Source organism: Peromyscus eremicus, chromosome 2 (genome assembly GCF_949786415.1).
Source record: "Peromyscus eremicus chromosome 2, PerEre_H2_v1, whole genome shotgun sequence".
Taxonomy (NCBI): Eukaryota; Metazoa; Chordata; class Mammalia; order Rodentia; family Cricetidae; genus Peromyscus; species Peromyscus eremicus.
Window position 1 is genome coordinate 29,599,371 of NC_081417.1, and position 144,179 is coordinate 29,743,549.

The window sequence follows — 144,179 nt, forward strand, 5'->3', positions numbered from 1 at the left end:
AGGTTTGATTTTAGTTTTTAATTAAAATTTTTAATGTATGTCCAGAGATTCGCAAGCATGCAATACTGGGTTGCTGCTTCTGAATGATGGTTAGGAAGTTACTGATGCATGCATCACCCTTTGCCTTCCCATTGCAGAAGTGAAGAACAGTCAGTTGCCTCTAACTTGCTGCTACAATGGACATCTTTGTGCATGTCCCCTTATGAACCTGGGCTCGAGTTCCTCTTGGATGCATCCCTGGGATAGATTACCAGGTCATCTTTATTTCCACTAATTATGGCCAGATGGTTCTCGGTCAGTGTACACTATTCTCAGCAGCATGTGGAGGATCCACCTCCCTACATCTCATTAATAGCTGCCTTACCTCTAATTTGTATCCATTTTTTTAATTGATGGGCTGATTGATTCTTTATATACATATTCAGATTTGACTTTCAATACTATCTTCTTTGACTTGTGTAGTTTAGATATTTAAGTTTAGCTAATTTATATTATTTAAAATATTTTTTCCAATTTGTTCATTCTGCCTTTGATGATTCATTGAAAAGAATTCTTTTAACGAGACTTCTGTCAAATCCATCAACCTGAGTAGTCTTCTCTGTGCACAGGAGGTACATTTCAAGATCTCACTGGATGCCTGAAAGCACAAGTAATACAAAACCCAAGAATTCTATGCTTTTTCCTTACACATCTCTACCCATGATCAATTTATTTTATAATTAGTAACTATATGAGAGAACAATAAAGGTAACAATAGATCAATTATTGCAATATACTCTAATGAAATTACCGTAGTCTTTACTCCTATTCTGTTATTAAGTAAGAATGAGAATTGTTTAAACATAAACACTTCAATGCCATGACACTATGTCTCATAATGATGATGGCCACTGAATGACTAACTGATGCATGCCACTCCAGGGTGGTGTGCGCTCAACAGAGGGGTGGTTGACACCCTGGTCAGGACAGAGATAGGCAGTATTAGATTTCATTATTCAACCAGGAAAGCATAAAATTTCAAAATTCATAAAAATGTATATTTCATTTCTATAGTATTCCACTTAATATTCCAGGCCTCAGTTGACTACAGATAATAAAATGGGGAGGGAATCATGAATAAAAGAGACTATTGTATATTTTCTTCGTGATTTTTGCATTTTAATTTATATTTAATTTTATATTGACCTACAGGCTAAGAGAAAGTTTTCCTATACATTTTTCTATTAGTGTTAGAATTATCACCTTTACTAACCCATTTGGCTTTTGCTCCATCAGGAGGCCTTTGTGTATGATGTGGACTAGAAATGTAATTGTAGCTACCTCATTATTAGAAATCAGTGTTTCTAAAATTTTCCCTAAAAAAAGGAAATAAACTCAGACAAAGATTATTTAACAAGGAGCTTTGTTCTCAGTATCAGAAGTACTCAGAGAGAATGGATATCTTTCTTGGTGAAATAAAAAAATAGGATAAATGAAGTAAATAAGATGGAAGTAGTTAATGAAATTTAAGTGGTAAGTATTTTTTCAATTTGATACTCATATGGGAAAGGATTCATGGAAGTTTTAGCAAACCTTCTCTTGTTTTATTTCTTTTCTTTTCTTCTCTTCTTCTGTGATAGTTTGAATATAATTGGCCCCCATAAGCTCAGAGGGAGTGGTACTGTTAGGAGGTGTGGCTTTGTCAGGGTAGGTATGGCCTTGTTGGAGGAAATATGTCCCTGTGGAGGTGGGCTTTGAGGTCTCTTTTGCTCAAACTTTCCTATGTATGACTTTCAGTCAACTTCCTGTTGCCTTCTGATCAAGATGCAGCCAGCACCATGTCTACCTGCCTGCTGCCATGCTCCCCATCATGATGATAAAAGACTGAACCTCAGAAACTGTAAGTCTGGGTATTTTTACTATTGCCAAAAAAGGAAAACTCTCTTAATTTAAACTATTTAAATGAACAGACATTTCTTCATTTTTAAAAATCGTATGACTCTTTTGTAAAAAGGACAATCTTTAAATAATACAGTTTCAGTATCTGCCTTTTAATAGAAATAGATATGTGAAAATTCACCCTCAAAGCATATGATAATTACTAATATAATTGATTAGTTGGCTTTGTTTAGAATTAAAATACATAAAAGTGGAAACCCAATGCTTTATATGCAAATAAAATTATATGCCATTAAGTATGTATACAGATGTAAACATCTGAAGCATACTGTTGTTGAAAACTTGTTTACCACATTTTACCTTGACAATACACTGTTCTGCTTATTTATTTCTGACTTAGAAGTATACTGAAAGTAAGAATTTGGCACATTGCTTGCCTGTAATCATATGAATCAATTGTTTGCTGTTTCTAAGAGACCTGAGATTTCTTGAGCCTATGTACATTTGTGTTTCTTAGCAGCTAATGGACAAACAAAGCAGAAATAAGAATCTTATCTACCTATGTGCTTTCGACACATAATTTGTATAGTGACATGAGAACTCTAGATAGTAAATATTGTCACTTATAGCAATTTAATTTACCTAAAACTTATTTAATATCAATTTTAAAAAAATTAGAATATTTTGAAAACTATAGTGGCTATTATTCAATTTTCAAAAATTACTTGAAATTTCTTTGACAGTTAAGAAGTTATTAACCCTTATTGCCTCTCTTATTATGAGCATCAATTACTTTTAATAGCCAAGGTTATTATTGCTTCTAATGCCCCTTACTCAAAGTTGTTCCCTCAATGTTGACTAATTGCTAAGGGCCGTGGGAGCATACATCAGGTGACAACTAGTATTTAACAGGTTGACCCGCCAGACGAATAACTCCCTGATAGGAAGCCCCACTTGGCAAGGCTGTGGGCTCACTGACTGTCAATAATTGGTGGCTTCTGTCTGTAATTTTTCTACTGTGCCACTACATTTCTTTCCTAAAAAGAACACTGTGAGATTTCTTCCACAGCCCATTGGTAGTATGTTTTACATCTTTTGGGCACACATATAATTGTGGATGGTCATGAAGATGATTTCTGCTTAAGCTATATAATTCAGATGAATAGAAATAATACTAGAGTCTTTTTCATAACTGACACAGGAAAGTAACAGTATTCTCAGTTACTAAGACAGCTTTTCACATGTTTAGCTAGACCTCAAAACAAGCTAGCTGCCCCTGCAGAGAATACTCAAGGACAAGTTCTCAAGTGTCTGTTAAACCAAAGTCAGGCTGACAACATTAAGGCATAACTTTCCTGCAGCAGTTGGCTTTCTGCACATATTCCCAATGATACAAGGCTTAAGGTTCAGCCAACTGCTACATGCACTGCCAAGTATTACTAACTGGCTGGTCAATGTGACCTCCATAGCCTGAGAAATGAGAATGGGTCAGGCCTTGAAAATGTAACATCTAATTGTCCAGAGTTTAGCTGTTGAGGAGTGAGTGTGAGTGAGTATGTGTGTGAGGTGTCTGTGTGTGTGCAGAGAGAGCTGGGGAGAAGATGAGTAGCTATGTAGAAGAGAGAGCTTGTATAGCTATATAAAAAAGAGGTGTAGGGGAGAGATGTGTACACAGAGGAGAGTGAGTGAGTAAAGACTGAGTGAGTAAAGACTGAGTGAATGATCTAGTAGTGTGTGAAGGAATGTAGCAGAGTAGAGAGAAGAAATATGTATAGAAGAGAAATGTGGAGCTATATACAAATGTAACTGTATATAGAAATATATGGCTATGCAGGAGAGAGATGTATGTATGTAAAGGGAGATATATAGCTGTATGTAAAGAATGTAGCTATGTGGAGATAGGTTTTTTTCAGAAAGAGATTTCTTAAGTTGAAGTAAAAGAGAAAATTATTGTTAGAAAGTGTGTGTTTCCTTATTTTTCCCCTCAGATAGAAAAGTCTAGCCCTCACCACCTTCATTGAATTGTTTGCATACCCTGGGCTGCTGGAGGCTGGCCCTCCAGTTAGCCATAACTAATGATCAATAGCTGCTTTCTTTCTAAAGAACCATCTTCCTCATAAATGGTATAGCCAAACTGAAAGGGTATTGCCCCCCCCCACATCAAAGTGGAAGTCACTGAACAATGGCTGATTGACTAGCTAGCTAGACTCAGGTATATTAAACACCATCTTCAAGAAAGACTACATCTGCAAATATTTTCTTCTGCCCTATAGACTGAACTTATCCTTATCACTTAGAAGGAACCTTTTATTAATAATAACTTTCACAAGACTCCTCCCTACTTCTAGTGACTATGACCAAACACACACACACACACACACACACACACACACACACACACACACACAGTATTTAGGATGGTGCAATGACCGCCATTGGATTGTCCTTGTTTGTTTGACATCTTGCTGTCTTAAAAATCACCGAGGCTATCCTTTACTCACTGTTCTCCTGCCTCAGTTTTCTGAGTGCTAGGATTGGAGATGTGTTGCCTAATGATGTTATCACATGCTACTCTGACCTATGAGCAGCTGTAATCTTGGCATTAGACTCTAAAATTTGCCCTAATGTGTGTTGATGTCTTGCATTAAAACTCTTTGCTCCTAGATCTTTCAAGGGATTGATTGTGACTACATAGCCTATCAACTATCCACTCAATCATTATTAATAGTAACTCTCTACATTCTCTTAGGTCCACTATGGACTTGGGATGATTAGTTTAAGATTTCAGCTAATGACAGTAAATATTTGCTAAAATGTTAAGTAAATGTGAATAAATAGCATAGTTTTCCAAACAGTTTTTTAAGTAAGTTGATTTTACTTAACACATAGTGGCTAAGGTATATATAACATCATGTATGCCATTCCCATGTAATTCCACACAATTCTTATAACCTATTTTTAGGTACTATGTCCCATTCTGTGTTAAAGAGACTGAGGTTTGTTAAGACTAAGGAATTTTTTTTTTGAAGACAAAGAAAATGTTAAGCTTTTACTACAAAAATGTTTTCTCATTTGAAATCCTAAAATTTTTTGCCTTTTATTGAAAATAGATTTTTTCTTACATAATATACCCTGTTTATAGTTTGCCCTTCTTCTGCTTCTTCCACTTCCTCTCCACCTCCCCTCCCGTTCAGATCCATTCTCTTCCTAGATTTCATTAAAAAAAATAAGCTTCTGTGGGATAATAATAAAATATAATAAGACAAAGTAAAAACTATCACACTGGAGTTGAACAAGAACACCCAGCTTCCAAATAAATGCATATCAGAAATTTCATAATAAAGATAATAGTACTGCATCACATATTATGAGATTGGTAGGTAAACTTAATTACACCTCACAATATAGGGCTGGAAGGAGGAGTGTTCAAAACAAAAATAATTTCCTAAAATAACTCCTAGTTTTCTAAAATAAAACTGGTTAGAACTTTAAGCCTGTAGCTTTGTTTTTTATTCATCTGTTTTTTCATGAAAGCATTTCATTTTCTTAACAAAAGGTCAACAGATAAACTGGGTGTTAAAGGTATAAACAGGGATGGGGGCAAGTGAACCAAGGAAAAGTGGTGGTTAAAAGATTGGTTAAACAAAACTAAGGATGTATTTTTTTTTAAAAAATCCTTATAGATCAAGTCAATAAAATCAGCCAGTATCCCAGCAGGCAGTACCGATTGGACTCTGTGTGTTAACAGTAAAACAAAACACATCAAGAAAGAGTGAAGACATGCAGGTGGGAGGGTAATGTGGAGGTTGTCCTGGGATGTAGAAAGGGGGTGTGGCGATGGTAGATATGATCAATGTGTATATATCTATATCTAGCTATATAGATAAGAATTATCAAAAATAAATACTTGAGAAGTCATGATTAAAAGATACAGATTAAAACTGCTATAATCTAAATCTTTCCTCTGAGTACTTATTCAATAAACTTTTCCTTATCGGTTTGGCAAGATATAATTGTTAGTTCAAGGCTCTACTCCTCCCCCTAAAACAGGGACATAAATAGTCTCTCATTCTTTCCAGATTGGTCATTAAATTCCTAGCTGAGGCTTGTTGATTCTGGCTGCAGAAGTGTTTTTAAGTAGAGTTCAAATAGTATAGCGTTAACATTTTCTATTTTCAGATTGCAAAACAGTAAGCATACTTGGATTTAGGCTTGGGTATGTAGAATACACACATGGAGTCTTAATATTAGGAACTTCAAGAACTTTTTATTTATATTTCTATTTATTTATATTTCTAAAATATCCTACTCCTTCTACCATAGCAAGAAATTTAAAGTGAATTAAATTTTGCTTTCAAATTAAAAAGATTGATCATATACAAGTGGACATGAGAAGCCAAATTGGAAAGCAACATGCTATACTTCTGTTAGAGCATGTGCTTGTTCTCTTTACACAGCATGAAGCTGTTCAGAACCACTTTATGCTTCTTTGGAAACAACAACAGAAAGAAATAACAAAATTACTTTCACTTTCCAGTTGAGTAATGACCTCTATGCCGAATAATTGTATGAAGGCTGCTGGGAAATTGCAGGACTGCCATAGCTTACACAATACAGATGTGAGCTTTCTGAAGTCGGTCTGCCTTAGGGTGCTTATTGAAACTGACCACTCAGATCTTGGGGAAACTTTTCCACTTTGTAGATTTTGTCGTCTCTCTCTGAACTCCCAAACACAGTTCTTGCAAAGCATCATCTTTACATATGGTACTTTGTCTTCTTCCCATGTTCCACAGCGTTCTCTATGTGGCACCCCAAACCTTTTTGCATGTATCAGAAATTTGTGAACACTTATTCTGAAGACATCACAATAAAATAGACAGAGTACCATATTCTATCACGCTATTGTTCCTTGCATGTGTTTATAATCATAAGGTCTCCCTGACTTGCTCCAGTAATGAAACATAACTCTCTTCCTCCCTTCCCCAGTCTGCTCTCTCCTCTTCTTTCTTTCTCCCCTTCTTCCTACTTCTCTGTTCCTCCTGCCTGCTCTCTTCTTTCTCCTCTTCCTTCTTTACCTTTCCTCCTTTGTCCAAACTCTGTCAGTTGTCACTCTTGAGGACAGAAGCCATGCCTTTATGTTTGCTCATTAGATCCAGCACAGCAGCAGATCCTCAACATTGGTTTACAATCATTTCAATATTATTTATGATTGCATAAATATTTATTGAAATGTCTTGAAAGGAGATAATTTGAGTAATGGATGGGGGATAGTTCAAAAGCCAGGAACTCATAGTACGCAGAAGCAACTGACCTACCTGTGACAAAACATTAGGTGTACTTCGAAGGTGATCTCTACTTTTCAACTTGTGCCATCAAAATGCCATGCCTGTGGGCTGGAAAGAGGCCTCCGTGGTTAGAAACAATTGTTCATGAAGTACTTCTGCAAAAGACTGAGGTTTGGGTCCCAGCATCCACAATTGATGGCTCACAATCGCCTGTGCGTTCAGTTCCAGAGAATCCAACACCCTCCCTCTTCTGGCCTCCACAGGCACTTGCATGCATGGTTGACAAACAGACACACAGACACAGACACACACAGACACACACAGACACAGACACACACACACACACACACACACACACACACACGATGTTGTGCTCTCTTGGTAATAACAACTGGACACTTGTTAAGTAGAAGCTCTGTGCTAGTTGTGTTGCATGACAGATGGCACACAGTATCACAGCTAATCTACTTGAGAGATTGGGATAATGCATTCTCCCCTTTTGAGGGTGGAGATAATTGTGTTCCCGGAGGTAAGTTTTTACCAGGTCACACGATTTTCATTTGACACAGCCAAGATTCCAAATTCAGTATATTAACTAGAAGTACATTATGTCTGAAATATAAAGAATTGACTTGTTTAGATGCAAAAGTCTGTGTGGTAGGCCAAAGACTGGGAGAACTGATAAGTTAGTAAGTGTTTTTGTTTATTTGTTTGTTTAAACTACTCTTTCTCTTGTCATTGACATAAACTCTCTGTGAGTTCAAGGTCACACTGGAAACAGCCAGGCATGGTGGCACCCACCTTTGATCCCAGGACTTGAGATCTCTTGTCTTTGCTTGAGAAAGACACATGCCTTTCATCCCAGGAAGTAATATGACAGGACATAGAAAGGTATATAAGGCGTGAGGAAAAAGGAATTTGCTCTCTTGAGGCTGAGGACCAGGAACTAGAGGCTTTTTAGCAGCAGTTCAGCTGAGATCCATTCCAGTGAGGACTCAGAGGTTTTCAGTCTGAGGAAACAAGATCAGCTGAGGAGATGGTGATGTGAGGTTGGCTGTGGCTTGTTCTGTCTCTCAGATCATTCAGACTTCACCCAATATCTGGCACCGGGTTATTTATTAATAAGACCTTTTAAAATTCGTGTTACATCCAGGTTTTTGTACTTTATCAATTTTATATCAGCAGTGCTTCTGGGAAAAACTCCACCCTACAGAGAGCAGATTAGAAAAAGTTTAGCTTCCATACTGAAGAGTTAATTCTGTATAATAAATTTTATCCAAAAATATATATCCTATTGGTTCTGTTTTTTGGAGAAAACAATTCATAATTTACATTTGAACTTTACTCAGATTTTGAAAGTACTAAAAATGCTTCATGAAATATGAAGCAAAATGAAAGATTTGGGAATATTTCTGCAATTTGTTTGTGTTTAATTCAATTTTATAAAAATGGAAATCTTTAAGAAATCAGATGGTTATCATACATTATGTATATGCTACAAGAGGGGAAATGGAAATGATGCTTGGTTGCCCCCTAGTGGTTTCTCATTAAGAATTAACTAGGAGAAATTTCAGTTACAAGAAAGAAAATTTACATGGAAACTTTCTTTTATTAAAATGATTGAAGTTGTTGGTGATATATAATTACATTTCAGTCTTCATCATATTCCAAGGTGTAAGTAAACCATTGTATAAGCAGAAAATAGAAAGAATTTTCTTTCTTTCTTTTTTTTTTTTTTTTTTTGGTTTTTCGAGACAGGGTTTCTCTGTGTAGCTTTGCGCCTTTCCTGGAACTCACTTTGTAGACCAGGCTGGCCTTGAACTCACAGAGATCCGCCTGCCTCTGCCTCCCGAGTGCTGGGATTAAAGGCGTGCGCCACCACTGCCCGGTGAAAGAATTTTCTTTAAAGTTAATTTACTTTAAAAGGTAATAAACTTTAAAAGAGAATTTGTTAAAAGTTAATTTACTTTTCCTTTCTATAAAGCAAATGCAATGCCACAGTAAAGCGTGTAACAGTTTGACTCTGGCTTTATGACCGTTGAAAGATGATCATTAGATTTTTTCCTATTTAAAAAATAATACATTTAGTAATAGTCTCTTTTCATCCTAATACTATAATCAGTATTGATAGTGTATTTTCTGAATTTGTGTCTTGTGATTTTTTTAATGAACAAATTACTCTATAATTTTATCCATGTATATCTTAACATTTCTCTTCCTTTTCTCATTTTTTCTTTTAATTTTTATTGACCCTTTGTGAATTTTCCATCATGCATCCCAATCCCACTCATCTCTCTGTCCCTTCTTAACTGCCTTCTGCCCTTGCAATCCCCCCCAAATGAAATAAAATTTAAAAAAAAAATTTTTTTAATCTTGTCATGGGAGGTGTAGTGTGTCATAGTGAGTCACACAGTATACTTTAGTCCATACGTCTTTTCCTGCAAATGTTCATTTCAATGAGTCGTTGGTCTGTTTTGATACCTGTGGCTTCTGCTGCACTATCAATACTGGATCCTCAATGGGACTCCTCTTAGATATTCAGCTGCCCTGTGTCCTGGAGATCCTGTAGCTTTAGATCTGCGGAACTAGCCCCTTCACATGCTCCAGCAGTTGACAGATGAGGTAGATGTTGCAGTGGGCTAACTCATAGACCTGTTCTGGACCTGGATGGTAGCTGAGTCGTCAGCCTGCCAGCTCTCCGGAATCCTCACCACCAGAGTGAGCTCTTCAGCACTGCCCCAACTAGCTCAACCAATGCAGGCAGGCAACAAGAGATCCCACCAGTTCTGCTCTCATGGGCTGGCTCACGGGCACCCCAGGGCTCGATCTCCTGAGTGCTGCAGTTGGTGAGGGGCAGAACCAGCTCTCCTGCTCTCATATCCCTGAGGCCAGCTCTCCCATCTGCTACAGATGACAACGGGCAAGGGGAGGGGCATCTCTCTCTTGAACACACCACCCCACAATAGAGAGGTAACAGGGCCAGCTCTCCATTCCCACACCCTCAGAGCTGGCTTATCCTGGACCCTGCCATGAGGGCCAGCTCTACTGTGCTGCCCAAGCATGTGCAGGCACTCTCCTGCCCGGGCACTCAGGAGAGAGAACCCTCAATAGAGCTAGCCCTGGTGATGTGGGTGCAGGTGAGCCAGCCCAGAGGGCATGAGAGCAGGAGGACTGGCCCTGTCTCTTGCTGCCTGCAACATTGGTTGAGCAGTTATGATGAGCTCACTCTGCAGCCCTTGCATATCAATATGGTCCCAGGCGGCAGTCCAGACCAGGGACATCCACATGGACTTTGGTGATAACACGGGCCATGAACATCATCACTGACCCTTGCTGCTGTTTGGCCACAGACCCAGACACAGTCCTCAGCAGCAGAATAGGCCAGGACTTCACCATGGCCTCGGTGGCTTTGCAGGCTACTCACATTAGACGGTTCCTTGCCACCTTCACATCTTCAGATCTGCCTCTCTTCACAGTGCTCAAACCTTTCAGCTTCTCTTTCTCTCCCATCTCTCTGGCCAATGCTTACACTGCACACTATAATGCCTCATGCTTCGGGAAGGCTAAGAGTTGGGCAGGATCTCTGGATGTCATCTTCCTGTGTGGTGGGCAGGGCCTCTTGGTGTCTTCAAGTGTTTGTCCAACACAAAGCTAACGAAGGAAACAAATCTCTGGCCAAAGTTAGATGCAACACAGTAGAACTGTAATTCAACATAGAGTCTTCCGGTTCATGGTTGAACCACCACCACAACCAACTAGAGAGATTGCAGCTAGGCCAGTGATGAAAAGTAAACACAGCCGGACGTAGATGGTCAGTTGTGGGTCTCCATGCTGTCAGCACTGCTTTTCTTCCTGGGCTAGGATGCAGCTCTGGGAGTCACATCGATTCCTACCGTGGTCAGTTTTCTCAAAGGAAGATGAAACAGGCCCACTAGCACTTGTGTTTGTTACTGGCTCAATGGATGGGCAGTGTAATTCACCTTCTCCCAAGGAGCAAGAACAGCAACCTCCTTGACTCCTGTTCCACTTCACACAAACCTCTTCCATTTCTCCACCACCTACATTCTTTCTTCCTTCTCTCCCATCACTCCACCAGCTACTTACTTCCCACCACACCCAGCCAGGCACAGGGCCACAGTGTTGTCTTTGTGCTTCCTGGAGTGCATGCCTGGGCTCAGCTAGGGCAGGACCTGGCCTGGGTGTTTTCACGGAAATGTTCCCTCTTCAGAGAGATCTAGGCTCTGGCCTCAGCTGCTACAATGAGCCCAGGCCGCCAAGGCCACCAGTGCCATCTTGATTCTCTTGGTATTTCTCATATACTCAAAATAAAGACAACCATACTTAAAATATACTTCATTCTCAACAAGCTATAAAATAAATCTAAAATAAATGTTTAGAATTTGGAATTTAAGTAAACAATTGTAATTCTGATTTTGAATTCTGTCTGGATATTCAGTAGCATTATATATTATTAAGAGAATATGCTCAAACATACAATAAATGCTTGTACATAAGCTTTAAAATATGTTTTTTAAAAAGATACTATTAGGATTGACTTTTTCAAAAGGACTTTCTATCCATATTAGCACCAACTAAGTGTTTTTTGGCAGAAAGTTCTATTTTGGGATTTCTTATTGTTTTAACCTTGATTTTCAAAGCATTCTTGCTTACTTTATGTTCCAAAACAGCCATGTTAGGTACATATAAAGTAGACAAATGGCTCTGGCTGTATTTCTTCTAATTTACAAAGCAAAGTAACAATATTCTATTCTGAAATACCACAGTGTTGTGTGAAAATGTGACCTGATAAGAACAAGGAAAGGAAGAATGGAGGATTAGAAACACTAAGGAAGCGTTAGAAACCATTTGTAACCTTTGCTAACATTTGTAATGAGGAAAAGACGATGGACTAGCTGTAGAGATGCTGCACACACAGCATCATTGTCTTCACTATTGTTTTGTTACTCATTTAGATAACAAACCCTGGAACCTGGGGCTAACAAGGATGTAGACTGATCTTATTCTTCGTACAGATATCTACTCCTGGAGTCCTAGAGCACAGGAAGCATTTACAGCGTCGTTGAAGTTTCCACAGTGGCATGTGCTCAGTTCTTAGAGTTAGAGAGAGTGAGCATAATGCCTATGCAGTTGCTGAGTTAACAGAGCTCTGGGAATCACCATTTCTGATAGCCACTGCAATGGTTTTCTCTTGAATACTTTATCCTAAACCAAATATGCTCACAATTCAATGAATCGGAGTTTCCCCACAACCTCCCTTTTCTGCTTCCTTCATTGATGTCTGTGATCACTGTACCTCTTGAGGGCCTCCTTTTCCTCCTTGTGACTAAATTACTTTTAAAGTCAATTTTTGAATCAGGTAAGAGTCTTGCTTATATATTTGAAATAGTTTCACTTGACATAAATTTGTAATACAAAGGGCAGTTGTTCAAAAAACATACAAATAATCATATGGGTGAGAAAGATTTTAGTACTTTAAGTTTTTAAAGAAATTTATTCAATTTGAATGACTAAGACACATTGCAATGAGAAGTAAACACCATACCAGGAGAAAAAAATGTCTGGCTAAATGTACAGTCAAAATTAAATTCTACAACTGAAAAATTATGGGACAGATATAAATGGCATACAGATTGGTCAAATGTCTATAGCCAGACACTTTCTTCTGTCCCACCCGGTCCCAGAGTCCCACAGCAGCTTTTAAAATAATCACCCAGAGGTTTAATATTAATTACAAACTGTTTGGTCTATGGGCCAGGCTTAGTGCTAACTAGCTCACTTGTCTTAAATTAACCAATTTCTATTAATCTATGTATCACCATGTGTCTCGCGGCTTTACCTGAGTTCCATTACATCTTGCTTCTCAGGTGGTAGCTTGCACCATCTCCTTTGACCCTGCCTTCCTTCTTCCTGTATCTTTCCTGGGTTTCCTGTCTGACTATAACTATACCATAGGCCAGAGCAGCTTCTTTGTTGACCAATGGTAGCAACACACATTCACAGCATGCAGCAAGACTGCTCCACAGCAAGTGCCACTTGTCATATTAAGTGAAGCAAACTTTACATATAGCAAACTCTAAAGACTTCACCAGTGATTTAACCACTATTCTATTGCTGTGAAGAGACACCATGACCATAGCGACCCTATAAAATAAAGTAATTGGGGGCTTCCTTACATTTTCAGAGGGTCAGTCACTGTCATGGTGGAAAGCATGGCAACAAGCATAGTGCTGGAACACTAGCTGAGAGCTACATCTTAATCTGCAAGTAAAGAGAGGAGGGAGAGGAAGAGGGAGAATGAGAGGGAAAGAGAGAGAGAGAAAGAAAGACTGGGCCTAGCAGGGGCATTTAAAACTCCAAAGCCTACTCCCCAGTGACACATTTCTTCCAACAAGGCTATACCACTCCCTGGTGACTAAGCATTAAAATATATGAGCCTTTGGGAGACATTCTTATTCAAACCACCACAGCCAGAAAATTATTGGAGTGGGAAAAACTTCAGCAAAGCTAAAGGATACAAAAATCAATGTAAAAGGAATTACCAATGTATCAATAGTGAATGATCAGAAATAGGAAGCCATCTTATTTATTATAGCTACAAAAATATCTAGGCAAAAGGGCCTGCATAATGACAACTATAAAACATTGGTAAAAACAGAGAAGAGGACACCTACAAAAAATGAAAGGATTCCTGAATTGAAATAATCAGTTTTATTGGTGTCCATAGAACTCAAAGCAAGCTATAGGTTCAATGAAATAACTATCAAAATCCTAATGGCATTCTTCAAAAAAAGGGCGGGGTGGGGAGTCTGAAAACTCCCATGGAACAAACTAAACAAATAAACCATGAACTAGACAAAATAAAGAAATCTTGATCAAAACTAACAAATCATGACATTTTTATCTTTCCATAAATTCAAAATATACTAAAAAATTATAGCAGTTAAAAGCATGGAATTGTCTTTATACAATGGCACAGAAGCCAAGAGAACATGACAGAGATTCTGGAACTAAATCTGCACATATGTTTTACAAAACTGCTAAAAATATGCACTTCTTCAAGAACAGTCTTTTCAATAAACAGGACTGAGAAAATTGCATGTTCACAAAACCATGGGCAACTAAAGCAAAATTTGGTAAGTAAGATTACATCAAATTAAATGTTTTGTAGATTGAAAGAAATTAGTGTAAAGAAAAGATAGGATAAATGTAAATGTACATTTACTGTCCCAACTGCTTGCTCCCAAATAACTGACACAGAGGCTTAATATTACTTAAATGATTGGCTGATAGCTCAGGCTTGTTACTATCTAACTCTTACACTTAAATTAACCCATAATTCTTAACTATGTTTAGCCACATGGGATGGTACCTTTTCTTAGTACTACATTCTCATCTTGCTTCTCTGCGTTTGCCGGCCACTCTCTGAACCTGCCCTTCTTAGTTTAGTCACCCCACCTATACTTCTTGCCTGGCTATTGGCCAATCAGCATTTTATTAAACCAATTCAAGTGAAAAATCTTTACAGTATAGAAGAGAATTATTCTACAGCAGATAAAGATTTTCAAACTATACAGCTTGTAAAGCAATCATCTAGAATGTGTAAGAAACTCATATAACCTAATAGTGAAAACTCTCAATAATCTAATAAGAATGGTCAACAGATTTATATAGCTATTTCTCAAAAGATGCCAACAGATATATGGAACAAAACATATCTCTCATAATCACCAGGGAAGTGCCAATCCAAACTACAGTGATAGATCACTTGACTCCAATTAGAGTTGGCTACCATCAAAGACAGAAGATAACAAATCCTGGTGATGGACAGATAGTCCAATAGTTAAGAGTGGTTGCTGCTCTTCTAGGGGACCCAAGTTGAGTTCCCAACATACATGTGGGGCAGCCCCATAACCTCCCATAATTCCATCACCTGCACATACATGATGTACACTCACAGGGACACATATACACAAATAAAAATCATTTCAAAGTCCTTTTTAAAAACTCAAAACCCAAAATCAAAACCAGAAAACCAAATCCTACAAAGAATGTAAAGGAAAGGAACCACCTAGATTCTTTAAGTGGGAATGTAAATCAATATAATAGCTAAGGAAAATATTAGACTCAGAAATTTAACAGCATGGGATATACACAAAGGAAATGAAATAACTATTAATGAATAAACATCTCCATCTCAGTATTTATTTTAATACAACTCAAAATTGTCAAGATACAAATTCAATCTAGGTGCCCGCCAACTGATGCATGAATAAAGAAATATTTCAGTAATATATTCCATGCGATGGAATAAAAGAGATGGAATCCTACTACCTGTGACAACATGAATGGAAATGGAGATTATTATGTAGAGCAAAATTAGCCAGGCTTAGAGAGAAAAACTAATTTTATAAATTAAAATAAGAAAATAAAGCATTAACAAATTACTCATCATCATATGCAAAGGAGTGTGTTAGGAAATTGCTTCTCTTGCAGAATGAATTAAAATTAATTATAACAGTTGCTACTCCCAAAGGAACAATTGAAAGATAGATGAATATCCAGATATATAAGAGGGTAAGCACAGACCAGCAGTAGGAAGATAGAGGACCTATTGCTTTGAATTGTCAAAACATGACACTTCTACCTCAAAAGTCTGGATTCTTCACAAATAAAAAGTACATTATAAATTGGATATCATATGAACATTTTTGGCAAAATTCTTGTTCTATCATTGCATGCTTAAGATTCCTCCTTGGATTCTAAATCTGCTCTTGAAGCACATTGATAGAAGTAATGAAATGAGTAGAAGAAATGAGGGCCACAGTTGCCTTTATTCATGCCTCATGTGCATATGACAGGCACAGCAATGGCAATAGAGCTGTTGACTTTCTTTCTGTGGGTCACATAAAGGAACATTTCTAATGTAGTGAATTGTATGTGCAATATATTATTCACTTTTTATCTCTAACTCCTGGTCTTACGAAAGAGTGTAAGTGCATCCAGTATTCAAGGCTGTTATCAGAGTCAAGTGCAGAGAACATTAACATACAAAACACTCATGCCTCCATATTTTCCACATTCTCCATTTGCAATATACTTACCATGTTAAGATTGCCTCTGGTAGTCAGTTTAACTGTATCATTCAGTGAATTAGAAAGGAAAGCATTTTCTATAGTTTATCAAATAAACTTAGTTAATGATGCTTTTTATGGCTAAAATTTGCAGTTTATAAGGCTCACAAAATATTTAGACTATGGCAACTGCAGAGAAGCATATTAGGAAATGTTCAATCAGGATTCAAACTAAATAATTTCTAGAGATTTAATATTATTTGATCCCAAGATAAAATACTCTGGATAATAATCTTTTAAGTGAATATAGACACTAGTCCCTGCTCCCCATGAAGGATGTGTGTGTGTGTGTGTGTGTGTGTGTGTGTGTGTGTGTGTGTGTTTGTGTGTGTCATTCGTAACAAAAGTTCTCTCACTAACCCTATTTTACCTTCAGTCATAGTTTAATGCTCTTCTTTCTGTTTAGCTATCTTCTATTAAAAAACAAACAAACAATCAGAAACAACAACAACAAAAACAAAAACCTTTCTGTTCTCCTACTTAAAATTCAACTGTGGGACAGCCAGGAGACACATCCAAGTCTCCTTAAGAAGAACAGGGAGGATTTTGGTCCTCAGTAATGTAGTGCCACTTGCAGGTTTCCTTAAGCACACAAGGCAAGTTGGCTCAGGCCGGTGGATTTCTTTTGTGAATGAAAAACAACCCTGCCTGGGCTTGTTCTGGAATGGAATGCTGGTGTGTGCAAGGCTTGAAAATGCAGATTCTTTTACTGGAATCAGCCAGTCCTCACTGGCACTTGAGAAGAAGAAACTGTGCCACGAGGAGAACACTACTTTTAAATGCAGTCAACAGACAGCGTATAGTGGTATGGGAAATGCGAGGTTTGCTGTCTCTGTTCCTTTGAGAGTGGCAGAAGCATGGCATGACAGGTGAAAAGACAGCACTCATGATCAGCTGCTGCTTTTCTTAAATTAGTCAAAACTCCAGGATGAGCATCACCAAAAAGATACTGTTTTTCCTGCTAACATTCTAAAATGTAGGTGGTTTGTGAGTCTTGCATCCAAGTCATTCATTTGACACTAGTTTTCTACAGTTTTAAGCCTTCCAAGTTTGTGACCATGGAAACAGTCAGGCTGAGGGCTTATTTGGTTTACTTATGTTGGCTGCCAGGACCACAAACACTTCCCAAGAGGAATGCATAGGTATGATGGACAATTACAAAAAAAAAATTCTGCCTGTCTGAGGTGGGCTGTTCTCACATCGCGGCAAGACCGGCTCATGGAAGCCACGATAGAGGCTGATGTGAATCCAAAAGCCTATCCCTTCGCAGATGTCCACCTCACCAAGAAGCTGCTGGACCTTGTTCCGCAGTCTCGGAACTACAACTAGCTTTGGAAAGGAGCCAATGAAGCCACCGAAACTCTCAACAGGGGCATCTCTGAGTTCATTGTGATGGCAGCAGATGCTGAGCCCTTGGAGATGATCCTGCACCTCCCACTGCTGTGAGGACAAGAATGTCCTCTATGTGCTGTGCACTCCAAGCAGGCCCTAGGACAGGCCTATGGAGTCTCTAGGCTTGTCCTTCCCTGTTCTGTTATCATCAAAGAAGGCTCTCAGCTAAAACAGCAGATCCAGTCCACTCAGTAGTCTATTGAAAGGCTCTTAGTGTAGGCCTGTGGCCTCCGCCCTTTCTTGTCTGCCCTTTCATGTATCATACTGTCTGTTAGCATGTAGTGTTTTCAGCCAGTTTCTATTGTAAATATTGTATGACATCTGTTTTTTTTTATTGTATTTTTTTGTCTTACAGGATTGTTTTGTCCCCATCTCCTCATCCTCTCTTGTACCATTTTTTGATCTTCCTTTAAAAAAAAAAAATGAAACAATACCTAAGACAGGTGAGAGGCAGAATGTCTCCATTGAACAGCAGAGAAACCTAAGCCAGGGATAGTGTCTACTTTCATCTACAAACTCATTTCTCTGTGCAGGTAAGATGACAGTAATGCTGGTCCCTCATGCTTTTGCATACAAGATCTCCATACATGCTACCTGGATTGAAGATCTTTCTTTGGGTAGGAGTCCCTCCCGCCCACTGTCATTTGAAGAGGAAGTTTGATAATGTGAAGCCTATGTCCAAATACCGTTTGTGTGGGGTTTTGCTATGTGTAACCTTATATTCTTACCCCATTCCCTACTGTGCTCCTCAGGGTATCAAGGCAGTAACAATTCAAAGGGATGCACGCAGACTTAGAGGCAACCTAGGGTGGATTTGATTGCCTGGATCTAGAAGAGCGGCAAGGACAAAATAGTCAATTTGTGCTGGAATGAAGGATTCCGGGTCTGGAACTTACAGCAGAGACAAATGTTATCAGAAACTTCCTGCCATTGATTGACTAGGGATTTGAGCCCTTTGATAACCACTTTGGGAGCCCTTATCCATTTTTTCCATCACATGAAGACAGTGATAATAATGTTGTTCATTCTTGAGCATCCTAATAAAGAAATATGTTCAAATTTCATTTTTAAAAAATGAACTGGCTTTTTAGAGCCCATTCCCTATGGTGCAATGCCTTACTCAGCCATAATGCTCGGTGGAGGAGCTTGATCTGGCCACAACTTGGTATGCCAGCCTGTGTTGACTACCAAGGGAGGCCTTACCCCCTATGAGGAAAGAATGGAGATAGGATGGGTGGGAGGAGGGGGTGGGAGAAGGGGACAAAGGGGCAACAGTGGTTGGGATGTAAAATTTAAAAAAATATATAATTAAAAAAATAAAATAGTCTGAACACTGTGGTGGTGATTGACAAATTTGTTCATTGGTGTTTGTCACTGAGTAGATCTATGCACTGCAGAATCCTATTTGATGAAGAAAAGTTGTTCAATCCAGGGGGTTGGTGGTCCTTTGAATTCTAAAGAGAAGGTAAATACTAAAAAAGTATAAAGTGAAAGTTGTCAATTAAAAAAAACAGGGGAAAAATGATAATAGCCCATGCTTAGAGCAAAGTGTGAAGTGTCTGTTCATATTAAAAATGCTTCAATACATAGAATTGATAACACTCCTTTAACATTATGGTTTACTTATTCATTGTCTAATAGGCCAACTGTGAAGGTAGTAAAGATTCTAATAAATTGAGATGGCAAAGAATTCCATTACCATGTCTGTTTACAGTAAGTTGCAAATAGTAGCCGGTAAAATGGAGACTCAAAAGCAGATACAGACAGCATTTCTATAAACAATGGCACTTACGTTTTTACTGTAAGTGTGTGAGTGTTTTGCCTGGATGTACATATATATATGCATCATGTCTGTGCCTGATGTTTATGGAGGCCAAAAGAGGGCACCTGATCTCTTGGAACTGGAGTAGAGTTGATTATGAGTCATCTTGTGGGTACTGGGAACTGAACCTGGATCCTGTGCAAGATCCACATATGCTCTTAATTGCTGAGCCATTGCTTCATCTCTTAGACAGAATTTTAAAGCATATCAATTCTAATAATACAACCAAAATTAATATAGCTACAATCAGGAAGTTAATATTGTTCTTCAACTTTAACCATCATCACACATATCAATCTAGCCTCAGTAGCTTCTATTTACTGTCTACGAGAGAATTACAGAAGATGCTATAGCATATATGGTATCTGCTGTCAGCAGCTTTGATTTATTTAAACAAACCAGTTGGAAAATTTACTGGAAGAAAATTCCACTTACTGAGATAAAGCAAAACCAACCGAACTATGATAGATAAATAAATATCAAAACTTTATACAAATTTACCAGAAATGCCTTCAATATACATGGCCAATAATATAAACTGCTTATGTAACTTACAAAAGCAAATTTAGAAAAATGGAAAACAAACTGTGCTCCTGAAAAGAAAAAAAAATCATCAGAATGATGTCACCTCCTTCTTAGGTTAGCCATTTAACACAAGTCCAGTAAAAATGCCTCCAGAAATTTTCTAGAGCTTCACTAGTTTCTGATAATGGTCTTGTGAAAGAACAAATCAACCAACCAGGAAAATCACTGAGGAAGGATCACAGTGGTGCAGGTGGTAGACTTCTGGCCTTGGGAAATATTAAAGCATATTAGAAGGACGCTTTAATTGAAGAGTAGATTGCCCTTGCTTGACTAAATATAGAACAAAAAAACAAACTCCAGAAATATCCCACTGCATATTGAGCTTAATAGATAACTGTGACATGTCAAATGTATGAAGTCAATACAAGTGTTTAAATAAATGGTATTGAGACACATCACATCCACATAAATATAAAATTTGATCAGTTCTATTGTGATAAATTCTAAATGTATCAGAGCTATAAATTTAAAGTATTAAAAGGTAACGAGAATCAGAGAATGAATCAATGAATTACTTTATAAATTGAAAAATGAACAAAAACTTAATATTAGGTAGAAGAAAGAAACCTATGTGTCATTCTGGAAAAAGCAACCCAGGGAAATACTAGAAGACGTCAGTGATGGAGTTATTTGATAATGAATATATATATTCAAAATTTATTTAGAAACTTGGAGGATCTGAGGGAAGGAAAGTATACCATCAAAAAATTATCTACCTGAATTGTAGATGTGACTACAACCTCATGACAGTGGTGGGGAAGGGTGCTGATCTAAGTAGCCTAGAAAATAAATGTTTTAAATAGAAAGGGACAGTACACATGGGTGCTGGACTCCAGTGGGCAGATGTATGTTGCATGTACATACACAATAAGAGTCTAATACAGCCGGGCGGTGATGGTGCACACCTTTAATCCCAGTACTCGGGAGGCAGAGGCAGGTGGATCTCTGTGAGTTCGAGGACATCTTGGGCTACAGAGTGAGTTCCAGGAAAGGCGCCAAAGCTACACACAAAAACCCTGGAAAAACCAGAGAGAGAGAGAGAGAGAGAGAGAGAGAGAGAGAGAGAGAGAGAGAGAGAGAGAAGAGTCTAATACAGGTCTACATGAACACCTAAATAGTGTAATTAAGTAAATGATGAAGGCAATGTGTACGTCAGTTTCTCATTGCTGGAAGGAGAATTCATATGTCATAAATGAGGCTAGACTAATGTCTGTAATGATGGTTAGAATTAGAGAACAATAATAACATAGGCATAAAGAGTATAGGTATAGTTGATAGCAATATAGAAATATTGATAGATGTTCATAATACTAAAGTAAAGCATCACTGAAATCATGCAGGATCCAGATCTTGGTTTTTGTTGCCATTCTTCAATTAAAGAACCAGGGCTTCTTAGTTCTTTAAAGACTGAGTCTGAGACTGGCCAGAAGACATATGCAAATCCTCTACATTTCATGGCAGTGTCAGGAAGTAAGAAATCAGGGAAAGCATATTGTTTTCTCACATGTCAAAGGGCACAGAAACCGATTGAAGGGGGTTTCTATTACCTGATCTGTAACAATTTTATTAATAGCTTCAAATAACATTGATTACAATCTCATGTATAAAATAAGTATCTGTTAGTCAACAAGTGAATACATAAATTAGAGTGAAGAGATAAACCGCTCTTGACAAAGAATGTCAAATTAATTATGCAGAAACTCTCCCCGCAGCATAGCTTAGTGTGGGACAGATACCGCCTCTTCTTTATAAATGACATTATATATAAAGAGGAAAGAAAATAACTTTCAGAGGAGACCTTGACATGATGACTTCTTCCTGGTGATCAAAGTCAATATCACCAGGGACAGTCATTTCCCAGATGTAATTCAGTAAAAATGGCACTTTGTAATTGTGTGTTCATGCTCAAAACCCAGAATCCCAGTGCAATCATAAAAAATATCAACTGGATATCCTACAAAGTATGCTACTGGTATCCATAAAAGCTATGAAGTCTTTACAAAAAAGGAAAGTTTAAAAACTTCCAGAGGCAAAGTTATCCTAAGAAGACTCAACATGGTACGTACAATGTTGTATCCGAAGATTTGATACAAACAAACAAACAAACAAACAAGCAGAGGCCACAAGAAAAAAGCACAAGGAGCCTGGCATGATGCCATATGCCTTTAATCCCATCATTCAGAGGCAGAGTCAGGCAGATCTCTGAGTTGGAGGCTGAGCTGGTCTACAGAGTGAGTTCCAGGACATCCAGATCTACAGAGAGAAACCCTGTATCAAAAAACAAACAAACAAAATCATGAGGAAATCTGAATTATGTGGGGATTGTACTTAGTCTTCAGAGATTATCACTGCTCCATCACTTCCAACACATTCTCCATATTTGTGGAAGATATTATCTCTGGAAGAAGCTGTGAGATCTCTGTACCATCTGCTCAATAAACTTTCCATTGCTTTTCAAAATGAACAAATTTCCAAAAACAAACCCATTCCCTTGTGTTTTGAGAGCCAGAGGTATGTTTTTTGCCTCTTGAAAACTGCATATAAATAAACTAAAATGGTGGCAGCCAGGCACCCATAAAACTTCCTTCCCAGTACCACTGAGACCACAGGAGATCGCTGAACTCCTTGAATTTCCTGTGTTGTAGGCATTCAATTATATACCTCCATCCTCTTATCCAATTTTTTTTTTTCATTTAAATTTTCAACTTCCCAGAGGCCTAATGGGACCATGGGAACAGAAAACTCAGCCCAGACTCTAACTCAGGCTCTACAGCCATAGTAGAGTCAATGAATTTCCTATATCAGACTACTGAACTGTATACTTCATCTCAGGGAAGTATTCCTAAAGATATTCTAAGTGCTAAAACTATCTTGGGTCAAACTTGCCTCTGGACCAGCCTTAAATTCCCGTGCAATGTGACCCTGACCTAAAGGTTAACTGCCTGATCATTTAAATGTTCTCTCTCTACTTCTGTAAACAACACTGTAGAGATGCCTCTATGTGTCCTGACACTTGTGGTTTTTTGCTCTTAAAACTCAAACCAACTAGAGGTCGGAGGCTGCTTTCTGCCAATCTGTTTGGGACAGCCCTGCTGGCAGTTAAAACGACTCCATTTGGCTTATTCAGGCCTCTCAGGAGTTTTGCCCTTCAGTTTTCCCATCACATAAGGAGAATTTGCTCTAAATTAACATGGCTGGGTGTTTTCCACAGTGGGAAAGATGAAGACAAAGATGAAAATCTAGGTGAGTCACAAAGGTCTCAGTAAGTTATGTAAGAAACCATGTAGGAGGGACCTCACCCTATGACTCTAGCCACTCCAACAGCAATCAAAATGCCTAAAAGCAGATCCTGGCTCATCACTCTTGAGCCCATCCTTGGAGATCATAAAGTAAAATAAAATAAAATAAAATTCCTAGACAGAGCCCAAGAGATAGATGTTCTTCCATTCATTGCTGTCACCAGAAGTAGAGAGTCGTGAGGAGATGGAGAAAGTTCCCTTTGCTACTACTAACTCCTGAAACCAACTAGAGCCTACTTGAAATGGATACAGATGGTCTTTCAGACACCCTGCCCGCCCTCTATGAAAAGATGTACAGCTCTTGATGAAGAGAACTTTAGCAATATTTCTCAGATGCTGGGACATTGCCCAGAAGGGACTTCAGACAAACCAGAATGGATCTTATCCTGGCACCATGGAACAATGGAGAACAAAACACCAGGCAATTGATCATCAATGCCTTCTGAGAATATTCTTCTGTAACAAGAGGGCAAGTTGTCACAATTAAAATAGTCTCATACTTAGCTTGTTGTGTTTGACTGCAATCTCAGCCCTTGAGATGCTGATAAAGGAGGGTCATAAGTTTGAGGCCAGCTTCGGCTTCATGATGAAAATGTATAGCCAGGCAGTGGTGGCTTTTAATCCCAGCACTCGGGCAGAGCCAGGTGGATCTCTGTGAGTCTGAGGCCAACCTGGTCTACAAAGTGAGATCCAGGACAGGCTCCAAAGCTACACAGAGAAACCCTGTCTCAAAAAAAAAAAAAAAGTAAAGGAAAATGTATATCAAACCAACAAGGTGGAGCAGAGTGTGCCAACCCTCTCCAAAGCAATTAAAAACCAAATGTTGTGAAAAAAAATGGTTCTTATGCATGGCTACCTGACACCAAATGTGTTCTAACTTTAGTTCCCACTTGCATCCTGTTTATTGTACGTGTTTCAGACATACAGAGATTTCATTTCAAGTCTGAGGTGTTATAACAGAAAGTTGATAGTTGTAACTGGCCTGGAAGAAATGTAGATATTTTAGAGACACAAGTGTCCCTCAGTCTATCAGGTTGTTCAAACAATGGACCCTAAGAAATGGCAATTTCTCTCAGGAATCTCATAGTGGGAGAAGAAAAAGAAAAAAGCCTGGCACTAGACAACAGAGAAACTTGTCTCCTGTTAAAGAGGCTTCACGTAGCTCTAACAATTGTCAGACCACCCAGGATGAGATTGAAGTCCAGACAATGCTAGATCACACCTTGACCTGGATTGCTTTGGTATGTAATCCCTGCCCCACTATTTACACTTTTAATCTCACTTTAGGGAAATGGACAAGAGGAAGGGGGTCATGGGTCTCTTTATCCATCTTCCCAGTGTGGCCATATTGAATGAATCCTGTTTTATGCTTTTCACTATTAAAAAAAAAAAAAAACCAAACCAAAATAAAAAAAAAATATCTACCTATGACTACCAGGAGGCAGATATTCAGCAGATATTTATTACCATCTGCAAATCTAAAAATTATTATAACGCTATTAATAAAAAGGAGTTTCAAGAGTTCATTGATAACTACAGTTTGTGGATATGTAAGATAATTAATAACTTGGCCAGTAACTTTTTCATAGGCAGAAATTATTTTGTTTTTGTTTTTGTTTGTTTGTTTGTTTTAAGCTGTGATAAAGCTGTTACCATTGGACAAAAAATAGTTCTTACATTTCAGAGATACCAATGTCATTACTTAATGTGTATTTAATGTCACATCTGTATGGTGATATTTTATTTGTGCTGAAATGTGATTTTATTTGTATGTTAATAAATAAAGTTGCCTGGGGGTCAGAGCTAATAGCAAGCCATAGCAGAAGCCGGGCGGTGGTGGCTCACGTCCTTAATCTGATCACATGGCAGGCAGAGTCTGTGTGTTCAAGGACATAGCCAGCTTGGAGACACATGCCTTTAATCTCAATACCAACCATAGAGACCTGGGGGTCTGTATAGAGAGGCAGTGATGAGGAGGTCATGTGGTTGGGTTTACAACCAATGAGAAGGCAGAACAGAAAGTCAATAAAAAGACAGACACACAGGAAGTAGGTCTCTTTCTCAGGGGGAGGACGACAGCGACAGTGAGGGGTAAGAAGGCGATTTTAGTCTCAGCTCTTAGCTACTGCTCTGACCTCTTGGGCTTTTAACTCTGTATTTGGCTCTGTGTTTCTTATTTAATAAGACCGTTATATCTACACATCTGTCTTTCCTCAAAAATCACTCAATGACTGGGAATTGTGGGGCTCTAGATGAGAAATTTTGTCTAAGGATGCTGGACATGAGTAACACCAGAGCTGGACAATGGCTATATGGAAGTTCATTTTACCTTTTACTTGGGAAATGTTTAAATTTTTAATGACATTTTAAAATTTAAATTTATATTAAACCATAAGTAAATGAATGTTTATCCTTAGCAGTCAAACACATTCATATCCCAATGAATTGACTTTTCAATTGCTAAGACAGGCATTCTACAAAAACATAACTGTGATGTCTTCTGAAATCAATAGTAAAATAGGAAAGAAAACATTTCCAATTGTGTCTATAGAAATAGTGTGCAGTTCTGATGTGTTTGTTTAAAGATTTGGATTCAGATAAGTTGTTTGTTGTTTATTACACATGCCAAGTACACCCAGTCAGTTCTCCTCCATCAACAGACAAACACTTATGAAACACTGTCAGATGTTTAAACACAATGTAAATACTGTCTGTGTCTCCCACGGAAATTCTCATGTTCTAGTCAAACTGATTTAAGAGCTTAAAATTTAATCTTGAATTAATTAATCTGAAAGTTGAAAATTTTCAAATTAATTTTAGCCTTCTGTGTATTAAAATATATTTTTACTATGCCATATGCTAATATGTATTTAAGCTAAATGTTTACTAGTTCCACAAAGCATAAGGGTATTTTACTATTTTTCTTATACAGTGTACACTTATAAATTTGCATCAACTCACAGTTTCAAATAATCACCTTAGTAAATTATGATTTTTGGACTTTTTAGTTCTTTTTTAAAAATATTAATTTTTCTTTTTATTTATTCTTCTCTCATATAATGCATCCCAACCACAGCCTCCCTTCCCTCTATTCCCCCAGTCCTCTACCCCTGCCATATCTCCTTTCCCCCCAGATCCACTGCTCTTCTGTTTCCGCTCAGAAAAGAGCAGAATTCCCAGGGATATCGACCGAACACAGCATAGCAAGATGCAACAAGATGAGGCACAAACCATCATATCGATGTAGGATGAGGCAACCCAGTAGGAGGAAAAGGATCCCAAGAGCAGGTGCCAGAGTCAGAGATGCCTCCACTCCCACTGTTAGGAGTCCCACAAAACCCCCTATATTCAGAGGACCCAGCACAGACCCATGCAGGCTGTGAGCCTTCAGCATTTCTAACTTGTAGATTTGTAAGGAATGCTGAGCTTCTGTGAAATCATGTTGGGTATCTGTCAAAGTTTATTCTATTGAAAAGCAGATACTTAGCCAAACAAACCTGCACTTATTTGGCCAGGTCTGATTGACAAAGATGATTTTATGTAAGGAGAAAGTACAAGACTCACAGTCTACTTAGCTAAAGGAAATCAAGGCAAGCTAGACCACTGGCCTAGGGTTGGGGGCTTTAAGGGAATATATTTTTAATAAAAGGCAAAGTTTTAGCTTATTCTTGTTTTCCCTGAGAACCCTTTACCATGTATGTGCATATGTTTATGACTTACACATCAAATAAATCAAAAGGGATGTGTTAAGATCTATCTTGTCCCTCAAACACAATCCCGTTGGCTGACACTATTGACTTTTTCCTTTCTTGGCACAAAGCAAACCTTGCACTATCATTCAAAGAGAGTTGTTTTCTTCAATGTGTTTTAAGAGATAAGTGTATTAATTTTTCTTAAAATATGGCATATGACCACCAGGAGGCAGATATCTATTACTTATCATTTATCAAATGTTTATACAAATAGAGATTTGAAAATAGGAACATATAAATAAACATATAATATGGGTATATTACTTATTTTTACTCAAGATATATGAATTCTGGCTTAATTATTGTTAAATAATTTGCTGTTCTCATATTTCACATAAATATTTACCCCAGGGCAATTATAACTGACATTTAATGGACCAGAATGTCTAATTTAGGAAATTTGTTTACACCTAAAGGAAAAACACTTTTTATTTTACTATTGCTATAATTAAATGAAAAAAATTTAGATTTTTTTAGTTGAGTAAACAGTTTGATAAGCATCATGTCTTAGCTTTCTATTGCTATGAAGAAACATTTGGTTTATGCATCATAGTCCATTGAGGGAAGCCAAGGCAGGAACTCAAACAGGCCAGGGACCTGGAGGAAGGAACCGATGCAGCGGCCATGGAGGGGTGCTGCTTACTGGCTTGCTCTACATAGCTTGCTCAGCCTGCTTTCTTATGGAACCTGGGACCACAAGCCCAGGAATAATATCACTCATAATGGGCTGGGCCCTCTTCCATCAATCACTAGTTAAGAAAATGAACTACAAGCTTGCACATGGTCTAATCTTATGAAGGCATTTTCTCAATTGAGGCTGTCTCCTTTCTGATTACTCTAGCTTGTGTCAAGTTGACATAAACCTGGTCAGCACACACCATAATCCATGTATATGCCAGAGGGATTTTTTTTTAATTACCAAGAAAACATTTCCCCAGTGTACATGATTACTGTGTGTTATGTTAGTTATGTAAAAATAATGCTATATTCTAAAGTATGTATGAATTTATGATATGTCTCATTTGTCAAAAAAGTGCCAGTCTAAAATTGAAGAGAAGCCTACAGAAAACAAAACATTTTTCGTTTCCCTCTAGAGAAAACGATAAGTAAGGGGAGATTCTGGAGATCCTCCTTGAAGTGAACTAGCACAACAGAAAATTTCATTAGGTGAAGTCATTTACACTCTCTCATTTTTTGTCCCAGTTCTTACAAAACTGGGTCTGGTCTCAGTTTTACTCAGCATACCAAGAGTATGGGCTTCTGTCTGCAACTGAGTCAGAAGACTAAGAAGGAAGTATTTGAGGTTTGAGAGGAAAGGAAATGTTATCAGATAACTATGCTGTCCATTGATTTTTCTCTTCCTTCCAATGCCACTATTGATAGCCTTGTACTCCATAGTGATAGGAGAGTGAAGGTACCCTCCACTAACTACTGACACTGTGAAGCTGAAAAGATAAAAGAAAAGATCAGGCTGAACTTGCATTGGTTCTTAGATAGTCCTGAAGTATTAGGCACCCTCCCACCTCCTACTTCAAATAGATAACAGTTCTTTACTCCTCCACCTTTGGCTTTCTGATGATAGACCAGAGGAATTTTTCTAATTCAAGTCCTTGTTTTTCTGAATTCCACCTAAATCAGTTTCATGATTGTGACTTAATTGTCGGATAGCCAACAGAATGAAAATGTAGTACTTAGAAAAATGTCATTCATATTCGTTCAATAAGTACAGTTGGGTGATCTTTCTTCTTAAGGAAAAAAGAAAGCCGTTTTGATGCCCAAGTCATTTAAGCTTATAGGCTGCATGTGGACACAATGACTAAGTGTTAGTAACTAATGTTTATTTGTGTTGTATGCTAAGCACTGTATGCAGTGTTTAAGATGAATTTTTAATGTCAACTTTCTTAAAAAGAAAAAAAAGAACACTCAACCTTTAGTATTCTGAGAGACTGTAGTCAATAGTCCCAAGAAATGCTATTACTATTTGCAAGCAAGATTCAGAATAGTTAATTGTCCAAAGTCATATATTGAGTTAATTAGTAGTCAGGGTTCTGAGCACATGCTTTAAAATCAGCTGTGTGGTTCTTAAATTTGATGGCAGGATGAAATAAAGGTGTGACCCTAATCATTTTTATTTTTATTTACTTATTCTTATTTTTCCCCTTCTATTAAAAATGGATTCTTTTTTTCATACAGGACATCTTTATTACAGTTATACCCTGCCTCTGCTCCTGCCAGTTCTTCCCCCTCCTCCCATCAAGATCCACTCCCTATCTGTCTCTCATTACAAAAGAACAGGCTTCTAAGGCATAATAAAACCTAACAAAATAAAATATAATAAAACAAAAACCATCACATCCACGTTAAGCAAAGAGCCCCAGGAGAAGGCACAAGAATCTGAGACTCACTCATTCAAATACACAGGAGTCCCACAAAATTATGAAATTCAACCTAGTGTAAACCTGTGTATGCTGCCTCAGTCTCTGTGAGTTCATATGAGCTTTACTAAGCTGACTTAGAGGGCCTTGTTCTCCTGGTGTCCTGCATCCCCTCTGCCTCTTACATTCTTTCTGCTTCATCTTTCCCTGGGTTCTCTGAGCTCTGAGGTGAGGGATTTGATGGAGATATCCCATTTACAGCTATGTGGTCTCCCATCCCTCCATCTCTCTCTCTCTCTCTCTCTCTCTCTCTCTCTCTCTCTCTCTCTCTCTCTCTCTCTCTCTCTCTCTCATGTCTACTTGTGGGTCTCTGTATTTGTTCCCATATGCTGAAGGAGGAAGTTTCCCTGATGATGGCTGAGCATCACATCCATCTATGAGTATAGCAGACCACTCATTAGGAGTCATTTTATTTTTACTTTTTTTTTAGACCACTAGTATTTGGTTTTACTTTAGGTCTCTGGGCTATCTAGTCTTTGGTTCTTGATTACCCAAGCAGTATCAGGTATGGGCTCCATTTCATGGAGTGGCCTTAAGTGAAGTCAAATCAGATATTGGTTGGTTACTCTCACAAGGTAACCATTGCCCTAGCATATTTTGCATGCAGGACAGACTTAGATCAAAGGTTTTGTGGTTGGGTTTGTATTTATGTTTCTCTTTTGGTAGCATGCACAGTACTTTCCTGTTCCAAAGACACTAGAACATAGGGGTGAAGACTCTTACGTATGCACCAGCTAAAAATCTTCCTGTTCAATGAGTTGTATGGGTATTCTATTCAACTCTGAGGCCTTGCTGTCAGTTTGTGGAGAACAACTTACTGTCTTGGGTATTTCCATGGGACTTCTTTGGATAACAACTCGATTGGATATAACCCAGTTAAGGTACTGGGAAGTTTCATTTGGTAACAAGAGATGGCCAGTTGGGACACTATCTCCCTCATTATTTGGAGACATTATTAGGATCATCTTCATATATTTTAGGGAGTTTCCATTGCACTAGCTTTCCGTATCATCCCTCAAATGCCCCACAATTCTAGCTGTCTCTCCCCACATTCCTTTGCTCAACCCCATCTCCTTTCCCCATCCCCATGAAGTTCTCCTATTCCTGTACCCCTGCCCCCAAGTACACCCATAAAATCTATTATATTTGTCTTTCCCAGATAGAACCATGTGTCTCCCCAGCCCCTTCCTCTATACCTAATATCTCTAGGTATACAAAATGTAGCTTGGTTATTATTTATTTTAAGACTAATATCTACATATAAGTGAATATATACAGTATTTATCTTTCTGGGTCTGTGTTACCCCACTCAGGATGATTTTCTTCTAGTTCTATCCATTTGCCTGCAAATTTCATCATTTCATTTCTTTTAATTCCTAAGTAACACTCAATTGTGTAAATGAATCGCATTTTCTTTATCCATTCTCCTGTTGAGGAACATCTAGGTTGTTTCCAGTTTCTGGCTATCATGAATAGAGCAGCAATGAACGTAGTTGAGCAAGTGTGTGACACTAAACTTTGTTGAACTTATGTTGGCTTGGACTTGTGGTAGCAGTTGGCGATGATTACTCCTGAGCACTCTGCCATAGCTGGTGGGCGACTCAGGGGAACTCTTAAATAATTGAAGTGAAGAACACCCTGAACAGCGCTGTTGCTTCTCCAAACTGCATTACACAGACTCTTCAATGTCTTGGTTGTTTCTATACTTGGAAGGAACTTGATATTGAATCACATCTTAATAAATTAAGACAGTGTTTCCTTTTCTGTTACATGAGTTGGGTAGAAGTTGGGAAGAGAGGAGCCACTGTGCACAACATGATAAGCAAAAAGACAGGGAGGAAACTGGGCTTGGAAGATGGAATCCAGCAAGCGACCATTTACTCTTGACTGTAAGAACAGTGAAGAGATCAAATGAGGGAAAGTGGTGATGTGTGAGTAGGAGGGAAAGAATGTGGAAACACATGTGTGTGAGGAAGCCTGAGTAAGAGGCAGGTGGGCTGGGTGGGAGGAAGGCGAATCAAGAAAGAAGACAGCTGCCACAGGCCACTGTCAAACTGAACCAAGCAGAGGGAACAGATGGCCACGTTTTCCCTTTCTCACAGCACTCACAGCTGCCTTTGTGAAGTCAGATCCATTCAAAATATTCTTTTATGGGCTGGAAGCACAACACAGCACTGTTCTGAGAGAAGAGAGATGAAACTCCATTGTAAAGCAATTCCGACAAATGACAGGCCAAACAGCTCTGTGAATTCAGTATGTCGAGAATTTGTTTGCTCAGGATTTGCTATAGCAAGGGGCTCACGAATTCAAGACATTTTTTCTTCTGTTTTTTCATGATGAGTGGAGTTGAAATAAATCTTAATGGGTGATTATGCTCTAATTTTGTTACTGGGGAAACGTCCTAAGCCTGAATTTGCTAAAGTGAATGTTTTTCAACTCCTTGAATGTGAAGAAGAGAGATTATCAACAAGAGAAGCAAATGCTATTTCTTCAGAACATTTCATTCAGAACTGATAGGACCAATACATTGGATGGTAATAAGATGGAGTGAAAGTTGAGGAAGTATAACAAGAAAAAGCAAGTGGACCTGGGAATTCTGTTTAAGCTTAAAGAGTAAAAATTTGAAGTTTGAGTGGGACTCCATTGCGGAGGACAAAGGATTCCCGACCCATACGTTGAGAACCACTGTTATAGTCCCTTTGGCACAGGAAGGCACACTGCAGGCTACTGAAAGAGAAAAGTGGCCACCAAGCCAGCCACAAAACTTTCGACCTACAATCCTGCCTGCCTGCAAGATGTTCTGGGGAAATGTGACACAGAACTTGTGGGAGTGGCCAACCAATGTCTGGTTTAACTTGAGGCCCAGGCCACCAGAGGGAGCCCATGCCCGACCCTGTCTGGATGGCCAGGAACCAGAGGCTGGGTAGCCTAGAGACCTAGGGTAGAAATAAACAGACACGGCCAAAACAAAATATAAAAAAGTAAATAAGTAGATGAATGAATGAATGAATGAATGAATGAATAAATATTCCTAACGATATTCTTTTATACTACTACATCAGTGCCTTGTCCAGTCATTTTCAGAGAGGTTTCCTCTGGCAGCAGATGGGACCAGGTGCAGAGAGACCCACAGACAGGCATTGCAGAGGGAGGGAGTCTAAATTGGAGGTCTCCAATGGTCCCTCTCCTCAGAGATGGGGACCCCCTCGAGAAGAGGGAAGAAAAGTTGTAGGAGTCGGAGGGGACGTAGAGCATCAGGAGAACACAGTCTATCAAATAAACTAAGCGGGGCTCACATGGGCTCACAGGCTGAAACAGGAGGCACTGGGCCTGCATGAGTCTGCACCAGGTCCCCTGCATATATGCTATGGCTGTTAGCTTGGTGTTTTTGTGCGACTCCTAACAGTGGGAGCAGGAGTGTTTCTGGCTCTTGCCTGCTCTTGGGACTCTTTTCCTTCTATTGGGTTGCCTTGAGATGAGTGCTTTACTTTGTCTTATTGTATTTTGTTTTGTCCTGTTTGGTTGTTGTCTCTTGGAGGCCTCTTTTCTCAAGGGAGACGGAGGAGGAATGCATCTGGAGCAGAGGAGAGGTGTGGGGATGGAGTCGGGACGAGTAGAATGGGGAACTGTGGTCTGGATGTGTTGTATGAGAAAAGAATGTATTTTCAATAAACCAATTGAAATGTGTTACTGGTTTCACAGCATGCTCCCCAGTGTGATCTATGGCTAACTAAATGGGGAATAGGGGATGGAATCCTGGGGATGAGCAAGATTGGAACAGGGGAGGGGACACATGATAGCTTGTGATAGGATCAGGCAGATCTCTGTGGGTTCGAGGCCAGCCTGGTATACAGAGGGAGTTCCAGGACAGCCAGGGCTGTAACACAGAGAAACCTTGTCTCAGGGAAAAAAGAAAGAAAGAAATAAAAGAAAATTAAATGGGTGAACCTGGAGATGGGAAGGTCATTCTGATATAAAATCATATTAGCAGGACTCTACAAAAGGACCATCTGAAATGAACACTGATGTGTTAGTTGATGGGTTAGACTGGATTTAGCATTGGAAGGACAGATGGATATGACTCATTTTACTAGTCACAGGGGATTAAGCTTTTCCCAGAGGTGGTGATTAAAAGGATATGTGATGAGGATTCCAGGTGTCGGTATATTTGGATCCTTGGTCTGGATGCTGTTTACCTGACTGTGTTTATTCTAGGAAAACCCATAGGATTATGAACACATGTTCGGTTTTAAATATTCATCATGCTTCAATACAAAGTTTAAAAATACTGATACCTGGGATTTACATTACGATTAAATTAAAATCTGTTCAGACTAAGTCCAGTTCCTTAATGTTTAAAATTCTTCCAGATGATTGTGACATAAAGTCAGACTTCAGAATTCCTGAGAACTATGTGAACATGTACATTGCATAGGTCTTCTCCCTCAAAGTCAACACTTCCCATTTTGAATGCACACAATAGAGTATGACCTGTGGTCATGTATTGTGACATATGGCACCCAGAACACATTTGGGTGGTCTGGCTTAAGACATACCATCTGTAAAATACATACTGGAATTTGAGGAATTGGTATTGAGAAACACACTTTTTAATAAATGAAAACTTAAAATATATTGGGTTGTTTTAATGTTTTCTTTATATTTTTAATTAAAGTCTAGAGAATTTAAGGTCATGTGTTTGGCTTGTATTATTGCTCTGTTGGAAAGTTCTTGTCTAGTTGAAAGCAGGGGTGTTGTCAACTGAGAACATCGACTTAATTTTTGTCCTGGTTTTCAGTCCCTGAACTACATTTCTTTGGGTCATTGTGTGACTTGTCTGAGTCCCACATACTCATTTATAATGAAGCAAGTGTTTTTCTCACATTTATTTAATTCTCTCTCTCTCTCTCTCTCTCTCTCTCTCTCTCTCTCTCTCTCTCTCTTTCTCTCTCTCTCTTTCTCTCTCTCTCTCTCTCTCTCTCTCTCTCTCTCTCTCTCTCTCTCTCTCTCTCTCTCTGTGTGTGTGTGTGTGTGTGTGTGTGTGTGTGTGTGTGTGTGTGTAGGGGATGCCATATGTGCTTGTAGTGGTCAGAAGATAACTTGCAGATGGGTTCTTCCCTCCACTGTGTGATTTCCTATGGTCAAACCCAGGTGTCCAGTCTTGGCACCAAGTATCCTTGCTTGTTGAGCCCCTTGGTGGTCTTCGATACATTTATTCTCTTATTTTAGAATAATTTGAGAAATCAGTAATATAATAGAGCCTCTGATTCAGGATCAGAATATATTACTATTACCCAAAGGAAAGGTAAAATTCTTCCACTTCATTCCTGTGGTGAGAGTAATTATTGTGAAATCCATGTTGTCAGCAGCAGAGCATGGTCCCTTTAAAAATGGAAGTGTGGCTCAGGGCATGAATAGAAAGTAACGGCACTCAGCTCATTTTCCTGCTGCTCATTTTCCTCCTGAAATTTCTTTGGCCTTTGCAGCTGCTGAATTCTTAACCTTGAAATAAGTCCTAAGACAAATTTCATTTCTAGCACTGAGCATACCTTCAGAAATCAAACACCCACACCCAGAATTCTTTCCTTGCTGCTGCAGGCTTGGCGTAGGCTCCTCGTGGCCCAGAGTTGCTGTGTTTCCGCGTGCCCTGACTTCTGTGCTCTCTGACTCTTCTCTTGGAGCTGACCTGGCATCCAGGGCTGGACCACATCAGACACATTCTCCAAGTCTGCCATGCTCAACTGCTTTTTGCAGCTTCTAGGTTTTCCTGCAAGGGTCTTAGGTTCCTACTCCTCCGCTTAGCCCAGTTACTTTCCCCATACTTAACAATTATGTACTGTGCTCTACTTAACCTCATTCATCAATTTAGAAAATATAGGACTCTCCCTCTCCCACCTGTAAAACTAGTGTAGATCTTCTGTCATCTTGAAATAGAAACAACTAATCATATTTCAATGAAATCATTGTCTTAGGAAATAATTCTAGCATGTGGACCTTGTTTTGTTTTCTTTTGAGTGATATTTCTCCCCAGGAATCTACTTGGCATGTTTCATATTCTTCTATTATTGCTTACAATAGTCAGACATTTATAAATTAATGTAATGAACTTTAGTTCTCATTTGTTGATTTGTTGTAACTGAATTCATTTCAATAGACCTTAGGGTTCCATGGGATGTCGACTGTACATATACTAACTAAAGGACTTCATCTAAAACCCAGGGATCATTGAAAACTACTGCTGATATTTACTTATGTACATTTAGTAGCATTAAAAAAGTAGATCAGAACATATAAAAATGATCCTTTTCCTTCTATTCTAGTCTTTTAAAACATCTATTTACTGAAGCCTTTTGTCAGTCTCCTTTAGAAAGCCATGTAGTCCTCGTGTGATCTCCTTTATTTATAAGCTCTCAGTTATGCCTGTTGACTTAAGTAGCTTAGATAAGCCATAGTGTTGTCAGTGTCAGGAACTCCGTTCCTACCCAATGGAGACAAATCTGCCATGGTCCTTCTAACACAAGGCTTGTATTTCCTCCCTTTACTCTGCTCCACATAATAATTCTCTAAAGTTGTGTATTTAAAAATGGGAATAATTTACACACAGAAGTTCCAAAAATAAAACAAAATCAAATAAAAAGACAGAATTGAAGTGAGAAAAACCTGTCTAAATAGGGATAGAGAGGTCATGAGGGAAGAATGGCGCTTCAGTGGGGAAAATGATGATCCTCGTGTCTTCTGACTTGTCTAATTTCCGTGTCCATAATTATCTGTTTCTATTGTATAAGTCCAAATTCTGTTGTCTATTCAATTCCGAGGGTTTTCTTTTCTAACTTCACCTATTGGGGAGACTTACATCCCAGTAGCTGTTGAAGTCTTATTTCTTATCTAGCTTGAGGTTACACTAGATCTTGTTTAGGATCTGAGAATGCAGGGTTTGTTGCCTTCTCAGCTCCTAGCTATAGTTATTTCTACATTGCTTTTTGCCTTTAGAACTCTGTAGAGTGGGATAGGAGGAAATTAAATGCAAGAGGACAGTCATAGTTGTCACATTACCTGCCTCTGGTACTACCAAAGCAGCCAAAGCGCACACACGTGTTCATTAGGAATTTCCCTCTTCACTGCAAGCCTTATTCTCATCCCTCATTTGAGTAAAGTAGAACACGATACTTTTATTTCTCTCTTCCTTTTATCCTCCCTCCTTCCTTTTTGCCTCCTTCTGTTTGCTTTTTTTTTCTAAGTTGTCTTGTTACATATAATAGCTCTGGCTGGCCTAACAGTCAGTATGATGTAGCTAAAGCCACAGTCAAACATGTGAGAATCCTTACATACAAGATACTTCTTTTGTTCTATTAGAATTCAAGTGAGAATTCAATTGTCAGTATTGTATGAGAGATCCAATCTTTAAGAAAATAGACTTCAAGGTTATATAATGTGTATTTTAGTTTACATCATATTTTGTTTCTTGAGCACATAAACATATGCACCTTAGTCCTTTTAATTCTTCTTTTCTTTTTCTTACCATCGAAATTTATTCTCATCAGAAATACTATTTCTTTATCTATCAGGAAACTTCTCAGTAAATCATGTCCTTAGAAAGTCCAGAATATCTTTGTTTAAGGTTTTCAACATCCTTCCTGGAGCTCTCTCTGATTGAAGTGTGTTTGGGCCAGGGAAGTAAGCTACATCTGTCTTTGGCTAGGTTTAATTCAGCAAACTTGGGAGAGTATAGGCTATAGGACTCCCATGAGGAGCTTTAATAGGGTCATTATATACATCAAGGTGCCTTTATTCTAACTTCTTCATTTGTTTCATACTGGTCTTTGATATCTCATCTCTGCAAAGGGTATCAAATATGTAGATATACATGCAACATAGAATTCGAGATGGCATTTAAAAGTATTTACTGTAAAATAAAAAAAAAAGGTTTGAATTTTCTGCAGTGAGATATGCTCCAGATGTCAGCAGTTTCAACTCTGAACTTTATGCCTGAATTGTATTTGTTCCTAATTGACCTGTAAATAACATTTGTCTCTTAGTGATACTGTGAGCTCAGACTTTATTTGCAAATACTAAGTGTCTAATAGATAATGATGATACAAAGAGAAATAAAGAGACAATACAGTTGCTAACATCTTTTATTCATACTTTATTCAAAGAATAGATCTATTAGAAGGCGAAATGTTAGAGAATAAGGAACAGGCGATATGATATCTAATTCCTTACAAGTGGGGTATTGGATAGGGGAAACCAGTCAAGAAGATTTTAAACTTTAAAGTTTTTGAGAAAAGATTTAAGGATGCATCATCTGAAAAAATTAATGAGAATGTGTCAATAAGCAAGAAAACAATTTTAAGAGCAGGAAAATGCTTTCCCAGATCAAGGAGGTATATAGAATGTGATATTTAATAAATAAATGGTTTATCTTGGCTTGCATATTTTGGAAAGCCCATGTCCAATTGTCCAATAGGTCAGATGAATGGGAGTGACTTGCATACCAGAGAAGAGAAACTGAGACCTACTATGGTGAATGTGATGCTGATGGTGTGGGAGAGGAAATTAGCATAGAACAGGCAGGAGCTGGTAGAACCGCCTGATTCCAATCCCACGGGTTCATTTTAGCTGCCACCTCCCCCTGCCATACACACACACGCTTGGAATAGAATGACTACCATGGAAGAACAATATCTAGTAGGAAAGTAGAGAATGAAGAAGTCGTTAGAAAGAATGAGTTATTAGAAAGTAACACTCAATAAGTAAGCACACTTTAAAACAAACAAACAAACAAACCTATAAATGCAAATGAAGCCTGTTGTTAGGCCTAACTCCAAGTACAAGGCGGTTCCAATTTTACCAAAACATGAGTGCTCTTGAAAAGAGCTGATGGTACCATTATCACTCATCCCAGAGGAAAACTGCTAGCAGCACTTACAGGATTGTAGTGGGTAGCCATTCCAGCTTTGTTCTGGAAGTTCCAACCCCTATTGAGACTTCGGCAACTGTCACGCCTACAAGGCGGGGCCAAGGGAGGCGCCTGGGGACCCGAGATCTGGATCGGCAAACACTCTCTTGGTTCCAGGACCCTGGATGGTTGAGGTGGACAAAGCAGAGCTCCAGAGAACACCGCTGGACTGTGATACACCTTCCCCAGACCCCGCGACCTACCTGTCCCTTAATTTGTAAGTTACGCCATTAAATAAATCTCCTTTTAACTACGTGGAGTGGCCTAAATAAGTTCACCAATACAGGATGACTTGGGCCATCTCTAGATGGCTAAGTTTGAGGCTGATGTTCTCTATATGTGGAAAACACGCCATATGAAGAAATGGGTGCTGTGGGGTCTGAGGATGTAGCCAACAATCATAATGGGAGACCATGGTCATGGAGTAGCGACATGTGTACATCTCAGAATGTGTTCTGGGGAGGGAATGCATTTTGTGGAATATGTAGATTCTACCTTGGAGAAGACACAATGTTCTGCTATATTCTGTCATGTAGAGATCAATTAAAAATTATATACACATTTTTGATGTTAGTCCCCTGATTCAACATTACTTCTTTAATTTTTATATTTCAGAAATTTCAGACATCAGTGACAACTGTGTATCTAGGAGCTATTAATGGTGAGAGATGCTGTAAGTCATATGGCAGAAAGATAGGAGATGAGGAGGAAATGCAAGAAAACAGGAAACAGATCATACTTTTGAGAAATATAAGGAGTGAATCTAAAGGGGGTGACATGAAAACTTGAGCACCTTTATGGAAAGGTAAAATTAGCAAAAAAAAAAAAAAGACAATTAACTTGCCTTCTATAAAGGTTGTGAGAAAATTGATGGTCTCAGACAAAGGAATAAATCTTAGGAAGCAGGAAGCTTCCCCTTTCCTTCAGGAATCAGAGACCTACAAAGTACCCGTGCCAAGGCGGCCACTGCAAACAATGAGTAAACATTGCTAGACATATTTTACACAATCTACAAGGTGAATAAAGACATTTGGTTGATCTTAAACTGAGCAGGCGTGCAAGAAAGACAGTATAGACCTTGCAGGCACCGAAGAGAAAAAAAAAAGCGACAATGCAGTCCTGCCCAGAAGGAAGATGCTGAGGAAATGTTCATCTTCTTGTGGAAGGAGACCAGACACGATGCAAACAGATAGTGAGTCACACTGAGATCATTGTGTTGATGTGGTTTTATACCTGGCAAGAGCCAGGATCCCCACTCTCAACATCCTAAATCAGACAGACATGAGAATTAGGGGAGTGTTTCACAGGTGTGTTTTGTTTTAGCAGCTTGAGTAAGGCAGATTTGATTATTTACAAGGCCCATTTGGCCTGGAGACTTCGGATCCTGCCTGATGGGTGGCTAATTTCACTTGAATCTCACATGGTTTTCTTCTTGGTCTTTTCTACCTGCATGTGATAAAAGTATTGTAACTAAAAGAGAATACCACAAAGATAAAGGAAGGTCTAGTCGAATAGCTCCTGACACCAAATGCTATCCTCAATACAGTGAAGAGGTCTGTCTGTAACAATGTATGCCATTGCTGATTCATCTGAAATCCTTATAGTAGAGGGGGCAATGTGGAGCCTCAGGCCTTGAACTAGTTCTCACAGGATCAGAGTGTGGGTAGGAGGGAAGCAAGTTACCAAAAATCATGTAAGAAGTTAATTTAGGGAAAAGGAGTGTAATGGACTCTCTCTCTCTCTCTCTCTCTCTCTCTCTCTCTCTCTGTGTGTGTGTGTGTGCGTGTGTGTGTGTGTGTGTGTGTGTGTGTGTGTGTTGGGGGTGTGCTGGAGAATGTTTTAAAACTTTTAGCATGTTTAAAATCTCTCTTTCAGATAACCAAGTAAGAAGCATAAGTGTGATGGCATTTCAGATTTGAGAGAGGGACAGCTATGGCAGAGACAAAATTGAGGGTGCTGGGCTACTACAGTAGAATGAATCAGAACTTTCTAGGGTAAAGGACAGGGATGTGACATCAGGAGACTTGGGGACATACACTACACCATGCCTCAAGCTTCGAGTTTCTCTTTTACAGCCCTTTCTCTAGCCCCATGTATTAGTATACAGTAAAGAAATACTCTTGATAGACTGCATTTCAGAAAACAAGTGCTGCTTTTAATATCAATTGTGTGAGCATGCAACATTGCTAAATACAAAAGTCATAGAAGCTCACAAATGACTTCCAAGGCTGCCATTCTTCAGTCAAAGAACAATGCAGGGCTTCTAAGACATCATCAGTTATGGATCCTTTCTTCTTTTCATTTAATGACTACACATTTTCTTCTTACTACTGCAGGATTAACTCAGAAGCTTGCTGCCCAACAGTTACATCTTTTTTCTTTTATTATTTCTCTGAGAAGAAATAGAAATGCCATTCATTTTCTAAAATGGTACCTTGATGCCATGTCTGAGGAAGATTCAGTGGTAGGACATCAACAGTGGGCTGCTGTGTTAGGATTCCCTGAAAAATGAATTTTGTGATTTCTTGTACAGAGTCGAGAGCATTTCTGTGAACTCGAGATGAACATGCATTGACATAAAAATGCTCTCGGTTGAAAAAAGGTAAATTCAACAACTTCTCACTCATCATTAATGTATCAAAAACCGAAATCTTTGCGTTTCTCGGTAATTAAATAAAAAAGCATAGAATATTGATACACATTTATAACATAAACCTATGTAAATTTTCAGTTTACATGCCAGAAGTAAACTCTCAAAATAAGCTATAATTGAATATTTTAAAAAGAAAAACATAAAACAAAAATAAAAGTGGGCTTAGCCACATGTGTTATTGATTCATTTGCAAATCACAAGAAAGGCAAGTCCCTTTTGAAACTCACGGTTCTTCTTTGTAAAACACAAGCTGAGCGAATGCATCACTAACATTTTCTATACAGAGAAACACGCTGTGTAATTAGCTTTAATTTTATGACATGTGGAATAAATTCTGTTGATAGAGAAACATGGGCTCAAATTAGCTTTCTAATCTTGCAAAAATCAGTCCTTATTCATGTTCACTTCCCAATGTGTGGAAGGGGAGAAAGGCTGAACTCTAAATGGTGCATTTGAAGAGCTGGAAGAAAGGGTTCCGACGTGACTCAGTTGGAGTGGTTAACAAGCACTTGTTTGGGCTGCCTACTCTTCTGTCTGTCGTTACAGATTCATTCCCTATGCATTATTATTTACTTGCAAATAACAGATATTAAATGAAAATTAGGAGATTCTATGCACTTTTGCCAAACAAAATTGATACAATGTGGGAGATTGAGAATGTTGATTTTTTTTTTTCCTTTCCAGCTTGAGAATACCACTGGGTTTGAATACAGTACACAAAGAGTAAGAGGCCAAACAAAATCAAAAGCTCCATATGACTTCTCCATTTAGCACTACTTATATATTTGAAGACAAGCATGGCACCACATGCATTAGTAATAGTATATCACACAGGGATATAAACCTTCCACATAGACTCAGCACTGGTTTTAAATTTTACAAAGCACATGTGAAATCAGTTTGGAATTCCACAACTTTAAGAATGAACTTCATATTCACAAGGAGGCTATAAGGATAATTAAACAAGGACATTGAAAACTGTTGAATGTTTTAAACAGATTATCAAAGATTGTCTAACGTGGCCCAGAAGATTCTGCTCACATGTTTGAGTCTATCAATAGATAGCTTTGTTTCACTCCTAACTAGCCTCCAATGAGTTAGATCAAAGCAAGGCCTCCATACTTAATCTGTTTGTTGTTCTATATCCAGAAAGTCATACTTAACATTCCTTGTTTTTCTGGAAAACATCCATTTGGGGACTAAATTAGACTCATGTCCTCTCAGTCAGTAAAAAATGCACTGTAAAGGAAGATATGATCGGACATACCTTCCACCTTGTGAACATCTACAGAGACAGGGCGAGTTCCTGTCAGCCTCACAGACAGCATGTTGAAACACTGCTCTCTACTTACCCTGGAACTGTAGCTGTGTCCTCCAGGACACTTAGGGGATCTTTTGTTGTCATCTGTTATTTGTCCCACAGTTCATGAACCTTGGGCATCTTACTGAATCCTTATTTATTACCACAGACAGTTGGTTTCATAATACTGACCAGAAGGATTACACAGGCCACAACAATTTTCCATACAAGAATCACGATGTCAAAAACACACCATAGGCCATCAACAGCATCAGTAAAAGTGTGGTTAGGTGATAATTATTGTATCAGAATGCAAGTCACACTAATTATTAGTAAAAGTTTACAAACATTAAAAAGTGCATAATAACATCTGGATATTAAAGGGCTGAAAAAGGACATGGTAGAACACAAGACAGGGCTTCATGTTTTGGACTGTCCCCCACAGGGTGGGGAGGAGAGTACTTTCTTCATGAACCATCCTCCAGATTTAAACAATGGCACACATCAGTGTGACAAAACTGATCCACAGAGCACAGTATTTCCAGTTATTAGAATTATCTGGCTTTCTTTTTTCCACTTTCTCAATTTTTAAAAATTCTTAGTATGAAAAATTAAAATTCATTGAAATACCTTCTCGTTTAGAAATAAAATCAATATTGATAGACAGAATTCTTGGCTGTGCAGGTACTGAGAAGACTGAACTCAGGCAATATTCACATTAATGGATATCTCCAAATGCCTGTGTAATAAAGCAAAGGGCTCTCGGGGACTCTGGTGGACTTCATTGTCAGCACAGTTATCAAGAGGAAAGTAGTGTTTTACAAAAGTATGTTCTTCCCTGTGCACGCCACAACACTATGGAAAATTAAAAAGGCAGCCCTTTAAAAAATGAGTGGTATAAAAATTCACAGTAATGTATATCACTTTGTTTTACACAAGCAATCAAAGGGCAGTGCTGAGCAGGTCTACTGTACGATACGAAACAGTGTAAATAACACAGCACTAACACACAGGGACAGAATGCTAACAGTGCTCTCTGGATGGTTCTTTTACTGGGTGACTACTCCAGCCAGAGATAGTTAAACTCTGGGGTTCAACCAACCCTTTTCAATTAGACACAATTAAATCCTCTGACATCATGAGGGGCCAGATGCTACAGGAATCATCAGCGAGGTCGGTGCTACTCTCTACAAGCATTTCATTATACGGTCAAGTGAAAGGACCCATACGGAAAACGATATCCAAGCACAGGCCAGGTGATTTCAACCATTGCTAATGACAGAGGTAGGGAAAAGGCTGTCTGCAGACACAGGCTGGGCCCCCCTTTTAACATGGCAACGAACAGCTTCTTGCCATGCAGCGCAGCCATTTTCTTCCCCTCCTTTTCACCCATGGCAGCAAATACATCCGAGCAACGCCAGGAGATTCGCCACATTGTCAGGTGTTGGTGAAGGTCAGAATGGAGTGTTAGCTTTCAGATTTGGCGGCTTCTCCTTGGGCTTCCCCACTTTGTTCTGTGGAGCTTCTCTGTCCATCATCTTCACCTTCTGAAAAAGACAACAAAAACAGAGGGTAAAGAAAAGCTCATGCTTACTCACTCTTACTGTGTGATGTCGGAGACTTCAGACATGTCCACAAAGTCTGAACATGTTACAGAGACAAGTGTGTTTTTTGGTAGTGCACGATCAAGAAAACAGTGTAAGCATTCAGAGCCTGGCACTTTCTGTGACATCGGAACAAAAGTCAGAAACAAATAACTTCTGAAATGTTCGGTTATCCGTGACTGGCTGTGCTTTTGATAAAGGAAAACTCATAGCCAAGTTCAGTACTCTTAAATGTGCTTTTACAATCTCCAGAAACCAAAGGAGGGATTGTGTCCTGACCCTCTAATTGGAAGAAATAGTTAAAATTTACCTTTCCTATCATTTATATAACTTTAGGATTATCCACCTGATTTCTCAAATATTTTATTAATTCAAAACTTAATAGTAACAGTGGAAGATGGAAAGGATTTTTGATAGTTGGTCAGTCTCTTGTCCAACAGTTTGCTGGTCTCTGATCTGTCCTAACCACAGGTAGGGAGTCAGATTTAGGCAGATGCCAGACAGTAGAATAATGAAGGATGAAAGTAACTGTGTAAATACAGAATGAGGACCTTGATTCCCATAAGGATGGATGGGGCATCCTGGTGTTTAAAGATACTGTTCAGGATTTAGCAATACACTGCAAATAGACATTGTTAAATGTTTGTTAACTAATTATGAAATAGTGGTATTGTTAAATACATATTATAAGAAAACAGAGACAGAAGTGATGAAGGAAGTCCCTCCAAATCTTCAGAAGTATTATATTTGTTTCTATGTGTATCATGTTTTATAGTTTAGACTTTCATTAGTATTCCTTTTTTGCATGGAGAATGGTAAAGTCAGGTTGTTAACAGCTTGCCTAGTTTGAAACTTAATGATTTGAGGAGAAACTAAAAAATTTGCAAGGGCTTAGATACTTAGGATTCAAAGGCAGAGTTGTTTAAAAAAGAAGATATGTTATGACCAGCAATATATTTGAATATTTTTTCAATTATATAATTATAATTTATTTAGTGCAGACTTATATTTTACTCTTTGTTTTATGAACATAAATCTTACTACTATTAAAATTACTTATAGGAATTTAGTATGTTCTCTTGCATGAAAGTCTTGAGTCTAACAATTCTGAGTGACAGGCAAAACAGAAGAAATGAATCCATGGGTCAAAAGTCTGATATTAAGGCTTTCTGAAATTTGTGCAGTCATTTAAAATTGAATATTCATGTAAAAATTAAAATACAAATCTATGAAAAGAAATTGGAATAATTTCTAGATCACAGAAAAAATATATTTACTCATTTCAAGACCATAAAATGAAATAATGCCCTATAGTCTTTCTACAAATTGCTTTGAGAGTTAAGTATATACAATAATGGCAAGGAAGTGATGAGCCCTAAACATGCAGGTCCATGCAGTCTACAGCCATGATGCCAACATTTATCATTAATCTAAAACTGAAAGGGTACCTATGATATACTGACCTTTAGTAACTGAATAACATTCTGCCTTTTTAAAATCATGTACAAAACCTTACACATTGTTCAACAATCCGAAGGCTTTCACACATTTATTCTTATAGTAAAGCCATATTGAGTGTTACAGAGTCAGAAATTGTAGGTTGCTTTTGTGTACACAACACTGTGGTTCCTTGAGTGTGAATTCTTTTCATATTTAATGATTATTTTGTGCAAGTCTTTTTAATAAATTGGAAGAAGCTATGCATGGGGGAACTATTAAAGAACTTATTTTAATACTCAGAATTAAGGCTATCAAATATTTTAATGCATTATTTTTTTTCACTAGTAAAGTCAAGTGACTTGGATAAGTACTAAGACACATTTTTTTCCCACAAAACCATTCAATTATGAAAATTTAAAAACCATTTTATCTAAGTAGTACTTACATAACAAACATTTTTATTTCCATTCTCAATAAAAATGGGTTAGGGTACCTCTTTTGGAATGATGCTTTGAATTAAGGTCTGCCTGACTCAGTTGTGAATCTTTTTAAATATGTATGAAATGTAGGAGATAGCCAGTGTTATTATTCATGACAGGAGTCCTAACACTATTAAAGCTTCTCCATAAGTAATTTCAAAGCTTTTGTAGATACTGAATTTTTTTGATCATGTGTTTTAATTTCTCAATGTGTGTAGGGAACCCTTTCAAGAAAAGTCACTGAAAAAAAGGAGGAATTAAGGAACTAATCTGAGACTTTGATCTTGTCTGAACTGTTTTTAATTGTGTCATCTGATGTGTGTGTGTGTGTGTGTATGTGTGTGTGTGTGTGTGTGTGTCATGTCTTGTTCCTACAAAGGTCTGCATAGAGTGACTCACCTGTCTTGTTGATATCAAGACCTGCTAATTTCAAGGCTAATTCATTGCTGTTGCCACTTGCAGAGGAAACCAGGATATCATGTATTGCATTTCTTCTACCTGTTCTTCCTGAAGCAATAAAATCTGCATATGTAGTTTCCACATCAGTCATTGCTAACAAATATCCACATAGCAGGGACTGCAAAAGAAAGAAAAGGAAGTTAATTGGTGAATGTAATTCTAATCAATGGTGAACATTTGACAGAGAAACATTAGTATTAAATGAATGGCTTATGAAATGAATGGCTTATAAAATGAATGAGAAACAAGTGCTTAGAAGTAGGGTTTGGATTCTTGTCTGAAGTATTTATATCAAACCACAAAAATGACCAGCATGGCAGAAACACCCTAAGGGTGCAGTAGTGGCACACATATTTTGGCTGTAACCAACACCTCCCTGACTGCCAATGTTTACACTTACACTCACAGATACATGTAGTTTTCATGTTTTATTAGAAAAACTTCCTTTTGCAAGAAATGGATACCATTACAGAACACCAAAACCAACGAAAAAGTGAAGAACAAATGATCCACTGGTGCCCGGTCCCAATGGATACATACACAACCCAGTTCCTGAACGTATGGCTCAAGGACCATTATTGAAGAGATCGGGAGTTGGGTTATAAGAGCCAAAGGAACAGCAAGTTTGGTGTAAGACTTGACTACTAGAAATGTCAGAAAAGCTACACTTTGATGAAGTCTCATCAACACGGCTTCCTGTCTAAGTTACTGTTCTATTGCTGTGAAGAGACAGCACGTCCAAAGTAACTCTTACAAAAGAAAGCACTTAATTGAAGGCCAGCTTACAGTTTCAGAGGTTATCCCATTATCATTATGGTGTGGAGCATGGCGACATGCAGGCATACATGGTGCTGGAGAAGTAGCTGAGAGTTCTCCACCCTGATTCATAGTCAGAAGGGACACTGGGCCTGGTGTGGGCTTTTGAAAACTCAAAGCCTGCTCCTAGGAACACATTTTCTTCAACATTAGGGCCATACCTCCTAATCTTTCTAATACTTTAAATTGGCTCCACTCCCTGGTGGTTAGACTTTCAAATATATGAGACTGTGGGCACCATTCTTATTCAAACTACTGCATTGCCTAACTAAGACCTGAACTAATGAGACCAATGGATGTGATAACACGGAAGGGGGAAAGCTCATGGGACCTCAACCCTAGACAAGGAAATATAGGTAGCTGGGGAGTGTCATTGGAGAAATGGTCTTTCCCAGGGAAGAGACTCTCAACTGGTTATCCAATACCAAGTGGTCAGTCCTAAGATAATATACATACAGGTAACATTACACAGGCTGAGCAAGTTGTATTTATGTATTTTTGTATATATGTAACAATTAATAGGCCATGAATTTGAGAGATCTACAGGATGTATGGGAGGAGTCGGAGGGAGGAAGTTGAAGAGGGAAAATGATGTAATTATAAGAGCAAAAAATTTTTTTTAATTATTTAAGAAACCAAAATTCTGAAAGAATAACATTATAGTTCTGTGGTAGAACATATATGTTGTATGCACAATGTCCTGCTTTCAACCCCAAGGCCATCAAAAATAAAAGTAAAAACAAAGTCATAGGAATCTAGGACCCTTCTTGTGCTCAGGATTCAATAGCAATACTTTGACTTCTATTCCAACTGCTCACTGTTGACTTATAGTCTAAAACAGTCATAGATAATAAATTTAATAAATGTAGTAAGAGCTTTGTGAAAATGGTATAGGACCAGCTTTAGCCCACAGGCCATAGCTTGTTTCTACATGGTTTATATCCTAAAATTCTCTTTTCTCATAATATTCTAGAGCTGAATTAGAAATAAGGTAGGGGTTGATGAAGTGGTCCAGTCCAGAGGTGAGCATTCAGCAAGTATACTATCTACAGAGCTAAGAATATTTGAGAAACAGATTCAAATACAGTTTTTATTCTATCATCATCCTAAATCAGGAATTCTAAACATTGCCAATGATCAAGTACTGCTGCCAATGATGAAACATTGTCAATGATCAAATACATCCAGGAAGATGACTCTTCCTAGAGACAAGCAATGGCTTGAGATGAGTAACATATTCCTTGAAATATAATTTTGAATTAGCAGAGTGAATTAAAGTGAACTTCCCAAACAAAATCCATGATACATAAACTTGAATATTGAAACAGTCAAGATACTGAATGCCCCCTAAAGGCCCATGTGTTAGATGCTAGTCCATATGAAGAATTATCTAAGATAGGTGTACCTTGGGTTTCAAATGAATGAGCTTATTAAGTATGTAGCAAGCAAAAGAAAAAGAAGAAATAGCAAATAGAAGATAGAAGAAACATATAGATAGCAGAATATCATAAAATTGGGCACTTTCAACCTCTAATGAAAACTGTTGGAGTAGTTCAGTTAGTAACATCAAGTAAGCTTCTTAGACAAGAATGAGTGGGGAAACCGTACTGAAACAGCCACGCTGGAGTTGCAGATTAGGAGACTGACAACAGAGCAGAGCAGAGCAGAGCAGAGCAGAGCAGAGCAGGTCTTCTTGGGTGAGTTTCTGCCACCAGGTCCCACATGGACGTTTGTATACTATTAGATAATAGTAACCTCTGTTGGAAATGGTTTATCTTCTAGCTGTCACTAAGGGTACATTTTTATTAAATTAAATTCATTTTTATTTTATATAAATGTACCATATTTATATAATTTCCCTCCCCCCTCACCTCTCTAACTCCTCTCATGTCCCAATTGTCCTTTCTCAACTTGATGATCTTTTTAAATTATTATTGTTATGCACGCATACATGTAGGTAAATGAATAAGTGTATAAGTACAATCTCTGAGTCCGTTTACTGTTCCTTCATATGTGTAATTCTCACTCCTCATCAAAGAAATTTCCTTTTACAGAATATGGAGATCATTGTAGAAAGCCACAACTGGTCAAATGCAGAGAACAACCAACTGTGCGGTGGCCAGCTCTCACTGATAGATGCACAGCACAACACCCACATCAAACACTCTGGAACACGGCAGAAGGGAGGACACAAAGGTTATAAGGGTCAGAGTACCAGAGCACCCGCTTTGCTGGGAGATGTCTTCTATATGTGACAGGGAGGCTTCACCCATGAAATCTCAACAATATGGATGCCTAAACACAACCTGAACAATGACAAAACCAGTTGACATGCCAACATGGAAGGCAGAAATCTCATGGGCTCCACTCCTAGATGAAGAGTTACAGGTAGTTAATGACCTTTGAGAGATGGAGAATTAGTCTAGGAATGGACCCCTGATTTTCTAACATCAAGTGGCCATCCCTAAAACCATATACATGTAACATTTAATTATAATTAGCTGTCTTCCTTTCTCTATGTCAAAGAGCAAGGGGACTAGCCTGCTCTATGATAGGGTAGTCTAGACACTTTGTGTCTGGGACAAGGGAGCTGTTCTCATTCTTGGAGAGCTGTCTCAATAAGCTTAAAGAGCACATTACAATTTACCAGTATAACATCTATCACAGACACTTAGGTCCCAGTTCATGTTACTATTGGAGGTGGTGGAACCTTTAGAAGGTAAGGTCTAATAGAAGAGAGTTAGATCACAGAAAGCATAACCTTGAAGGAGGTCTTAGGACCCTGGGTCCTCCTCTTCCTCTTTTTTAGCTTCCTGGGTAATACAAGGTATGTATGCTCTTATGTCACATGTAGCGCTTTGCTACAGCTTCAAGGCATCAGAACCTATCATCAGAAAACAATGAAACCATGGGCCAACTTTTTTAGCTGTCTACACCACATATGTTCTCTCATCAAAGTAACTAGAATTTGGGCTGTGGTTGTTGCCCTGCCATCCAGTCATAGAGTGAATTGCTGAGAAACCTTTAACCATCTTGTTCATAATTACTAATTGGTAAAGAAGGGTAGTGGATAATGTGATAATTAATGTGCTTGAAGTGAAAGGGTGATAACAATGGTACTTAAAACCTCCTCATTTCCAAAATCCTGTATTTGGAGATTCCCTACTCTGGCCATTGTTACCTCTTTCTTCCTTTTCCTCTCATATTTTGCGAATCAGTTCTTCACATGGAGCCACTCTTTAATTCCTTCGAAACCTTTACTTCAGTCTTGCTAGGTGGAGTGCCATGTGAATCAGTTACCCACCAGTTCATGTCTCTTCATCTAAGCATTAGGAAGTCCCTTTGGTCTACTGTGATCAATGCCTTCCTACCTATGTGTCATGCTGAGAAAACAGCCCAGTACACTTTCTTTGATCTCACTACCAGGTGGCTGTTACCAGGAAAAGTTACAAAATTGTGCCAATTGGCTCAACTAGACATTTCTGACTATTATTAGTCTGTAGGCAGAGTTGTGCTGATTCTCTTGTTCACCTCTAGGTGACATTTCCTTGTGCTCTGATCCATGGGAACTATTCCCAGCCCTTTCCAGTCTAAACATCAGACACTGTCTGTTTTCAGTGATGGCTCCATCATTGTTTCCTAAAAGGATATAGGACTCTGGTGGTAAGTTTTCTCAAAGTTCATCTCCTAAATATCTCTCTGTATTGTGTTTTACTGGTGAATTGTTTCCTTTCTTCCTTTCCTTCCTTCCTTCCTTTTTTTTTTTGAGACATGCTATTGGTTTTATTTTATTTCATCTTCAATACCATCATCAGTTGCTGTAACATCATACACCTTGTTTAGCACATTTTTGTTTAGTTCTCACTCTTGAAATCAATATCTAACCACTTCTCAATAAATATTGATTTTTTTTTTTATATCACTTACATTTCACTCTGTTTAGAATGCTGCTTCGAGGGTGATCTCTGGCCATCCTCAAAACCCTCCAAAGCCTCACCCATAGTCTACAAATTCTGAAAGTGAGAATTCCATTTAAGGCTCTCCAGGATCTGAATGGCTCTTACTTTTGCAGGTTTTACTTCACCACTCACGTTCATGCTTGGTATTTTACAGAATATAGCACAGTATTTTTCAGAGATCTGTGATGGTGCATTTGCTCAAATCTGTTGTTCCACCTGGAATGCAGTTCCCAAATAAATTTGCTTGGTGAAACAGACCGAGCCCTCAGAATTCAGCCCAAACTTGTCTTCCTTTTGCCACCCACTTCAGACAGCACTTCATGAACCTGGATTTTCTCTGTACAGGCAGTGACAGCATTATGGGGACCTCTCTTTCTAGACAGATGGCAAGCTACGACAAATCAAGAACTTATTAATGGGATGGGAGTAATATTGTGTATACTCTCAATTGTAGAATGAATATGTGAGATAGCAGAAGTGGAATCCTTTGGAGAGAAAGGGGGGCAGAAAGGAAGAGGATGGGAAGAAGGGAGAGGGGAGTAGAGTGATAGACATGAGAAAAACAAAGTGCCGTGCACATAAAGATGTCAATATGAATCCCATTATTTTATTTACCAACTAACAATAACACTATTTTTAAAAGGACCTGCATTTTGTTATTACTTTTATAATATTCAATTTCTAACATAGTCACTTGCATACAGTTAGAGCTAAATAAAAGTATGAATAGAAATGATGAATTATCTTTCACCAGCAGTCACAGAGAATGCCCCTGCTTCCTGATGATGTCAAATTAACAAATCCTAAAAATTTACCCACTCCAACCTGTATGATTCTATACACAGAGCCCATATAAGTCAATTTTTTGCCTATCTTTATCTTGTTACTTAAGTTTTTTGGAACTTAGGTTCATGAAGTCCCAGCACACTCCTTTTACTTTATGAGGCTGTTTCTGGGTCAGTAATAATGTTTTGACTTTGCAGTAATTCAATCTTATAGTTACAAATATAATGTCATTAGCTAGAACAACATTAGCAACATGATATATAATTTCTACATGAACCTGGAGGTTTAGAGCTGAACAAACATATCAGCCTGGTGAACATACTTGTAAGTACTAAAGGAGAAATGGGGCTAGAGAAATAAGCTTTTCCACAGTAATTTCTATTCTTAGTGATTGTCTTTTAAAATAGTTGTTTCAAAATATGGACTTAAAAGAAAGAACACACTTGCTATTATTTATCATCTGGCAAAATAAAATAAAAAAAAGGTAAAAATCAATAGTTCATTTTTAAGTGTTTTTTTTTTTTTTTCAAGACAGGGTTTCTCTGTATAGCTTTGTGCCTTTCCTGGATCTCGCTCTGTAGACCAGGCTGTCCTTGAACTCACAGAGACCTGCCTGCCTCTGCCTCCCAAGTGCTGGGATTAAAGGAGTGTGCCACCACCGCCTGACAGCATTTTTAAGTGTTTTAAGTGACCCTGAATTCATATACAGAACCATGGCTTAAAAGCCAGGCCTTATTTTATTAAAGCAGTCCTTGCTTTTCCCCTAACTTGTTTTCTCTGCATAATGACGTATGTGGGGTTTGTCTAACTTGCTCTACTGCTGCTGATTTTACGGAGATTTGAAGTATCAAAAATGAAGCAGAGAAAAGTGGTTACGTTTCCCCACGAGAAGGTACCCATGTGAGCAGAATTGACACGTTGAACTTTCAATTAGTGCACTCTTAGTTAATAGGCATATGCTGGGACAAACAGGAGTATGGAAGTTATAAAGGTGTATTGCAATTGTCCTCAAATGGCCACATGCAGCTTGCATTTGACTGAGTCAGTGACAGTGAGAGCAGTTGAATAAAAGCCCACCTCTTAAATGTTTTTGGTATATATTTGTATGCACATACTCTACACATCTAAAGTAAGTTGTAAACTAAGTATTAGGGATTCAGTTACCATTGCCTTCTTAATAATTGTATTAGCTATTAATAGGAAATTAATGTTTTTATAATACTTTTTTGATGAACAATGGATTTATTTTATGATAAAAGAACAGTAACTATCAAGCAGCACATCTAAACGTATGCAAGGCAGAAGGAATGGGATAGCATTTTTGAACAAAAGACATCATTGCTTCGAATTCTATGTATGTCTTTCCATGATAATAATTTTTATTATTACTCTTAGTTCTCAAAAGTGCTTGCTTTCCTATACGCAATGGCTTTTCCTCTGAAGCAACTATTTAGGTACAGGTCTATTAATTCAGGAACGAAACATTCAGAGATAGACAAACATATTACCTCATGGAAAATGAACTTTTGCTATGAAATTCTGGAGAATTATCACCAAAAAGTTATAACAGATACCAAGAAACAAGAAGGAAGGAAAGAAGGAAGGAAGGAAGGAAGGAAGGAAGGAAGGAAGGAAGGAAGGAAGGAAAACAACATCATCAAAAAAATGCCAGAACCTGACAGCAGTATAACAGAGGAGCAATTTGCATATATTCTGACTATATAAAATAAAGAGAAAACCCTTGAAAAATATAGTAATAATGAACTTTAGTTCCTATGTGTGCTGCTCTGTTTAGAATTTTCTAAACATTAACTAATGATAATTTATTGGATATAGACAAGGAATATGGTGGGTTTCTGTAGCCAGTTATACAAACATAAAATTATATTAAGTATGTAGTGGGGGGGAAGATATTTTATTCTTTAAATATTGAGCTATCCAGTGTTAAATTGAATTTGAAAATTTAAATTAAAAAATGACATTTAATGCAATTCAATCAAAATTTACAAATAAAAACTAAGCAAGCTCCCCACACCTCGAGCCTGCCCCATTCTCTCTAGCATATGCCCTTTAATTATTCCAATATCATAATGCAATTACTCATGGACATAAGCCAGGCTTTACTCCAGCAGAACCTACAGACTTAGGTCAAGCTCGAGAGCCTCACAGCGGCATGTACTTACGCCTCCTGTCTGAAGGAGAAGAAGCGGAGCCTACGAAGCTGCGAAGATGGTTTTTATAGTGACATTGAGTCATGAGCCAAATGGTGACTGGAGAACATGCTAATTTTACTTCTGTAAATGGGACACATGAAATGAGACTCACAGACTTGGAAGAAAGAGTGGAGGGACAGCCTCCAGCAAATACTGAAGACGTCTCTCTAATGTGAACAATATGATCTTTTCTTTTAAAAAGAAGTTTAAATGTAAGAAGCAGAAAAAAATCTCTTCTGGCTCCACTCTTTAAATGCATTGACAGAATGCCTGTATTAAAAATAATGAAATCCTGCGTTGTTGTAAAAGCCCCTGAGCAGTTAGCATTGTGTTCAGTGCTTGATAGACATCGGCGTTTGTTGTCTAAGATTTCCATGCATTCTGAAAGGTGATCGAGAACTCCAGTGAGCTTTCATTTACGTGGAACAAAGCTACCAACATTTACCATGTACAAAATGAAGAGGTGGTCAGATTTAAGTATTTATTAATTCACTGAAAGATACCAATAGCCCTATTATATATATTTACATAGACATTTGTATTGGAAAGGAAATAATGTTTTTGAAAGCAAAAGAAACTGATGGCAGGAACTCTGCACAGTTTCCCATTTGTAACGCTGGCTTTTCTACAGGTCTGCCTAACAAGGGACAGCTGGTTCTCCAGTGTGCTTCTGCTCTAGATTTGCTGCAATATGCTGCTCCCATTGAATTATGGGAAGAAAATCTGGCCCGCATCGATTTCTCTTAGGTTGGAAAGTGAAGAGACTTTGAATAGTCTTTTCAGATAACTGTAGAATTTTTTTATACTGTGGACTATAAAACCATAACAAAATGCTTTCCACCCTGTCTGACTAATGTGTCTATCATCTGCCTTGCATCATGAATGGCTCTTTTGTCCTTGCAAGCACATGGTGTGCATGCACACACACAATGCACACACACCGTGCACACACAGTGCACACACACAAACAAGAATCACTCCTTTGGCATGTATTGGTTCACTGGGCATTGAGTCGGGCAAATTTTCCAAATGACAATGTTATTAATTATATAATATAAAATGGTTATTAATGCCACCTGCAACATCATAAAGTCTTTAGGAATTAAAACTTAGAGCTTCATGGGACCAGAGACTACATTTTCCAAAAATTATCATTTTCATGTGAAAGCTTAGATATTACTTTCACAAAGTCTCATTTATTCATTTTCAAGAAAACCTTTGTAAAATCCCCAAGCTCAAATAACCAGAGTTTGCTTCATATAGATGCTCTCAGGAATGGTGATCAGTTAAAAAATGGGGCAGTTTAGATTTTTCCTGAGAAGTCACAAATTTACTAGAGACAATCCAGTCTTTTGATACAGGACAACGGGGCTTTATGAGCCTCCTCGTTTTAGCACATGAAAGACTGAAAAGCAGTGCACTCTAAGACTGAGACTCAATAAAACTGATACTTTGTTATTGATTTGTCAAGTACATCCTAAGTAAGTCCATCATTTAGAAAATACGAACTGAATGTATGTTGTGGTGAAACACAAAGGTTCTTCGGCAAGTTTGTGTCCTTAGTTTGATTAGTTCAAAACCACGGGCAGTTTTCCCATTTTACCTTGTCAACATTAGTATAGACATCAGCCTAATATTTGCTTTGGTGAATGTATTTTATAGTGTTTTTATAAATTCTTAAGTTGGTTGATTTTATCTCTATTTAATCATTTCTCCACAATTTTTTTAATCAAAACTTAAATTCTTTACTAAAATACAAAACTTAAATTTCATTACCCTCATAATGGTTTGCCAGTCAAAACTTGAAAACAAAAGAGTGTCACTTACAACTGTTAATAAAACCGGGGCCCTATCTATTTTGGGAACTACTTTCACTCTATTTAGGGATCCAGTGACTTCAAGGGTACTCGTAAATACTTTTGCTCAATTAATACTTCCCTTTAGCCAACCTTACTAGTGACAATTTCTGTCCTTTTAATGTTTCTTTAGCCAAATAGCTCTAAGGGGGAAGATCAGGTCCTCCTACATTAATTTCTTCAATTTCCTTTTCTCTAGCAACACATGAGCAGCTATCCAGCTCTCTTTGTATGCTCTCACTTATAACAGAGGATTTAAGCAATAACCTCAGCAGCATAGGACACTGACCAATCCCTAGCACACTGAACTTAGTTCAATTTTATTGATAGTTATGTTTTTAAGATTTTTTTATCAAACATTTTTTAACTAATGTTGCGAATGAATATGCATGGTTTACAGGTTCAACACATCTGAAGATACTTCAGTTAGGTAAAGGGGGAGTGCAAAGAGCAAGAACGCATTATAAATAAGAATCCTTCAGCAAGATAGACAGCTATTGTCTCAGTTGCACCCATGGGAAGACGTCATTTCGCCAACGGCTAATTTACAGTGTCTTTTGTAAAATAGAGTTGACGACTTCCTATGATTTATTTTGCCCGTATTTTGGGGATTTCTACATCATTTATTGAATATTCTAAAGACTGTCATACAATTCCTGTGATATCACTGTTGAGACAGTTAATTAGTGGCAGAAATAGTGCTAATTTATCTATGAGGAATATTCACTGTACATTACTAATGAAGAAACTAAATCAGACAGCTTAACTGATTTCTCTAATATCTTACATAATAAGTGGAAATACCGACATAAATATGAAAACCAGGATTTACCAATTTCAAAATCCTAACGGCTTTCAGAGCCTGAGGCTAGTAATGGTCCGCCTTAAGTAAATCTCTCCAAGTGCCTTGTCTTATTTCCTTCACCGGCTCTGTATTAGTTTAGGAGTAAAAATACTTTTTAACATAGATATTTTCTCATTAAAGTAAGGTACTTTCCACTATGTATTTCAGATAAATATTTAGCTTTTGAAAAACAAGGGCCAGCAAGTTGGTTCACGGTGTCAAGGCACTTGCCACCAAGCCTAAGTCCTAGCTGAGCTCCACTCCTGGGATCCATGCGGGGCGGGAGAAAAACTATTCCACAAGCTGTCCTCTGACATCCACATGTATACACATATAATAAATAAGTGATTGATAAAATGTGGTTTTAAAAAATCAAAAAATAGGTTACGACACTGACACATTTTTAAATTTTTAATTACTTTTCCATTTTTAAGCTCACCAGAGGAGTCAAATGAAGATCAAGTTGATTTGTTTGGTCTAATGTATAATAATAAGGATTAAAAATAACAAAATAACTGCGAAATTTATGAACATGACTACTTTAGGAATACTGAAAACTTCAAAAAGAATGCCAGGTACACTGGAAGGTGTACAATGATAATTTAAATGTCTTAATAATGTTACCAATATGGTTCTCTTATGCTGAAATAACAGATTAGAATTTTTAAGTCACACAATCAGTATTAATCATTCTCCAGTAATGCTTTTGGGACATGAGAAGCTAAGCTTACTTAATTTTCTATTTAGAGTTTACCTTAATATTTCTTTATAAATATGTAGCCATTTCCACACTATATTGAGACAGACATTACTTCACAAACTGGTTGTCTATTTAAATTGCTATAGAACATGATTTTTCAATCATATCATTTGATCACACATGTTAATTAGAGCCAGTAAGTCCTTCTTGATTTCTATGTTTGGTCTATAAAACCTTCTTACTCCAAACCCCACATATCTGGTCTAATCCTTTGAAGATGCTCTTTATATTCAAGATTCCTCACTGTGAAGGTGGGTTAGCTTTAAGAGAATAAAAACACAATTAACAGTGACTAGGATTTTGATAAGGATCTAAAAAATGTAAGTAACTTCTGAGAAAATGATTCCAAAATACAAACAAAACCTGCAAAAGTGAGAAAATGTTTAATAACTTCAATACTGTTATTAATGCAGTTCATCAAATTGGATGCTAGTTGGTTTTTACGTAGAATTGGTTACTCTCTTAGATTACTATTGCTGTGATGAAACACCATGACCGAAAATCAAGGCAGAGAGGAAAGGATTTATTTGGCTTATACTTCCACAGGGTAGTCCATCTTTGAAGAAATCCAGGACAGGAACTCAAACAGGGCAGGAACGTGGAGGCAGGAGCTGATGCAGAAGCCATGGAGGTGTGCTACTTACTGGCTTGCCCCATATGACTTGTTCGTCCTGCTTTCTTATAGAACCAGGGACCTCCAGCCCAGGACTGGTCTCACCCACAATGGGCTGGGCCCTCTTCCATCAGTCACAAATTGAGAAAATGCCCTACAGGCTTGCCTACAGCTCAATCTTGTGGAGGCATTTGCTCAGTTGAGGCTTCCCCCTCTCCAGTGATTCTAGTTTGTATCAAGTTGACAAAAAACCAGTGCGCACGGTTACTTATAAATGATATTGGCTTTTAATTTGGTAAATGTTAATAACATAAATTGTGACTAAGAAAGGCTTAAAAAAAGAAAAAGAGAAAAAGAAAATGAAGGCAATAAAGATTAGTTTGTAGGTAATATAACTGAAAGAGAACTAAAGACAGAAGGGACCTGGTTATGCCAGTTAATTTATGCAAATATGATGCTGGTGATATTTACCTGTTTTGAATGATCATAACAACTAAATATGCACTGTTTGTGTTTAAAACAAGGATGATGATGATGATGAATTTTAGTCCATTCTTGGGGAAAATGCTTCAACAGATCCCTGCTCTGCACTATACCTCTATCAGCCTGCCCAAGGCAGAGCTGCTAGGCACTGAGGATGAAGGAGCTGGGGCACATGGAAGAGGCTTCTATCTCCACAGAAGGGATGAATGGTGTCTACGAGAGTAGGATGGTTGAAATCTGAGGGATCTGGGATGAGAATCCTGGAGTGTGTCTAGAGTTTTAACTGGGATAAATAAGCAGATGGCATTATTTGGTAAATGGAAAAGGAACAGCCGTTTGAAAAGTCTAAGAATGGCACTTCATGATATCACAATGCTTCATCTTTTCTTTGCTGAATGAGTGGAAATGCATTAACTAAAAACCACACACATTTCACACACACACCAATATGAGCTCTTCTTCGGCAAGCACAAGTTCTGCTTGTGTGATATCTGGAAATTCCAATTGAAATCGTGCTTATACATCCCAATATGCCTCTTTTCAGCCAAAAATAACACATGCTATGACTGCACTTAGCATATTTTAAATATGTGTATAATTCCTGCCAATTATCTGCTTCACAGATGTTACTTTCCATGCAGTGTTATGAACTCCATTCATTACTCAAGAGTATGATGAATCGGTTCAATTCATGATATATTTGAATATTACTATGTTTGTAAAATCCTGTTATTAATGACTTACTTACACAATGTTGATACTCTTTACCATTGCTATATGTTATTTCAAAGCTTTTTCTATACATTAGACTTTCTGAATGCTAATACACTGTCTAAGTTAGTGTGAAAGGAACAGAGAGAAGAGGGTTTGCTGAAGAACAGCAGAATTAACTAAATTACTTTAAAATTAAGAAAACATTAAAAATAAATAAACATTCTACAAAGTATTAATGTGGACATTGAGAAATGTGTCCATTAGAACAGATACTGATATGTAAATCGACAGATGCTCTGTCACTCTGTCTTCCTCCTTCCCTTCCTTCTACTTCCAGGATCACCTGTAGTTCAGCTCAGCTGTTCTGTGACTCACAACATGGCAGAAGGTGACACTGAACTAGTGTTTCTACCTCTACCTCCCAAGTACTGGGATTACAGATATGTGTCCAGTTCAATGAATACTTTCAAATGAGATACTTCACTAAACAAAATACTTAAAATGTAAGAATAAAGTCATTGTATTAGTAATATAAAAAGATTTATATTGAGAAGACAAATAATATTTATTTTGTTAAACTGATTTGCCTAGACAATGATGTGTCACAGATTATCACAAACACTTGACTCTGTATCTACATATTTTTTTGCAGTACCAGTGATTGAACATAAGGCTTTGGGCAAGAACTCTGTTACTGAGCTATATCCGCAGGATTTCTTTTTAGTGTTTATTTTGAGTCAGGGACTCAATGAATTGTCAAGGGTTGACTTAACATTTTTAAAGCCTGCAGCCCTTGAATTTGCAATTCTCCTCCTCAGTCTCTTTTATTTATATACTTGTTTGTTTGTTTACACTTATTGATTTATTTGAGGGGTGTGGGAAGAACATATCTATACCGCCATGCTCACGAGGAGGTCAGATGACATCTTGCAGGAATTTTGGGTTCTGGGGATTGAACTCATGTTGTGAGGCTTGGAAACAAGCCTCTAAGGCGCTGAGCTATCTGGGAAAGCCTCAGCCTCTCTTATAGTTGCTATTACAGGCCAGCAAAACAAGCGTGGCTTGATGGTGCATATTGAGCATCTTATTGATTCTGAGTACTGGAACTTGGCCTTTTGACACTCTTTCAGTATCATGAAAATTTAAATGCTAAACCCTGTCTTTATCAATTAAAATTTAACTCATCTGATAGAGTTACAATGAATTTTCAAGTTAAAAAAGACTCTCAAAACAGAGATACAAGGCTAGATACAAAATAAATACTAACAGCTAACAATTCTCAAATCCATTATATTGTAGTATAGTACAAACTTCTTTGACACAGAGTCTAAGTGAAGATTTTTACTTCAGCTTCGTAACTTAGGAATGCCTTATCTGATTTCCATAATGTTTTGTCAAAATGCTTTTAAATGAGCATCAGAAGGCCTGGTGCTTGTCATTTCTTCTACACTTACACTGCTGCGTAGGGAGTCTCACAGCTTTCTTAATTCATATCAACTTTAATATTTTTCACCACACAGACTCCATGAGCACATAGAGTAAACACCTACAGAGTGACTTGAAATAAAATACCCTTCAAGTTAAAGTTAGAATCATGCATGCTTTGTTATGCTTCCATCTAAGTGTGCAAAGGAAAGTGTTCATATAGATGACACATAGAAACCACCCAGGATGCTTACCAATTTACCAGCGGCTGACCTCACCAGCAAATCTGGCCTTGCCTGCAGAATTAGAACAATTTTAAAATGAGAGCTGTATTTCACTGACTGCAAAGGCAGCATACTAGTCCTCAAAATTTTACGACAGGGCAGATACACAAACACATACACACAAACACACACACATGCACGCATGTGTGCACTAGCTCACACACATACATGCACATACACAGTCTTCTGTGCTTTCAAATCTGTGGCAGGTTTAACCATGACTTTTAGTGTATCTTCTTATTTATCCATTTATTAATGCACAGACAGATGAGAACAGTTAAAAAAAAGGGCCTTTTTTTATTTATGAAAACTGGCCCTGTAGAAACTTTTAGAACAGTCACATGAAATTGGAACACACACAAATCTTGGTATTTTGTTTCCTCTCTAGTCTGTGTCAATACCAACAACAGGAATTTCTTCACAATTAGCTTGAGATGTGTTGTATTGTACTGATAAACATCAATTGGATATTTACTTTTTAAACACATTTTCTGTTTTCTCCCCTCTCTCTGCTCTCCTAAGGCAGGGCATCTCTGCTGCCCGGCTTACTGCCCTGCATTCTTGGCTCCTTTGCTATAATGTGTTCCTGTACTTGGCGTTGCCTGGCCGCTCAACAGTCAAACACCAGACAGAATTGTTTACGGAAAGGAAAAGGTCTCGTATATTTTAAAGATGGAAACAGAACTTCAGAAATGAATTGTACAAGAAAGAACAATTAGAAAACTGGTCACGGCTAAGGTTGTCAGATTCAATCCTTCCTCTAAACGGGGCAAGAAGAACAAGGCCCAGAGGGTGGGGCCTGCTTGCTGCTGAACACACTGGAAATGAGTACTTCTTCCTATCCGTTTTATGCCATGGGCCATGGATTACAAGACATGGACTGAAGTGTCATTACTGCTTATGTATCATTTGATACTGAGTAACAAAATTAATTTAATCTGGCTTTAGTGCTTATGCCTCCAAAATATGGGTTCCCAGACTAAGTAAATATTTCAAATATTTTCTAGGTCTCACAGTCTCTGACCTTAGCCTCCATGTGCCCTTTGTAAAGGCCATGTTTTCACAAAAGATAGCATTCTTTTCAAAGCCTTTGGAGGAAGGGCAAGTTATATTTAGAAGGCCCATTTGGCATGCTGGGTGTTCTCATGTCTTACTGCTATTTATAACCAGGTGTAGGCCAGTAGGACAGCAGATTTGTTTTAACTAATAACTGTCCAGGCTTCAGAGAAAGAAAAAATTGTTTGGCACCTAATTTAAGTCTTGACTTTAGAATGAATTGAAAGCTAGATGTATATATTTGTGTGTATGTAGTATATGTATACATATGTGTATATATGCATGTATGCACACATGTATTAAATACTTGCTGATTTCTTAATATTATACATATATATGCATGTATATGTGTATATTATACATGTATATGTGTATATACATGCATGTATGAATACACACATTAAATACTCTCTTGTTTCTCAATATTGTACATATATATGCATGTAGTATATGTATATATATGTGTGTATATACATGCATGTATGAATACACACATTAAATACTCTCTTGTTTCTCAATATTGTACATATATATGCATGTATGTAGTATATGTATATATGTGTGTATATATACATGCATGTGCACACACACATTAAATACTTGCTAATTTCTCAATAGTTTCATGGTCTCATGCCAAACATAATTCAAAAACTCATACTTCTGTTGGGACATAGGAGTCTGTCACTTGACAGACAAGTTTGACTATTCTGAGTTTCTGAGTGGATTCCTTATGATTGTTTTCTTTCTCAGTTTTATCGCAACTACCTCTAATTTGAATGTCAATAAATATTTACAAGTTCTACAAGTATTCACTTTTATTCTTATGAATTTTGTTGGTTTTATTGTAGTAGAGATAACCACATCATTTCATAGATAATTGACGAAACAAAAGCAAAGCAAAATAAAAATACTATTAGGAAAAAAAAAAAAAACATAGAAAGGCCTAAATGAAATAATGCCAGGATTATAAAGTGTTAACAAGACGCGAGCAGGCCGACACTAGAACCTGAAGCCACTGTTTCTAACATTCCTAGAGTCCAGAGGAGGGTTAGCTGAAATTGGGGGTTTGTTGTTGCTGACAATTTTTCAAAAAACATCACATGAATAAAAAAAAAAAATGAATTAAAAGTAAAAAGTAATTTGTTTCCCAAACAGTAAGCGTAAGTTATCAACACCAGGCCTGTCTAGTCTAAATACTTCAGTATTTCCTATGAATATACAAGAAAAAAAAATCATGGAATTCAGAATGCTCACAGGCCTCAATACAGTGCCATGATGTGACCCTCACACCCCTGCAAGGGTTGTCACTTAATCCAGTAACACCATATTCACATCACAAGGATCACCTCAGGATGTAGATGCAGCATTTAATACAGCTTTCTGCCAACTGTTTTTAATATGGAAACATTTTTGGGCTTCTTTTTGGGTAGCCTGATCTTGACACCTTTCAAGATCACAGGTCAGTTACGTTTGTAGAAAGCAGTTTGAATTTACGAGTGAGTGGATTCGGAAAATGTCATATTGTGAAACTGCATTTATACCGTGACATCTTAGCACACGATACTGACAAACCTTTGAGTTTTACCTTATTTGCATATTAACATTAATTAAATTCACTAATAATCCCACTTGCCTTTCTCACTATAAAGTTGTTTTGTCATCATCAATAATTTTTGTTTTATATAAATATCAAAGTTATACTTAACTCCATTACTTATTTCAGTGTAGACTTAAACTTTTCGTGGAAGGTGATTAAAATTTGCCATTACTTATTTTGAGGACTGTATTGTTTGTAACTTATCCTGTGGAAATGCTTCAGTGTGGCCAGTATGCTTTGATATTCCCCAGTCACTCTAATTTCTTTTATAGCTTTTGGAACAGCAGAATAGTCTAGGGCCATTTTATATTTTCCCTTATCTGCCTCTGAATCAGCCATTTCCTTAAAGACCCCTGGTTCTTCTAAATGGAAAGCTAGATCTAGAAACTAAGATTGGGACATTATGTGTGGACATTGCTGCAGGGAAGAAGCTGTAAGACTCCTCAAATGACAGATCTTTGAGATTAGGGACATATACCTATGGAAACATATACGCTTATTCTTATATACCTTATGTCTTTTTATTTCTTATCAGTTTACATTGAAAAATGCAATTCACTTCAATATGATTCATTTTCATTCAACACCATATGGTTCATTGTAGGTTATTTTTTCTTTTCCTACTTTACCCCTCAGGCAGTGAGAAACACTGGTCACCACAATCCCAGATAGCCTTCCTTAATGAATTGATAAATATTTTATCAAATTCTTACTGCTATCACCCTTCCTTCTATACAAACTTTTCCTCATGCAGCCAAAGGCTATGAATAGCTATTAAGTGCTGCTGGCTGTGGTGCCTTCCCCATCAGATGCTTTTATCTTTCTAAAACGTCCTTACCATTTCCCCCAGATAATCCCCTAAATTTTTAATACCTAATAGGTTGGAAAATAATAATGCCATTTGACTGTTATCTACTCTATGAATTGATCTGCATAATTGCTAGTCAAGGTGCTTGGGATAGCATCTGGACCCACCTTCACCTTATCCTCTGCCCCTGTTTTGCCACATGGACTATAAACCATCTGCTGATCTTCAGTGCATCTCACGGGTCAACTGTAGCAGCCATATGATTTTTTTCAACATTCTGATATTTGCACTTGTTTTGGCTGAAGCCTAAATGATCTGTAAGATTCCAACAAACTAGATTTCAAAAAGCATTTGCATTTTATTTTTGTGGAGACATTTGGGATAAGACATTTTGGAAAACTAAAGATATGTTTGTACATTATTCACACTTTTAGCAATTCACCACTTGGTTAAATAAGAAATGTGAACTTAGATCTCAAACAAGAGTTACAAATGATAAAATCCATGTGTTTGAAATCATGAACTTTGTGTGCTTATAGATGGGTTAATGCTAGATGTTGAATTTAGTCTTTACAAATTGTTGATGAACCAGACGTAGGAACTTGGAATAATGACCTGTTAAGGATAAAGCCAAGGTTTTTGATCTCAGCAAATAAATTAGTGGCAAAGATAGGAAAAACTAGAGTGAAAGTGATAGATAAATGTAAAATAGTAGGCAGATGTGGTGGTATACGCTTTTATTCCCAGAAATTCAGGATGCTGAGTGGGGGCGGGGGTGGAAACAGCTTGACCACACAGCTGCCATGACAGGCTTAGGGGCCCAGACACAGCTTCTGTGACTGGCTTATTGGCAGGCAACACTCAGATCCAAGAAAAGCCATAAGCTGACTCCAGCCAGGGATAGGTCAGCATCTAAGGGGAAGTGCCTGACATCCCAAACATTCCAACTGTTAAGATTAGATAAGATTGCCAGATGTCCCTGAGTCTAGTACAGACCTATTTCCCCCTTTTACCAAGATACCTCCTAGACAAATGTCAGCCAATCAGGGTCCTGAACCCTGGAAATCCCCTCACCCTAATCTCTGCTATGATAAAAACCCTATCTTCCCTGGGCTCAGGGCTTTCTGCTCTCATCGCTGCATCAGACAGGCAGAGAGACCAAGCTCTGAGCTTGAAATAAAGGCCCTTTGCTTTTACATATGGGATTCAGTATCCTTGGTGGTCTTCTGGGTGTCCCCATGATCTGGGCTTAACACTGAGGCAGGAAGATTATAAGTTAAAGAACAACTTAGACAACCAATGGGACCCTATTTCAAAACACTAAATCACTTATTCTCAACCTTCCTAATGTAGCAACCCTATAATATGTTGTGATGACCCTCAACCATAAAATTATTTGGGTTGTTACTTCATAACTGTAATTTTGCTACTGTTATGAATCATAATGTAAATATCTGTGTTTTCCGATGGTCTGAGGTGACCTCTGTGAAGGGGTTGTGACTGACAAGTTGGGAACTGTTGCACTAGAAGAAAAAAAAGAAAATGTAAAATGCATAATGTATTTATTAACATTGGTATAAGAGATTCACAGAGCATATACAGTGGAAAATTGTAGTTATGAAGATCTGAGATGTGGATGAGCAGTCAAATGTGGAAGGATCTTCATTTTAATGTACTGAGACCACAGTAAAAACAAACAAACAAAACAAAACAAAACAAAAAAACCTCATGAACAGTGAGTGTAGATAGAAAACTGTGCTCCAGAAATGGGCATTAGGGAAGTTTACCTCTAGACTGGGGGATAATGTTCTTTACAGGGACAATCCCTGATGGGAGACAAAGGTTTGAGGTCTGGGGTCCTGTTCCAATGACCCCAATGGTGAAAGAGTGAGATACCAAGGTGGGGATTACCTGAAATGACAAAAAAACCAGACTGAATGCTGCCTTGCCCCTCCATCTGAAGTATAAACTCCCCTACATGAGAAATGGTATGGCCAGCAACACTCGGGATTATCCCAACAGATGGCACAGCTGGTAAAATACATAAATAAATAAAAGTTTAAAGGATCCAGAGACTCATTCCAAGCCCAACTGACCCTTGAGGACCAGACCTTTAACTAGCCCTTCCTAACAGTCAATAAAATATTGCATACATATTCTGGATAATTCTACTAATATCTCCTGTAATTGTATTTTCAAAATTAGACTGAGACCATGCCAAATACCATCATTCCATTGGTAATTATCTTTGGAATAGGGTCTTTGCACTTTATGGTGGAAATGGTTTATATCAATTATAACCTCTAGTCACAATCTATTAAGCATTGCACTTTATGTACTTGCCTGCTGTTTTAATTTCCCATCTTTTTGATTACAGCCAGTCCAGTATTATGGTAATCTAATCCCATCTATGTGGGTTCCCTTGATTGCTGCTTTCTTAGCTACACTTGTTTGTTAAGTAAATGAAACCACATATCTATGCACTTTTAAAGTTTTCTGATAAGCCTACTAGAGAATTGTAGCAACCACCACACCCTATGACCCAGATGAGCAGGAATAAGCCAGATCAGTCCTCATCCAAATTCCCTAACAGCAGTCAAGGTTACATCTTCAGAGGATGACTGCTGATGACATCAGATAGAAAGCCAGCAGGCAGTTTAGGGACCAGAGGTCTTGATCAGTGTCCTTGGCCACAAACCAGACATTTCCTTGGATCCATCCCAGCTAGATATCAGAAACACCATAAGTATTTGAGGGTTTGGTCCCTAATCTTTTTCCTCAATGAGTCTCAGCTCTTAACGTTGCTGGTATTAGAAGCCTTCTAGACAATTGAGGATGGACCCTTACCTCCTGTTTCCCTGATAAGACAGAAAAAGAAGCCCCTCCTTCAGGCTTAAGTTCCTATATGAGAAGTTGGTGATATCTGGACTTCTTTGAGGTCCATTAGTCAAAGATAATTCCTCCTGATCAAAAGAATAGGATGTAAGTTTTATCTCTGGCCCTGGGTGAAGAGTTCACAATCTAAATTTCTAAAAATAGTACTTATCATTATCTTTTTTTAGAGTCAGTCCTTCAGAGCCTGTTGATCAGTTAGCCAAGAGTTAACCCCCAAGGAATACTAACCAGAAGACAAGCCTCAGGGTGGAGGCTTTCAGAGCTTTTTCACAAAGCACTTTGGACCCTGTCCACTTTTTTCTGTTATTCAGAAAACTGTAAGTCCTCTCTCTCTCTCTCTCTCTCTCTCTCTCTCTCTCTCTCTCTCTCTCTCCCCTCTTTCTTCTTCTTCTTCTTCTTCTTCTTCTTCTTCTTCTTCTTCTTCTTCTTCTTCTTCTTCTCCTTCTTTCTTTTTTCTTTCAGATACTCATCAAAGCATAGGTATGCACTCTGGCCTTTCTCTTTCATTCTCTGAAGGTCTTTCCACCTACAGTGTGGCTGATTGTCCATACTTTGGTTGCCATCAGGTCATAACCAATGAGTCTGCCTACTTTCTTGACTCCTAACTCAATGTTGTAGCTTTCTCTCTTCTTTTGGTCAGTTGCTGACATTTGCAGTTTATCTGTCCTGTTGCTCTGATTTCAAACTCTAAAATATTGTACTCAAGTTTCTTTCTGAGTCTGCATTAAAAATCTTTTATTAGAGGGCTGGAGAGATGGCTCAGAGGTTAAGAGCACTGTTTGTTCTTCCAAAGGTCCTAAGTTCAATTCCCAGCAACCACATGGTGGCTCACAACCATCTGTAATGAGATCTGGCGCCTTCTTCTGGCCTGCAGGGACACATGCAGACAGAACACTGTATACATAATAAATAAATAAATCTAAAAAAAAAAAAGAGAGAGACTGTCACTAAAAATCTTTTATTAAAGTAGGCTAAGAACCCAAAAAATGAAATTGTGACTCCCAATAGCAATTGGGGGAATCACCAAAGGAGAACAGGAAGTTCTCTCTCATGAGAAGTGTGATGTCTTGAAAGTCAGTGAAACAATAGCATTGACACTGGAATCACAGAAGGTGATTTTCTAAATTTTCATTCTAAGACATTTAGTGACCAAAAAAGGTAACTGACTGCAGAGGCAATGGGAGTGTTAACACTGTAAAAAGAGAATTAAAATTTAGGATAGAAACACAATTCTATTTTCATTTAGATTTTTCTAAAATTACCTTTAAAACTAATATATAACTATATCATTTTACAGCTTCCTTTTCCTCCATTCATTTCCTTCCTCTGACCCTTCCTTCTCCTGAAATCATGCCCTCTTTAATTGATATTGTTACACACACACACACACACACACACACACACTTGTAATCAGAAGTTTCTCACCCGCCAATTCCCAAATAACCACTCAGAGGCTTAATATTAATTATAAATGTTTGGCTGATGGCTCAGGCTTATTACTAGCTAGCTCTTACATTTAAATTAACCTATTTCTATTAATCTATATTTTGCCATGTGGCCATGGCATTACCTGTCTGCTGGCATGTTGCTTCTTAGGAGCCCGGATGGCATCTCCCAGATTCCACCCTTCTTCTCCTGTATCTCTGCTTGGATTTTCCCTCCTGGCTCTATCCTGCCTTGCCATAGGCCAAAGCAGCTTTATTTATCAAGCAATGAAAGCAACACATATTCACAGCGTACAGAAGGACATCCCATATCATTTCCCCATTTCTGTCTAATCAAAATATTGAAACAAACTGCTTGGTTTGTATATGTTACAATTTCAGGGCTGACTACTTGATATTAGATAACCAATAGGAAGTTCAGCTCTGGGGAAAACTATTTCTCCCTATCTCAATATGCCTTGATTTCCTGTAGTTCTTTGTTTATGAATGGGGTCTTGTGAGAATTTACCCATCCATGGTAGCATGTCAACTGGTATGAAACACCATTTTAAATAAAATGTCCATTTAAAAAATAGATGACCATGCTTTGACATAACATTTAGTATGTCCAGTGCAATTGCAGCATGACTGTTGTAGGTGAAGATAAAGACAAAAGTTAAACAGTAAAATCAAGTAAAAGAAAAAATACCTGGTTTTTATAGATTTTTTCCATAGATTTCAAATATTTACAGGCTTGAACCATAACATTTCAATCAGAATTTTTAAGACATCATAGCAATTTTAGAAAAACTTAAGCTTATTTATATAATTGCTTACATGAATTCATATAGCTCATATTTTATGACAAAAGAGTAAAACTTGAATGTTCTGGATACAGATCATTCCCCTTTTCTGCACCCAAATGCTTTATTGATTATTTGTTTTTGATCTTCTCAATTTTGGTTTTTAATTATGTCATTATAAATCTTACATTCTAAATCGTCGATATAGCTGTATCAGTTATCTTACAGTGTTGAAAATTAGACCCTTCCAGCTGTAGACCTGAAAGCCATTCATGTGAGGAGGTGAATTAGCTAAGTATCCTATGTTTCTTAATCTCTGAAAATGGGGACAACAACACAAGACTTACCAATGACTGTAGAGTGTTTACACAGCAGCCTTATTACAAAGATTGGTGTCTTAAGTCATTCAGTAGGAGTGCAGACGTTATTAAAGAAAATCATTAATGGTAAAACAGATGTTGGATTATTTATTAAACTTAAGGATGATCTGTTTGTGAATTTCTTTTAAATAAAAGGATATTTTTTACCAAAAATATCTCCCTATGTCAAGTACAAAATCCTGCAATATCTTGGCCCAATAGCTTAACAATGCATGGCACTAGACTAAATATTTTAAGTGTGGGGTAGGTTTACTCAGGTATTGAACTTTAAATTTTGCTGAATTTGCATTTATATATACATAAACTATATCTATACATTAAAAATGTAACCATATATACATATGCACACACACACACACACACACACACACACACACAAGAGCTACAATGTTAGACATCACAGAGAACATTTTCATTACAGAAAGTTCTGAGCAGAGATCACTTTAACCTTTAAACAATATTTTCATATTTATTCCATTTTCTGAGAAAGTCTACAGTTATTGGAGAAGTCAAACTGTTATTATAAAATGAGAATTGATATTATCAAAATGTTTGAAAATAAGATCAAGATATAAAATATGGTGTTTCTTCAAAGAAATTACAAGGAAAAACCCTGGAATTCATTTCCAATTGTTAGAAACAAACTTATTTTGGAATAAGTTTACAAAAGATATACAAGATATTATTCAGAAAAAAACTTTATTAAAAATTGTGTATAAAGATAGATCCAGTCTCTGATAGAAAGGTTATTTGCAAGAGTAGAGGGTTTCTAAACTTTTTATCACATATGGTACAATTTCAATACAAATACTTGACAGATCTTTTGTGGAGTTGCTAATTATGAGATTTACACGAAAGATCAAGTGGCCAAGAATAGCCTAGATCTTCCTAATGTGGGGGTATTTTAGCTCACTACATACACAAAGATAGAGCTATATTATGTATTATGTGAAGTGGCACTTGAAGGCAGTGAAACAGACAAATGGAACAGAGTAAAGAGTCCGGAAACTGACTACAACTTATATGGAAATCAGATTAGTCATAGGGAATTCTTTACAATTACAAGGATGTAGAGCTCTGGAGCGATAAGTGATAAGAAGCATGTGCTGCTCTTGCAGATGGACAGATTTTGAGTCCTAGCACCCATGTCAGAGAGCTCACCACCACCACCACCTACAGCTTCAGTTTCAGGATATCCCACACTCTCTACCGGCCTCACTGGGCACGTCACTCATATGTAAACCCACTTGCACACACACAAACAATTAAAATAAACTCTAAAAAATTACTAGAATGTGACTGGATTAGTCCTGAAAAGTTTGATGATTCATAAAAATGGATCAAACACGAATCATATTGCATAGATTACTGTCTTGAAAAGAAAATACACTAGAACTTGAAGACTGTACCCCAAAACAGGTATCTATACACCATAATACCAGAAAAGAACATTTTAATATAAAAAGCTACTATCCTAAAAGATAAATTTGGTTTCATTAATGTTAAGAGTGGCTATTTATCTCCAGACACCCTTTTTCCAGTAAAGACTATCCTAGGTGAAGTAATTTGTATATTGTTTATTAATTTGTCTATACTTGAAAACTGTAAGAAGTAAGTAAATAAAAGAAAAATCTAAATATTAGTAGAAGATATTCCTGAATTTTCACATATTGGAAAACTTGCTGACAATTAAACCAATGAGGAATTTTTCTACTGACTAGAAATAAAGTTACATTAGATTGCTATAGACTGAATTATTTACTACAAATTCACACACTGAAGCTGCTACTCTAATATGAAAACATTTAGAGCTCTGTCTTTGAAGAGATACTTCAGGTTAAATGAGGTTGTAACGGTGAGGCCTTAATCTACTCTGAGTGGATTCCAAGGCAGGATATTCCCTTAAAATCAAAGGATGAGAGCCACGGCAACAGCCAACCAAGAGGCACAGAAACAGCCCTCAGATTTTTTGTTTTGTTTCTAGAACTATGAAAAAAAACTTTGTTATTTAAGCTAAAAGGTTTGTCACATTTGTTGAAGCAATGCTAGCCAGTTATTGCAATTCAAACTGTTCATCATCTAGTTTGGCAAAGCCTGAAGCTATAGAGAAGAAGGCTCTACACACACACACACACACACACACACACACACACACACACACCCCTCTCACATGTGTACAAGGGTATATTGAAATAAATAATCATTAAGTCCTATTAAAGTAAGTCCAAGACAATGTCAACATCATCAACATGATCATAAACACGTGCTCATCTCTACACAAGAAAATACTATAATAGTGGTGGGAAAACAGAAGTTCAAGCAAAATGTATGAACCTTAGAAATATTATATTGACTTAAAAGTACTAATTATTTAAAATATAATGGTAATTCTAAAAAATTAAAAAAGATCACCCAATACAATAAAAATAATTCATAGATGTTTATATGAAACCAAGAACAGCATTATTTTGTCGATGGAAGAAGCTTAAAGCAATGTTGTACATGGGAGGAAAAGCTTGTGATGTTCATCCTAGTTCTTAACTTTGGAGACTTTTATTTTGTTCTTATATTTCAAAAATTATATATGTTTCCAGAATTAAATATTATATAAGATTGTTTTTAAAAATCTCTAGATAGCAAGTGTTACCTTCAAGCCTTAATTCTGAAGATAACTATCTCTGCTTCTAAAGACCATCCACATCCACTTACAAACCTAAGTTTATAGGTTTGTATGTAAATTTCTTTCTGCTATGAAATTCTTTCATAGAAGGATCTTAATTTCATAATGAAGCATTCTACTTCTGAACATGTATCATCCTTACTTAAAGTGGCACTGTCCTTTTGGCTGTCCAGAAACTTTAAGAACATCAGATAAGTACAGCTTCTGTTACTAAGAGAATATAAGAAAGAAAAGAAGTGTGGGAAATAAACTTGAGATTGTTGACAAATGCATACAGAGTTTGCAAAACTGCAAAGCAATTGATGCCTACCGTAGCATCTCAGACACACTGTTAGTAGGTACGTCTGTGTACCACCCAACGGTAAAGGAATAAAAGTCCAGGGGAATATATTTCTACATATTTTGAAATGAGTTCCAGTATGCTATTTTTGAACATTTGTTGTTTTAGTTTTTTTGGTAATTGCAATCTATAAAATTTACATTTCTTTTATTAATTATAAAGCAGCTTTTTTTTTCCTTTCTTGGGACCACAGGAGATAACAACAGCCCCCAGAAATATCACTGCTTTGGCACTATGGCTGTTCCACACATCAAAAAGAATGCAAAGCAGAATTTAGTTGATAGTTATTTTAAAATTATCTTTAATTTCTTTTCTTTTCTTTTTTTTGATTTTTTTATTTATTTTATAATTTAATTTAATTCTACATATCAGCCACAGATTCCCTTGTCTCCCCCCTCCCGCCCCCCTTCCCCCCAGCCTACCCCCCATTCCCATCTCCTCCGGGGCAAATATTCCTCTGGAGATTGAATTCAACCTGGTAGACTCAGTCTAGACAGGTCCAGTCCCCTCCTCCCAGGCTGAGCCAAGCGTCCCTGTATAAGCCCCAGGTTTCAAACAGCCAACTCATGCACTGAGCACAGGACCCGGTCCCACTGCCTGGATGCCTCCCAAACAGATCAAGCTAATCAAATCTTTAAGAGTACCATTATAAAATTCTTTTAAAAACATGTTTCTTAAAATAGAAGATTATTGCAGGGATGTTCTACTCACATTTCAACCATCTGGTAGTAAGCTTAATGCAGGGGCTATATGTCTACACATAAGGCATGTTATGTGACCTTATTATAAAATTAATCTGAAACCAAGGTAAACTGTCAGATCTGAGCTTTTATGTCAGGGCTAATTCTACACTAGCCCTCGGCAAACATGGTGTCTGGGCTTGTTGTCCAATTTGACTGAGAATCATGAGGATTAATCCATTCCTTCAGTAGATTTTCACGGCTTATATCCCATGTTTCAGTTACAGTGATGGGTCCTAGGACTCCAGAAGTCAACACATCATGCAACATCAGGGCAGACACCTTTTTTATTTAATTTAATTTAATTAATTAATTTATTTATTTAGCCTTATTAACTTGTTTCATTCGCTCATTAAGCTATCATCATTCATCATGCGTTTTTGTTTGGAATGCTGGCTAGAGGTCATCTATGAGGCTAAACGCTGAGTACTTAACTGCACATGAGAAAAATAGTCCTTGATTTTGATAAACAACTAAAGGGCCATGGAGACAACATACGAAAATGATTTGTGTTAGGAGACAAGATGGAATGGGTTAATCTAGCATTCTGTATGTGCAGCCTCCTGAGATTAAAGCCATGAGCTTACTAAGTGCACATAGTAACCATAAGCTAAAAATGGAAAAAAAAAATCATGCTGTTATTGTATTTTCTTCCCTCCAAGGAACCCTCTGGTAAACACTTCCACCTCCAAGGAATTAATTGAAAGCCAACTCCTCTCAGTTAGAGACTCATCTGTTTCAAACAGCTACTGAGAAACCTGGACATTTGACATGATTGAATCTGTGACTTTCTTTAGTGTTCCTACCTGATTGGAAACCTTCTTGTCCTTAATTCATTGACTTTTTTCCCCCCCGAAAAGAGAATCTTCAGATTTCTACCAGAAATTGCTTCTTGGGGTCACCAGGCCTTGATATTCCAGAAGCTGAAAATAAATGTTTAGTGAAATATTAATAATCTGTACCTATAGATTTCATTGTCTTACCAGTTTAAGTAAATGTCCTCCATATCTTCCAATTTTTAAGAAAGGTTATAATTTACAAGTTTGAAGTAAATACACTGTAATAAGACCACAGGTTACAGTTTGAGACTTCAAGCTAAGCAAAGTGTTCCCAGAAGGCTCAGTATCCTTTGTGAGTTATCAAACAAAATGAGGACAAAAGATTCAAGTTTTCTAATTATTTTTAAATTTTATTTTATTCACTTCCCTTCTCCACTGGATTTCCTCTCAGCAATCTTCATTTAGATTTTCAGAATTTAGTTTTATTAAATTTAATTATTCATAAAGTAAACATAAGAACTCATTTGAAGGGTATTTCACAGACACCTTTAATGCTTTTTCAAGTTGTCACACATGAAGTATGTGTGTACATGTGTGTAGATTTTTGTAGCAGGATGGTAGAGGCCAGATAAATCCATCAATTATTAGTAATCAAAGCCAATGGATATTAGGGTAAGTGGAAACAAGTGGAATGTTAATGTTTTGAGGTCAACACTGCAAAAATACTAACAGCAATTTCCTGATGACTAATGGAGCAGGCTTCTTAAATTGCAGCCACACCTGTTAGACACCATCTGCCCATAAATTTCAAACCTTCATGAGTAGAAAACAAGTGACATTATTTCCACTTTGTTCTACCCCCATGCCATTCCCATAACAACTGTTTCTTTGTAAATTCATGGTGGTTTTGACTTGAAGTCAGTACGATTTACAGAGAATGACATATCTTATGCCATCCCTTTGCAACACTACCATTTATGGTCCTGTAAGAAGCATTGGGCTTTCAGGTCAAAAAGAGTTTGGGATTTCTTAGTGTGAGTCCATCTAGCAGCTGAATCTGAGATGAGACTGTAGCTTAAGTTTTCCTGCCTGGCCCATAGTCAGGATATATCTCTTTCACCTGCCAGTCCCACAGCCTCTCAGACCCTACCAAGTAAACACAGAGACTTATGTTGCTTTCAAACTGTATGGCCGTGGCAGGCTTCTTGCTAACTGTTCTTATAGCTTAAATTAATCCATTTCCTTTAATCTATACCTTGCCACATGGCTCGTGGCTTACCGGCATCTTCACAAGCTGTTTCTCATCATGGCGGCTGGCAGTGTCTCTCTGACTCAGCCTTCCACTTCCCAGCTTTATTCTCCTCCTTGCCCTGCCTATACTTCCTGCCTAGCCAACGGCCAATCAGTGTTTTATTGATTAATTAGTAACACATTTGCCATACATCCCACAGCATGAGACATCAAATGCAAACTGACTATGGAGGAGGTCATCCAATTAATTTAAAGAGTAGAGTAGGAAATTGGAGATAGGGACTGGAAGAAAGCAACTAGAGCCATGGTTGTGAATGAGTTACTCCTGTAGGTAGGTACCTGTTAGTTCTTCAGAGGAGTTCTGAGACTCTGAAGAATATGACTCATGGTTATCCCAATAAATGGGTGAGAAAGCTGATATGCATATATTCCAAGTCACCACTGTAATTGGTTTAAAATCACATTAGGAAACATTAACTGCCAAGCTTTCCAGACTTACCTCAAAAGGCAATTCCCGGTAACAGTATGATGCAGTGAGTATGTACTGAAAGGGCAAATGCTAGGAGATGTGGGTGCTACGTCAATAGCATCAAACTGCCTTGTGATTGGCTCCTAAGCCAAATGGATAACCTTACACCCCAAGTAAGTGCTCTTCCTTTGAGGTATTCAGATATTGATATCAGTGAAAATTTCCTCTACTGAATCAAGTGTAGAATCCCAATACCCTGATGTTTTGGACAGTCATCAGTATCTTTAACAGAATTATTGTGAAGAAATTGAAACAAAATTTTAATTTGACCACTCATATGCAATATACATTGGATAACCATGCCCCCACTAAGTGTGCCAGGTATTTAGCTACATGGTGTTATTATAGTCAGTATTTTAATTTCATCGACTGAAGACCCAATGTAAATCCGTAATTACAACACAAATTATTATGGAGTGCATTGAATATGGACAGGTAGAATTTAAATTTATGAATTGGCTATAAAGCTATAGAATGTAAGGAATGTTTACAGATCTTCTTGTACAAGGCAGTCTTGGATAGTGTGTGAATTAGGAAGGAAGAATGAGTTTCTGAAAACAAAGGGAAGAAAAATATATGATGGCAAGAGAAATACAAATACTCTGTATAGGACAGAAAAGAATGTTGTACGTAAGATGTATAATGAGTGTTTGGAAAGGAATGAAAAAAAGAGGATGATGCAAAGATAACACAGGATACTGAATGATTTATGTCTATGTGGCAAGGATGTTGAGATTTAGCTCTCAAGATTATGGCCACCCATTGATGGATTTTTAATAGAAATCATGAAGTTATACTAGATAAAAACTGGCTTGTGTATTATGATCACTGTGCATTAAAGTTCTGTGTGCAATTTAGAAAAGTTACTGTTACTTTGAAAATTAGTTTTGTAGTAGAATTGTTTTCAAATGTGATTGCAATCTTGTAGATAAGAAAAGTACCTAATAGCTCATTACTAAAAGTCAAATAAGGTCAAACTAGAAATAAAATTATAATTAGCATTTCCCTTTATTCATTCCTCCCCTTCCCCCTTCCCTTTCTTTCCTGCTTCTCCCCCCCCCCCCCAAGCATCCCTTCCTTCCCTCTTTCCTTTCTTTCTCCATTTGCTTTTTGGGCAGGGCCTCATGTAGCCCAGGCTGGTTCAAACATTTTAGGTAGCCAGGGATGACTGTATGCATTTCTACCTCTCATGTGCTGGGATCACAGGCATGAGCTACCATATCTGGTTTTATGTGATTTATGCTAAGTGCTCTATCTAGTAAGCTGCCGCCCCAGCCATTATCTTCATTTCAACACTTCAAATCCATTATGCAAACACTTCTGGCCTACAGAGTTTCAAATTTGAGATCTATTATCATTTAAATGGATAAAATGTGTAATTTCTGTCCGCTTTCTAAATTTTTTCCTTTATCTTTTCTATCTAGAATTTTAATAATTATATTTGCTTAAATAGCTATTACTGTATTTGGGCTACTTGGGGTTCACTTGGGTTCTTGAGTCTCTAGGTTTATTTCTTCTGGCAATTTGCACACTTTGTTCACTATTTCTTCAAGTTTTTTATGTTTCCCTTGCTCCATTTTTAAACTAAGAATCTGATGATACAAGAAATATCACTTTTCATACTGTCCCAATTGTCGCTGAGATTATGAGAACCCTGGTCTATTTTTCTCTTTGGTTTTCAGTTGTGGTCAATTTTATTTTATTTTATTTTTCTCAAGTATGACTAAATGATAATGTGTAATTTATGTTTACCATTTTCACTGGGCTTTATTCTTAATAGCTTCAATTTTTGTTTATATTTTTTTCATGTATTTTAACAAATACATATGTCAAAGATTTATCAGTAATTTATGTAGCATACTGACTATATTTCCAACCCTAGTTTACTTGGCAATCATTACACTGTTCTGGTTCTCATGATTTTCTGGTTTGGGGTATGACAAATGATTTTCATTTGTACTTTAAACAAATTGTGAGTATTGCATAACCCCGCATTCTGCTTTATCTTCTTCACATTTTTTTTTTTTTTTAGCCAGAATTTACTCTACTTTGAGTAATTGTATGAGGGAAAGAATATACAGAATGTCAATGGGTCCCATTGACATCAATCCAAAGAAAGTTGAGCAACGAATCATATCAACGTCTACAATGAAGAGTTCAGCTTCCCCTTCGGCCTTGATGTCACCTCTTTAAATGTGGTGGAGCCACATGTAAACTTGTTTTGTATTCGTGGAAGTAAAAGTTAAGATCCTCAGTAGGAATCCTGACAGAGAAGGGAGACATGAAGTATTAGCTATGCTGTTGCACGACATTTTGTTACATTTGGAGTCTACTTCTGAGTAGAGGTTCAGTTTCACGTTGGATCCCACTCACGGCAGGGATGGGGTAAAGGCGTAGGGCCTACTCTTTCTAACTTGGAACATTTTGCTTTGGAGGTGAAGCAGAATGATGCTAAGCTTCTCGTGGTGACTGTGCGTGGTGTGTCCAGAGTTAAGTGGCCACATCTGGTTTCACTTCTTTAAGGGCAGAAGGTTTGCTAGGCAGTGGACCTCACTGAAATAGCCCTGCTGGGGAGTTTGACGTGTTAGGTCAGAGACAAGTGGCCTGGGGGACAAAATCAACTACTTAGTTGATGTCACTGAAGTAGAAGCATGGGAAATGGGGGACAGTTTTGCCTTAGAATTTTGTTGGAATGGTAAAAGCATTGCCAAACGGTTACTGTTGTTAACAACTCCTTCTTAAATACTTTGGCTATCAGGAACACATTTGTCTTAATCTTTTCTTTTGTTTGCAGTCAATAAATCAGAAAGCCTGTACAACCCTTTCTGGAATATAGAGGAGGCAATAAGAAAATATGAACAGTTCAATGCCACATTGCTCTCCAAGTCCAGAGGTCCTGAGTAATCCACATTGTGCAGTGCCTCCTGTGTTATTTGGTAACTTCAGGATTTAGTGGGAAATATCTGGGAGTAATGTGGTTTCTTTGTTTTGTCCCAACCGGAATATGGAGTTCTACTGATGTAAAAAAGTTCTGCTTTCAGATCATAAGATGAAGTTCAATGATATACTGTGTGTCCTCTAGGAATTACTCTGCTTGACATGATTAAATGCACTGTTGAAGTTCAAACATAAAGATAAACTAGAATAGTCTGTGTGGTTATTTTTCTGCTCAATTAATGATTATTTTTTCCTAGTGTGTGTTTTATAGAAAAGAAAGAAACAATACAACCATTATGGAAAAACCTAGTAATACAGCTTCAGCTCAGTGATCAAAGTCATGCAACATGAGCGGTTACACCATGATGATAATATGTATCCTTGGCTTCATGTGACAAATCTTCACCTCAACAGTCTTCCTCCTTAAAAACATAGTTTACTTGTGACTCTTCTATCACTTTAATAAAACACCACGACCAAGGCAAGTCATAGAATGAGGAGTTTATTTTGGGCTTATTGTTCCAAAGGGATGAGAGCCAATGACCATTACGGTAGGGAGCATGGCAACAGGCATGCACGCATGTCATGGAATAGCAGTTGAGAGGTCATATCTCATTCACAAACAGGAAGCTAAGACAGCTAACTAGAAATGGCTAGTCTTTGCAAACTCCAAAGTCTGCCCAGTGATATACTTCCTTCAGCAAGGCCAGACTTTTTAATCCTATCCAAACAGACACCAAATGGGGACCAAATATTCAATGCCCAAGACTTATGGAGGACATGTCAATCCTTCACATAGAATCCTGTCTTATCATAAGGAAAGTATCAGACAAGTTCTGGGAGCAGGCTAGCATATAACTTCTGTCCTGAAATATTCAATCAGCATTGTCCAAAATTTTCATTCTTTAAATAAGGAAAGTCTAAGAAAATGTGACAACTGATAGGAACCTAAAGAGATGGGAGGATTAATGCTGTGTGGTGCCCGAATGGATTGATGGGAAACCTTAACTTGGGAAATGTGGGGATAGGGGTGGGTTGTGGGGGAAGGTTGTGGGGCGGGAAGAGTGAAGGGGGGGATCTGTGATTGGTATGTAAAGTGAATAGAAAAAATTTCTTAATAATAAAAAAAGGAACAAAAAAGACCTTGGCCAACATAAGATATGATTTTTTGATTTTCATAAGTTCATAAGCTGCAACTTCATATTCTACATTTTTGATAATTACAGAGATTAAACATCAAATAAACACTTATTCAAAATACTAACTGTATTTCCTTGTTTAAAATTGTCTTTTCTCATTTTTTACTTCATCTCTTTGTGAGGCCTGCCCAGCTAACAGGGCAAATTGATAGTTCAATAAATGAACAATTTTCAGCCTCGGATAGGCTTTCAAGCCTGGGACTGCTGTTCTGACTCACTGCTTAGCTTTCTCTCATTGCCTTTAAAGATTGTTAAAAAATAAATAAATAAATAAATAAACCTTTCATACTGTCCTCACATTTCCCCTTGTCCTTGATACTTTCCGCTCTCAGATAATGAGTTACCTCAGCTCTCATCAAAGAAAGAAAAGGGAGAAAAAGAAAACAGATGCCAGTAAATGACCCACTGTCAAACCTTATCAACATCTGCACTGGTCTTTGAATTCCCTTCCACTGTCAGAGTTAAAAAGCTATCTACAATGTACGCAATGTACTTTCCATTTCTTTCTCCTTACCAATGACTGCACAGTTCTTTCTGCATCTTACCTATATGCCTTATAAATTAGTCTAATCAAAACTCATTTTTTTCTAAATGAATAACGCCTCTCTATGTATTAAAAATGGTGCGAGCAGCATGAAGCCTTCTCTTCCTCCGCCTCCAGCAGCCTTTTCCATTTCACAGCTGCGCTTCTTGAAATGATCTGCATGCATTGCCTCCCCATCTTCACATTCCATTTACTCTATAACGTGATTCCATCTGGCTTCCCCACCCCAGGCATTTGTACAGCGCTCTGAAATTTCATTTGTGAAGGTCACCAGGGAACCTGTGTGACCGCAGACAATAAAAAGTTCTATGCTCACACGCTGGGCTTGTTGTTTCTTAAAAAAAGGAAAGCAGGCAAAATTCCGAAATGTTATTGTGCTGTTATGCTTTCATACCTTCTTGATCACTGCCTCAGCATGTTTTGCTTGATCTCCCTTAATCTGACTTCTAAATATTCTCCTAGCTTCATTCACCTTCAACAAATACGTGACTCTGAAAGATTATTCTTAATATTTAACTCTATTACAGTGATGGTAGAGTCAGCAATTTTGTAATATTTGTCAAGTGTCAGACACTAATGGGAGAGTTTTATGTTCAGCATAATGGTTATTCTCCTCACAATTCTGTGTCTTATTGTTTTTTCCACATCACAGATGAGGAAACCGAGGCTCTGAAAGGCTATATATAAAATTTATCAAAGGTCACATGACCAGTAATTGTTGCTACCTCTTGATGGAGTTAATACTGGAAGTTTTGAATTGGTAAAAAAAAAAATAAAGTATGTTCTTAAGTGAGTAAAATGAGTGAATTATTTCCAAAGCATCAGAATACTTCAAAAGCAAAGCAATACTTTGTACGTGAGGTCACACAGGCAACCACATGGTTGAGTCTTACTGAGTCAACGTGTTTTATGATAATTCTGTTCCTTGATAAGAGACACAGTTGTAGCATGCATCCGTGTCTTTGTGTATACCTTTTCATATTTACTTGTCCAACGCGTGTTTCCTGAGCGCCTTGGACCTGTGTGGCTTTGTTGTCTTGGAGCGTGCAGTCATTAACGAGGAAGGACAGTGCCTTCCCTCAGAAGCAGACACCCCAAGTGAAAAGAGGCACAAAGCTAACTGGTAAATAAATGCTGAGGACAATAACACTGGACAACAGCTGTTGGGGGGAGAGGGGCTGAGGCCCTGCGTATAGAATTTGAATGAAAACAAAAATCTCTGTAAGGCTCAAAATAACAGCAAGCATTAATTATTATTACTAGTCTTAATTGAACAGGTGACTCCAACTTCCTGGGACACATTATCATAGGGTAAACAAACCCACTTCAGTTGAGTATTATTTAAAAATTGGGGAACTCAGTGATATCTTTTTGTAACTAAGGGATGGACAAGATGTTCTGAGCAAAAGAAGAGGGCCTGGTGTGTGGCTTCTCCTTTTGGTGGGAGAAGTAATGGGCAAGGGGTCTGCCCTAATATGATACATTGTGTACAGTTAACTCAGTGCAGTAAAGATTTTCTGAAAAAGCACCGTGTGTTTGCCAGAGCTGAGAACGGGCCACAAAGAAAACAATAATAAGAGCAACTGTTCTCAGAAGAACCAGGAATTGTGCTAAAGGTAATCATGCATTATCTTTCCTTATGTTAACTATTCAGTAATCTATGAAGAAGGAATACTTGTTATCCCATTTTACAGATAAAGAAATCTGACACTTCAAAGGGTTTAAGTGATTTTTCTTGGGTCAGCCAGCAGATCAGGACTGTAGGAAGTGTTCTGATTCACAGGGTCAGCTAACAGTGACAGGTCTTTTAATGGTTGGGTTTTATGAATCTCAAGAAGCCAATTTGTGGAGCTGAAAGTTATACGTAAATGGGATCAAGGGACAAGGTTGCCCAGCACATGCTGACTGTATAAGGGCTGAGCTTATACGACGTACTCCTCATCTGGAAGGACCCACACCAATGGAAGCAACCATATCAGTTCTGTTAATACACGAGGGTATGGTTCATTGAATGCAATGTTACCCATGGGATGGTGGTCCTAGGTGCTGAAAGAAAGTGGGCTGGGCAAATCATTAGGAGCAATCTAGTAGTCGGCATTCCTCCATTGCCTCATCAGTTCCCGCCTCCAGTCCCTGTCCTAACTTGACTATATCACGAATTACTACTTGTAAGATGATATAAACCCGTTTCTCTCCAAGATGATTTTGGTCATGGTGTTTTATCACAGCAAAGGAAATCCTGACTAAGAACCCAATTTGTTACTTGCTTATTCTTACATTGAGAATTAAATCTTAGCAAAATACTATGTACGGAGAGACTTAGAGCATATTCAATGTTTTTCAGAGTTTATGATATTTTTGTTTTATATAGCATTAGTCCTGAGAATTCTATTTCCTATAAATACGTGATATAAGACAGAAAAGGCATGTTTAGGACTTTATGAAAAATTATTGGAAATTCTAACAATCCCAAGATGAAGTTCACTTGAAGATTTGTTTTTTGAGTGTCTAAACATTAATTCAAACAATTCACAAAATTCAGCATTTTAACACAATATAATTCAAGACACACTGCTAATGTGGGGCTTTCATGTAGAAAAAATGTAGAAAATTATGCATAGTCTATTTTTTTTTGCAATTAAACCATTATGTTTGCAACAGATCAGAGAAGTTCCTATGTACCGTAAAGACTCTACAGCCCATAGCATACAGCGGTCTTCAATCTAAGGTGCTCAGTGTTTGTTAATATTGTGCAGTGTGACATCTACAGCCCATAGCATATAGCGGTCTTCAATCTAAGGTGCTCAGTGTTTGTTAATATTGTGCAGTGTGACATCAGGCATGGTGCACGGATTGTGCACATGTGTTCAGAGTCCAGTGGTGCCCTGTGGCGACACATGGAAAAGTGCCACCAGAAACATTTGGGATTCATCGGGCCTTTGATTTGGAATTACATTTTACGTGTTGTTCATTTTAAACCCCCCCCCCCCGCATTTGGTTATGTGTCCCCTCCATCGGGTATCCCACGGTTTAAGATCTGTGGTCTAGGGCTGTGGGATAGGCTAAGGAATCAGCATGAGGTTCTGAAGTGGGACTCAGTGTCTCTTTTCCTCTTTTTTTTTGCCATGTGATTATTAAGCTTTCTACTTCAATTACTAAAAAATGTTCTTATTATACTGGAGAGACTGTGACACGTCTTAACTTGCTTTGACCTGTGTAGAACAGACACTGGCACACTGACACACTGGCACACTGGCACTACAATACACTAAACTATAATTTTGTTTATTTTTGTCTTAAAGCAAAATAGTTTTGATGTGTACAATTTAGAAACATCATCAGAGAAAGTATTTAAAGCCCGCTCTCTAAGAGGAAAGCAGTTTTTCAGAAGATTCTCCAGCAGAAGCCAGTCCAACGATTAACACATTTAGAGAGCTTTCCAGTGGGCTTCATTTTTCTGGCTCAGATAACCCATCAGTTCTCAATGAGATAAAGACACACTCATAAGGCAGAAATGTGCTTCCGCTGGAATTAAGTTGGCTTAAGTCTTGGTGCTGATTCTAATCAGGTAACGTTCATACTTTCACCAAGTCAGTTTGCTACCTACCATAGGGACAGTACTATGACAAAGCAATGTGATTAAAAAACACATAAAATCCTATATGTACTTCCAGATTATTAGAACACAATTTATAAACATTACATCATTTGCAAATTCTCTGCTTTCTTGATAAGGATGAAGCTTGTTTTTCACTTTATTTTTTTCCTTAGAGGTTGTTCTACATATCAAGTTCATTGTTACTTTAAAATTATTCTCATTCTTTCACTGTTGACCTGCCTTTCCAGTGTCTTGTCTTAGATGGACTGAGTTCCATGTTAGTAAATAATACATCACTTCAGCTATTAAGGTTCACATGTTTCAGATCTTTTATTGTGAGCTCCATCATTCAAAAGAACAGCTGAGGTGGCTTTGTCAGAGATTCAAGGAGATAAAACCATATCCTAAGTATATTTCAAGGAAAAGGAAAACAGTGATTCAAGACAATGTTATTGTCACTAGCTGTGTTAAGATGACAGTTTATATTTGGGAAATTTATATTTAATGATTGCTTTGAAAGGAAGTATCGCATACATTTATGATAATAAGTCAGTTTTTCTTAAAGAATATTGTAGACTTACATTTATTTTTATAAAAGTAATAACAGGAAGATTGTTTCTTTATCAGGTACCTGAACTCTATTACAAGTTTAAGGGCTAATAATCCTGAAATGCAAAGATAGCTAATATTCCAGATTCAGCAATTGGAAAATAATTCATGTGCTGGTTATTTTGGTGAAAGGTTTGCACACACAGCAAGGGATGGTGAAACGGAAAGTGATATCATGGTGTGTGAGAATCAGTCACATAGATTATATGCAGAAAGGGGAATCAATGAAGTCTTGACTATTCACACTAGGAGGCAGGGCAGGGAATGGAGTTAGGGGCTCCACTCCGATACCGACACTAACCTTGGTTTGTGTGCTTCTCCCTCATCTATTACTTAGACCTCCCTATCCCCTGGTCTCCTTGATGCTAATTGAAGACAGCTGTAGGAATTTTAAACAATTAAAATAATATTTGTGTGGAAAAATGCATTTATTTCCTGATTTAATGTTAAATACTTCAAAATTGATCTTGCTCCGAGTACCCGACAGAGCTCTGTAATCCTCACTTTGCCACAAACTGTGCACCCCACTTTGCCTGTAAGGCTGCATCTCTCTCTGCTGACATAAAACCAGCCAAAACCTATACTTGGCATAAATAACTCAATAAAAATTCTATGGGTAAAAGAATGATAATTCCTCCTGAAATGTGGACCATTATCCTGGAAAGGATAAGTGACTAGTTAGTGTGGCCAAAAATGTGTTTGAAAAGGCGTAAAGGTGGGAAAGGTATCTGAAGGAGGAGAGGACAGTGAGAATGGGAGAGAACTGAGAGTCAGGTGAGTGGAATTGCAATGCACTATAGACTTGCATGATACGGTCAAAAATACAATTACAAATACAAATTAGTAAATATAAATACAACTAGTGGGGACTCTACCAGTTTTACCCTCACTAAAACTGAAATTCCTGATGTCAAGCTATGAGGGTCTGGCAGATGGACTAGCATTTGAAGAGATTGAATTCTCTACAAGAGGGGAATGTTAATATCCTTCTGTCGTGACAGTGTAACAATAATTACCTTACCCCACCTTACAACTAAGTAGTCTTTAAACCCTTTCCTCTCCCTTATCCCCTTTATTTTCTTCTATCTTGAGTTCTCATTTAATGTCACACAGACTTATAGTTAGAGCAATGTTTTTGTTTAACTTAGACAATCATATAAGTTCTAGCACAGTGAATGAAGAAAAGAACAGCCAATAAATGGATATTTTTATATGGACAACCTGACTTGTGCAGATGTGTAACTCTTTGAATCCTCTTTGTCATTAGCTACGTACTAACGTTCACAAGCTGGCTAGAAAGCTAGGCGTGGGGTCCTATTGGGTTGATTAATGTACAGCATTCTAAAGCTGAAACATCATCATTTCAGTCCTCCCTCTGGCTTATTATCCCCACAGCATGGCTTCTAGTTAGCTGCAACACTAATCTCCGTTATAGTCCCTCCCTCTTCTCTGCTCTCCCCTTATTATAGCAAGTGTAGTATCTGATTCTAAAGTGAGTGATTAGAGTGTGCTGCATATGAGATAAATTGAAAGGGAAAAAGATACGTAGGTTATGGTATCCACATGTGAGAGGAGTAGTCAAATTGGCAGCAACAGAACCAGTGAATCGGAGTCAATCATTAGTTGGGAAAATTTTGTAATGTATTGTCATTAATGGGCCAGCCAGAGTAATGATTATCACAGCTGATAAAGAGCAGCTGGTGGCACATCCTTTGTTCCCACCAGGGTCTTTTTGTTAAAGTGACTGCCTTCTAGTTCATGAAACACTAAAAATTCAGCGCTCACATTTAAATGTTATCAACACCAGATGTAGAAATATGTGAAGCCTATTATATTAATGCCATAAATAGACTTACAGAATAATACATTTCACCTTAAAGTCATTTGGAAGGAATATAAAATTTGTGTGAAGTACATTTGAATTTTGAATGGTTATAAAGGGTTGAAAACTATGTCTCATTGTTTTTCTCTCCTTGCAGAATTTTCAGCATCATCCCGTTTGTGGTCAAGAGATACTTCTATAGAAAAGGTTCATATTCATGACCATCAGAAGAGTCAAGAAGCTGTTGTGTACCAGGAAATGCCATTTTTCCTTCAAACAAATTACATAATACCCAATGAGGTGAAAAAAAGACCCACTGCTTTTATTACTATACTCTTATAAGAGAGTAAATGTTGAAAAATCACTTTTATTTTCCATGTAAAATGATCAAAAAACTACTAAATTAGTGTCCATGTAACAAACAGAAAACAATTCACTGTGTGGTTGTACTGAAGGAAAAGCCATCTGCATTCAAACTAACAGAAAACAATTCACTGTGTGGTTGTACCGAAGGAAAAGCCATCTGCATTCAGATTCCTTTTCCATATTCCTTTGGTAACTGGATTAATGAGTATCAATCTGATTGTTTTAATTTATAAAATAAAAAGTTAAAACTGATATCTCATTTTTATCTTAACTTTATATTTGAAACAAATTGGTTTCTAAAGTATTTAATTTTTTGCTCAAGCATTGCCAATGTTCTTGACAGATATGATTACCTATATGTTGTTTGTGGCAGATTCCTTCCACACCAGGGCCATAAAATGACATGGTAAACCTGGACAACGGTTTAATGGAGTCATTCCTATTGACTCAAATATGACCCATTTGGCAATTGAATCTTATGGAAATCACTGGTTCTTCTCAATGTATTAATAATATTAATAAGCTTATGTGCCATCTTGGGTAGACAGAAGTGATTTCTGTATAAGTATGGACTTACATATGCTGTTCTGATATTCATACTACTTTTGTAACCTCATACTAGTCTTCCTTTCTGCACACTATCATGGAGGCTACTTTCTCCAATTCCATTTCACTGCCAAGGTTTTGAAAATGGACAGCTACATTGCTCTCTTTGGTAAACCTAGTTTCTTATTATGATCTAAAGATGATTTTGTTTTGTTTCCTGATAATCTTGAGGCTTTTATGCAGTTAATTTCCCTTCCCAACTATATGACTTCATAGGACTAGAGTGATAATTGCATAAGCAGAGAATTTTGGTACCTAAACATGTCTCCTATCCCACTTAGTTAGTGAATGTTAGGTAGACGCTCCCTTACCTGAGAATGAGTTCTTTAGCTAGGATTTTCTTTTTCATAATGTCTGTACTTTCAGATATTAGTCATTTTTATCTCAGCCTGAATTATTCAAAAGCAAGTTTTGATGATGTGGAGGAGAGAGAGAGAGAGAGAAATCAGGGCAGTGTCTACAGTGGAAACAGGTAACAGAAACTATTCGTTAAAAAATATTCAGGCTGTGTGCGGTGGTGTATGCTTTGAATCCCAGCAGTTAGGGAGGTTGAGCCAGAGGGATCAGGAGTTCAAGTGGAGCCAGGGCCACAGGAGATCTTCTCTCAACAAATAAACAAGATGTAGTATTTACTACTGCAATCATTATATACAGTTTATTGACAGCTTATCCTAAACATAACATTGCATGTTATATAATTTAAGATTTACATTAGGTCTAACTCCAATCTGACTTTGCTGCCATTCATAAAAGCCTCTTGGAAATATGGAAGCAGTCACTGCAAAAATCAGTCTTCTTAATATTGTCATTTCTCTCTTGGATAGCACTATACCCCTTGCCAGATAGGATGCTTTTCATCCTGGTAAACTAATAGGCCATTTTCTTGAATCATGGCTAAGCACAAATAGCAGAAAATTCTCTATTTTTGTTCATTGAAACTTTCACTTTGAAAGTTTCAACCAGAAGCACAAAGTGTTCATCAATAATCCATATCCCTGAATTTCAATACCTATAACATGTATTATTGTAAAAACATTTACTTACTTTAGAATCTTTAGTAGAAGTGGCATTTGGGGAAGGAAGAATATATTCTTCAAATCTAGTTGTCAGGATTTTAGGGCTATATCTGGGGTCACATAGTCAACTTGGACCAACACTAACTAATAAATGACTACCACTCTTACACAATTAAAATATTTTTACATTTTTTGTACATGTATTAAAAATAGAATTTAAAGACTGGTTGTGGTGGCACCATGTCCTTAATCCCAGCACACATGAGGCAGAGGCAGGTGCATCTCTACAAGTTCTAAGTCTGCCTGGTCTACATAGAAGGGTTTTTTTTTTTCAGAGAGAGAGAGAGACAGAGAAACAGAGAGAGACACAGAGAGAAACAGACAGACAGACAGAGACACACACATACACAGAGAGATACAGAGACGGATAGAAACAGACTTACTAAGCCATAGCTGGCCTGGTAGTACAAGGCCTATAATTTCAGTTCCTTGAGAGGCTGAAGCAGAAAATTCACAAATTTAAGACCTGTCTGGGCTGCAGAGTAAGCTCAGGGCAAGTCTGGGCAACTTGGTGAGTCCTTATCTCAAAGTTAAATGAAGGTTTTAAAAAAGATTGGAGATATTTCTAAGCGACAGAACACATGTATAGCATGTCCAAGCTCCAGACTTTAATCTCAAGTTCTGTAAATAAATAAATAAATAAATAAATAAACAAACAAACAAACAATTGAATACATAAAATGTAGACTGCAATGTGAGAGGGTGGCCTATAGGTTCGCTTCTCTAACTCATAATCTTTGACTCCAGCATCTTTATGCACATAATGTTTGCTGGATGTTGGGTGTCAGGGATGTTCATGAAATAGTTCAATGTCCTGGGGTCTCCTAATGATATTCCTTCTCAGTGTCTAAAAGGCATTCTCCTTTCTTTCCCGCCCTGGGTTCTGATGCCAATCTAAACATTTATAAGTAGTCTTTGGATTTATTTGGCTGTGGCATTGCTCGTGTCCAAGATCCTGCTGTTGTCTTGTCTTCATGGTTAAGGATGACCTTTTGCTGACTTCATAGAACTTCTTTAGAAAAGAAAAACAGATGTGCTTATCTAAGCCTCCTCTTTAGACTGTGCAACATTCAGTGGTGTTGAAACCGAATGACTTTGTGTGAACGGCTGTAGCATATTAATGTTTTCATTCATGTTTCCAGCTTTCAGATGCTAAAATTCAGCTCTGCATCATATAATCAGACACACAGTAAGAATCAAGAAGCCAGTAATAATGTAATTTCTCCACCCCCTGTCAGATGCTTAAATAGCATTGGTGAACAGAACTACTCTGCTTAATAAATTCATAAAACCAGCAGTCAATATCCAATTCAATGGAGCAGAGAATACTTTTTAGGAAAGATTGATACCACCAAGAGTTAATGGATATTGATTTAGAGGTACCAGATTTGCAAAGGATCTCTGTACTCTATCCAGGATCCTAAATTTATTCTTTCTTGAACTTTTTAAATGTTTAAACGTAACATCAAGACTGTCCCAAAGTGGAACTATTTGGTTATAGTGGTGGGTAAATGTATAAAATATATAATATGCTAAAAGTGTAAAAATTATTGTGAAACATCACAGCTACAATTTTGAATGTCAATTTTGTATGTATGTTTGTTAAGTTGGAAGTTTTTGGATCTGGTTAATTTTGGTGTTTGATGTTTTTATTTATTTCCAAGTTTTCTTCTTTTATATAATGAAAAAACAGAAATGAAAGACAGCCCAAATGCTTAAGACTTGCTCCATTTTTATTAAAAGAGACATTCTTTTAAGAGAATGCCCATACAAAGTTAGCTCATTCTGCCAAAATAATAAAAAAGTCCATCTAAAGCTCTCAATAGAAAACATGCAAACGTGCTTAGCTTTTGTTTCCTTTTCCTTTTTCATATTTTAAAATGAGCTCAAGAGATATGTGCTGATGCATCTACATTTGTGTATGGATATGAACATGATATATTAACTGAAAACAAATCCAATGTGAGAGGTTTCTGACAGTCTAGATATATGTGATGATGTGAAAACAGACATCTGACAACTAATCAAAACTTTTGGAGTATCAACTATTTTTTATATTTTTCTTTTAATTTTGAGATTATAATATAATTACATCATTTCTCCCTTTCCTTTCTTTCCTCCAAACCCTCCTATATACCCCACCTTGCTCTCTTTCATTAATTATTGTTACATGCACATATATATATATTCCTAAATGTAACCTACTCAGTCTGTATAATGTTACTTGTATGTATGTTTTAAGAGCTAACCACTTGGTTTTTGATAACCAATTGGTGTGCTTTTCTCTGGGGAAGACTATTTCCCCATTCTCAATTATTTTTTTTTTAAATCCATTGTTTCTTTATCTCAAGATATCTTTCAAGATAATCCATGGGGCACTGTGAAGATATTATGTACCTTTTACCAAACTTTGTTAAACGCTCTTTCTTAAATGTGCTAAATTATGTAAATACTGAAAGATCATGTTCTAGCTACACTGTAGTAGGTTATTCATGTTTGGCTATGCAACAATGCTTAGAGGACATTTCTTAAGTCAAAACACGCCACCACTTCATGGCATACTTTCTTTTCTCTTCTTAGGATTTTAGGGATTTTTCATCATTGTTCCCAAGCATGCTTCTGTTATGGGTGCCTGACTCTGTTGCTAGGCAACAGTATGGCCTTTTAGGGCATAATATGAATTAGTAATTATTTTAACTAAGCCTGATCAGATATAGTTCCATTTAGAATGTCCTGAAACTTTTGTCTGAAGTCAGTACAGAGTTTTTTGTTTCAATTCCAGTTGTGCATGCACATAAATGACTGGTGTTCAGAGCAGCAGGAAGAATGCCAACGGCATCTTGGAAAAGCACCACAGCATTTATCATCTTGGTGGTTCTTTATTCATATATTTGTTTCTAGAAAAAGGTCAAAGCAGTAATATGGAAAGTCTAGAATCTGAATGAGTTTGAGAAAAACAGACATTTCTTATTGAACATTCTTTTTCCTAGCCAAATTCTTGAGAGAAAATTTCAATCCATATTATTTTAGAAGAAGTTCACAGAAGTCGTAAATTGGTGTATGACACTTACGAGATTTCAGATCACAAAACTAAAGTGTACACAGAATTCTGTCTGCTTGCCTATTTCCTGATTGTCCCTCTTCAGTTCATGAATAGTGTCCTTTAAATGTGTATTTAACTGAATGGGACTATTACCTGCAGCCTTAAAATTTCCCGTCCTGTATATACAAATCTTCTTTAGCACTACAGGAGTCAACAGACTTCTGGAAAAATGTAATCCTACTCACTGAGAATAAATTCAGAATCTCAGGTACATTTTGGTACTGAACAGTAACAGAGGATGGGGTGAGTACAAGAACTTCCCTCACTTCTTTCAATGTCCACTCAACCAGACTCCCCCTGACAATGATCTGCCAAGAGACAACTTCTCCTCATCTTCGCATCACTTTCAAAACTTTGGAATAATTCTTTACTCTCTTCCTTTCCCCATCCTTTAAAGGTATGTGTGGTAACCTGTGATTCTACTTACATATTGAGGATGGTCCTTTCTTTAGGGCCTCACTTAGTACTTAAAGTTAAAAGTTCTGATTATTTTCTCTCCCATTTTCTAAAAATTTCTTTGCAATTTAGGTTTAAGATAGCCACATTAAGTGGATTTATTTATTGACCTCATAAAGGTGACAGAGTGTTTTGCCCTGTGGGTACCCCAAATGTCAGTTTTCTCATTTAAAAAATAGAATTGTCTGTATTTTCCTCACAGATTATTCTAACATGGCTTGTATCACACAGCATAAATTAAATATGAACCTTCTATTTCTGAGTGTGGTCTATCTTCAGTTTTCTAGGATTTGCTGGGAAAATCCATCTTCTAAGAATATACAGCCTCTGATCATATTCCTTCAAGGATCCATTGTTCCAAATAGTTGGAAGTTATTTTCTATTTTCTTTACTGCTATTCCTATATTAACAGACAGTGCCTACCATATTCTCTGTTTTCCTACAGTTCTATTTCAGCAATAATAATAATAGCTAATTTACTAAACAGTAAGAGTCATTACTGTCAATCCTGAGTTACAAGTTTGAACTGGATCACTCCTCTAATGAAATCCGTGGTTCAAGTCAAGAATAATGAACCATCTGAGTGTGGTGGTTCACATCAGTTATGCTGGCAGTAGGAAGTCTGAGACAGGTGGTGCTCAATTCCAGGAAAGCTGGAGCTCTATGGTACGGTTTATCTCAATAAGTAAGTAGATAAATAAGTAAATATTTAAAAATATGTGATTCAACCTGGTAAATCTCATGGTAGTTGTCTTAGTTAGGGTTTCTACTGCTGCAGTGAAGGTGAAACACCATGACCAAAAAGCAAATTGGGGAGGAAATGCCTTATTTGGCTTACACTTCCACATTGCTTCATTGAAGGAAGCCATGAGAGGAACTCACACAGGGCAGGAACTTGGAAGCAGGAGCTGATGCCGAGGCCATGGAGGAGTGCTGCTTACTGGCTTGATCCCTATGATTTGCTCAGCCTGCTTTCTTATAGAACCAGAGACCTCCAGCGGAGGGATGTCACCAGCCACTGGTCCATCCCTCATCAATAACCAATTAAGAAAATGCCCTACAAGTTTGCCTACAGAAGGATCTTATGGAGATATTTTCTTAATTGAGGCTCCCTTCACTCAGATGACTTTAGCTTGTGTCAAGTTGACATAAAATCATCTAGCACAGTAGTTTAATCTTGTGCCACCATAGTAAGTAATAAGTGAAATATCCAAATCAAAATAGGAAGTGGACTAGATTTGATTGACCAAAAGTGACTTGAAGATTAACTAGTCAAATGTCTTCCTTCCCAGAGTGTTGGCACTGATTTCTCCTTTGTATAGCACTTACATTAAAAAACTTTAAATTGAGATTTCTTTTGAGGGCCTTAAATGTGTATTACTTGAGTTGATCCTGAGAACTTCAGAGAGATATCATCCAGGAGCATCTTTATCAACTAACTTATAAAAGATGGACATGGTGTCCAATTTTCCAATCTTTATGGGACAGAAGAATCCCAATTTAGATGGTATCAATGAACAAAGATGGCCTGGTTATATAGAGCCTTTCTCTCCCCCACTGGGTCTTCTAGCACTTCTCCACCAGGTCACCTGTCAGACTTTTCAGTCAGCAGCATTCTTAGTCCAAACAGTCTCCCCTGTGGAAACAGCCTCCATTAAATCAGCTGTCTTCTATTTTTTGCCTTAGGTAGATTACATCCAGGTTTAGTTAAGAAAAAACTGGATTTTACCAAATTGTCCACTTTCATGCTAAGTACTGTCTTGTCAACCTTTGTAACTGCTAGTTAGAATCAGCCTTTGCTAGTGAGGATTGAGAGTAAATACTTACAGTGGCCCAAATGACTCCTTCATTTAGTTTTTCTTTGTTTCTTTCTTTAGAAAGAGGATATCATATATCCCAGGCTGGCTTTCATCACAGACATGTGTCACCATGTCCTTTTTATGTACAGCTGGGGATCGAAGTAGGATTTCTTTTATAGGTAAGCCCTCTGCCAACTGCTCTCTATTTCCAGCTATCAACTACTCTTTTATTAGCAATAAATGAACCCTCAAAGTCCATCATATTCTCTTTTAACCAGAATTATTTTGAAAATTGCATTTCTTTATTCTTCCTCACTGTGCCTGTCCCCAAGGTGACTGTGAAGAAGCCACAGAGCATGCTTGCTCTAGTTGTTTGGCCCTTTCTCCCATATTTCTGTAATTTCAATCATTCATAATTATGAACAAATTTGGGAGTAATGCATCATGTTCATCTTGTATATGTTACTTAATATGGTCCCTCATGGCTGAACTCTCTTTGAAGACATCAGGATCGATTCAAGCACCAGGCTTCATGGTGGTCTAGACAGAGGGGATGTTTTATAAATTGATGCATTCATCCAAAACTTTAAGTTGTAAAATGATAGCAGTTACTAAGTCAGTTCTTAAAATTAAACCATCTCAAAGAAAGACAGCATTGTGAAACCTTCCTATGAAGTTAAGCTAAAGAATAATCTTGAATCTTAAATAAAAGTTTTTCTGCAAATTTTTTTCATTATAACACGGCCAGATTTTGACTTCTATTGTGCACAGTTGCTATTGGCTTTTTCTCTTCAAGAAAAAAAATTCCCAATTCATGTCAGATGTGTCTTATCATAAAACAATGAAACACATAACCCTCTGAGTTAAGGAAACAAGAGAAGTATTATCTCCACAATCCAGATAGTAGTATACAGCTCCCTATTTTAGAGTACTAGGATTTTGCTGTTTCATTTCTTTGTTTTCCATTCAAAGTTTGTACACACACACACACACACACACACACACACACACACACACACACACTATTTTCGATATATAGCTATTTATAAAAAAAAAATCCACATCTATAAAAGTTGACCTCAAGCTAAAAACAATCCTAGGTAGAATTTTCCCCTTAAATGTAATTAGTGACAACCTCTGCCTCTTTGATTATAGGGCACAATGTCTAGGATGCTAATTTTTACACGATGACAAAGTGTCACCCTTTGAATGTACTGGCAAAGGAGCACATTTTCTAAGACAATGCAGCTTTTGCAAGTGGTTTCCAAGGAAACCAATTGTGGCGTTAGCATAATCTTAAAATTAGCAGTTTTAGTTGATTGGTTACTAAGGCAGATGACGAAGTAGGTTTCCACCATTGAAGAAACCCTCACTGTATCACAAGAAGCATCCTGAGGCTAGTTACTGGTACTAATTTTATAAACCATAGCAAATCTGGGCTCCCCAAATAGTCTGTATTCTTGTCCTTCGCCCTAACAGAGTGGGACTGAACACAGGAGCCCTTGTGGGAAGTTTGGACATGAAAACAATTGTCATGTAGGATGACAATTCAGCTGAACAAATGAAAATAATGGAGCTGACTAAATAAAAAGGTTTATCAACTTGTGAGTTAGCATTTATTAAACTTTGTGTATCAGCTTACACTGTGCCAGAGCTATTTCAAAGGGGATCTTGTTAGTCAGCTCCATTAAAAAAGAAAAAAAAAAAGAAAGAAAGAAAGAAAAAGAAAAAAAACCAAGTCATTTCTTCTCTATAACGTCGTTGGTGGTTGCTATGACAATGGTATTTCTATCACAGCCCACAATTAATATTCTACAGCAATTATCCAAAGTAACCCGGTTTTGCTTGTTAGGTGTTGTCTTCTAAGGGCATCAAAGAGTTTTCCAAAATTTTCTACAGAGATGGGGAGAACAGTAGGATTTCTCAGTGTTGAAGTAGAAAACAAAATCATACGAGAGGAGCGACCCGAGAGTTTTCATTTCACTGAAACATGGAGGCATTCTTTACTCCCCTACCCCTCTCTCTCTTCTGCTTCTGTCCTTCCCTTCCTCACTCCTGTCTTTCTTTCTCTTTCCCATGATGCATGCTTCCACACAGTGGCAGTTGTGGAATACCACTGTCCTCCTGTTTCTTTGCTGTATCCAATTGGGAAGGCATTTTTCACACACTACGATTCAGAGTTTAACATTAAGAAATATGTGATGTGCAGTAGATAATAACTACTTAATTTATTTTTTCTTATTGTAGATGAATGTACAAGTCATGTTCATGAAAATCTCTTTTCTTATACTTCTAAGTAGTTTTGTCACAAGGTTTAATAAGAGTAATTATGGGTTGTTTGGCTTAGATGGAGTTAATGAGCAAAACCAAAATGTGTGTGAGTGAAGGTCATAGTGTGTACTAACTGATGTCTTCCCCGACTACCACAATACATATTTACTTTGCCTGCCCAACCCCTGAGTACATTGGAGGGTTTGATTTCTGGATTGGTATGTTAAAATATAAATATACTAATAATTTTTTAATAACTAACCCCATGCAACTTTTCAAGGTCAATTTGCTTTGTATTTAAATGTCAGCAACATTCATCCATTTGAGTAGTTTGTACATGTTGGATGCTAGACAATGACAAGGGAGTTACAGCTCAGGGTACTGTTCTATTAATCACAGTAAAACCATGTAAGATGAAAATTATTGACTTCTCCAATGTGAGGCTTTATCTGGGGGGAGGGGTGGAGACAATATGAAGAGTAGGAGGAGATAATTCAAAATTAAGAGATCACTTGCATGCAATGATCTTGAAAATTCAGAGCTAAGTTCATTCAAGAAATCTTAAGTACCATGAGGGCACTGAGTTCGCTTTATGAGAGAAGCATCTGTGCCCCATCTTTTTAACACCACAGGTTTGATTAGGGTCATTTAATAATGTTAGTTTGTTTATTAGCTATAAAAGTATATTATAATAAAATGGGTTTCATGTGCATTCTGCTTGGGGAAATCAATTGCCTGGCAGAGTAGATGGCCCGAAAAGTATCATAGAAATCAGAACACTTATCAGCTCTCCAGGAGGCTTGTGCCTTGATTAATATTGGACAATTAGAAGAGAGAGAGAAGGTGATGGAGCCATGGCAAATTTGGAACAGTAAAAACGCCTGGACTACCAGGACTTGGTGTTTGTTCTAGGTTAATTTAATAGACAATAAAATAACAGTAATTTTAGTAGAAACAAAGACATAATGAAACACAACATCAACTCTTTTAATTAAGACACAATTCATATCGATTTACACAGCAGAAAATTATTTCCTGTTTGATGGTAAAGGAATGTCATGATAAAGAAGTTCTCTGGTTTTGAATTTTGGTTGGCACTACATGCCAACTTCTACACATCAAGAAGAGGAGGTAGAGATATTGTAAAAGCCAGAGGCTCAGGACTTGGCTGTCAATTTGTAACTTCTGTATTGGACAGGAAAGCTGCACTCTCAAAATCTCAACAGTATGGTAGCCTAAGCAAGACCCAAATGATGGCAACACCAGTTGACATGCCAACTTGAATAGGAGAAATCTTATAGGACTCTAACTATAGGTGAAAAGCTATAAGCAATTAATAGCTACTATGAGGGGGAAAATCAATCATCCCGAAAGATAAGCCTTCTATGTGATTGGTTCCCCCAAAACATAAACATATGAGCTAAACAATATTAAATAACTCTACAGGCACCAAGCATGCATGTGGTACACACACACATAGAAAAACCACTCATATATATAAAATAATGCAAAATTTAAAATCCAAACATATACATTCAACTGAGATTTCCTTTGTACACATTTCCGTACCTTTTTCCTGTTTGATTCTTAATTTAAGAATACTTCCCGAATAGTCTTCCTTGAAAACTAAAGTGCAGCATGTACACACTCCTACTAACACTTTATGGTGAGGTCCTAGTACACTGAGTGCCTGATACCTAACATAACAAAAGTCTTATGTTATCTTGAATAAAACCCATAACTGTTTTAGGCTGCAGTACAGGAAAACAAAAACGGGTACAAACAGCAAATAACATGTGACTAACCCAGAGTAAATGTTAACATAACTGCAATTACTTGCTAACAAAGACAGACAGGATCTGACAGCTCTGAATTTAGAGGGACGGTAAGTGGCTTATTATAGACATGCTATCATTTTCTGAGTATGTGTTTAAAGTTAGATGTGGAGTTGAGAGCATGCAAGTTTTGCTGTGCTTCAAATGGAGCTTGACTCATTTTCACGGAATCAGCAGTGAAAAGATAAACATCTGTTGGTCTACTGTATGAAGCCCACTCTGCTGCATGGAGAAGAAATAGAACAAATGTCTGATATCCAAGATATTTGCTACATTTGCTTTAGAAGCTAAGGCAGTGGATAAGAAAGAACAGGGAAATCACTGCTGGGGACCTTTACACACAGTGACCCTGTGTATTAGTGGATGCTTTAATTTGGTCTATTGAATCCTTGTCTCATAGCTGGAGGTGTAGCTATAAGACAAGGTAGACAGAATTAGTTTTTACCATTGGACCAAGTTGCCTCCCTCCTGATAAGTTATATATTTTCTTCAATCTCCCCGATGATGAAAACCTAATTTAAAACCTTACTGGGGAACTGACCATGGTGATGCAAGTCTACAATCCAAGTACTTGAAAGGTTGAGGTAGGAAGACAAAGAAGTTGACATCAGCTTAGACTTTACAGAAAGTTCAAGACCTAGTTGTGATACACAACAAGTTCAAGACCAGCCTTGGGCTATGTGTTGGCCAACTTTATGTCAACATGACTCAAGCTAATGTCATCGGAGAGCAGGTAACCTCAATTGAGAAACTGGCTGAATAAGATTGGACTATCGGCCAACCTGTAGGACATTTTCTCCCCCTACCATACCACTGCTCCCTCCCTCCCTCCCTCCCTTTCCTCTTTCCTTCCTTGCTTTTTCTTTTTTGAGACAGGGTTTCTTTGTGTAGGCCTGGCGGTCCTGGAACTTGCTCTATAGACCAGACTGGCCTAGAACTCAGAGATCCACTTGCCTCTGCCTCTGTTTCTCCAGTGCTGGGATTAAAGGCGTGGGCCACCACTATCGAGTATGACATTGTCTTAATCAGTAATTGATGTGGGAGGGCACAGCCTGCTGTGGGTGGTACCACTCCTTAGCTGCTGGTCCTGAGTTCAATAAGAAAGCAGGCTGAGCAAGCCCTGAGGAGTAAGCCAGTAAGAAGCACCCCTCCATGGCCTCTGATCAACTCCTGCCTCCATGCTCTCACCCGGCTTGAGTTCCTGTCTTGGTTTCTCCCAGTGGACTGTGATTCAGTTATGCAAGCCAAATAAACCCTTTCCTTTTTATGTCGCCTTTACGTGTTTCATCACAGCAACCTAAACTTTAAGACAGGCTATGACAGAAAGACCCACCTCAGAAACAAAAAAGAAAAAGCTTACTAAATTCTATGCCTTTTTACACAAAAGTATGTACAACCAGAACTAAGTTGAGAGCCAAAGGTGGAAATATATCTGATAATAATTTATGAAAGGTAGAATTATTGCTGCAAAAATTACTGTAATTATTCATATTACAATATGAGGCTGCCACAGGGTTTTACTTGTGATAATTCAAAATTCAAGTGTTATCTCCATCTGATAATATTAATAGAGGTATAATCCTAATAAATGCAGAAGTATTTATTCTAGTAAAGTCTCTGTAAGCCTTTAAATTGAACTTCACCCTAGTATAGAGTGTAACAAAATGAGCAGGGTTTTGGTATCTCTTCTTCTCCACTCCAGTTTGGTAAATGTTTGTAGAACAAAGGGAAGAGGTAGAAACTTTTGTGTTCATGATAGGGCTTGAGAAAGTGGACTCTCACAACAGATCACCTGGTTTTAATCCTCTATTTCCTGCGCAGTCATGGATAATGTGCTCAATTATTCTATGCCTTGGTAGCCCTTCTGTGAAAGAATAATAACATGTACTTCTAGGATTGCTGTGAGCAAAAATTCATTTGGCTTTAAAACAGCTTCAGCACAGAGTTAGTGCACTGATATTTCTCACTTCGCTGGCTGTATGACACATTTAGATGTGGAAACATGGCGCTTGATGTGAGCAGCTGATTGGCTAAATGGAGAAAAATTGTAATTATTATTATTATATTATATATATTATATATTATATATATTATATTATATATATTATATAATTATTATTATTAGTTTCTTCTTTAAAGATGTGTGTGTGTGTGTGTGTGTGTGTGTGTGTGTGTGTGTGTGTAATAGGCATTTGAAAGTAGCCCAAAAGAGGTGTGCTGGGAACAGAACTCAGATCCTTTGTAAAAGCAGCACATACTCTTCACGGCTGAGCTATTTCTTCAGCCCCATTCTTCAAGCATCTTGCTTTTTACAACTGAAAAAACGAAATCACCAGTCTCTGACATTTTAGCAGCCAATGTGCACACTGAAAATGTAAGTCTTTGAAAGAGGGCTCTCACCATCAGACGTTAAAGAAACAAAGAAATAATGGACAATCAAGCTTTACTTCACTAGTTAATGACGCTACATACAAAAACACTTAGAAAAATTCATACAGAAAAAAAATTTCTAGTACTAAGAGCACATTTGGTGTTTCAATAACAGCAAGTGACTAATTCTTAAATAAAAACTAAAGCTAAAAATATTAATATATTTCTTTTCTTGCTTTCTTGTAGGAGCTGAAAGAATACTTGGCAGGTGTTAAACTATTTGAAAAAAAAACGAGCTACAGTGATGATGTTTCAGAAGCATTAAATAATACAAATCTCACAAACGAGTTCTTTAACTATTGCATATTTGAAAGATGCTTAATCAAAATGAACTAAATTTGTATAATGTAATTATAGGAGAGAATTTTCTGTGCACTTTGTATAACTTTTAAAATGGGAGATTATGAAGTTATGTGTTGCAATTAGATTCAATTTACAGAAATAATGTTATAGTATGGGAAATGAGTCTTAAATTGGACCTAGTGAACGTGTGTATCCTTAAATCAAGTAATAAGATTTCAGTAATGGTGGAATTACACAAGTACAAACTAGACTGGAATTATTCAAGTCAGGTTCCCCATCAGCACAGTCTGTGTTTGCTTACTCACATCGCAATCTTCAAGTAGTGTGTACGGTATACTCAGAAGTAGTTGATAATCAAAAGGAACACGAACTAGGATATGGTTAGGGGTGAAGTAGAAGAGTGAACCACACTTGAGAAGATGCTAACCGGGTCCATCTGGCTTGATGTAAATAGCCTGCCCAAAGGTCTTGCTGGTGTAGTTTGCAGTGGGGATTGCTGAGGGATCGGTACTCAGGAGCAGACTGGAGCCCAGTTCTCATTTGTGAGATCATATCTTACATACCATAGCAGAGAGGAAAACACTGCTTTGGCCTTGCCTTGCAATGAGTTTGATTTGGCGCTGCTGTTTCTTATGGATGCTCCTTAAATTGGCACATTACCACCATGAACTTCCAGTTCTCTGTCAGAAACATGAGCGTGTCTCTTGTTCTTCCAGCTTCAGAGTTGGTATGGTCTACCAGAAGAATGGACACTGGGCCGGGCGGTGGTGGCGCACGCCTTTAATCCCAGCACTCGGGAGGCAGAGCCAGGCGGATCTCTGTGAGTTCGAGGCCAGCCTGGTCTCCAAAGCGAGTTCCAGGAAAGGCGCAAAGCTACACAGAGAAACCCTGTCTCGAAAAACCAAAAAAAAAAAAAAAAAAAAAAAGAATGGACACTGGGATGCTTTGAGGATTATATAATGCCTCTAAAACATAATTGATTGTATCTAGTCAGGGATGAGGAATAATTCATCTTCCCCTACTATATTTGCCTTTTCAGCTTAGTTGTTCAAGAAAGCTATGAAACATTCACCTTTTAGCGTCTTTGCCTCGCTTTTAACAATGGTCAGCTAGTAAATGCATCTGCACAAGTCAATCCCCCCTGAGTTCTGGAAGCAGTGTATAGATGTTAAATGTACTTGATACAGCAGATGAGCACACACTGACTCTCTCTTGGCTTAAGCACTAACAAATGATTTTTCAATTTTCAATTTTCTTTGGACATATATATATATGTATATATATATATATATGTATGTATATATATATATAAACATTTTGTGAATAAAGATCTTTAGATGCTTGGCATTGTAATGTTGTTGCTTGGCACTTTATCAAAATGAAATTTTGGTTGTTCATATCTATGTTATTTCCTTCTCCAAGCATCTTGCAATTAAAGAAGTATCTATAAGCTATTATTTTAATGAATAAAATAATTTAGTGCAAATAACTCAAGGATCTACATTAGAAATCCATACATCTTAAAGGATATCACATTCTTGCACACTTAATGTTACCAAATGTCTCAAGGACTACCCCAATATTTGTATTTAATTAAAGACCATATACAGATTTTTAAATGTATTTCATATATAATGTTAAAGTGACTGACGCATTGGAAAGCTTATGTAAAACTCCAGATTCTTTTCTTTTAATGAATTTACGTATTAGATTTTAAAAGCAACAGAACTAGAGATTTAAAAATTCTAAATGGACTTTATAGAATTGTTACTTAACATCTATTCTACTAATAATTAGTGAAAGTCATAAGGTAAGACAGAATAAGCACTGCAGGTTATTTGTTAATTTTATTAAGGTCACAGTTATATAGTACAATAATTTTAAAACACTTAATATCAAATATATTTTATCATCTATAGGTGTCATCAATAGGTACCTGTAATTTATAAAACAATTGTATAAGCTATATTCCCAAACCCTACATCATTTCATTATTATCTTGATAATACTATGTGATTAATGGGGCAGAAACTCTAGTATTTATTATTAATTTTTTTGACACAGGGTTTCTCTGTGTAACTCTGGCTGTCCTGGAACTCTCTCCATAGACCAGCCTGGCCTTGAACTCAGAGATCCATCTATCTCCACCTCCCAAATGCTGGGATTAAGAGCATGTGACTCCCAAATGCTGGGATTAAAGGTGTGTGCCACCACCGCCTGTCTAAGTGGGGCAGAAACTCTAAATGAGGGATTTTTTATATATAATATGAAATTTCAAATAGCAATTTTGAGAAATCATAACAGTGACATCAGTAACTTTCAAATTTGATTGACCTTACAGTTGTAGTACTTTTAACCTGTTAATATTTTATAGTTGAACTAAAATTCCTAAACTACCATTGCTATTAAGGAAGAGTTTACATGTACAAGAAATACAAATCACAGATACAGAGTTGTGATGTAACCAACCTGCTGTGAATAGACGACATCCAAAGTTGAAGATACTTTTTGTATAGCTAATCCAGGGATCAATCTATCCTAATCCCACTTCTATATATACTCAGAATATGTACACTAGCCTACAGTTGTGCTAAAAATACACCTACTTTATATCAAACTGCTGAATTACAGTGTAATTAATAAGCACTGTATTTAATGTTGGAAATTGAATGGTTCTAGGTATTTTTGCTATTAATGCAAATTACAGTTGTTATTAAAGTCCTGTAAAGTTGAAAAATCTAAGTTGAACAGTCTTAAATTTGGGGCAATACACACACAGACACACACATATAATGTTTCACAAATTAATAAAATGTAAATATTGAATGATATCATATTTTTCTCTAAAAGGAATTTCTGTTTGTACAATTTAGTACATGATTAAATACACTACAACCATGTCATTTCACCATAGTATGTTTTGAAAAATGTATCATCAAGTAATTCTATCATTGTGGGAATACCATCATGTATTGTAATGAAGATATCTGCATCAGTAGCTGACATAGTCCACTATGAGTGAATATACAGTCAGCCATTGAGCAAAATATGTGATACATGACTATTTACTTAATAAATTGTCCAAATGTACACACATCTATCAGTTTATATATCATTAATCCTAAGAGAAATTTATTATGGAGAGCAGTTTTAAAAAAGAGGTTTTTTTCCTTTCAATTCTGATGGATAGGTCTGGCCTTTAGGCATTTTTTTTACTATAATTTTACTCCAAGGTAATGCAGAAGAAATCCAGTGTAACTGTGTAACTCGGGGTATTTGTTAAATGAATTCTTTACATGAAAGTGTTATGAGACTAAATTTATGATGAAGCTTGACATAAATATAATTGAAATCAGTAATCAGCTATTTTTAAAAACCTGGCTAATATTCTCCTGGAGTCATGATGGTGAAGACAGATGAATAAATGTCAGATCAGATTTGGTTTTCCGACTTAAAAAAAAAATCACAGCTCCTTTGGTCCATGCTCTAGTTTGAGCTCAGTAACTTCCTTCTTAGATTCTAGGATGACAGGGCACTCTGCCAAGAACAGAAAAGTGTGAGCATCACAGGGCACTTTCTCTCTACATTCTCTAACATAAAAAGTAAGGGATCCATAACAAATATACCCGATCATGTTCAGTAGCCATGGCAATGTCTGAGTTCTAAAACACTCCGTTCAATTAGGACTAGAGAGGCACTGTGGCACACGGCCTGAAAAACAGATAGACGAGAAAAATTCCTTTGCATTGGACGAGGTATCACTCAAAGGAGAAAATCCGATGAGAAGGGCAGAAACAGCTGCTGAAAAAACAATCTAAGCTAGTATGCTGTTCAAGCTAAAAGATCACAGTGTTCAGGCCTTTGTTTTCCCCTAACTGAGTAGTAGTAATAAGTCAGTAATACACATTTATTAAACATTTAAATAAATATCTATAATTCAGGTTTTATACAGTACATGTGCAGATATTAAAATGCAACTATGTTTTCTTTGTAAAAATTGATTCAGAAAACATGTATTATTCAAATTTTAATGAAATTCAACTTTGTAGTGATCAAGTATTTGAAATAGAAAGGTCATGAATATAGACACACACATAATCTATACATATTTATTCACATATAACTAACTAAAGAAAATTAGCTTACAACATACATAAAACACTTCTATTCATCTGTGATAAATGTACAAATACAGAAATGTGCATCTTTCACAGAGGTATTTTCCTTGTTCTCAAGGCAACATTTTAGAATGAGACTAGGTCCCATGTCCATCCTTTGATGAATGTCTGATGAATTTCCTGTTCCCATGTATTGGCTTCAAATTGAGGAGATATTCACTAATGACATATGCTTTTATCCGAGGTAATGATGGTATTCTATCCCCAGATAAACATAAAGAGATCACCAATCCCAGTGAATCAATACAAGTGCAGCCAGAGCTGTCAATCACCACAAACATCTCACTTAAAAATTATTTTAATAAAGTATATGTGTATGGGTTTGTATGTAGGTATGTGCATGTGAGTACAGGTGCCTGTAAAGGCCAGAAGGGAGCACTGGATACCCAGAAGCTGGAGTTACAGGTAGTTGTTAAGTTTCTGATGTGGATGCTGGGAAACAAACTTGGGTCCTCTGAATGGGCAATATGGACTCCTAAGAGTTGAGCCTTCTCTCTAGCTGTGACATACTAATTTTGAACTATGATTTGCATACTATAGAATACATAGGCCTTTGATGGTTTTTGTACCAGTTTCATTAAGCACAAATAAATGATCCATGTAAATAAGATAAAGCCATTCAACAACAACAAAAAACTGAAGTCTGCTTTTCAAGAATTAACTGTCATTGTATCAGAGAATTTGTGTTTCAGGCATTGCATTTTTAAAATACTAGTTTAAAGTTGTTGTTAATTAAATCTAATTAGCTGTACCTAGTAATGAACCATTCTGTGAATATTAATTTTTGTGAGCTTTAAATATAAATACATGTAACAGACCAATCCCAGCTCTGTTTCATGTACCATATAGTTACAGATCAATTTTCCTTTTTGATAATTTAATTATTTTGATTAGCTATATAAAATTTCACCCATTTTTACACATTAAAAAGGTATGTTCAAAATGCATTGTCATAAATTCTCAAAAAATTAAATAAAAAATTGTTTTAAAAATATTTATCATTTCCCCAGATGATGAACAGCAGTCGCTTAAGCTCTTGTCTGAGGCAGATATAGACATTAATAGTGTTTATGGATTAAAGCTATCCTTTCCTTAGGGATTCAACACTGTCACTGGAAAAAGAAAACAGCAACTGTGTTTCTCCAGGGAAGAGGCAGCTCCATTTCTTCATGGCACTTGGCTTCTGAAATCAACACCCCCACATAACATCCTCACTGCCATCTGATAGTCAGTGACAAGTGCGAGTAGACATTCAACATAATTCAGAGAGGAAAGAAGATGCCAGTCACTTGAATCAGATTATCCAATCAGTTGCCTGAAAGTCAAAAATAGAAGCTGAGTCTAATTCCCACAGGACTGCAGGATCAGAGCCCATTGCTTTGAAATAGCACTCCAGGAGGCTCAGGCATGGTCAAATAACTCACCTTGCTAGCAAATGAATTACAAACCCAATTTCATTTGACACATTGAGAACCTAAGTGGTTGCCCAAACTATTGAAAAAAAAAAAAATGGAAAGGGAACTGGAGAGCCCAGTGGTCAGTGTACATGTTTTAACTGATCTCAGAAACGACTAAAGAACTGCATTAGGATGCTGTATAAAATTACTGTCAATTTATTTGAAGAAAAAAACATAAAGCAAAGAAACCCACACTAACCATATACTCAAGCAACCTGAAATCAACTCAACTTCTTCCTTTTATGACATTTCACTGCCTTCTCGTCTCATTTCCCATGCTACTTGCTAGGAAGGAGAATTTAAACACTGCAAATATTTTGTGTAACAGGTTACTGTCTTTTCTCTCTAAGATAATCGAGACATCAAGCACCATCCCCCTGTTCAGTGAGCTGGTCTTCCGTCAGATCATTTTGCATAAGATTTAATTTGGGGGTGAATAGTGACTTCACAATGTCACACGATGGCATTATAGGTCTACTGGCTCAAATCGTCATTTAAGTGGAATTGAATTCAAATGAGTAGGTTTTGGTGTGTGTGTGTGTGTGTGTGTGTGTGTGTGTGTGTGTGTGTGTGAGAGAGAGAGAGAGAGAGAGAGAGAGAGAGAGAGAGAGAGAGAGAGAGCATAGGTTAGAAGAGAGTGAGTGTCAGATCCCCTGGGACTGAAGTTACAGACAGTTGTGAGCCATGTGTGGGTGCTGGGAATTTACCCAGATCCCCTGGAAGCCTGGAAGAGCAGTCAGTGCTCCTCTTAATGGCTGAGCCCCAGCCCCAGTTTTTAACTATTGAGAACCATCAAACGAGATGACACTTGGTTACACGGCCCTGTCAAAACTTCATTTGAGGAGAATGCTAACATAGCCTTTTCAGAATAAATCCTTCTCAAAAACCAGCAAGCATACTTTATAATTAGAAACAAAAACGTGTAATTTTTTTTCCAAAAATCTGATATTACTGACATACTACCAGTCAGTAGTGAAAATCTGCTAATCTTTAAAGCTAAGCTCAAGTTTGAGGACTAGGAAAGATTATTACCAGTGATTGTTTTTGACATCCACCAGCTCTTAAGGCACTTTGGCATATTCTATCAGGATTAAGTTTGTAATTGCATGAAAATATTGAGATCTGGCTGTCCCCTTCCTATATTACAGTTATCAAGAGAAGCTGAGCACGAAGGAACAGGGATGAAAGTATAAGAAAAGGCAATAAAGATATTACTGACTTTTCTATTTATTCAGTTAAATTCAAAGTTACACAACAGAAGGATTCAGTAGATTGCTTGCACTACAGCTATGATCTCAACGAAAAGCTTAAAGCTTGTACCTTTTTTTTCTCATAGAAGCTGCCATGTATTGTTTAAGAAGTGTCCACATTGTTCATATAGGCAAAGTCAGAGTGGGTATTTTAAGACTGCTCTTCTGAGAAATAAGGACAACAGCAAGTAAGAAGAGAACTGTCCATCAATAAGTCTCTCCACCTCTAGCAACAAAGGAAAAACATCCATAAAATACCACTGTTATCTGTCTAGGGCCTACTTTGTGGAATGATTTTGTTCATTAAATATAAATTCTTGTAACCCATTAGTTTTAAATATCCCTTAAATATATGTCACAACATTCATTCTTTTATCTTTATATTATAGAGTTTCTCCTCCCCTGCACAAGGTAACTAAGGCACGCTTATGCAGTGAGTAGTTACATCCTGTAGTTCCACTGATGCTTTCGATATTCCAAACACTGGATAATTCAGCTTAAGTACTAGGTGGTGGATTTTTTTAGTTGTGTTTCAAGAAAATAAAGTGGGGAACAGCTTTTTATCAAATTGGCATAGGAGATAACTTCCTGAACAGAACACCAATAATGTAGGCACTAAGATCAACGATTAATAAATGGGACATGAAACTGAAAAGCTTTTGTAAGTCAAAGGACACTGTCAATAAGACAAAATGGCAGTATACAGAATGAGAAAAGATCTTCACCAACTTCACATCTGACAGAGGGCTAATATCCAATATATTAAGAACTCAAGAAAATAGACATCAACAGACTAAATAATCCAAACAAAAAAAATGGTACAGATATAAATAGAATTCTCAATAGAGGAATCTCAAATAGCTGAGAAACACTTAAAGAAATGTTCAGCATCAGTAGTCATCAGGAAAATGCAAATCAAAACAACTTTGAGATTCCATCTTACACCTGTCAGAATGGCTAAGATCAAAAACACAAGTGACAGCTCATGCTGGAGAGAATATGGAGCCAGGGGAACACTCCTCCACCACTGGTGGGAATGCAAACTCTGCAGCCACTTTGGAAATAAATGTGGAGATTCCTGAGAAAATTGAGAAGAGATCTACCTCAAGACCCAGCTATACCACTCCTGGGCATATACCCAAAGGATGCTCCATCCTACCACAAGGACTTGCTCAACTATGTTCACAGCAGCTTTATTCATAATAGCCAGAAACTGGAAACAACCTAGATATCCCTCAACCTAAGAATGGATAAGAAAACGTGGTATATTTACACAATGGAGTATTACTCAGCTGTTAAAAACAAAAACAAACAGCTGGTTTGTGGTGGCACACGCCTTTAATACCAGCATTCATGAGGCAGAGACAGGTGGATCTCTGAGTTTGAGGCCAGCCTGTTCTAAAAAGTGAGTTCCAGGACAGCCAGGCCTACACAGAGAAACCCTGTCTCGAAAAACAAAAACAAAAAAAACCAAAAATAACATCTTGAAATCTGCAGGCAAATGGATGGAAGTAGAAAAAATTCATCCTGAGTAAGGTAACCCACACTCAGAAAGACAAACATGGTATGTACTCACTTATAAGTGGATATTAGCTCTAAAGTAAAGGATAATCATGAGACAGTCCGCAGACCCAGAGAGGCTACATAACAAGGAGGGCTTAAGTGGGGATACAAGGATCTCCCTGGGAAGAGGAAATAGAATAGATCACATGGGTGGATGGTTGGGGTTGGGAATAGGAGGGATCAGGTTGTGGCAGGGGGAGAAAACACTGGGACAAACGACTGGAATTGGGGTGAATTTGAGGCGAGGTGCAATGGGAACCTGGTGCAAGGGAAACTCCACAAAAGCTACAAGAATAACCTTAGCAAAGAAAGTAATGGGGACACAGAGCCTGAACCAACCACCTTCTGTAACTGGAAAGGCCTCAAGTGGAGGGATTGGGACGCCCACCAAGCCACAAAAACTTTGACCTACAGTTTTTCCTGTCTTTAGAGTGTTCTGGGACCAGAGCCTAGCAGAATCTTCATCAAAGAGACCAGAGAGACTTCATCCAGCAACTAATGGGAGAAGATGCAGAGTCCCACAGCTAAACATTAGGCAGAGCTTGGGAGTCCCGAGGAAGAGGGGGAGGAAGGATCTGAGGGACCAGAGGACCCACAGAGTCAATTGACTGGGACTCCTGGGGGTTTGCAGAGGCCAAGGGGCCTGTCTTAGGTCCTCTGCATGTGTGTTATGGCTGGACAGTTTGGTGTTTCTGTGAGATTCATAACAGTAGGAGTGGGGGTTGTCTCTGCCTCATCTGCCTGCTTGAGGGATCTTTTTTTCCTTTTGTGCTGCCTCATCCAGTCTTGAAGTGATGGTATGGCCCTGGTCTTATTGTACCTGTTATGCTTGTTAGGTTGATGTCCCTGGGAGACCTGCTCTTTTCTGAGGGGAGGTGGATTTGGGGGAGAGTGGAGGTAGCGGGGAGAGACTGGGGGAAGGAGGGAGGAGAAACTGCAATCTGGATGTAATATATGAGAAAAACAAACAAAAAGAAAAACTAAAATGATATATCAGGAAGACAAAGTAGATTTACCATAAAGCTAGTCCATAAATTTGAACTTAAAAAACAGATCATGCTTTAGATTAGGCTAGATACAACGATCCATTTCTGGAACTTGAGACAAAGAAAAATTGCTACAGATCATTTTACATTAATTCATCGTTGTTAGAAGACTTGACATCTGTGATGCACTGGCACTATCCTGAAATGACAGAATATGTGAGACTTGAAATCTTCCAATATTTATGCAGAGTGTTTTCCTTCGCAAACTACAAATGAAAAAATGTGAGACTCTCTCCTTACTCAGATTATGCTAGATGGATTCCCTTTTATTACTTGGGTTCATTTGCAAGATTGTTGGAACTGGTTCAGCCATAAACATAAATACTATCTGCTGAAGAAGATCACAATTTTCATAATTAGCTTACATATTCAAACCTAAATGTTTACGCATACTTCCACCAAATGTAAAATGCAGTAACTTTTATGTTATATATAAACAGGATATATAACTTTATGTTATATACATATAACTGCTATGTCCATAACAATATAACCATGGCTTGAAATCACAAGACAACTATGAACTTAATACATACTTACAACCTATTTTTGACTAAATAAATTATGGCATACACATAGAAAACTGGTAAATATTATTAATTTTCTAAATAGCATTATGCATGTTAGAAACATAATGTACTGAAAGTGTTCTGCAACTAAAAATTACAAAATCCAGTATATGCATAGAATAAGATAGCTTTAAATTAGAATGAAATCCTGACACAGAGTGGTATGGATGAACTCTGGATGCATTGTGTTAAGTGTAAAAAGCCAGACATAATAAGACAACTAGTGTAATATTTCTATTTTTTATGACAAAATAGACAATTTTATAGGCACAGATAGAGAGAGTACTAGGGCCTAAAGGGTACAAAGACTGGTGGATTACTATTTGACGCACAGAGTCTGTTTAGGATGATGAAAAAGTTCTGAAAATGGATAGCATAGTGTTTGTAGAACACTTCAAATGTATGCAATTAAATGAGTTAAAATGGTAAATTGATGTGTTATGTAATTTCAAATCTTACATAGTTAAATTACTATACTAATTTTAAGATACATAAAACTTATATACAATATATATGTTCCAGTTTCCCATAAGTGTGTACACTGTCACATTTTTAAAAATTACAAAATACACTATAAAATTTCAATTTATTTCATGAGTGGGGATAGTCGAAGGTTTTTTAAAAAAATTACACTAAGTTGTTGTGCTTATACAATGTCATATTTTGGCTAGAAACCAAAAGATTTAGGGGGAATGTAGAGAAAGTGACAGCTGAGGGTGTCCTCTTGAGTTTTCAATCTCTCCTTCTTGATGTTTTGTTCCTACGACACCTGTTAGAATTAACAGCGGCCCTGCCAGCTAGTTCCAGCCTCACACATTCCAGCTGAGAATTTTAATGCATTTCTCTTTATTCAAGGCGATATGTGTCTCCTTACACTGGAAATTGTTTGGCGGATGAACATAATTTATCATTGTTTCCTTCACTTGACAAAGACAAATACATTTCTGCAGCGAGCAATATTAAGAGTAAATTACAAATGAAGGAGATATAAGTTTTTCTAATGATAAATGAGTGTGTCTCAAAGCGGACTACAGCAGTCAACTTCTGGCAGTGTTCCTCTACACATTTGTCAACACAGTAATCTAAGTTTGGGTCCCTTAGTCATGAAAGATCCATAACATTTTCCCTGGATACACATAGCTGGGCACTGTAAAATTTGTTGCTGGTAATATGCTGATTTTAGTCCTGGACTTTGTTTTGTATGTCTGCATTTGATAAAGAGACAGTGCATCTTCACATGAAAGGTTAGTGTAAGACATAAAAAAACAATAGGGATTTAGACAAAGGAGAAGAAAGCTTATCTCATTAGAGAAGGCGTTGTGGAAGAGCCAGGGGCAGCTGTGAACAAGACCTGGCAGGATGGCTAACCATGCCTGCTATCAGGAGGCGTGTATGGGAATGAATTAATGTATGGCTGGGCATTGGTTGCTTTGAGAGGGTTAATGAGCTGGATGAAGAGATCTCACTCTGCATGGTAGGTATTATTTATCATAAATACTGAAAAAAGTAGAGTATTGCAGACCTCTGTCCATCAAGACACCACTAGTAATATTCAAAGTAGCTTTTTGTGTTTGTTTGAGATAGGGTTCCATACTTTAGCTCAGAACTCCAATATAACACCATTTTCCCCACTCATTCTCAGTAGAGGAACTGGATAAACAAAAATGACATTTATTCCTTTGTCTTTCTTTTCCATTTTTTCATTATTTCAACTCAAGGCTATTTTAAGTGCAGCAAATGGCAGCAATACAAACCATGACATATTCTTTTGTCATGAGAAGTCAACTCCGACCTCTCAATTTGCCCCTGCTAAGGATCTGATATTACTGCCTGCTAGACATCAACGGTGTCCATGTGGTGTGAAAGCAACTGATTGACTTCAATTCTATCTTGTCAAACATACAGGAACGCTCACAGCTCATTTAGCACCTAATTCTGTGAAGCATTCTGTTCTCCATTCCTTCTTCATTTCTGAATACCAACCAGCTAATTCATTCTCTTTTTCACCCGAGAAACTTGTAAAGTAAAGGAAATACAGTGATAAATCAATTCCAGTCGAAGCACAATTAATGTGTGAGCGTGAATGTATGTGCATGTGTAACTGTGTGTGTGTGTGTGTGTGTGTGTGTATGAGAGTGAGTGAGTTCCTACTTAGAGCTCTAAGTTTATAAATATTTCTCAAAATTGTTTAAACATAACAAGGTCCATATCTGGAGTTCCGTATGTGTCCTGTCCTCCTCATTTGTACCAGAATGAAAATGACATCTTAAAGTTGTCTTCTTCCCTACAAGGTGCCTTTGACTCCAGTCCTTCACTTAGTAGATTTGTTTCCAGTGAAAACATTGGCAGGCATCCTACCAGCTCACCAAGCACCAGCCCCTTGATCCTGAACCGATTTCTTTCCTCAGAAACCAAATAACAGAGTCTTAGAATTTTTAACTACTATTGGGATGTTCTCAGATAGCTCTCTCTCAACCAAAACATATAGCTCTTAGCATTATAGAAATTGTTTTTATTCCTGTAGGATCGAGTGATCATTATATAATCGGACTTGGATTTAGAAAGCATTGAGCTAAGTTTTTAAAAGGGATTATTTATATTTATTATAAAATTAGTTATTTTTCAGAAGAAAATGATTGATGCATTCAGTATTTTTAAATCAGGAAAGGTCATGGTAGTAAGGACTTCCCCCACCCCCAAATCTTATTCTCTGTTTCCTTTACTAGAAGATGTTATTGAGTCAAAACTCTAGAATCTCAAGTGTTAAATACCTGAAATACAAACCACGTTCAAAACACAATCACAACAATCAACAAATAAAAATGGCCCTCAGTTCCTGAAAATCCCCGAGACAGTTGGTGGAGTGGACCATTTTATGGTGGGCACCCCCTCCCTCTGCTCGGGTACTGAGAGTGGAGACAAAGGAACAAATCCACATCTTCCTAGAGTGGATTTCTCACAAGGAATTTGTAATTAGAAAAGTAGCACCAATGCACACTAGAATTAGCCTGACTTCAGAGAAATCGCACCCTGGGAAGGAGAGACAAGCAACCGTGACATTTTAGGTTAGATTTTGTCCTCTTCTTCATTGCCTTATCACCTTCTCTACTGAAGGAAACCGCATGGCTGTTGAGTGAAACCGCTTTTCCAATTTCAAGTGTCGGGATGACAGATCTTTAAAATTAAATGGAATTCTGGCTCATGGACTCCGCACAATCTGGCTTACTGTAATGGCTCTGATGGTGAGGTACACATCCGCAGCACCCACCACAGCCATCTTAACGCTTCACATCATATTCAGATGTATGCAACTAGGTGACAACAGGAATAAGGACTTGGGCTGGGGGGGCGGTGTGTGTGGGGGACCGGCAGCGGAGGCTCAGAGTGTGAGGAACCTATATACAAGGAGACAAACCTGGGATGATCAAATAATCCAAGCCTGGGATTGGGCAGACCGCCAGGCTTTCTGTCTGCCAATGGGAAAGCCCCATTTGGAGGTTATTGAGGAATCCTAGCACAAGCACGCTACTTATTTTTTTGGAATGGTTGCCCCAAACTCTGATAGCTAATTTTCTTACATCCCGGAGAGCTAAATTTTTTTTTTTTTAAGAGAACTAGATAGACTGCTATTTCCAGTGTTCCTCTACCCATGGCTGTACAGAGAAAACTGCCTGCAGAGCCCAATATAGTCTGTTTTCCCACCCAAGCCATTGTGACTATCCGACCAGAGTGACTGCAAGAAAGGCAGTTAGAGAAAACCATGTTGGTCCTGAGCGGAAAGCAGGGCATTTTATTCTATGCGTCTGGGCAAAGTACACTGGTCGTAGTATGTTAAGGGAATACCCAATAAGGAACCCTGTGAGAGGCAATGCCCTTTTTGGGTCCTTGATGAAGTCAGCCACGGAACTGAAGGAGCACCAGAGATGATGAGTTGACCTGTGAGTAGATACAGCCTCTCTGTAAATCAATGAACTGATTGACAGGGAAGATGAAAATGAAGGGAGAAACTGCCAAGTGCAGCCCACGGCAAGCAGAACTCGGAGGAGAGCGAAGTTTTCCCTCCACCCGGACTCCCAAAGGCACAGCATTGAAGCGAGCAGGTGTTATGACATTGAGGTGAGTGAAGAAACACCCTGACACCAGGGATGGCAGAGAACCAAAGAAGACACAGAGGGGCAAGATTACTGACGACTTCCCCAACTGCTTCCAAGGACATGATGCTCCCAAGCCAGGGAATGACCGAAGGAAGGTGGAAGACACAAAGGTAAAACGGGCACTCAGACTGTTCAGACTGTTTCACATTTCGAATCCTCCTTGGTGTCTAAACCAACATGCTACGGAAATGGTTGATCACCTTTAAGAGCTGGAGGCTGAAAGCCCCTTTGTTTGCTAGGGAACATCCTCTCCTCCCATCTCCAAAGCAAGGCTGATCAACCTTTCACTCCCTTACTCCTTTTCCCTCTGCAGAACGCAGCAGGGTTATCTCTTCTTTTCCGGGTCTTACAAAGCCAGTCATCACCCAGGCAGAAAGCCCGGCTCCGGGCGGCTATCGCGGGCTAGTGGCTTACCTTCAGGATGGAGAGGCGCGTCCTGGCTGCCCCGGGCTGCAGTCCCGCCGTCTGGCCGCGTGTGCTGGGATCTCTGGGCTCGCGCGGCCCCCGCCCCACCTGCAGCTGCAGCCGCCGCTGGCTACTCCAGGCGGGCCGCATGAAGTCATCCCCCGCCGGAGCAGCGCACTTGGTGCGAGCCGCGGGGGGAGACGCTCCCCTCTCGGGGGCAGACCACCGCATCTGCCAGCTGCACCCGACACACGCTGCTCCCCGGCGTGAAGGCTGATCTTCTGTGAACGATTTTGCACACCAGGCATTGCCGGACTGTGCAAGAAAAGAGAAGGGACAGGCAGACTTTCTCTGTCTTTGCTTCCCGTCCTCCCCTGTCACTGTGGCTGTTTGGACAGCTCCATCTGACTGTGTGGGTTTCCCAGCCTCTCCATCTTCCTTATCAGTACTGTTCATTTCGCTGAATTTGAGGGCTGATTGTCTATTGAGATAAACAGTCAAATACTCCGGAAAAAAAAAATTCTAAGTGGGCAATCGGTCTTTTAAAATACAGCACAGCACGATTCATTTGCTTTTCACACACACACACACACACACACACACACACACACACACACACACACACACACACCAGTTACAGCAGTTATAGCAGGTATGAAAGCTGAACGCTTTGGAACTCTCGTATTCCTGCTATTGTGATAGAATGGGGTTCTCCCAACTCAGTGAAGAGGGGCAGAACACAGAAATCACCCAAGGACACAGAGAAGGGTCATCCCAGGATTTTAGTGCTGTTCCTGCCCAACACCCTACTCGTTCCCTCTGCTCTTCTTACCCACCAGTCCCCCCATTTGGGGGAAACTGTCTGGGTGAAAGCTATAATATTTGAAAATCAAGAGGCAGAATTCACATCTACAGATGGCTGTAACTCCCAAAGGATTTCTCAGAATTTCCCTTGGGGAAAAAATAAACGTTGGGGTGCACACAATCCTCTTGACCTTGTCTCTTCCAATTAGCAGCGACTATTAAGGTTGTTATGTTTCTCCCTCCACGCTCCTGCTTTTTTTCCTTCCAAGTTACTGACCAAACCAGCGGTTTAGGGGCTTGGTGGCCGCTGAGGATTTTCAGTCTTTGTTGCTTGGCCAGGGTTTCTTTCCCCACCAAGTCAATTCCAAGCAGGGATTTTCCTTATCACCAGCATTCTGCAGGGTGGAGGTTCCTCATTCGACTTATGTTGGCCTTCCCCGTGATCGTTACATCATGTGGGTATTACCCTGGGAGTCTGGCCAGTGTCTTACACTGAAATTGCACAAGGTCACAGAAGATACTCAATGAAAACTTCCTTCTCCTCTTATCACTTCCAGAACAGAGGAGGTAGGGTATCCAACAGAGATAACAAACAAAATAAAACAAAATTAATAAGTCAGAATTTGGCATGTGGAGTGTGCACACTTGAAATTTGGGACAACTTAGACCATCTCTGTGAATTATTTTCCTAAGATTAAGCCCTCTTTCCTATCGCAGAATGCTGAATTCTTAACTTGCATCATAGAGGTATAGGCATATAGTTCATAATTGCAGAATAAGGTTGAGAAATAACATCTTAATTTCATTTATATCTAACTTAAATTAGCCTTGAATATGTACTTTAAATGTAAATGTGGTAGAGACCTCAATAACAGTGAGCATACTGGAATGTTGTCACTAGCAGAAATGACAGATGACCCTTCAACGAAGTTTTTAATTGCTAGATCGCCATATTAGTACTTTTCAGTGTTTAATAAATGTCATTTTAGCACAGTGTTAATGTTTAGGTGAACTGAGGAATTAGTAGTTTCCCATATGTCCCACTCCCTGTATTCTCTACCATAAGCGTCACACCGGAACACAGCAGCTTCTTTACAATTAATAGCCAACACTCATATTAACTAAAGGTTAATACAGATTTCTCTAGATTTCCTAGTGTCTTCAACTCCTTTCTATACTCCTCTCCAAGATACCACCTTATATTTAATTGTTGTATCCCCCAAGGTAAGTCCAGGCTGTGACAGTTTCACATTAGTTTTGATGACTTTGACAGCTGAAGGGTAGACGTCAAGCATTTTGTAGAATTCTACAGTACTGCAGGGTGGCTGATATCTTTCTTGTGACGAGACTGGAGTTATAGGTTATGGAAATGATGACCACAGAGGTGAAGTGCCCTTTTCAGGACAGCGTCTAAGATTACACACAACACAATGATACGACTGTTGAGGTTGACTTTGACCGGCTGACAGACAGACAGGGTTTTCTGTTGTAAGTAAGGCTGTGAAGCCTATCACTATGGCACTGTTGGAAACTAGTCACCATGTGAAGCCAAAACCCATGGGGGGCTGTGTTCAACCCGTGAGGATGCATTGTGTGCATAGTAATGTGAATAAGTGAAATCCTTCCACATATTAGCTTTGTCTACACTCCCCCATGTATAATTTAGTTCAATTGGTTAATATAGATATGGGTTTTATACATTTGATAACAATCTAATGTTTTATTTTATTGTTCAAAATATTCCAGGTTTAGTCAGTCACTGAAAGCTCTGTCAGTTGGTAGCTATTTAATTCTTTAGTATTAATCACACTATATGTGTATAACAATTCCCTGGGTTTTGAGAATGTTCCAGGCTCAGAACTGCCTATAACTGCAATCAGTCATTTCCTCAAAGAGACCTATTTCCATTTACTGAAGAATGACAAGAGAAACTAAGATATGGACTCCAAGTTTGTTTCTGAGTAATGAGATGTTGATTAGGCTTTCAATACAAGAGAGCAAAGTTCTGTATATATGTATTAATTATGTGTATACACACACCAATAAATATTTCTGTATGTACCATGTGTGTACCCAAATATCTGTAAACCAGTTGAGACCTATAAGGGCCTCAGATTGCTCTATTATTCAAAGATCCTTCAAGCCTACCTCCCTTGCTTATCTGTGAATGATAATTCCAACAGTGAGAGATATGACTCTACTATTATTTACTCAATTGTTGAACTCCAGTGCCTTATACAGGCATAGCAGCCTTAGAATTATTAATCCATCTCTCTAATAATCATATTTTTCAAGTGTATAACTAAATAAAGCTATGACTATATATGGGATTTGTGTGTAGACAGTCTTTCTACGTAGTCCTGACTCTCCAGGAACCCCCTCTATCCAGATTGTGTGTGTATGTGTGTGTGTGTGTGTGTGTGTGTGTGTGTGTGTGTGTGTTCCTTCATGTGAGTGTAAGTGCCCTCTGTGGTGTACATGTGGAAGTCTAGAGAGCAATTTCTGGTATTAGTTTTTACCCTCCACTTTTTTCTGAGGCAGGGGTCTTGTTATTCTTTGTTGGCTGCCAGGCTAGTTAGCCTACAATGGCTTCAGGGCTCCTCCCATCTCTGCTTCCCATCTTACTTAGAAGAGCCAGGGTCAGATCTACTATCAGGCCCCTCTTTACTTGCTGCTGGGGATCTGTACTCTGGTCCTTACCTTTGAAAGGCAAGTACAAACTGTCTCCATAGTCCCAGGTATTGCTATTCATTTATTTGTTTGTTTGTGTATTTATTTATTTATTTAATTCATGAAATAGAATCAGTGTGTGGACACTGCCAGGGAGGAGACAAAAGTCAGCATTAAGTGGACAACAGCATGGTGAGAGGCATAGGGAAATGGATAAAAAAGGGGGAATAATAAATACGAATATTTTATTTCCACACACAACGTTGAGGTCTGTGCTCTTGGAAGTAGACACTCACTAGAGCCCATGCAAACAAACATACAAACAAACAACAAATAGTCCCCACCTCAAAGGAGCAAGAGGAATTTACTTTTGGGCCAAATACGAGTGACTGGGAACTCAGAATTAGGGGACCCCAAACTCCATTTAAACATGGTAATGATCTGATGAAGTTCTTCCTGTGACAAAACAAAGGAAGTCATAAATCAAGGCACTTCTCACATGCGTTAGGAGAAACGTTAAGGAGATGGGTATGATGGTGGCTTTTGTCAGAACAGTCTGTGGGCATTTTCTGGATTGCAGATTGGTGTTGGAGGGCCTCTCACTGCAGGTGGTGCCCTCTCTGAACAGGTGGGCCCCAGACTGTAGAAGAAAGCAAGCTGAGCGGGGTGGTGATGATACACACATCTTTAAGCCAAGCACTGGGAAGGCAGAGGCAGGCGAAGTGTGAGGCCAGCCTGGTCTACAGAGCGAGTTGCAGGACAGCCAGGGCTACACGCAGAGAAACCTATTACTGTAATTAACTAGGCAATTCCATGTAATTTATGTGGTAAACAAGAGAGGTTTATTTCTGGGATAACTTACAGCCAATAGGGGTTGGTTACAGGATCCTGGAGAGATGAGGTACCATCCAGTGGAGAACTCTGGCTTGGTGTCCCATCCAGCTTCCAGGATCCTGAGGTATCCAGAAGGGCAAGCATGTATGTACCTCTAGTCTTAAGGTGTCCCTCTCAGCCACGCCCAAAGGGCAGGTCACCCCTGGGGGCTGGTCATAGGCAGGTACCTGTTGTCACTCTAGGGGCAGTGTTTCAAGGTCAAAGCTGGAACAGCTACCCACTACAGAAACCCTCCCTCCAAAAACCCAAAAAAGAAAAAAAAAAAAGAAAAGAAAGAAATAAAATAAAAGAAAGCAAGCTGAGCAAGTCTGTCATCATGGTCCTCCATGGTGTCCCAGGTTCCTCCTACCTTGAGCTCCTGCCCTTTCTGTTCTCAGAGATGGGCTGTCAACTGGCAGGGCAAACAGACATCGTCCTTTTCTCCCCAAGCTGAATTTGGCCATGGCGTTTATCACAGCAACAGCAAAGTAATTAGGACCTACTGGTTTAGGCACAGTAGGGAAACCTCTGTTGTGGGCCTCAGAGGCTACCTGATAGTGTTTTTCCTGTTTTGGTCGGTAGAAGGTAGATGTGTGCTTATACATTTCAAAGGATTTGCCTAATTGTCACAAAGACATTAGGTGAGCTATGGGGGAGGGGTAAACCATGGCTGTTAAGAAGGCTAAAGATGTCCCGGATAATTTGGTTCTGGACTTGTAGCACTCACATCACTGAAGTTCTGGTCCGTTAATCAGCCGTGTAGAAGTTGAGCAGAAGGCACACTGGAAACTTCTGTTCACTCCAGCACGCCAGGTAGTTTCCTTTGAGGAGTGAAGTGAAAGAGTTCGTTCATTGTTTTTACTCAGAGTTTTCAGTGAATGTCATCTACTAGAAACTCAACTCCAGCTCTTGATTTAGTGGTCAAGGGCTTTTACTTCCTTTCTGATATCCTCAAATTAGAGATCAAACAGCCTATTGATATCAGCAAGGGACAATGCAAAAGTAGAGCTAAAGCCCTGCCAGCACTCAGAACATCTCCTTTGGGTTAAAGGAGTCCCTCCAGAAGGATTCATTTACATGCAAATGTTTTATCAAAAGGGTAACTGAGTATTTCATTAGCGGCCATTAACAATTTAGCAGAGATTAGCGTCTCAGATTTATAATTGAGAGGGACTTGCTTCCAGCATCTGTCACCCCATTGACAGCCAGATCTCCTACCCTCTACACTCCATAGGGGTCTTTGGATAGCTAGGACTCCATCTACTAGAAAGGGCTTGTGTGCTCCATGCAAGGTAGTCCCAACATTGTTGTCTGTGACTAAGACTTACAGAAGGGGGCTGAGCTCACAAGAGTACTTAGATTTATCCTCTCTTCCTTTTTGTGAGTGTGGCTAGGCTTGGGTTGTGATTCACTCTACAGACATCTTCTAATTTTATGATAAGAATTCTGCCTTTTTAAAAATAAGGTTAAAAAGAATATTATATAAGAAGTATGCAGGATAGTTTAAGTACAGTAAAACTAAAGGACATACACTATTATAATTATACCCAAGAAATAATGTAATCTAGGATATTTTAATACTATGCATTTATAGTATAGTTATTTTCAATGGTATACACCAAGGGAGACAGAAATTCCCTATGTGAGGACCCTGATACAAGTTATAAGAATACTATAACTTATGTGAAGATTGATTGATACTAGGTACTAGAGCATCAATGGATTTGAGCAGATACAACAGAAATCCACCATTGGAAGGATAATGAGAGTAATGAGCAGAAGGAATGATGTTTCCTTAGCTCCCACCTCCTGTCTTCTTATTGTTTTCTTTTTCCTGGCAAGAAGTTGCCATGTAGTACCTATATAATATAACATGAGGCTGAAACTGGAATCTGTGTTTGATTGTGATGTGAATATTTCCTTAAGTGAAGTGTTTAGCTGCCCAGATATTCAGGAATGAGCTCAGCCTGGACTAAAGGAGAATTATTTGTAGCAGTTCAATAAACATCAGTATTCCTTGGGACCTTGTGAAATGGTTCCCATCTGCCAAAAGGAATTATTTCCTTGCCTCTGGCAGAAGACACATATGGCTATCTGTGGTGTGTAGCAGCATTATTAAAATCCATGCTGGCCTCCAGACTTCCTCAGCATCACAAGTTCATGTTACACAAGATTCCTATTCATTCTCACCTCTACTCTAAACTCTCTCAAATTCACAGGCTTCCCTGTTCGCAGCTACTCGCCCTGCTCATGGCCCGCTCTTCTGACCGTCCTCTTACTCTCTTGCTCACTCTTGTTATGCTCTATCCTCTGTTAGCATCTTGCTGTCTCTACCATTCTCTCCCTCCCTGCAGCTTCCTTAGCCCTGGCCATCTCCAATCTGTCGTTCTTTCTCTCTACTCTGGACTCCTCCAGATGCCTCTGGCTGTTCTCCCTCTCATGTCTACAATAAAAACCATGACCATATCTTGGAGTGGTCATGATAACCGAATCAGTAGTTTCTTTACTGTTCCTTCTCACATATGCTTAGAAATTGGCATAGTAGAAAACAATTCTCAAATAAGTTTTAAAAATCATGAAGCCTTGAGTTAAAGCACTCCTTGCTTTATTTTAAACAAGTTGTTTTAAGGAAAAGCACATTTTAATGAAAACTTTCCTGTCATAATTAACAAACTATTAAGAAATATGTCTAAAGAATTTTATTTTTAATGTATTTATTTTATGTCTGTATACAATGCATTCTGGTTACTCTCACAAGCCCCTGGCCTCCCTCCCAACCCTCTCAACACCTTTCTTCCTTACAAGTGCTTTTCTCATATTCATATTTTTGTCTTGCTTTGTGACCCATTGGGTTCAACCAGGGCTGTCTGAGAACACGGGTTTGGAACTGCCCGTTGGCCACTGTAGGCTCACCTACTGGTGCGGAGCAGAAGGCGATGATTGCTGCTCCCCCCCCCAAATCTACGAGTAACCAGCAGTTTAGTTGAGAGGGCTGACACCCTGTGAGTCCCTCCCTGTTCACGGTTCTTTATGCCAGGCCCAGTGGAGGTAATCTCAGATGCTGTGGCATAACAACCACAGTGGCTGTGACAGGTACAGAAGAGAGCATTTCCTAGCTCGCCGTATCTTCACGCTCTTGCAGTCTTTCCACTCTCCCCTCCATGATGTTCCCTGAGCCTGAGATGGAGAGTTGTAAATGACTCGTTAGTGCTGAGCACGCCACCGTCTCTTATTCTCAGTATCCAGAGCAGCTGCAGGTCTCTGCTTCTACTACCATTCATTGGGAAGAGAAGCTTCTCTGATTAAAGCTGAGAACAGCATTTGTCTAGACTGGAGTGACCCATCCATGTAATTCTTCAGTGACTCTGGCTGCTTCAAAGACATCAGATACCTCACAAAATTTTCTCCAGAATCTTAGCGCCTCTCCCCTAATTTCACTGTAAGAAGGACCAGAGCAATGGAGTCATGATTAAAATCAGATGTGGAAACAGAAAAGAGGTTGTATCTGTTTGTTTGGAGACAGTCGTTTTTGTATGTTAATGAGATCATCTAGGATGAAGGAAAGCAGACATGGCAAGGAAGAGGACCCACTCTAGGAAAAAGCCGTGTGTGTGTGTGTGTGTGTGTGTGTGTGTGTGTGTGTGTCCATCCAGTGAAGACAACAGGGTTTGGCTTTGGATGAGAGGACAAACACTTTTTTCCCTACAGCAGGACCACAGAGCATGCAGCATCTGCTGGACCCAGACACATCAGTGGACTTGATGTTTGTAAAACTTGGAAACTGTGCAGGTCTTGCCTATGTTCCCAGGGATAAAAAGAAGCAGCTGAAACTTTAGAGGGAGAAATGTTGGAATCTGTGAGAAAAGTGAAGGTCTGTAGTGGTTCTGTAGGGCCGGGAGAAGGAATTGGTTTGCATTCAGGTCCCCACTGATCTCTGAGTTTGTTCGGGGTTGATGATTATGATTTTAAACATGACCAATTGGCAAAGATACTAGGGTTTCTCCAGTCCCACTTGTCCGTTTGGCACAGGTGCTGAGTTGACTTAGGGGTCTTGGGTTTTTGCCTGGCTAGTCCAGCTAAAGATAGTGGCCATTGTATTTGCGGTCAGTATAACAAGTTCCTTCCAACAAACTCTCATTTTAGTAAATAGGGAATTGAGACTTAGGTCATTCCAAAGTCTTCCACTAGTCTTTTCTTTGATTTTAATTTTATGTATGTTCACAGAAGCTGAAATTTTGGCACCTAATGACATATCAAGTACAGAGTTCACCCCATGTTCTAGCTGGCTTTAACTGTCCATGTGACACAGCATGGAGCTATCTAAACAGGGAGTCAGATTGGCCTGTGGGTCTATCTGTGGCAGACTGTATCATTGCTACTTACTGCAGGAGGGTCCCTGCTCTCAGTAGGTGGTGCCCTTCCTGGACAGGTGGTTCTGAAAGCATAAGAAAGTTAAGCATGTGCTTTCAAGTGAGTGGGTTTTGCTCCAGGTTTTTGCAATTTTTTTGCCCTTATTTCCCTCGGTGATGGAATGTAACCCGTGAAGAGGGTTCTTTTCTCAGTAAATTGCAAATTTTGTCTTAGTGCTATCTACCACAGCAACCAAGAGGAAACCAGAGCACCCTGCTACCCAGGAAATCCCCATGATGACTTCTTGAATCTTATGCCAATAGTATTGTATTAGGTGAAGGATAAATTTTTAATAAAATCTGAGATAGGTTTTATGAAACTTTTAGTGGTAGATATGCCAATACCCCAACTTGATGACAAATATACACACACACATATTCAAAATATACAAATATACAAAATATACACATATTCAAAATATCACACTACTTCGGTATATCTATAAATATACACAATTAAAACCAACTTTTAAAATTGTCATTGTCCGCACAGAAGTAAGCCTTGGAGAGCTTACACAGCTTTCTAACCCACCACTCTTCTCTCTTTGCATCCATGACATTTTACACTTGTTGACAAATTTGATGTGAATTTTCTCTGGCTCTGGGAATAAAGATATAAAATAAAGTTAAACAAACATTACTCTCTAATACAGATTCAATGTTGATAGCTGACTCAATTTTTGTTCTCACAGGAATCTGGTTTCTTATTTCAGGGACTCTCCATTCTATGCATGATACAACTCCTCCCTCTTGTGGCTGGTTGTGGAACTGTCAACATGATTTTTTTTTGCTCCCACCCCTTTGATGAAGTGAAAGACAAGACTCTGGAAGTGCCAACGTGGTGGCCAGTGATAATCGCGGTAAGGGATGCTGCAGCCATCACATATAGTGACTTAGCATGCTAGCGCTCTCCCCTCCTCCCTAGTCTGAGATTATGTTAAGGACTACACTTCGGCTGAATGTGGAAGACGACATTCAAGTCCATTCATTTTATTTAGTTTTCATTATACTATCTTGATCTGCCATGTTCTTTTCGGCCCCAGTGCATCACTTCCAGGCCCATCCTGTCCTGTCCTGTCCTGCCCTGTTCTATCTAACATAGTCTCTTCTCACTGTGTGTTTGGAACTTGATACATATCAAGCAAATGCTTTAGCACTGACATTTACTTCACATATGGAAAGACAGCATTTCAGAAGAGAGCTTGTCTCATCATTATTGAAACACTAAAATAAAGGGAAGTTTTCCACTGATTCATCTTCACTAGGGGTGCATGTAGATTAAGGAAAGCCCATTGTCAAGATGGTGCACATGTCAGCATCTGGCCTGGCATTAATAAATATTCTATATCAGTGTAGGGAAAAAATCCCCTTCATTGTGCTTATTTAAGTTTTCATGATTTGATTTCTAGACATAATATGTTAAAGAACACCACAATAATCTTTCCTTCTGTATCCACTAACTTATTGCAAAAAGGCTCTTGAGCATCTCCCTGTATTAAGCACTATATTAGGTTGTAGGGGTGACACTCATTTTCTTTTACAGAAGACTTGCGGTCTGATGTGGAGACAATCATTGCAGTAGAGTTGCAAGTTTGCTGATGACATGAATGCATGGTGTGCATTTTAAGTTCTCTTCTAGAAGAGAGCAGCTGGACCATCTTTAAATATGTTTACAGAGAAGAGGTGTGGGAGCTGGGGTGAGGCAGCAAAGGTAGTTTGGCCCAGAGGCCTAATCCCCTGACACACTTGCATATTATTGTTGGGGTAATTGTCAGTCATCATTGATGCTGCAATTACCATGTGGATAGTGAATACTTAGTGTTATGTGAGCCAAAAACTTTTACTACAGTTACCTACATTTTTCCATCATCAATTTTATGAATTCAGTGTTGGACTTGTTCTCTCATTTTACCTTCACAGAAACAAAGTCTTAGAAAGGTTGTTACTTGTCTGGAAATTTCACTGTTGTGGTCATGATTACTGCAGTTTCCTGGCAAGAGATCAATGTTGATTAAGTATAATAATCTCTTTAAAAGTAATCCATGAAATGGTTTGTAGGTTGGTGAATGTGCCTAAGTAATCATAGGTGAAGAAACATAGAAATATCCACCTAATAAAAAATATGTCTAAATAGTTCCTTAAAATGATCTTTTAAAATTCTAATCCCTTAGTTCATAACACTATTCAATATCACGGCTAGCACTGATGAAAAATTCTGTCATAGAACAGAATTATCATTAACAGGGTAACATTAATGATGCATAGAAAGAAGCTGCAGTTGCGTGGTGAATCATGTTGGATGAGTATCAGGTGGTGGAAACACAGTTCAGATTTTCTACATAAAAAACAGCAAACTGTGCTTTCTAACTTTTACAATAGACGTTTTCCTATGATGAAGAGATAAATCAAATTTATGTGTCTGTAATTTAAAATGCCAGAAAATAAATAAAGGAACTAGGAACAGATCAGAGGAGACAAGGTAAGACCAGAGGAAACCAGGGTCAGCTGAAAATATTGGAGGATAGAGTCCATGATAACGGATGAAGCTGCTTCAGTATAGATGCGAGTATAGAGATCAATGAGTCAGGTTTAATGTGATAAAATGATAAAGCATTTAAACTATTAGAAGTTTTCAATAATAAGACAGACCTCCTCTTGAAGTTGTGATTCCCTGTGTCTGGGCGTTTAAGGAGAAGCTGTCTACGGACTTGAAAAGGTGAACTCTTAGGGTCTTTACAGTGAGGATCCTCTATGGTGCCATTGCTTCCTAGCTTCACTTAAGTTTGCATCTCACTTTTAAAAATTACATGTTGTCTATAAACGGCAAGACTTCATTGTTTCCCTATCCATATGGGGTGAGTGTGAGAAGCGATCATTCCTAAATCTTATCCTCCGATTTGAATTCCTAATATTCCTAAGCGAAGTTCTTTCCTTCACAAGGAAATGAAAACGGCTCTGAAATGTCCAGCCTGTTTTCATTCTCATTATCAATGTTACCCAACTCCTTAGACAATGACCACACGAAACTCACAGTCTTTCCCTGCTTTCCCTGTGTGGTAACATTTTACGTAACTGTGGTACATTATCAAAGTCAGAATGTGGCAGTGCAACAGTATAAAACATTCTTACATTCTAATGGACTGGAACCTTTGCTGGACCTCACAGCCATTTAAGAATACAACTTGAGGTCACTTAAAACGTTGGACTGCTGTCCTACTGTGTCCTCAGTCTGTTGGTTTAATCTGACTTTTAGAGAACAAGATAACAACCAACTTTGCTTGTCTTGGATTTGCTATGAAACCAACCTTTACAACAGAAGCTAACTGACATATAAATGTAACCTTAAGTTATGTATTCTGCTATTCAGGAAGCAATGCATGCATGTACTTTTCTAAAACTAGTAAAAAATAGAAGTTGAAAGCAATCTTGAAAAATGAGTATTCACCATAAATGTTGTACACAACATTTGGACGTTGCTTGATGAACAATGATGTTTGTAATGTTGTTTGTCATCTGGGCCAGGTGGAGTCAGGTGGAGTCAGGGACTTAATACCCTGTAAAATTCTGTTAAAGATTTCAGTAAACTTTCCCTCAATCCTCCCTGCATCTAAGACTTTGTGTGCTTTCAACAAATACAGAACAAAGTCCTTTGTTAGAGACAGACACACAGGGACAGATTCTCTCGTACACACTTACATATAGGGACAGATTCACAATACAGCTTTCAGGCAGGCATGGATTCATACAACAGAGAGAGGGTAGAAGACAGAGGAACATGGAGAACTCCAATCTGGACTCTCTCTTGGTTCAATGACACCAAGGGGAAATGCTTTGGTTTATTTCTTTAATGGGACACAAATGCACTATTGGGGACTTGCAGTTTATTATTAATGCCTTCAAGCTGACTACATTTCAGTGCCTCATGTGAGAAACATGTGAGGAATGTGTGAAACTGAAAAGTCTTTAATTGTTTAATGCATACACCAAAAGATTCACATTGGTGTATTAGTGACATGTTCATACACTGTGAATTGTCTCTTGGCACATGTCCAGGATCACTTACTGTAGTGAATTGCTGTGTTTCTTTATGCTTCCCTATGTAGGATCCCTTATCATCGTTTATGACATTGAACTTGTGGGTGTGTAGCATGCCCTTCAGGTTTGTGCTTTTGAATTCTTGCTGTGAGCTGAGGTCCTACATTAGTTAAACAGCATTGTGGTCTCTTACACTTCTTAGTGCACTGTGTCAGGAAATATGAGAAATCTGTCCTTCTATTTAGTGATGTTGACTTTGATAGTTCAAAATAACTGCATCCATCTCCTCATACAGTAAGAATTTTAGGAGTTTGTATTTCGAATCACTCAAGTAATCCATTTCAGTCTTCATTTTCCTCACACCAGTTTTAGCTCTGTCAATAATGTCTATCTTAAGGAGCTGCTGTGATTCATCACAGATGTTCCATTATTATTCCAGTCACACCTCTCACAGGTATTAATTATCATTTATTTCTAAGGAAGAGCTGCCTCTCTGTCTTCGTCAGTATTACTCAATTCTATCAGTGTGAAGGCATGGGTAGTTACTTAATTTTGGGGAGTTATATTTAATTTATTGATCATTTGGTTGCTGATATTGTTCAAGATTACTCATCGGCTTCTTCCCAGCTCCATCAGAGTAATCATGAGATTCATTTGAAGTAAAGTTGAGTTCCTTGCCTAAAGTTTGCCATACATTTTTGTATATGTTGGAATCTTGCTCTGTTTTACTTGCTTAGTAGGTTATGTAAACATTGCTTTTTACTCACTTCCATCTCTTTCTGTAGCTAATCATTCACATAACTCTTTGGTTTATCCTTTCTGTATGCCCTTTGTATAAATGAGCAGACACATGCATTTTGTTATGGTCTCTTCTTTATTATCAACAGTGAAGGTAAATATACATACTTTTTTGCATGTTACTTTTAAGACATTGTAGAAATTATCCTATATCAGTTGCCAGATATTTTCTTTAATGTATTAATACATTTAGTCTATATTTACCTCAGGGTGACAAAGCATGGACTCTGATTAGATTCTTTCTTTTATTGCTCCTTTTATCTTTTTCTCGTGCTGGAATCTAACACAAAGGTTTGCTCACACTAGACAAACATGTTGCTATTGAACTATAGTCTCAACCTGTTGGCATAGTAGGCATAGACAAGTGACTTTGCACATCAGATTGACGAGTCCACCAACTGTTGATCCAGAGGTGTGCCCACCATATAGAGCTGCCCCTGCTGGTCCTTACTAAATAATCAAGATTCATCAGACTCTTAGTGCTATAGTGCTGCTGTGCACTGCGGGCCATGCTTGTAACCACAAGACTGGGGAGGCTGAGACAGGAGGTCAGGAGTTGGAGGCCAGACTGGGAGTTATACAGAACACCAAAGCAAACAGTCATTGCTGTGATTCCCACTGCTCAGAAACCACTCTGAAATGTCCTCTCCACAAGGTTAAGACATCAGAGAGCTTAGGCATTTGCTTCTGTGGAAAAGTAGCCAGGGTGCTTTTCTCTTTCTCAGAGCCTACAGCATGAATAGGCTGAAGAATTCACTTTACTGGTTGCTTACTTTAGAGATAGCTTTTGGATATTCTATTGAACTAATATAAAAGTCCATTTATATTATAGTCCAATTATATATATTGTTTAACATAAGTAAGTCAAATATAATAGTTCCAATGAGGTTTAATTTGAAGCTTTAAAAACTGACCTAAGCTTCCTACTCACCATTTTGAATAAAGAGTTTCAGTAAGGATGACAGCAGAGTGAAAAGGCATTTACTTGTTGCCTTCTATTGAAACCTAACCATTGAAACCTAAGTCCTAGGAGCTTTCTGATGTAGTGTGGAGTTGGCATTTTCCACTGTATTATGGTTGCTCTATTTTTATCGTTAAAATTATTTTTTAACTGTTTACTTCCTGAAGTACAAAGTCAGAGTCCCTAGAATGACACAAACTATCCTTTGAACTCAAAAGGGATGAAGAAGCTCAATGTTGATGAGAGGAGGAACAGTGAGAGAATAGAGACAGCAGGATTGACTCCTCTTCCAAAGGGCCCAGATTCAGAGATCCCCACAGGGAGACAAGAGGTTTTCATTCTGAGAGGTAGGAAGCAACCATGCCCTACATTTAAATAGTTAGGGTATATCTTCTGTTTAAAAGGGAAGCTTGATAGCCACTTAGAAATAAAGGAGAGGGCAAAACAATCTGTGAACAAATCCTTTTTTGTGGCATTACATGAAGTCAATTATAATGACTGCCTCATATCTCATAAATTTAAAATTCCTTTGGAAAAACTAGTCCAGAAGTAACAGTAAGCAAAAAACACTAGTAAGAAGAAACAGGGACCACGTGGGTTCCTTGAAGCTCTTTGAGCTGCTTAGCACACACTCATTCAAAGGTCATGTGCAGTGTTGTGAGTTTTATACCTATGATTTCATAAAGGTAATACATGGTGATACATTTACATCAGCAAGAGGTCCTTTCCACAGTTATTTGATCAGGATCCTGAAAGCTACATATTCCTCTCTCCTTTTAAGGACTAAATTATAATAATTTTAATAAAATTTAATTATTTTATTTATAATTTTAATTTTTTGAGAATTTCACACATTAGTTCTATAATTAGATGCAAATATTTTTCTCCTTTCCTCCAAGGTTATTCCTTCATATTCTTAGTATCATCCTCTGGTGAACAAAATTTTTTAATTTGAAACTCCAGGTTGACTCTTAGCTTTTTCTTTTCTTGCTTTTGTTTTTGGTGGTCTAAGAATCTGCTGCTCGAGCAATTTTCACAGAAAATTCCCCGATAGATGCTTCAAGAGTTTCCGCTCCTTATATTTAGGTTGCTGATCAATTTGGGATTGATTTTCCTGGTATGTGGTGTTGGTTGTTCAATTGCAATGTCCAGAGCAATGTTGAAGTGAATGTGGGCGTCTTTGTTGACTGTTTGATCTTAGGATGGCTGCTTTCAGTCTCTTAAATAACTCTGTAATTTATGTAAATGTCATTTATCGTGTTGAACATGATACTTTTTTCTGTGTAGTGTTGAGTTACCTTTATATTTTTAAACATGAGAGACTTTCAAGTTTTCCCAGTACCTTTTATTTTTTTCATATGCTAAGATAACCACATTTTTCTTCTTTCTAATAATGTGGTGTGTTTTACTAATTGGTAAACTTTAGCTGAACTACTCTCACTTTCCTGTGATCCACGTTAGACGATCTGTAAGTATTCTAATCATAATCATTTGTTAAAGGTGTCTTTATGCAATGTCCACTCTTTTCTTTTGGCTTCAGTTTAGTGAAATAATATGAGCATCTTATATCAGTTCTTTACTTAGCCTCCAATCAGAAGGCTCATGTAATTGTGAAACACAAAGTCTCTACTCCCTCTGAAACCAGAGACCTATCTGGAGATGTCTTTCTCCTTGACTCTGTCATCCTGAGGAGGGGGTTTATACAGAGCACACAGTACACGTATTTTATCTGGATATTTAGTTTTGAACATCGAGTGCCAATTGTGTAGAGAAGACCCTCAATAATACCAAATTATGGATAAGAATGGTTGGAGGTACATTTGAATAACTGAAATGATTCTAAAATAATTTTGAGAGAAATTATTTAGAAGGAAGTTAATAAGAAAATTCTGCAAAGTAATCCAAAAATGAATTTCATGTAAATTTTTTATAAATGTTGACCTATAGACCCAAATAAATATAATAATAAAGGAAACTTTTTGTGGTGGGTTCCAAAGGTTGAAAGTGCATTGACTTGAGAACTGGTTCCTAGCCTGAAGTCTAATTTTAATTATATCGTTGCTGTGCATTGGGATTCTGAAGTCACTTAATTTTTTGGCACCTCTTTGGTTATTTGTGACATGGAAAGGTTGAATTTAATGATCTTTAAAGTGGTTAAAATTTTCAGTTCCATAAATTTGTTTGACCTGCTACTCTTCACATTCACTATGTAGGAAGTAGAAGGACCTGTGTTGATATGTTGCAATAAAAGTCATTTTTTTTCTGGATTCAGGCCCAGATGCTTCTTGACACTCTTACATTCAGGGGCTGTCTCTGGGAGCAGAGAGACTGCAGAGTATCTGGGAAGATTTGTGATGGGGTATTTTACTGGTTAGTTGTTTTGTCAATTTGGAAAACCTGGTAAAGAGATGATTATCCACTCAAATTAGGAGGAACTAAAATAGTGGAAAAGATTAATATAAAAATAGAGTTTTAGTGCACAAGTCTTCATGTAAACATGACAAACTTGATTAAAACAAGTCTTTTAAAATCCTTGTTATATAAAAAACACTTGAAACTCAATATAGGTATATACAGTTATTACAGAACAATGAAATTGTTCTAGAATGTTGTCTATGAGTTTAAACATAAACATTTAGTAGGTAGCTTGACATTAGGTCAATTTAGTTAAATGGAAGTATTTAGTAGTTTCCTTCTACCAGGGCCTAGGGCCTCTAATGCCATGAGTTTTGGAAATATGGAGCAAGTCTCAAATCCAATCAGAGAGTAGTTGGTTTCTTCCCTCCCATCAGTGCCTTTAATGCACAAGTGGTTGCATCACGTCTCGCAGGTTGATATAGTTCACGCGGTTCATAGTTGGGTAAGACAATGTCTTCGCCAGCAGCCTGCATAGCACCTTCCATGACCATGGAAGTAGCCAACAGAAAAGAAGATCCCAGATTAGATAATGCTTAATTTTTCCATATCCTGCAACCAAAGTGTGTGGTGTCATTTAGTTCTTGGGGGCAACCTGTTTGAAAGCTGTTTGAAAACAAACCAAAGAAATCTTAGAGGACACAGAAAATGTAAGTTTTGCAACTCTGTGGGTTTCGTCCCAGATTTCGGTACCAAAATGTGAGTTTCGCTACTCTGGGGGAAAGATATCCTGGCTATTTGGGGAGTCTGGTGATACTAGCTGCTAGGACAGCTCTGATGGCTGGAGCTGAGATGAGACAGCTCAAGCCCTGGAAGGCAAGGTATCCTGACTGTTTTGGACCTGAGAGTCAGGCCTGGAGTTGCTAGGACAGCTCATCAGGGAAGGGCATCTTGACTGTTTGGGAGTCAGGCTGTACCTGGTGTGGTAGGGGATAGACTCCCTGCAGGATATAGCAATCCTTCTTCTCTACTGGAGAGCTGCTACAGCTGAGCTTTGCTTGGCCCTCACTTAAGGGGAATTCCTAGCAGATCTCCTCTGGCCCCAGCGAAAAATGTTACTTTTTCAGCTCCCCCTTGCTCAGCCCCAAAGGACATCTCAGCAAGGTTCTTCGGTTCTGCTCTGCCTTGCTCAGCCCGCTCAGGGAATGTCTCAGCAAGTTTTTTTTTTTTTTCCTGCTCAGTCCTCTATGGGACATCTTAGCAATCTTCTCTGCACTGGTGAATGAAGATCTTTCACACCCAAAACTCTTTTGAGAAAGAGATTTATTTGGGAAGGAGGTGTCCAGGAGAGTGGCTGTCTCTACAAGGGTGGAGAGAACAGCCCACAACTAACGAGGCAGGGTCATTTATATAGGGTTCTTGGGGGGTGGAGTCAACCAGGGATTGGTTAGTTTTGTGGGTTAGGGGCAGAGATGGCTCTGATTTCAGAGCCAAACTGTGTTTCTTCCACTGGCCTTTCTTAGCTGTTGACTCTAATTCTAAGGCCAGGGCATATTTCTTTCACTGACTCTGATTCTAGGGGCCAAGAGTGTTTATTTAGTACTAGTTTCAGAGTCAGGGCATGTTTCCTTGGTTCTTGGTTTGGGAATAAAGTGTTCCTTCCTCTGGCTTAGGTCCCAGACCCAGGGTGTGTTTCTTTCCCTGGTTTTGGGCTCCAGGGTCTTGGTGATACTTTCCTGCTCTGTGATTGGTTGGTTTCACTGGTCAGTTGGTCAGGGGCAGAGATGGCTCTGATCTGAGTCAAACTGTGTTTCTTTCACCGGCCTTTCTTAACTTTTTGCCTCTAATTATAAGGCCAGGGCATATGTCTTTCAGTAGCTCTGACTCTAGGGGGCCAAGAGTGTTTCTTTAGTACTTGTTTCAGAGTCAGGGCATGTTTCCTTGGTTCTGGGTTTGGGGATAAAGCATTTCTTTCTCTGGCTCAGATCCCAGACCCAGGGTGTGTTTCTTTCCCTAGTTCTGGACTCCAGGGTCAGGGTGTGTTTCTTTAGCCAGCCCCTTTTCCCTACAGAAAACATCTTGCTGCATAAGATGAGATTTGGAGTTGCAGGGCAGGGTGATAATGATGAAGGAAATGTGTAGAAATATTGAGTAATAATAATCAGGATACATGAAGGACTTCTAGTTACTTCGGGAAAAGCAATAGCAACAAATTTATAACACCCTCTATAAACGTATTTACCACACCCACCCCCTTTCTGAGACAAAGTCTTGCTACGTAGATCGAGCTGGTCTCCACCTTGCCATCTTCTTGCCTTCACCACCATACTTTACTTACCTTGATTTTAATGAATTAATTCCAAAGATATGCCTGCACTACCTGTCTATGTCATAAGGGAATACAGAAAATTTGAATGTCATCCTTACCTCTAATGAATATGTGACTATAGAGTAATATCAGGGAAAACAAGATCTCTAAAAGTCATTGAATTAAAGTGTACCCCAGGGTTAATGATGCCAGGGTAAAGGATGATGTAGGAGGTAATAGTTGAGCTGAGTCTTGGAAGAGAGAAACTGAAGTAATAATGGAACAGAGAGAAATGGTTTCACGGGCTAAAAGTCAAACTAGAGAGTGGTGTGTACCTTCATAAAAAAGGAGTGGTGTTTTGTTAGAGTTCTTTAAGAAGTTATATTAACTGAATTAGATTCCTTCTAATCTCTCCCTTAGAGAATAGAGGAAGAAGAAATGACTGCAAATCTCCTTCGGAATGTAGGTGGCTTGTGTTTAACATGCAAGGCCTGGCCAGAGGTGACCTGTGCCTGAGACCTTCAGGTTCCAGGGCTATATATTCCTTAAAGAGCAACTAGCAATTGGAGCTACTCAGCTAGCAACACCAGCCACATAGAGGGACTGTTTGATATGAATGGACGGAGAAAATTCCAAGGAAAGCAACTGTTTGGATCTGGCCCAGTGTTAGAAGTATGTGTAAGAGCTAAACCTAATGACGATCATGTTGCTTTTCCATGTACTTTAAATTTACTAGTAGATCAGGCCTTCCCACACATGCACCTATATTAATCATTTTAATTTAGTTTATCTTGTAAACCCTTGATTAAGGACTACAAGGAGGATTAAGTGTTTTCTACCCAAGAGATGATTGGAAAATGCCTTCTTTGGTTCTTAGAGATCACCCTGTGAACAGATACAATAAGAAGAAGTATGTCTATTACTCTGAGTCACTTTACTGTAGCCTAAATACACAGGGGCCTTGGAAACAGCCCTTGCCTTCAACCTACCAATCCCACAAGTCGGTGTTAAAATCTCTGTCTTTCTGCTTTTTTGTCTTCTGTAACTGATCTCATCTCATGTCTCTCAATAACATTATTTAAAGCCTTCTGAGATTCTGCTATTATTTATGCACATTTCCACTCCCTTTACATTTTCAAGAATTAAATTTTGATTGACAAAGAGAAGCTTATCATAAAAACAGTACTTGAGTTTCAGTTTTAAATAGGCTGTGTCCTTTGTTTCTTATTTGGAAATGAGAACTAAATATATATTAGGTACATGGTGGCTTTGTTAATTTTATTAATAACTGTTTATAACTCCACAGCTTGGAAACACAGCTGTTGCATTTAGTATTCTTCTGATTCACTCCATTATATTTTCAGCAATCGTGCGAAAATATGTCTCTGTGTTTATCTTGTTAACAATTGGTTTTGAAAACTCACTGTCTTGTCTCATTCTCTAACAATGTGTGTATTGTAAGACAGAACATTCATTGTTACAATACACACATTGTAATCAGCCTGAATGTTTGCATATTACTACTTGTCAGCATTTCTATTTTGATGCTAATTTACAGAGAAAACTGAACAACAATTCCCCCCACCCCGAGTTCCAGCATACAGATCAATACACAAGTATGGTATAAAATTTAAACATTACAGATACTATAAAATTTAAATGTGTTCAGCAATAAGGCTTAGCCATCAGGTTGTATGAACCCTTGCCTTGGCAATAGCTGATGTTTGCAAGTGTCCTTTGAACTCCTTTGGTCAATAACTCAGCAAGATCTAACCCATTCTTGGCATAAGAGGTGGCACAAGATTCCTAGCCCTGGCATTATCTCCTTCATTTTATGGCGACTCCATGAAATTACTTTCATATATGAATATATTTTAGGAATCTTCTATAGCAGTAGGTTTCCATATGGATTTTCCAATTTCCCATATTTCTTCGTTTACCCAGCACTCCCATCCCCTTTCTATGCAGTTTTTCTATTCCAGTTTCCCTTGTCTCTTTATAACACTATATTCTATTTCTCTTTTTTTGGAAGATTCCATTACTAGGTACCTAGCCTCTGTGGTTATTAAGATTGAAACACACATACCAAAAGCCTAGAAGCTAACATCTATATACAAGAAAAAATATGTAATATTTATCTCTTAGGGTTACCTCACTCAGATGATTGTCTCCTGATCCATTTACCTGAAAATCTTATAATTTCATTTTTTTAAATAGCGGAAAAATATTTCATTGTGTAAACATACATATTTCATTATCCATTCATAAGATGACAGATATCCAGGATTTTCCAGTTTTTGTCTATTGTGAATAGAGCACCGATGAACATGGCTGAGCAAGAGCAAGTATCTCTATAGTAAGGTATGAAATCTTTGAGTATATGTGTAAGAGCAGTATAGTTGAATTTTGAGCTATATCAATTTCCAGCCTTTTGAGGAGCTTCCACACTGATTTCCACAGTGGCTGTACCAATTCACACCTCTACTCACAATGAATAAGTGTTCCCCTTTGCCAGAATCCTTGCCAGCATGTGCTTACGTCTTTGAACATGAGGAAATCAAGCTGGTGCTCAGCTAGAAGCTTCACCCCTGCTGAATAGTGTTTACCAGGCTGGAAGGTTCTCTGCATGCTACCAGAAGAGAAAAATAATCACCAATACCACCCAGCTGCAAACCGTGAGTAACATCGGTGACCTGCCTACAAAAAGTGCCCACTGATGCAACTGTGGCACAAACGTTATGGGAGAAACAAAACACGTTTTGATTGGATTTAAGGCCCAGTCCATGATATTGCAGCCATAACTGACACTACTAAAGTGGCTGATATTCTGAGACTAGATAGGTCAGGGACCTATGGGGAAACAGAACACTACTGTTCTCCTAAAGGAACACAGCAATAAAATGACTCCTAAGGACATTCTGCTATACTCTTAGATCAGTTTCTTGCTCAGCCATTATCAGAGAATCTTCTTCCTGAAGTAGATGGGAACAAATACAGAGACCCACAGCTGGACAATGTGCAGAGAGTGAGAAACGTTGTAACACTCAGTCCTAAATGGGGTGTCTTCATCAAAGCCCTCTCCTTGGGGCTGAGGGAACTATGCATAAGTGGAGGCAGAAACATTTTAAGTGTTAGAGGTGATTCATAACACCGAGGAAACGGTGTCTTTCAGACACAACAGGACTGATAAATATATGAGCTCACAGAGACTGTGATAATGTGAGCTAATATTCTTTTTAAGGTGGAAGTTCATGGACTTGGAGTCAATAGACCTGTGTGCAATTCAATCATATAAACTTTCTCAACCTCAACTTCATAATCTATAAAAGTGGGAGCTCAAATGTTTTAGTATCTATTAATGCTCTATCATCTGTATTTTATAGTAATTATTATGGTACTTTTTTGTATGCTTACATAAAGGCAAATAAAAATTATTTAAGTCTTATACTTCAGGACCAAAAGGGGGATTTAGGAAAACATCTCTTTCCTGGTATATTCTGAAAGAATTGATTATACTCCAATTTCTCAGTCTATAATTCATACACAAATTATATCCATTACTTAAAATTTTATGTTACAAAGACCATCTGGTCTTTATAAGTGCTGTTTCTGTTTTACCAAATATTGATAAATTGTGTGGCTTTGTGCTGCCAAGTACTTAGGCCTCTTTGTCATGGCTTCATACCAACTTCAAAATGAATATTGAATATAATTATTCAGGAATGAAAGAATAATTGTAAATAAAACCATATGTTCAACAGAAAAACATTTTATTTATATAACTATTAGTATTTTTTTTTTGTAAATTTTGTTCATTTGTTATATAGGAAAACTCCCACATTCATTATGATCCTAGAACCGTAACTTGGACAGTGATCCTATTTGAGTTAACAGTTCAAGTTGACTTTAGTTTGACTAGTAGTTGAGTTGATTCTGTCCAGATACCAGATGGACCTAATTGGTATTTTGCTTTTCATTTACAAAGGACAGATTCAGAAACAAGCAGATTCAGAATGGTAAATACCACTCCTCAGGCTCACAAACAACTACTGGATACTAGTGCTAGCTAATGTAGTCTTGAGATGATTGTCCCTTAATTGGTGACCATATCAGTCAATTTTGTACACTATAACTAAATACCCAAGGTAATTAGCTTATAAAGAGAAAGACATTTGTCCAGTTTATGCATTTGGAGGTTCTAGTTCAAGATCAGTTGTCTGTATGCTTTGGGGTGTGGGGAGAGTGACCCAGAACAGTGGGAGTTGGTGGTAGAGTGACTACATCATGAGCCAGTAAATAAAAAAAGAACAGGCCAGTCTCCACAGTTGTTGTCAACTACACAGCCCAAAGATAGCTCATAAAGCCTACCTTTAAAACCTCACAGCTCCTCTGTGCAGTGCCACCCTGGGGATGGAGGCTTAACCATACACAAGAGGGACAGAGCAGACAATGACACAATTGTACTCAAGCCAAAGTGCTGACTGTCCCTGTTATCTCTGCTCTGAACTTTCTCTCGGGAATTGAGATTTCTTCAATTTTTGTTTTTCTTTCTACATCTTTTATGAGTCTAGTTTTTTAATAAAGTGAGCACGCCCTTTTTACTTCTGTCCTTTGAAATCATGCTGTGGATATATATATATATATATATATATATATATATATATATATATATATATATTAACAACCCGGGGCTGAAAGAAACCTAGGCATCAACTAGTTTATTGACTAGGGTTTAGAATTTGTAGTGAGACACATGTTATGAGTTAACATGAAGTTCAAAAAGCCTATTTTAGAGTGTAGGATGTAGCATTTCTTCAAGTGTATATCCAGCAAGAAAGTGGAAGAAAAGAGCAGGGTGTGGGGGGAGATTCCCTGGGAACTCCCAGTAGAGAGTCATTTCTAAGCATATGGAAGCTCAGGGGATTTCTGCTTGGCTGGTTCAAAGGAAAAGGAGGAAATGGAAAATTCATGATCCATGACACAGACAATAGAGACTCTATTGCCATCTCGGTTCCTCAGTATTTCATGCTCCCTAATGAAAACATATAAAGATTAGAATGGATTTGCTGGTCCTCTTTCCACAGCCTCTGCAAGCATTTTGCATGCACACATTAAAAAGAGCTTTTAGTAAGAGAAGTTGAGACTTAAGAAGCAAAATGGCTTTTCTTATGATTCTGGATAAAATACGAAAGTGGGAGCTGACAGCTGGAATCCTCTCACAATCCTCTGAGGCCTGTGCATATGGGAATCAGCAGGAGACTGAGCCTGGTCCTGTGTTTTAAGCACAGAGAGATTTATGCTCAACTGGTAACTGAAAAATACCCTGTTGTTTGATTTGGTAATGTTTTAAATCCTTCAAATGTAAAATAAAATGTTTGAATGAGGAAAATGAACACATTGTGAAAAGTGGCAAAACCCACACTTGACTCTTCTACATGTAATGTAGTTAACACAGTGTAGGCCAACGGTTCTGTTTACCCAGTGGCTACCCAATCAGACAAGGTGTGTAGGAAGGCCAGGGACTATACGTTAACTTTGATGAGAAAACGGAGGCAGATTTCTATAGAGCCTGAAACCTGCAGAATGATGCAACTTTGTATTTATGTGCAGTCCCTTTCTATTGCAGTTCCCCTTCCCTTCACTGTCCTAAGGCAACGTCTTCCTATAAATCAGTGATTGTGTAGCTTGAGAGATATGTAGCATCCATATCTGGTCTCACCCTTAGACATTCTGAGTCAGTGTGGGTGGGTGTAGCATGAATCTTAAAGAGTCTTATTAATAAAAATAAACCTGAAGCCAGTTATTGGGGTGAACACTGGAAGATCAGAGAGACAGAACAAGCCACAGCTAACCTCACCTGGCCAACTTCTCAGCTGATGTTTCCTCAGACTGGATGCCTCTGTGTCCTCATATCCAAATGGCTCTCAGCTGAACTGCTGCTAGAAGCCTGAAAGCTTAACCAGCCAAACGCTTAACCAGCCAAATGCTTCTAGTTTCTGGTCCTCACGCCTTACATACCTTTTTGCTTTCAGCCATCACTCCCTGGGATTAAAGGTGTGAGTCACCATGCTTGGCTGTATCCTTGAATAGATGGATTTCTGCCTCTGGAATGCTAGGATTAAAGGCGTGTGCTACCACTGCCTAACTTAAGTATCTAGTGGCTTTTCTGTTCTCTGACCCCAGATAAGTTTGTTAGGGTACACAATAGTTTGGGGAACACAATACCACCACATTTCCTCTCTTTTTGTCTAAAATTAAAAAAAGCTTATAACTAATACAAGAAAAACTATCCAATAAGTATATACAATATATACAGTCAAAAATTACATTAACAATGTCTAGTCCATTAATATTTGACAGATTCAGATAAAAATTCCATTAATATATAACAATGTCCAGTCCAGTAACATTTGATAAACTCAGACAAAAAAATTTCATTACTTAAAATGAAAAATTATTTAAAACAAGTAATTCCTTTTTAAAAGTATTTTTCTTTTAATAATAGATTCAGTAATCTACCTTTTGTCATTTTTATATCTTCCCTTTTTTTCTTTTTAGAATAGATTCAGTGATCTACCCATTTATTCTATTATTTCTTTATCTTTTTTCTCAGAATAGATTCAGTGATCTACTTCAAATAGTGATGGTGCAAAGATAAATTTATTACAATGGCAACTATTGGCTGCAATATATGTGGGAAGTACGATTACTAAAATTGTGAGACCAGTCAACAAGCAGGTGAGTGATCCACCTGCCAGCCGGACTGCTCCCTTCCTCTGAATTCTGTTCCCCCAGAACCACTCTGCTGCCCAGCTGCTCCCATCCCATCATCCTCCCATAGGCCAGCCCTCCCCCATAACTCCAGCAGACTCCATCGGACCAGGAATAGTCCTCACTGGTCAGAAGAACAGTTGAGTGACTTGCCTCCCAGACTGGCTGCCCAACTCTCCAGACCCTGATCCCCAGGGCACATCCCATGGCTCTCCCCCTCCCATCTCAGCACCAGTACCATTGCAGGGCCTTGCCCCCAACTCAGGTAGAATTCCATTGCTCTGGTGCAGTCCTCACCAATAAACAGCAAGTAGTTATCAAACTGAAGGCTGCATTCAATAAAATAGAAACAAGAAAGCAAAACAAAACAAAATCAATGAAACGAAGAGTTGGTTCTTTGAGAAAATCAACAAGATAGACAAACCCTTCTTTAAACTGACTGAAAAGTAGAGAGAATATCCAAATTAACAAAATCAGAAATAAAAAGGAGAACATAACAACAGACACCAAGGAAATCCAGAGAATCATTAGGTCATACTTCAGAAACCTCTACTCCACAAACTTGGAAAACAAAAAAGAAACGGACAAATTTCTTGATAGATACCATTTTCCAAAATTAAATCAAGTTCAGATGAACAACTTAAATAGACCTATAACCTCTAAGGAAATGGAAGCAGTCAATAAAATCTCCCAACCAAAAAAAGCCCAGGGCCAGATGGTTTTAGGCAGAGTTCTACCAGACCTTCAGAAAAGAACTAATACTAATACTTCTCAAAGTATTCCATAAAATAGAAACAGAAGGAAAATTTCCAAATTCTTTTTATGAGGCCAGGTTATCCTGATACACAAACCACATAAAGACTCAACAAAGAAAGAGAACTACATGTAGACAATTTTTTCCTTCTTTGGGCCATCAGCTTACAAAAAAATGACACAAACACTTATTATTAACTATGAAATCTCAGCCTTAGCTTAGACTTGTTCCTAACTAGTTCCTATAACTTAAATTAACCCACATCGTTTAATCTACATTCCTTTACATGGCTTGGTGACCTTTAATCTGTATTGTCCATCCTCCTTCCTCTCCATCTGGCTGGGGACTCTGCATTTCTTCCTCCCAGAGCTCTTTTTGTCCAGAAATCCCTGCTATACCTCCTTCCTAGCTATTGGCTATTTAGCTTTTTATTAAACCAATCACATATCTTCAACAGTATAAAGAAATATTCCACAATAACTACAGAATGATTTCCCTCATGAACATTGATGCACAAATACTCAATAAAATACTGGCAAACCAAATCCAAGAACACATCAAAAAGATCATCCACCGTGATCAAGTTAGCTTCATTTCAGAGATGCAGGGATGGTTCAACATATGAAAATCTGTCAGTGTGATGCACCATATAAACAAACTGACATAAAAAAAATTATCATTTCATTAGATGTTGAAAAGGCCTTTGACAAAATCCAACATCCCTTCATGGTAAAAGTCTTGGAGACATCAAGGATACAAGGAACATACCTGAACATAGTGGAAGCAATATAAAGCAAGTCAATAGCCAACATCAAATTTAATAGAGAGAAAGTCAAAACAATTCCAATAAAATCAGGAATAAGACAAGGCTGCCCACTCTGCATATCTTTTCAATATAGTACTTGAAGTTCTAGCTACAACCATAAGACAACTAAAAGAGATCAAGGTGATACAAATTGGAGAGGAAGAAGTCAAAGTATCATTATTCATAGATGGTATGATAGCACACATAAGCAACTCCCAAAGTTCTACCAGGGAGCTCCTACAGCTGGTAAATAACTTTAGTGAAGTGGCTGAATATAAGATTAACTGAAAAAAAAATCAGTAGCCTTGCTATGTACAAATGATAATTGGCTGAGAAAAAAATCAGGGAAACCACATCCTTCACTATAGCCATAAATAATATAAAATATCTTAGGGAAACTCTAATGAAGCAAATGAAAGACCTGTATGACAAGAACTTCAAGTCTTTGAAGAAAGAAATTGAAGAAGATATCAGAAGATGGAAAGATCTCCCATGCTTATGATCAGTAGGAGTAACAGTAAAAATGGCCGT

The 144,179-nt window shown here is 38.0% G+C and overlaps 1 protein-coding gene and 1 pseudogene across 2 annotated transcripts; one reads left to right on the plus strand and one right to left on the minus strand.

Moving 5' to 3' along the window:
* Positions 1-17,533: 17,533 nt before the first annotated feature.
* LOC131904487 (NHP2-like protein 1) lies at positions 17,534-17,926 on the plus strand (annotated as a pseudogene).
* Positions 17,927-40,692: 22,766 nt separating this feature from the next.
* Positions 40,693-116,244, minus strand: Pkia (cAMP-dependent protein kinase inhibitor alpha). Of its 2 annotated transcripts, XM_059253962.1 has the most exons (4): positions 116,115-116,244; positions 74,777-74,893; positions 46,435-46,612; positions 40,693-44,059 (listed from the first exon to the last, which is right to left on the minus strand). In XM_059253962.1, exons 3-4 carry the CDS (start codon positions 46,583-46,585, stop codon positions 43,980-43,982), a joined length of 231 nt encoding a protein of 76 aa, XP_059109945.1. In that variant the 5' UTR covers positions 46,586-46,612; positions 74,777-74,893; positions 116,115-116,244; the 3' UTR covers positions 40,693-43,979. The 2 variants fall into 2 exon arrangements, with proteins under 2 accessions (XP_059109945.1, XP_059109946.1); XM_059253963.1 differs by lacking the exons at positions 74,777-74,893; positions 116,115-116,244 and adding an exon at positions 56,957-57,057.
* Between the last annotated feature and the right edge of the window lie 27,935 nt (positions 116,245-144,179).

Coding starts and splice junctions, on each gene's coding strand:
- Pkia (XM_059253962.1), bottom strand. CDS start 46,585: ATGACTGATGTGGAAACTACATATGCAGATTTTATTGCTTCAGGAAGA. Junction 44,060..46,434: donor TCTTGATATCAACAAGACAG/GTGAGTCACTCT, acceptor TGTCTTTTTCAG/AAGGTGAAGATGATGGACAG.